This window comes from Erythranthe guttata, chromosome 10 (genome assembly GCF_056151865.1).
Source record: "Erythranthe guttata isolate IM_541 chromosome 10, IM_541, whole genome shotgun sequence".
Lineage (NCBI taxonomy): Eukaryota > Viridiplantae > Streptophyta > Magnoliopsida > Lamiales > Phrymaceae > Erythranthe > Erythranthe guttata.
The window spans coordinates 15,231,393-15,372,211 of NC_142542.1; the positions used below are offsets into that span (position 1 = coordinate 15,231,393).

The 140,819-nt window shown below is 34.8% G+C and overlaps 10 protein-coding genes, 4 long non-coding RNA genes and 1 pseudogene across 14 annotated transcripts; 4 read left to right on the forward strand and 11 right to left on the reverse strand.

Annotated features, from left to right (window-relative positions):
- Positions 1–20,877: 20,877 nt before the first annotated feature.
- Positions 20,878–21,538, reverse strand: LOC148767672 (uncharacterized). Its single transcript, XM_088824748.1, has one exon. The coding sequence runs from the start codon at positions 21,472–21,474 to the stop codon at positions 20,878–20,880; it is 597 nt and encodes a 198-aa protein (XP_088680874.1). The 5' UTR covers positions 21,475–21,538.
- Positions 21,539–23,166: 1,628 nt separating this feature from the next.
- On the reverse strand, positions 23,167–24,432 carry LOC105971532 (uncharacterized). Its single transcript, XM_088824749.1, has 5 exons — positions 24,379–24,432; positions 24,136–24,297; positions 23,640–24,023; positions 23,266–23,505; positions 23,167–23,184 (listed from the first exon to the last, which is right to left on the reverse strand). Exons 1-5 carry the CDS (start codon positions 24,430–24,432, stop codon positions 23,167–23,169), a joined length of 858 nt encoding a protein of 285 aa, XP_088680875.1.
- A 189-nt stretch (positions 24,433–24,621) lies between these two features.
- Positions 24,622–27,127, reverse strand: LOC148767673 (uncharacterized; annotated as a pseudogene).
- Positions 27,128–40,321: 13,194 nt separating this feature from the next.
- Positions 40,322–44,491, reverse strand: LOC105971508 (glutamate receptor 2.8). Its single transcript, XM_012996362.2, has 4 exons — positions 44,245–44,491; positions 41,912–43,245; positions 41,278–41,593; positions 40,322–41,203 (listed from the first exon to the last, which is right to left on the reverse strand). The coding sequence occupies exons 1-4, from the start codon at positions 44,489–44,491 to the stop codon at positions 40,407–40,409; spliced, it is 2,694 nt and encodes an 897-aa protein (XP_012851816.2). The 3' UTR covers positions 40,322–40,406.
- Positions 44,492–50,345: 5,854 nt separating this feature from the next.
- Positions 50,346–51,476, forward strand: LOC105971509 (F-box/kelch-repeat protein At3g23880). Its single transcript, XM_012996363.1, has one exon. The coding sequence runs from the start codon at positions 50,346–50,348 to the stop codon at positions 51,474–51,476; it is 1,131 nt and encodes a 376-aa protein (XP_012851817.1).
- Positions 51,477–61,880: 10,404 nt separating this feature from the next.
- Positions 61,881–63,190, reverse strand: LOC148767674 (uncharacterized). The gene is made up of 3 exons (XM_088824563.1): positions 63,084–63,190; positions 62,834–62,973; positions 61,881–62,356 (listed from the first exon to the last, which is right to left on the reverse strand). Exons 2-3 carry the CDS (start codon positions 62,969–62,971, stop codon positions 61,982–61,984), a joined length of 513 nt encoding a protein of 170 aa, XP_088680689.1. The 5' UTR covers positions 62,972–62,973; positions 63,084–63,190; the 3' UTR covers positions 61,881–61,981.
- A 12,277-nt stretch (positions 63,191–75,467) lies between these two features.
- Positions 75,468–77,237, forward strand: LOC148767675 (uncharacterized). Its single transcript, XR_016033917.1, has 2 exons — positions 75,468–75,558; positions 76,370–77,237. It is a non-coding gene; the product is annotated as an uncharacterized LOC148767675 (long non-coding RNA).
- Positions 77,238–79,277: 2,040 nt separating this feature from the next.
- On the reverse strand, positions 79,278–80,873 carry LOC105971512 (uncharacterized). Its single transcript, XM_012996365.2, has 3 exons — positions 80,597–80,873; positions 80,035–80,280; positions 79,278–79,929 (listed from the first exon to the last, which is right to left on the reverse strand). Exons 1-3 carry the CDS (start codon positions 80,726–80,728, stop codon positions 79,417–79,419), a joined length of 891 nt encoding a protein of 296 aa, XP_012851819.2. The 5' UTR covers positions 80,729–80,873; the 3' UTR covers positions 79,278–79,416.
- A 1,973-nt stretch (positions 80,874–82,846) lies between these two features.
- Positions 82,847–85,666, reverse strand: LOC105971516 (Calcineurin-like metallo-phosphoesterase superfamily protein). Its single transcript, XM_012996370.2, has 9 exons — positions 85,324–85,666; positions 85,092–85,175; positions 84,431–84,465; positions 84,222–84,333; positions 83,980–84,053; positions 83,641–83,713; positions 83,384–83,469; positions 83,246–83,294; positions 82,847–83,121 (listed from the first exon to the last, which is right to left on the reverse strand). Exons 1-9 carry the CDS (start codon positions 85,522–85,524, stop codon positions 83,044–83,046), a joined length of 792 nt encoding a protein of 263 aa, XP_012851824.1. The 5' UTR covers positions 85,525–85,666; the 3' UTR covers positions 82,847–83,043.
- Positions 85,667–87,725: 2,059 nt separating this feature from the next.
- FIP1[V] (FIP1[V]-like protein) lies at positions 87,726–94,661 on the reverse strand. Its single transcript, XM_012996385.2, has 9 exons — positions 93,472–94,661; positions 91,839–92,062; positions 91,392–91,518; positions 91,235–91,303; positions 90,982–91,122; positions 90,653–90,760; positions 90,341–90,555; positions 88,888–90,196; positions 87,726–88,591 (listed from the first exon to the last, which is right to left on the reverse strand). The coding sequence occupies exons 1-9, from the start codon at positions 94,486–94,488 to the stop codon at positions 88,046–88,048; spliced, it is 3,756 nt and encodes a 1,251-aa protein (XP_012851839.1). The 5' UTR covers positions 94,489–94,661; the 3' UTR covers positions 87,726–88,045.
- Positions 94,662–100,554: 5,893 nt separating this feature from the next.
- Positions 100,555–101,979, reverse strand: LOC105971554 (RTF2 RING-finger protein). Its single transcript, XM_012996407.2, has one exon. It carries the CDS (start codon positions 101,769–101,771, stop codon positions 100,707–100,709), a length of 1,065 nt encoding a protein of 354 aa, XP_012851861.1. The 5' UTR covers positions 101,772–101,979; the 3' UTR covers positions 100,555–100,706.
- Positions 101,980–103,274: 1,295 nt separating this feature from the next.
- Positions 103,275–104,373, forward strand: LOC148767676 (uncharacterized). The gene is made up of 2 exons (XR_016033826.1): positions 103,275–103,718; positions 104,179–104,373. It is a non-coding gene; the product is annotated as an uncharacterized LOC148767676 (long non-coding RNA).
- A 6,384-nt stretch (positions 104,374–110,757) lies between these two features.
- Positions 110,758–112,781, reverse strand: LOC148767677 (uncharacterized). The gene is made up of 3 exons (XR_016034103.1): positions 112,474–112,781; positions 111,663–111,749; positions 110,758–111,257 (listed from the first exon to the last, which is right to left on the reverse strand). It is a non-coding gene; the product is annotated as an uncharacterized LOC148767677 (long non-coding RNA).
- A 5,012-nt stretch (positions 112,782–117,793) lies between these two features.
- On the reverse strand, positions 117,794–119,371 carry LOC148767678 (uncharacterized). Its single transcript, XR_016033840.1, has 3 exons — positions 119,208–119,371; positions 118,131–118,192; positions 117,794–118,050 (listed from the first exon to the last, which is right to left on the reverse strand). It is a non-coding gene; the product is annotated as an uncharacterized LOC148767678 (long non-coding RNA).
- A 16,571-nt stretch (positions 119,372–135,942) lies between these two features.
- On the forward strand, positions 135,943–137,784 carry LOC105971547 (CBL-interacting serine/threonine-protein kinase 6). The gene has a single exon (XM_012996399.2). It carries the CDS (start codon positions 136,334–136,336, stop codon positions 137,600–137,602), a length of 1,269 nt encoding a protein of 422 aa, XP_012851853.1. The 5' UTR covers positions 135,943–136,333; the 3' UTR covers positions 137,603–137,784.
- Positions 137,785–140,819: the final 3,035 nt, after the last annotated feature.

Here is a 140,819-nt window from a genome sequence, read left to right on the forward strand (position 1 = left end):
ATTTTAAAGTAGGACTGAAATTGGGTAGTGTCAGGTCGGTCAATTACCAGCCTAAAAACCGACCCATTCGATAAACCAAATTTATTCAAATTTGAAAACCATTGCCGACCCAACTTTTGTGGGTCGGTTGATGGTTAACAACTAAATATTTGGTTCTGAAATGGATTAGTTGATGGTTATACTTGCTACATAATTCACTTAAAAAAAATTAAAATTTGGAGTAAAAATATGCACATTATACCTATTGTCACTCGCCATAATCGTTTATCATTTCAAAATAGTTAATAGCAATTCAGCAGAAAAATATAATTTTGAAATTCTAGCTAGTTGAAGATTTATATCAACTTTTTTTTCTTGTTGATGTTAATTTTTTTTTTTTAATTTAAAATACTAACTCTTTCGGTAGTTCTAATACCCATTTAAACAAACAACACCTTTTATTTTATATTTTTTAGTAAAATGTTACTACTATAGTTGGTTGACTGATAATTATCGGTCAACCGACTTTTGATAATATTAGAAACTGTCAACCGATTCCGATTCATTACAGATGCTTAGGTCGAAATTTTCAACCCAGTCCAATGGATCGGTTAAAAAATTATCATCCGTATAAAAACATGCTCGGTAATGGATCAGTTACTAAATAAAAATTAACCCAATCCCAGCCTTAGAGGAGGCTATATTATAAATAGAAGAGGCGTGGAATAGAAAACCCTCAAAACCTCATTAGTTTAAGTATGAGGCTGCTAGCTGTTTCTTTTTGTGCAGAGGAGAGAGGTATGAATTAGGGTTCTTAAGGGTGGTTGCCCCTCTCTCTTCTTCTGTCAACAAGCCGCCGCCGCCGCCGATGATTTCAAAATATTCTTTTTTAAATGCTTTCAGCAAGCATCTGAAAAAATAGATCCAACAGCCCTTGTAATTGATGATGAAGACGATGATGATTTGTCCACTTTCCAAATCCTCCATTCTTTTGAAACCCTAATTCGAATATTTGAGGCTGTGATGATGATGAATTTTATTAAAATCGAAAAGATCAGATTTTTGAGCGAACCCGCATCATCTTGGCGTGGCGGAATCAGAGCGTCTTTCTTTGAGTTGAGACGACTGGTTATTGCAGCCATGGCGGGATTTGCCTTGGATTCTATTCTGATGATAAAAGGCGAATCTGAGCCTCTCTTTCTTTTCTAAATTGATTTTTATTTTTATTTTTTCAATTATTATTTATTTGTTTCTATTTTTCCAGATCTTGATGTGTATTGCTCAAAGGAAAAACCCTAGTAAAAACAGAGAGAGTGGGAGGGCTGAATTGTAATTTCAGTTCCCTCATTTGTTTCAGCTATTTTAATTGTTTTGGTTTGATTAACAATTTGAAATGCAATTTTTTTTTTACCTTCATTAAAGTCGATACTTTGCAAAATTTCAAACACCCTAACTTTTAAAGATGAAGAAAATTTTGAATCTTGAATTATATTGATAAGTTTAAGTTGAAAGGTTTTAATCACTTCTAATAATTCAATTTTATGGTACCTATAGTTACAAATTGGAATCGAATTTGATTTTTTATTTATTTTTGGAACAAGATTCAATCTAACCAAACACAGATCATACTCGAATAATTTGACATTTTTATATATACAGTTCACTTTCTATAAAATAATACAATCATGAATGTTTTCACCAAGCTATAACCGAAAAAAATTATTATTTAAACGAGATTATTAATTTAAAAATTTTGTAGTATCATTATCTTTCACCCAGATAGTTTATCGAATGAATAATTGTGTTCAAACTTCTGTTAACAAATCGAACTCGAACAATCTTTTAGAAAGGTATGATTGAAACGAAATTTACAAATTAATACAGTTGTTTACTTACTAATAAGTTATGATCGAAAGAAATTATTATTTAAACGGGGTATCATTTTCTTTCACCCAAATCAAACCGAGCTCGATAGCTTATAGAATGAATCATTGTATTCAATTTTATGTTAACGAATCAAACTCGAACAAACTTTGCAAGTACCTAATACAGTAGAACCTCGATAAATTAATACCCGATAAATTAATAACCTCGCTTAAATAATAAATTTTCCCGGTCCCGACTCGGGGACAACGTGCTAAATTAATAATTCGCTAAATTTATAAAATAAGACATATTCAAAAATTTTAGGAAGCCCCATATAATATATAAATTAATAATTCATAAAAAATAATTCTTAAATTACATGGTACAATACATATTTTATAGATCTATGAAGGTTTAATAAAATATACTTTAATTGCCGTTTGTTTCTTGTTGAACTTCACATTACCATCAATCTCGTGTCTCACTTTTCTTAACATGGTTAGAACTTCTGGTATAGCTTTCGCATAACTCAACATGAAAGTGTTCTATAGCATTGCTGCTTTAAGAGCTTTCATTCGTGAAACGGGCTCTATAGTGCATTAGAATAATGGTACAATGAATAATATCCACTTATAAAAAATAAAAATAAAATGTATTCATTGAAAATAATAATAAAAATAATTTCATAAATTAATAAATTATTAATTAATGTATAAACTAATAATTATTAATTTATCGATAAGTTAATATTTCGCTAAATTAATGGAATTTTGATGTTCCCAACTGTATTAATTTATAGAGGTTTAACTGTAAATAGTTTAGTTTGACTCAATCTTGTTCTTACTTCCCATTCCAACCAATTAGTAATTACTTTGATATAAAAAACAATTTAAAAACATGTAATTAATTTTGTTTTGAAAACGAATAAATGGGCGTGTATTTGTTTATTTCCCCTATTAATTACCTCGTTATTATCAAAATTAAAAAAGAAGTTTAAAAAAAAAAAAAAAGTAGAAATGAAAATGAAGAGGCTCAGATCTGTTTGTAAATAGGCAAAGAGAATAGGGCCACGCCATGGCTGCAAAATAACCCGGTTGCATACGATTTAATAATCGCAGCCATCCGGGTTGCCCCGCCAAGATACGGGCCGGGTATTCTCAAAGCCAGATCCATCAATCAGCTCAGAAGGAACCCTAGAAATTAATCATCACTGCCTCTGTACTTCGAATAATCATAAGCTTTTGCAAATCACCACCACCACCACCACCGTTCAAACACACACACACACACACACACATACACGTAGGCCTCGTTTGGTTGTTTGTTTCTTTCTTTTTTTTTTCTTTTTTTTTTTTAAGGGCTGTTGACATTTTGAAGTAATTGAAGAAATCACTGGGTTTAGAGAGAGAGAGAGGCAACCACCCTTGAGAAATTCCCAAACCCTAACCCCTCATTCTTTTCCTTCTGAGCTTATTTTGGATTTTGGGATTCCAGCGTTGATGTGTTTTATACATATGAACTGAACTGTATTGGTCATTTTTGCCCCTCATGTTTCAGGGCATGTTTGGCTCTGTGTATATATAAGACGAGCCTTGGTCATTTTTGCCCCCACCCCTGCCCACACCTCATTTCTAGGTGTACATTCTGAAACATTATATATTTTGTAATTATTTAACTCTATGGGCATAAACTGAGTCGAACTTTGTTGTTTTGTTGAGCTCGAGCTTAAGTTCGAATCCATTTTGACGAGGTCGAACTTTTTTAGTATTTGTTTATGGGCTCGAGCTCGAGCATAAGCCATATTGTGTTATTTTTATTACTAGAATTTTATTATTATAAATTATAATTATAAAAATTGAAAAACCAAAATGACCTCTAATTTATTTTTTATTACTTTCATGTATTTTATTATATAGTAATTACATTTAAAAAAAATAAAAAATAAAATATTAAAATTAAAAAAGACAAGCGCTTCCAAACAACTAAGACTGAGCTCAAACTCGACTCGTTAGAAAACTTGAGCTCTCAAACTCGAAAAATCCGAGTTCGAGCTTTCGTCGAGCCAACTCACCAAATTCATGAGCTTGTTCAACTCATTTACATAGGGGTGGATTCGGTACGGTTGCCAAACATTTGGCTCAATACCGTGTACCTACCGTACATTGCGGTATTGAAAAATTTCATACCGTTACCGTACCAAAAAGTTCGGTATACCAATGTTCGGTATACCGTTATTTTCGGTACGGTACAATCGGTACGTGGTACTCTACCGTATTTGGTGATGTATCAAAGATTAAAGAACAAATGAGTTAAAAATATACATATATATCCCAATTGAAAATAGTTCTAGTTACTCTTGTATGAGTTGTATTTTATTTTCTAAGAAGTTCCGGTGTATAATCGGAATAATTAACATAATTTGCTTCATTGAAACAAGAACATATGCCATAATAATGTAAATGTTGTTTAATGGAACAATTAGGTATTTGTTAGGAACTTGATTGTACTTAATAATTATTACATACAATAAATACTTTACAAATGCTATACATACATGTAGGTAAAAATATAAAATATTCATACATCATATATAATAAAATTAGTTGGCTATAGAGAACATAAAAGACAATTTAGTAGAACATATATGTCCAATTGCAAAATTCAACTTGGTAGAAAAAGAAAAAAAAACAATACACTACCACTAACTTAAGGGAAAAATAATTGTTGCCATTTATAAGATTTTAAGTAAACAAAATAGAATTACAAAAAATAATATCGAAAAAAACATATTAATCGGATTAAAATGTAAATTGTGGTACGGTACGGTACTACCGTGGTATTAGAAATACAATACCAATACCGTACCATATTGTAATGGTACGGTACTAATACCGTACCATAGACAATGGTAACCGTTCTTTCGGTAATTTTTCGGTAATCCTTGGTTGGTATACCATGGTATATGGTAATCGATATTTTTTTTCCAGCCCTACATTTACACTCACATTCCACCTTTGCTAACTTTCATTTATATTACACTCCCAATTCACTTAAAATGACTGGAATGTCCTTCAATTTGATTCAAAATAACACTAGCCTCTATTTTCTAAAAAATATTTGTTGTCCAGAATTGTGATAGTGTTTTCTGACTTTTATTTTCCTCATTATGTCTTATAAATTGTCAAAGAAGAAAATACTATCATACAAATAACCATTTATATACATCAAACGCTAGTCGAACTATATCACCAAAAAATCAGAAAAATCAACATCCATGATGACCTAATTTAATATCTCTGGGACTGCAACAAAAACATATAGGTGGACGAGCGACGTGGTCAAGTGCATTGGTTTCATTCGGACAACGGATGCAAATATCGATATTCGCATCGGTTAGATTGAGAATATGAATGAAGACTTCAACGTAAATCCCTCATAATAGGCCGGTTTTATCGTTACAATTCAACCAACATTAAGCATACCACCTAAAAATTCAACAACTTTATAATTTGGCAAAAGGGCGTTAGTTCATGACTTTTGGTTGATACGAAAATAAAATGAAACATATATTGGCTAAACTTATATAATCAGAAAACTTGCTTGTATTCACAATGCCAACAAGAAAATTTATTCGTTACAGCTATTAGTCATGCGGTTTTTCTTAATCTGTAGAATAGATCACCAAATAAGCTGCAATTTTATGTTAGCTTAATTAATCACTTTTCTATCTTAGCTTACAAATGCTTTATATCCACCAAACTCATATAGAAATGCCCACAATTTTCCAACTCAAAGGTAGAAGACTCCATCGGGTTAAAGTAAGGGGCCGGCACCTTAGGTCATCCAGAGAAGGCAGCTTGCCAATGTCCATATAAACAAATTGCGAGACATTTAAGCCAACTTTTATTTGGGCAAAAAAACCACATTTTGACCCGACGTCAGTTCCGAAATCGGTTATATGCAATTAAAAGATAGCATCAGTAGCTATTTATTGTAGATAACCGATCTTGAACCGGAATTTACTCCGAGTAAAAACATGGTTTCTTTGCCCATACAACAGTTGGATTGGAAAATATCTTCCAATTTGTATATATGAACACCGGGGAGTGAACGAATTGACAACAAAAACGCTTAAAAATACGTAAAATGTATAGTGTTCTATATATGTGAAAAAAATAAAAATAAAATATATATTATATAGCCTGAATTGGTTTTTCTATTTTTTTGATAAATTGTAGGATGAATGGTTATTTATATGAACCATGAAACAAAAATGTACCTTAAATCAGATAATGCATAAATTGAATAATTATAATTTATAATGAAATAAATATTGAAAAATAGCCCCAGGTCTGTAGTACAATATTTCACTCCGTTCTCTTCAATTATTATCTGGGTAAAGTAAGTAAAATAATAAAAAAATATAAAAAAATATAATTAAAAATATATATTATTTTCATCAAAATAAAAATGTCAAAATCCATTTATAGATCGAGATGAAATAGGCTCAGATCTGTGAATAGAGATGAGGCGTGAGGAAGCGAACCCGCCATGGCTGCCAACAACCGGTTGCAAAGTGGGCCCACTTGCCTTCCGGGTTGCCCCGCCAAGATACGGGTCGGACTATCCTCGGTGCCCCACCCTTTTCTCCCAGCAAAAAAATACTCGTATCGTCACAGCCTTCTCAGATCCGGTCACACAAGTTTCAAGTTTCAACACACACACACAAACAAACAGAGGCAATATTTCAAGGGTGCAAAGTGTAATTAAACGAAATTTAAAGGAGGTTTAGATGCAATTTATCCCAAGGGCTGTTGGTTGGTTGGAAAGAAAGAAAGAAATCACGGGCAGAATCAGAAGGGGGGCAACCACCCTTTGTAGAAATCCCAAAATCCCTCTGATGCCTCATTCTTTTCAGCTTGGGAGAAAAATATTATTCACATTTCATATTTTGTGCTTTCTTTCGGACTGCCATTATAAATAAAACAATGAGGTTTTAGCCTACGACATCCACGTGTAATGTCTCATGGCTAAAAAAATTCATGTGTTAAAACAATTAGCACATATTCCCTGTGTTATATACTCAACGACATCAAAGTTCCTATGAATTGGACTGATGTTCAATTTTTAACGTGAAAAGACTCAAATACCTTTTCACTATAAATTTCAAAAATAAGCCTTAAATAAAGTTTTCGATTTCTTCAATTCATCCGTTGAAGTTTCAGAAAAGCCCTCATCTCAAAAGTCAGGGACTGAATTACTAATTGAAAAAAAAACCTACATCAGTCCTCTGCCGCTTTTCACCACCATCAAGCAGTGCCTCAACCCTTCTGCACCACCCTACCACCACCACATCTTTCAGATCTGTCTCCCACAAGCGCAAGCTAGTTAAAAAAGTGTTTTTAAAATGAATAATCCAATTTATTTAGGAACTTGCTTTTTGCGGTTGTAAAATTGCTATTTGCGGTTTAATATTAAAATATTATCTCTCTAGAAAAAGAAGCTTTTGAAGGGAATTTGCTTAAAAATTATTCTTGTTGGTGTGATATACGAACACAAATGAGCTCATCGGATGAAGATCGTGATAGCGGACATAACGAGGTAAAAATTTCGTCTTCTTGATCGAAAAAACTGGGCAAATCGTGCAAACGCCCAACTTGGGCGCCCATTCATGCAGTGCACGCCCAAGTTGGGCGTGCAGTTGGCTGCTCCACGCCCAATGCGGTCGCCCGGAAGCCAACTGCACGCCCAACTTGGGAGTGCACTGCATAAAAAGGGATTATTTTGTAGACCCCCCTCATTTCCAAATTATATAGAACTAATTACCAAGTGGATTACACTCTAGGGAATACCCCCCTCATTTCGAAAATATTTTGAAATACCCCCCTGGGCTACTTGAAGTCCCTATAATACCCTTTTAAAATCAGTTTTAAACCCTAGCCCAACACATTTCGGTCTCTCTCTTCCTCTCCCAAATTCAAAATCCCGCCTCCACAAACCTCCCACCGGCGAAATTGCTTCCCGGAGTCATAACTCTCTCTCTGGTGGTCGGAATTCGATGGTTTAACTACCGTTGGATTCCTCTCGTCGAGCTCTTTCTTTTGGTGGTGATTTTATTCAATTTGGAGCGCTGATCTGTTTCTGCAATTTTTTTTTCATTCGACGACGGTGGTCTTGCCGGAGCTTTGTTTTGTGTTCCACCCTTCGAAATTTGACGGGCTACCCACCGTTGGATTCCTCTCGTCGTTATATGTATTTTGATGGTAATTTCGTTTATTTTTATGTTCTCGGATTTATTTCTATATTTTTTTTGCATTTGTTGGCGCGCGGAACTGTTGGTAGTTATTACCGGCGTCTAGGGTTTTGGTAGGAGGCGAGGGGGTGAAGAGTCACTATCTGTTTGATTTAAAATTTGTAGCATTTGTCAGCAATAACCTCTCTCTCTCTATCTCTCGATCTATTAATGTTTGTTGGTTTTTGAGTGTTTTGATGTTTCTTCAAATTTTGTTGATTTGCATTAATTTAATTTTTTTTTGTTTTGATTTTTCAATTGCTGCTTAATGAAGGCCATTGATCCTTTCCTTGAAGGTGTCAAAATTTTTGTTTGAAGTTACATATGCTTTTGTTCAACAGACTGTATACATTACTGTACATTACTATACATTATTGTAGTTACATATGCGTATATTTGTGTATTTTCGATTTGTATTTTATTGGTTCTTAGGTGATTTATAATAAAAATATTGAAATTTGTAAATTTTTGTTGGGGTTTTATGAATTTCCTTTGTATAAGCCAATATTCGTGTATGTATACAATTGATCGACTAAAAATATGGGGGAAAAAAATGAACATAACTACGAGTTACTATAGGTTCTATAGTTACATGTAGTTATTTTCAGTACTCTAAACATATTGTTTTGAAAATTAAAAAAAAATTAAAAAAAAATATTTTTTTGTAATTTAAAAAAAAAATTAAGAAATTAAAAAAATGAAAAATAAATAAATATATATATAAATTTAACAAACATGTTTATTATTATTAAAAAAAAAGTAATAATGAATAAATCAGCAAAAATGATAAATGCAGGTGCAGAAATGTTGAATGCAGTTTAGCCGAAAATTACATATAATGGTAGTATAGTACTTTCGCTTCTCAAGGAGTATGTCAAATGATGATTTGGGCTTGGGTTTATCTCTAGTTTATTTGGTGGCTAGGGGTATGTAAAATAACCACTTATAAAAAAGGAAATAAAAAAGAATTGAATTATAACGTTCACATATAAATAGAAGAGAGGTGCATAAGAAAAATGCCCAAAATCTCATTAGTTTAAGTATGAGGCTGCAGCTACATTTTGCACAGAGGAGAGAGGTATGAATTAGGGTTCTTAAGGGTGGTTGCCCCTCTCTCTTCTGTCAACAAGCCGCCGCCGCCGATGATTTTAAAATATTCTTTTTTAATTGCTTTCAGTAAGCATGTGAAAAAATAGATCCAACAACCCTTGTAATTGATGATAATAATAATTGAGGCTGTGATGATGAATTTTATAAAAATCGAAAAGATCAAATTTTGAGCGAACCCGCATCTTGGCGTGGCGAAATCAGAGCGTCTTTCTTTGAGTTGAGACGACTGGTTATTGCAGCCATGGCGGGATTTGCCTTTTGGTTTTTATGCTGATGATTTAAGGCGAATCTGAGCTTCTGTTACTTGTAAACTGATTTTTCTTTTTTTCTTTTTTTCTATTATTTGATTGATTATGTTTTTCCAGATTTTGATTTGTACGAAGTACAGACCTACCAAAAGAGAGAGAAGGAGAGGGGCTGAATTGGAATTTTCCTACTTGAAAAATTATAGCAGATGTTTCTTGAATATATATATATTTTTTTTTTTGTCCTTGTGTTTTTGATTCTTGAAATTGCAAGCTCTCCTATGTTTCAGCCATTTTATGTGTTTGATATGCAAATTTTCGTGTGTAATTAAAATTTGTATTCAAGTAAATAACATATTAACAACACAGAGGTAAAAGATTAAAACTGTATTGTGTTTTGTCACTGGAATAACTGTGGGTGAAGCAAATTGCAGACTGTATAGTGTGGTGAAATGGAGTTTTGACCCTTTTATTTTACATAGCAAATCGGACTCATTGCCAATTGTTTCTTGAGTTCATTTGGGCAAAATTCTCAACTTTTTGATTTTCTCAAGAATAAATATAATTATATATTTTGAAAATTACAAGAATATGGATTATATGTCAATTCTTGGAATTCTTCATTTGACCACAAAATAGAAGGCTCGTCTTTTGCTCCTTGGACTGTTAGTGAGATTTGGCACACCAAATATTTTGCTTAAATATTTAATTATATGGACACCCTAAGGTAAGATTAAATTATAAAAAAAACTCTTCACGTTTGGATAATTACAGTCACCCCTTCTTTTTCAATATTTGCAACAAAATTTATGTAATTCTGATATTTACCGATCTAAAATGTATATTTCGGGCTGGTAAATGGTTTGAAATTAATTTTATCGAATGAACACAACTAAATTTATCCACTGTAAGGTTTTTTTTAAGGTAGTTTAGGGCGTGGCTGTAATTACTCAAATAAAATGGGAGTTTTTGTAATTTGACCTAACCTCAAGGCATTGACCGTAATTTGCCCTAATTATATTGATAAATTTAAGATGTAAAAAGTATTAATCACTTCAAGAAATTCAAATTTCATCTTGTTTAGAAACTAACAAAAGATATACAAAAAGAAGAGAACAAAGTAGAGAGAATATGTGATATATTATTCCATAGCTTCAAGTGTACAAAATACAATGCATTGCACCTAATTTATAGGTGTAGAAAAGCTAGTCAAATGTCATGAGTTACAAGACCTTAATGATGAATAATGTTGGAGGTAAATAAGTTTAATGGAGAGTGTAATGGTGGTCATCCATAACCTCCAAGAATTCATAATACTCCCCCTTGGATGTTGATACGCGTTTTCCTCACGTATAAATTACCGCAAGTATACAGTATCACATTTTGCAGAACAGGGACCTTGTAGATTCACATGTTGAGTAGCATAATTATATTATCGTTATATTATCTAGCCGATCGTAAATATTTGGAAATGTGAGAAACCCTAATTTAAAAGAAACCCTAATTTAAAAGCATGCAAGATCGTAAACATGCAAATATAGAATGTACGCAAATAAAGTAACGACAACTTAACGCGGGGGGACTTCGATTTAAAGGGGACTTCCAGGGCCAAATCCACCTATGTATAATCAACAACGATCTACAAATCCGCTATCTAAAATCACATTCCTATTCTTCATTATATATATGTATCTTCAAGACACATATATCAATATGAAATATTTTTACTTGTCATTTGCAAAACAACAAGTCAAGATTTAAAGAGAGCAAATTATAGAGAGGATCAAATATCTATCTCTCTTCTTCTTCATAAGTAACTAGATTTAATGTTACTTTTACTTATGTGTTCAAGACACATACCCCAAATTAAGTACTCGTTTCTTGAAAAATGAAACAATAATATTTTGCTCGGTGTCTTCTAGACACATTTTCATTATGAAATATTTGGCTTGTGTCCTCAAGGCACATAACAATAACACTAATATTTTGTGATATCATGGTACATAAATGGATCTTTAACTTCAATATCCAACGCTCATAGTTACATTTATTCTTGAGCTATCAAAAATAATTTTGAATTGTGTGATATGTCTCAAATCATTGAATTACAAAGGAAGTCCTTTCGAGTACGTACATACATATATATATATATATATATATATATATATATATATATATATATATATATATATATATATATATATATATATATATATATATATATATATATATATATAATCGCAAGATTTGAGTTTTATTGCTTAAAGATATGTACTCGATTTGAGCCTGAAGCCTTCATATAAATCGTTATATAGTACTTGTCATGAAATAATAGTACTATAATTAACTCAAATCTTCATATATATCATTGAACCACAAACTGAATAGTTCTTCGAGTACAATATATTATTCAATTATCAAGGTTTGAGTTTTATACCTTTAATTTATGTACTCGGTTTAGGAGTCAAGCCTTTATAATTGGTACTTAATCGTAAAATAAAAGTATCTTGAGTGGAAAATACTCATTAACTCAAATATTCAATGTTGATTATCATCACTTAGACCTTGAGTCTAATGTATTCAATTGAGGCTTATAGTCTTCAAATTTATTCTAGGCCTCAAGCCTTTCTATTTAATATTCCTCCACATAAGCTTTCAAGCTTTCATATTTAAACTAGGCTTTAATTTGAGCCTAAAATTTATGAACTTCGAGTTCTTTTTTCGATTGATGAAGCTTTTCAAGTTGCATAAACTAGAGAGCAAGTGGTTTGTTTTCTTCTTAATATACCACTCAAATCTTCGAGTCACTTGATTGCACGTGCTCGATTTGGGCTTCAAGCCTCAATATATAATAAAAATCGTAATAGTACTTTGATCATGAAAGAATAGTACTATAAAAGAGGAATACCCTACAACTCAATTGTTCAAGAGTCTTGTCATTTAGACTTAAAGTCAAATATACTCGATCGAGAATTTTAATCTCGTATGTAATATATGCTATAGGCCTATAATCGTCCCTTTTATTTTTAGAACATCATGTTCAAAATTCGCACAAGGGACAGCTCTGACAGAGTTGAGTATTTTAAGAATATCTCTCTTGATCTAGATCCGATTTCGATGATTCAAAATATTTCAAAAAGCCAACAAAAAATTCTACAAGTTTCGTATTTTGAATTTTCTGAAATTCGGACAGTATCTGGTCCAAAACAGACATCGAAGTACAGACTCGTGAACTGCACGAAAATTCACCTACAACAAAATTAAGATGATTAATATTTAATCAATTTAAAACAACAATAAAATATTTGAAATCAACTCCCTTTTCATCTTCTATGTTTGAGAAGTAATTATCTTCTTTGGATCATCTTTACTTGATTATGAAAATAGAACAATCGTGCTGATAACATGTTTAGAAACTAACAAAAGATATACAAAAACAAGAGAACAAAGTAGAGAGAATATGTGATATATTATTCCATAGCTTCAAGTGTACAAAATACAATGCATTGCACCTAATTTATAGGTGTAGAAAAGCTAGTCAAAGATCATGAGTTACAAGACCTTAATGATGAATAATATTAGAGGTAAATAGGTTTAATGGAGATGATCTTAATGATGAATAATGTTGGAGGTAAATAGGTTTACTGGAGAGTGTAATAGTGGTCATCCATAACCTCCAAAATTCATAATACATCTATATAAAAAACAGTAGTATCAACCAACTAATTACTTTGATTAATACTAATTACTTTGATTAATAATATCATGAAATGGCTCTTAACAATCATTTAAGCAACTCCGTAATAAGTTTCATTTTGAAAACTCATAAATTAGTAGTGAATATGTTTGTTACCCATTTAATTATCAAATTACCCTTTAATTACTAAATTACCAGATTCCAAATAGAAATAAAAAAAAAAAAAAAGTAGAAAATAAAATGAAGAGAGGCTCAGATCTGTTTGTAAACAGGCAAAGAGAATAGGGCCGCGCCATGGCTGCAAAATAACCCGGTTGCATACGATTTAATAATCGCAGCCATCCGGGTTGCCCCGCCAAGATACGGGCCGGGTATTCTCAGTGCCAGATCCATCAGCTCAGAAGGAATATAGAAATAAATCATCACAGCCTCTGTACATCGAATAATCAAAAGCTTTTGCAAATCACCACCACCTCCACCACCACCGTTCAAAAATACACACACACACACACACGCAAACGAGGGCTCGTTTGGCTAAACATTACTATTATTATTATTATTATTTTTTTTTTAAAGGGCTGTTGGCATTGTGAAGAAGAAATCACTGGGTTTAGAGAGAGAGAGGCAACCACCCTTGAGAAATTCCCAAACCCTAACCCTCATTCTTTTCCTTCTGAGCTGATTTTGGATTTTGGGGATTTCAGGCGTTGATGTGTTTTATAGTTTTATATATATAAAGTGTATTGGTCATTTTTGCCCCTCGAGTTTCAGGGCATGTTTGGCTCTGTGTTTCAAGTTTATTAGCGTAAATTACAACCACCTCCCTGAGGTAATTTGTAATTACGAAACAATCTCTTATGTTTGAGAAATTACATTCAACTCCCTACAGTTTGTAAATTACTTACATCCACCCCTTACAAAAGGGTGCTTTTGTAATAAATCTTTACAAATTTGAAATTACACAGGAGGATGTAATTAGGAAAAAATTAGGGTTTTTTCGTTAATAGATCTTACCTCAGGGAATGCCTGTAATTACCTAAGTTTATTAATATTAATTATTTTGTAAATAACTTTTTAGAATTTTTTTGTTTTAGAGAAGTGCCCAATCTGATTTTTATTAGTGGAATCAGATTTCAAATTTTGGAATAATATTATTTTTTCAATTTTAAATTTCATAATTCTAATTTTTAGTTTTTTTAAATCATTTTTGTTAATTAAGTTTAAAAGTTGGGATATTTTTGAAGTTGTATTCTGATAATTAATATTAAGTAAGCTTTTATTAATTAAGTTCAGAACATCCGGGTTGCAAAACAACCCAAATTTCGATTTTATATTCCAATTTCTTAAATTTTCTTAATTTATATCTCAAAAAGATATCACAAAGGGCAATAATGCAACTTTACAGAAAAATCCAAACCCTAACCCACAAACAGAAAAAAACAAAGGAAAATGATGAAAGGCTCAGATCTATGGAAATTGTTTGGATCGGACGGCGAGAAACCAACGACGCCATGGCTGCAGATTCACCGGTTGCATCTGACATAAAATCAGAGCCATCCGGGTCGCCCGGCCAGGATACGGGTCGGTCAGTCTCAGTGCCCGATCCATATGCTGAGAAAAAAATCAAAGAATCATCATCACAGCCTTCTTTACATCATAGAGAGAGAGAGAGAGAGAGAGAGAGAGAGAGTATATGTGTGTGTGTATGTATATGCGTTTGCAATAATTTATTTTTTTATTTTTTTTTTCATTTAAGGGCTGTTGATTTTTGGATGTATCATTTTCCATAGAAAAAAAATGAAGAAATCATAGGGTTTAGCAGAGAGGGAGCAACCACCCTTAGAGAACTCCCATTACCTCTCTGTAACCCTCCTTTTTCCTCTTCTCAGCATTCTGCCCTTTTCTAGAATTCTTGGAGATATAGTATATAGTTCTCACGCTGTTTACATTTTTGCCCTCGCTTTTATTCTTTTCTGTTGGCAAGACAAAGGGTAAAAGGGGTAGTCTGGTAATTTGCGTTTAGAGTGAAGAAACTTGATAGACCAAAATGGGCTTTCAATTGTGAGGGCTGGCCCGTTGGATTTGTTTTTCCTTTTGCTTTTTTTGTGTGAATTTATTTACTTCATCTAGGCACATAATATTACTATATAGTGTATTTTATTTTTTTGAGATACTATATAGTATATATTAAAGGGAAATGATAAATAGTAAATACATAACTTAATTTTAGTGTATTTAAGAGATTTTTAAAATTTTATTTGGACGTATTTTAGTAGCTACAGACGTTTTAATATAAAAATTAATTCTCGTTAATATCTCGCCGAGCGCATTTGAAAAAAACTCTATTTTTATCAGGACGGCGGTTATATGCAAGCCCATTTTTTTATTACTTCAAAACCACATAAAATAGTTTATTAGTTCAAGTCAGTAAATTAATCTAATTTTGTTACATCAAGATCAAAGATGACAAATATACCCTTATCCACAAATAATACTCAAATACAAATAAATTCTATTTTTAATTTGTTCAAGACTAAAAAAAAAAAAAACAAAAAAAAAAAAAATTCACGACTGCCGCTACCAGACCACCGCGACGCCGACCGGCGGGTCCTTTTTACTAAACTTTTGTTTGTAAATTTGGTCTTGCACAAAGGAAATGATTTTTTTTTAATTTCTTAATGTTTTGTGTTTTTTATTTGATTTTAAATTTCATTAAGGGTAAATTAGTATTTTTATGTTGGAGGTCTTGAACTAATAAAAAAATGGGTTTGCATATAACCGCCGCCTTTTATCAGTGTTCTAAAAATCGGCCGCCGATGCAGAGGCGGTCCAAAACCTTTGCGATTTTAGTGTAAAAGTTTAAAAAATCGGTTTTTTGCCTGTGAGGCGGTTTGAGGCGGTCCGAGGCGGTCAAACTTTTAAGGCAGGTCAAACTTCAGTGGCAAAAATCGGCAAAAAATCATTTTTTTTCTTTAATAAATCAAAATAAAAGTTGGGATTTTAATAAAAAAATATGAGTTTATGCTTTATTTTATTTATGTTAATTATTATTGTTAAAGAACTAATGATATATACCAAAAATGTATGTAAATTAAAAAAAATTGCCTTTTGATTTATATTTTATAAGGATATTTATGTATTATGATCTTATTATTATTAAACTTTTATTATGTTATTAGAATATATACATGATGGAGATATAACTACAGTTAAACCTCTATAAATTAATATAGTTGGAACCATCAAAATTTCATTAATTTAGCGAAATATTAACTTATCAATAAATTAATAATGATTAATTAATAATTATTAATTTATACATTAATTAATAACTTATTAATTTATGAAAATACTTTTATTATTATTTTCAATAAATACATTTTTATTTTATTTTTTACGTGTATATTATTCATTGTACCATTCGTTCAATGCACTATAGAGCATGTTTCGCGAATGGAAGCTCTTAAAACAGTAATGGTATCGAACGATTTATGTTGAATTATGAGAAAACTATATTGAAAGCTCTAACCATGTTAAGAAAAGTGAGGGATGAGATTAATGGTAATGTGAACTTCTACAAGAAACAAGCGAGAATTAAATTATATTCTTTTAAGGCTTCAGAGATCTATAAAATATGCACTGTACCATGTAATTTAAGAATAATTTTATTGCATTATTAATTTATATATTATATGGGGCTTCTTAAAATTTTCGAATATGTATTATCTTATAAATTTAGCGAATTATTAATTTAGCACGTTGTCCCCGAGTCGGGACCGGAAAAATTTATTATTTAAGCGAGGTTATTAATTTATCGGGTATCAATTTATCGAGGTTCTACTGTATGTTTAAATATTTTTTATCTATGTTTTGAGTATTTATAAATAATATCTACAAATATATTATATTAAAATTTAAAAACCGTTTTATTTCCGATTAATCACCGATTAATCACCGCCGCACTGATTAATTGTGAGTCGGTCCCTGACAGCCTCCGACGAGATTATCGCTTTTTACAACCTTGATTTTTATTAATTTTTCATATTTAATATTGAGTATAACTAAATTTTTATGTCACTTTCAACTGTATCATTCTCCGAAATCAATAAATCCATGTTTTAGGTGACCGGCGTTGATTGTTGGTGTGATATTCTTCCAAAATAATATCGATGATGACATATAAAAAAAGAGTTTTAAAAAAATTAGATGAGATATATTAAATTTTGAATTTTTAAATAAATTGTCTTCGTTTACTAAAAAACTCTTCATGTGATATTCTTCTAGAATAATGTTGGTGAAACTTCTAAAAATGGAGATATGACAATATACGATGGGATATATTAGTTTTTTAATTTTAAAATAAAATGTTCTACATTTATTAAAACGCATCCTTCCTGCGTTTATCACAACCCCGAATAAACATGGATAACGCACTTTGAATATTAGCAAATTCTCATTTTTGTATCTTAATGACAATTTTGGATTGAATTTAATCGGGAATACAAAGCAAATGTTCAAATTGGACTTGTGATTTTGGTTCTAATATATTTTGTCACGAGTGACCTATATTTTACGACCCCAATAATAAATACCTTACTCGTTTTCGAACATCGATTTTTCAATAAATTTGAACTATTAGTACCAAAATTAATTCTTTAACAAAGTGTCTTTCCATTCAATTAATGAATAAACAAATAAATGTTCATTTCATTTTGGTCAAAGATGCACTAGTTTGGGAGTTTGGAAATTTCAATTAATGAATAAACATTTTCTTTGTTTTCTGGCTCAAGTAAAATAAGAAAGAAGTATTTCTGCAAAATATAAAAAGATAAAATATTATTTTCCAAAAATAAATAAAAATAAACTCATAAATGTGAGAAAGGCTCAGATCTGTGTGTATAGAAATGAGGCAGGAGGATCCAAACCCGCCATGGCTGCCAAACACCGGTTGCAAAGTGGGGCCCACTTGCCTTCCGGGTTTGTCCCGCCAAGATACGGGTCGGGTTATCCTCCGTGCCCAATTCTCTCCCAGCAAAATACTCTTTTTTTATCATCACAGCCTTCTCAGATCCATACGCGCGCACACAACAAAATTGACCATATACCTCAGGGGTGGCAAAGTATAATTAACAGAAAACACAGGGGTGTATATGTAATTTATCCCAAGGGCTGTTGGTTAGAGAGAGAGAGAGAAATCATGGGCAGAATCAGAAGGGGGCAACCACCCTTTAGAAATCCCGTAATCCCTCTGATGCCTCATTCTTTTCTGCTTGGGAGAGAATATTGTTATCCATCAACAACTGAGATCTTGGCTCTTGAGAGTAGGTTTTATTACAATACACTCCCATTCCGTAATTTGTGCTTTTTTTGGGACTCGAGTTGCAAATAAAATAATATTGATGGGCGATGGGACCGAGGATATGTTGTCCATCCCTATACTAGGAAATCGGACGGTAGCAGTTTCTAAAGTTTAATATTAATTTCAGTTTTGTTTAGAAAAATTTTGAAAATTGAGATTTCACTAGTATACATAAAATATTGGGCCACTAAGGTATATAATTAAGACAAAACTTATTGTAATTAAATAACAAACTCAACTAAATATTTGATTCATATTCTTTATAAATTCCAAAAATACCCCTCACAAAAAAAAAGAAAAAAAAAATCTCCACAAAATAATATTTTATACTTTTTTTTTGGCATTCACCATTTTTATTTTATCTTCTATTATTTTTTCTCTACATAATATTGAAAATTATAATTTTTTTTAATTTGTTTTCGGTCGTAATCATCTATAAACATTCGTAGGAACTATAGACAGCCGTTGGAAGCGGTTGTAATACATAGTCTTCCGCAGTCATCTGTGATCATATATTTTTGAAATCCTAGACATTAAATCAAAAAATCATAAATCCATCCTACCAAACTCTAGATCCCCTCCACCAAACTTTAGATCTGCGACGCCAAGGCCACACACGCCACTCACGCTGCTAAGGATGCCATCCATCTCACCCATGCCGCCATTGCCATTCCCAACGCCCAACATCGCCACGCCACCATCAGCGCCTCTCCCCATAGCCACCGCCAGCGCTTTATACCACCGCCTCGAGCGCCATAGTCGATTCCATTTGCCATAACCACCACCTCTCTCAACCATGGAGTGAAGTGGTTGGAGAGAGAGAGAGATCTGAGGGAGAAACGTGAATTAGTGGGTTATAAGATTTAGGGTATAATGGCAAGATAGAGATTAAAAAAAATGAAGGATGTGGAACATATATTATTTAAATCTAAGGATTTAATTAAAATATTGAATTTGAACTTATCATTTAGTTCAAATTATGTTTCATTTGAGAGGCTCATAGCATATTAATTTATATTGATATTATAAGGGTAATTTTTGGAAGGATATCGACATTTAAAAAAATTAAAGTTTGAATCGTAAAGCGGAATGTAATATGTATTTCCAGTTCCGTTCTAAATAAATCGAAACTGAAAATTTTGGATTTAGGAATTAGGATTGAACAATATTGTTACATAATCGAAAATATTCGGATCGAGACAACGAAATTCGAAAATTATATTCTAATTGTAACCCCTAATCAACCATAAGGAGTAGATAAATGCAATTTCATTTTTACGAATACTTTTTTAATATTCAAAAGTTTTATCTCTAATGTTTGAAATTCCGTATTTTTGTCTACCCACGCCTAAAACGGGCATAAAAAACATGTCGATCTCGCGCCCAAAGTCCAATTTGGGCGTGAAGCAATGGTTCCCACGCCCTTTATTGGCGCGAGTGAACATTTCTTTTAGTGATTACTTGAATAATGAATATTTAATAAAATGGATACTAAATTTTTTATATTTAATAAATTATTATTTGGATAATACAATCAATAAATAAAAAATTAAATATTGATTAATATCTAGCTAATAATTGATTTATAATTTCTAGTAATTAATGAATAAATAATAATAATTGGTTAAAAATTTATAGTAAAAATCAATTGATAGTTAATGAATCATTAATGATCAATTTGTTATTTGTTAATGTCAAAATGTATTAGTTTTATTTATATTTATCAAAAAAATTGCCTCACGTCCAAATTATACTCGGCGATGTGAATTTTACGCCCAAGTTGGATGTGTTTGTGAGGTTTGGAGGTTTAGGTGGGTTTGGGAGTTTTAGACTGTGATACAAATTTTCTGAATGAACGATATTTGTAGTATTAGTCCCGTAAAAATTGTTTCAGTTAACAATAATATAATGTTCAATTTCTTTTATTCATAATTTATACTCTAACGTTCATTACACGGTTGTTCATCACGGTTATTTCTATGCAACATTCGGAGAATTAAAATTACACCAAGTGATCTACATACACTAATATATATTTGTGCATGTTTATGTCTATATAAATCGTAAGATCTACCCGATATATTTCGTAGGCAGTAGCATATTATAAACCACTTCACCATCAGGTGAATTTCGTACCCATATGGTTTTTTTCTTTCTTTATTTATTAATTACTCTCTCTACACTTAAAACATAATTAATATATTCCCTAAAAATAATAATTAATATACGTTATAATTAGCAGTGAATACAATATTTGTATCAAAAAACTGAAGTATTAACATATAATCTAAAAAAAATCTCAAAAGGAAGAACTAATTTGTAGTTGCAATCAAGAATCTATGGAATTAACAAAGCTAATCACTTTAGAAACGAGCTCAGCAACCTCAACAGAGGCCGTAGTGTCCAAAACAAGCTTAGCCACGTCACCCACATCATAATCCCAACACCCACCATAACCCTCCAACAAACCCTCCATCTCCCGCCACGTGGACGGCTTGTGCCACCCCGAGCCACCATCTCCACCCCTCGACTCGAGCCGCCGCCGCCATTCTACCTCATCCCCGGCCATACACTCCACCACAACCACCCTTCCGCCGTTCCTAGATGCTATCTCCACCAGCCGATCCAAGTGGGCCCTCCTGGAGAGTGGGGAATCTACAACGACGCTCAGCCCCAAGCCGAGCTGAGCCGATACAACTCGCCACATGGCATCATACGAGAGGTCGTTGAGTACTTTTTTGGCTGCTACGATCGAAATACTTTCTAGAAGGATCTGTTGAATTTCGAGTGTCGAATCCCGAAAATGGTCCTTGTCTGCTAAAGGGCATTTTAGGGATTTCGCAATGGATTTAGCCAGAGTGCTCTTCCCTGTACCCGGATGGCCTTTCATTGCTATCACAACTGGACTTTCTTGTGTTTTATTCATGGCCGGAAGATTAATGTGTGCATGTGTTCAAATTTGAGATCAGAGTTTATTAATAGAAGTTTGATTCACACGTGGCAAAATTATCTTTCATGGATTGTATGTATAGTATAGGTGTTTTTGTCAAGTGCCAAGTGGGATACGATCAAGATTTGTAGTGCTTATCCAAATTGTTTTGACAAGATCAACAACATTTAGTCTTCACTTACTCCTAATTAATAGATTTGTAGAGCTATTGTCAAAAGATGAGATTTACACATTGCATAGATTTCATTCTTGTATTAAGAAAATTTAAGCAACAAACATAAAGGTTGAAATCCGAATGAAATTTTCAAATTCTTGCCTAATCTGATCTAAAAATATCCGAATTTTAAACCGTATTTTTCATTTCGGTTTCTGAATTTATTTGGAGCAGAATTGAAATGATGTATAAGATCACCGAAAATTCCGATTTTTTATCCGATTTTAATTCCAAATATATAATATAATTTTATGATATATTTTGTATTTCAAAATATAACTTATGTTATTTTTTATACTGAAATGCTATTCATAGGCAATTTTTACCGCCTTGCAGTGCGATTTATTTCATTTGTAACTTTCCGAAAAAAAAAAAACAAATTCGCCCGCTATTTCGTGTATTATTACACGAAATGCACTCAATAATTTCGTGTATTGTTATACGAAATATAAGTGTTTATTGTTATAGAACACGAAGGACGAAACTGTTAGATTGAAAAAAATCGTGTATTTCGTGTAATAATACACGAAATTGTACATCATATTTCATGGAGTTTTCCACGAAATTGTACATCATATTTCGTAGATTTCACTACTAGAAATACTGTTTATCAAGACGCCGCAATGTGTCACGAAATGTAGATATTGAGACGGTTTATCTATTGGGACGGCCCACTAAACCGTCTCATAGGTAAGCGTCCTAATATATTGTTGTCACGCATTATGAGCGGCGTCCCAATAACTTTTATTTATGACGCTCTAAGTCGTCCCCAATTCATTTCTATAATGACGCCAGATATCGTCGTATTAGGTGTTTTAACGGCTTTACTTAACTTTAAATATGACAACCTAAAGCGTCCCAAAACAGTTTTCTTGTGACATTGTCAACCGTCGTATTAAATATTCCAACAGTTTTAACTGATTTTATTAACCGTCTCAATAAGTGTTAATGTGACACAGACGTTGTCCCAATAGATGTTATCGTTAAGAGCAAATTTGTCCCCAATGTAATTTTTATGACACAAAACCGGGCACACCATAAATATTAAACTAAAAAACAAAAAAACAAAAAAACAAAAAAAATCTAATTTTCACTTTTCAAATATAAATTATAGTCAATCATTTCTCAAATAATTAAATCGAACACCACCTCCATTGGGGTTGAAAAACACAATCAATCACTAAGTATTCATTTCATTTGTCCAAGGCAAAATAAATAGTAAAGTAACAAATATTTTCATTTCAAACAAAAAGTTCTTCTAAAAAAAAATTCTAGTTACTGCACTACTTAATAGAAAAACATATAATATCAATAAAGTCTAACAATTTTGCAAAATGTACCAGAACATGAGCAATACCTAAAGCTCATCAAAAAACAAAGTCACCTAGGAAATTATCTTATATCAGAACTTGAAAGCTCGTCGCCATGAAATCTCGAAGTCCATGTTCTGAAAATTATCCATCTACTGTAACCTATTAAGACAACCAAACAATAAATTATATCACTAATAAAAAAGACCATAATAACTTTTAGTATATTGAAAAGAATATTACCAAGTTATGTGGCCATGCAATAGCCTCACCAATAGCATCACCAATAGTAGTTCTAGAATCTGATATCGGTCGAAGTAAGTCTTCATCCATAGCTATTCCAACATTAATAATGATTTCGCACCAATTTTGCCCTAGTCGTACTTGCCCAACGCATTTTGATGGATCTAAGCTTGCAAGAATACCAATTGCTACAATTTTTGATGATTCAAACATACTTCTCAAATATACTTTTGCTCCAACCTACAGTAATAATTATAAATTGATAATATGAATTGCAAAATCAATCAACTATAAATCATTCACCACATGCAATTCCAATTTAATACACGAAAAATAATCAATGTTCATATGACAAGGGAAAACTGATGGATTACCTTTAGGGGCGTCTTGCTTGACGACGAGACTGAGGGGCCACGAGAGGTCGAATGGGGGTGAGATGATGATGAAGTGACTCTATTTTCAGATGGAGGTGGAGAATAGTGGCTAGTTCTATGTTGGTTCATTTTTATGAACTCCATTATCATCTTTTCTTGTTGTTCAACCTTTTGCTTTAAGGCATACATTTCATTTTGCCATGCGATATTATGAGAAGACCTTCGTCTAGGCATGTCACCGTAAACATCAGAGGCAGTGACACCGCAACCATACATCCTTATTCTCCCCCGTTTATCTTGTCCCACAACCTGAGAAAAAATGTCATTTGGGCCACTATCATTTGCATTATCTGGAAGTTCACTTATTAATTCTTTCATCTTACGCTGCGCATGTAAATGATCAAATCAAACTTCTTAGTTAGACAACATTAAACCGTTGCATTATCATATTTAAAATTTCAAAATATATGTATATAAAATGAATGTACTCGCTTACGAGAGAATCTGCTACATTCGGATTAGATGACTCTCCATTTCGAGTATAGCATTTCTCAAAAAGTTCAGACCTACTTGGTTCAATTACGATAGGATCAACATGTGTTCCATCACCACTTTGTTCATCATCAACAGTAGCATCTTTCGATGCTTCTAACTCTGTCTACAAGATAATATGTATAGTTAGTTGAATAAGTACATGATGCATGCTATTTGGAATAACTATCTCTACAAGAAAACAAACCTTCATATGATGCCTAACTTGCGCAAAGCTCCATTTTCCAGTAACATGATGCATGCTCTTGTTTCCTCTGTTATCTTTGTTTTTATCACTTACTTTCTAAATATGCAAAAAAAAAAAAAAAAAAAGCTTCTATGGATCAATAAATTACAAAGTGAATTAATCACTAGTTATACAGTAGCATTATCTTCAATTAAAATTTTATTAAATTTTTTTATACCTGTGCAGCATCACTACGCCAATAAATCACAGCATTTTCCATTGATCGCCAAGAATTCTTTCATCATCAATATCAGGTCTCCTGCGCAAGTTTTCTTCCAGTGATTTGTTTCGATCAAAGTAATTTGATTTTATTCTATTTTTCCAGCTCCTCCAACTCTTTGCTAATTTTGCCTCGGTAACCAAATGCACAGTCAGATGTACCATGATATCGAAAAATGCAGGGGGGAAGATCTTTTCAAGCTGGCAAAGTATGAGAGCAATCTCTTTTTCCATTCGTGTCAAATCACCAACTTGAAGTGTTTTAGAACACAAGTCTCTAAAGTAACGACTCAAATGAATCAAAGGTGAACGTACCGACTTTGGCAAAAGTTTACGCAATGAAAGTGGCAACAATTGTTGCATCATTATGTGACTATCGTGACTCTTCAAACCAAAAATTCTAGTCGGTTTCAAGTGCACACACCTCGAAATATTTGCAGCATAACCATCGGGAACTTTAACATTTTTCAATACCTTACAAAATCTTTCCTTCTCAGATTTATCTAATGTGAAAGATGATGTCGGTATCCACTCTTTTCCAAACTCATCGGTATAAGGATGGAGTGCATTCCTAATGCCCATTTTCTTCAAATCCATGCGGGCTTTATAGTTATCCTTTGACTTATCGGAATCGATTAATGTATACAAAACCTTATCACACACATTTTTCTCAATGTGCATAACATCGAGATTATGACGTACAAGATTTTTTTCCCAGTATGGCAAATTAAACAAAATACTTTTTTTTTCCAGCTGTAAGGTAAATTTAAATCGCCCAGATTCTTTCCAAACTTGTTATCAATATTTTTTATATCATCTAATACCGTGGATCCCGTCAAATAAGGAGGTGCCTTTCGAAGTTCCTTTTTCCCATCAAACGTGGCTTTCTCATTTCGATACGGATGACCATCGGGTAAGAAAATACGATGACACATGTAACAGTACTTGCGAGAATTGTCTAACCATTTAGAGTTAGTAAACTTATAACACACTGGACAAGCGAATTCTCCTTTCGTACTCCAACCAGATATAGATGCAAGGCCAGGAAAGTCACTAATAGTCCATAACAAAGCTGCACGCATTTGGAAATTTGTTTTCGAAGAAGCATCGTATGTAGTTACTCCAACTTCAAATAATTCCTTTAGCTCAGCAATCAAGGGTTGCAAATATACATCAAGATTATTGCCAGGTTCAGAGGGACCGGGTATAAGTACAGATAACATAAAGTAAGACTTCTTCATACAATATGCAGGTGGAAGATTGTATGGCATTAATATTACTGGCCACGTACTATGGGCTACATTCATGGTTTTAAAAGGATTAAAACCATCAGTTGCCAAGCCCAATCTTATATTGCGAGAATCTCTAGCAAATTCGGGATTATTGTAGTCAAAAGTTTGCCATGCTGGGGAATCGGCCGGGTGTCTCATGATACCATCCTTAGTTCGTTCTTCATCATGCCACTTCATAAGGACCGCAGTTTTAGAATTCATAAACAACCTCTGCAACCTTGGCTTCAACGGGAAGTACCAGAATCTTTTTACAGGCACCTTCTGATCTTTATTAGATTTTTTCGATGGAAGACCACTCTCATCCGGAGTACTTTCTGGTGTGGTCCACCTTGGCTCATCACAAGTCTCACACTTGGTCTTATATTCATTCACGCCCCAGTATACCATGCAGTCATTTTTGCATGCATCAATCTTCTCATAATTTAAACCCAAATCTTTCAATATCTTCCGAGTTTCATAATAATTATTAGGCAATTGAACATCCTCTGGAAACGATTCTCTTAATAAAGTAAGCAACAAGGTAAATGAACTATCACTCCAATTACCAAGACACTTTATCTGGGGTAATCGAATAATGAAAGAAAGTTTGAAAAACTTTTTACATCCAGGATAAAGTTCTTTTTCTGCATCTTTCATGAGCTTGTAGAATTTCTCAGCTTCTTTACAAGGTCTTTCTACTTCCTCAATATCTGGCATTGTTTCTTCATCATTGATTTCATCATGCACGAAAAATGCATCATGCAACATTTCTTCCATGTTATCAGATGCATTCAGATGATCATATTTATTTGACGGCACTTCGTTAGAGAATAACTCTCCATGAAGTAGCCATTTAGTGTACCCACTAAAAAACCCATTCCAGAGAAGATGTTCTGACACAACCGAATGTGTTTTGCATAGACCATTTTTACATTTTTTGCACGGGCATAAGATCATCCCATCATTTGAATTTGAGAAGGCTAAGTTCAAAAAATGTTGCAATCCTATTCGATATTCATTGCTTGACCTTGGTAGATCCATCCATGTTTTGTCCATCTAAGTATTTTTGGAATGAACCAGAAGTAATAAAAAAATAGAAGTAATACAATAATAAATTATAAAGTAAGTGAGTAAGAAAAAATACCTTTAAACTTCAAATCTTACGAATAATTCACCCAAGCAACCAAGATCTCTCTAGAAATTGAAATCACCTTCGTTGAGTGACTCAAACCCCTGATCATCATATTTAATTAGACGAAGTTAGTTTTAGAGAACAGTCGAAATAAAAATATACATGCATTATCAAAAAATTAACACGATTTGAGTACTCGATTAGACCTCCCCATACTAAATCATATTAATTTGATTTCACTTTACATATATCAAATTCTTATTATACCTACTGTACAAGTTCACAAGAATTACATTGAAAAAGAGTTAAGAGTTATAAGGAAAAACCATATCTGAAACATGGAAAAAAACATTTATGTCTGATTCCAACCATACACACCAACATCTAAGGTCATACAATTCAGTCAAAATTATTCTTTAGTAACTGAGCATTACTAGAGTCCAGAAGACAACCGATTCAGAACTCTTCCGAGAGTTCTTTTTTTTTTTTTTTTTTTATGACGTTTTAAGAGAAAAAAAAAGAAACACTTAACAAATTTGTAGAACTCGACAATTCAACCGGTATTTATTTGATCGACATACAATATACTATCAAGTTTATATTTTTAAAAGGAATTCATATATTACATATGTTTAACTATAATGAACACATAAACGTTTCTCTCAACCATGGCAAAACATCTCTAGAATAATTTTAAGAATAAATCTAAACAAAAATATAACTAACTACTCACTGAAATATATATTGTTCCAAGAAAAAAAAATCACTAGTTCAAACACTTCAACTCACCACAAATAAATTAAAAAAATGGTTCAAGCAATTATTTAAATCTTAACTATGTTCTGAAAAACAGAAGAAAAACAAAAAAAAAAAAAAAAAAAAGCAACAGGGGAAGAAAATAGAAAAAAAACAAAGGGGGCCAAGAAAGAACAAAAATCAAAGTTATAGAGAGAGATCTACGAGAGAGGGGTATTACCCAAGATTAATTCTTCCCCCAAAATCAACCCCACCAAAATCAATCCCACCAAAATCATAGTTTTCTTATGGGTTTGCCTAAGTGGAGCAACATACGTAATCATAGGGTCATTTATATGTCAAATTTTATACAGAAAACAAAAATTAAATAAATGGAACTAACCTCACTTCAATAACCAGATGATGAAATGTTTTAACTTTTTGAGAAGGCAAAGCACGATATTTCAATGAAAGATAAATATCTGGCAAAGGAGAAAGACCACCAAATTAGAAGAGGAACCGTCAATTAGGGTAACATGAAGAGAAATTGTAAATTGGGGGAAGGAGAAGGAAAAATGGTTAGTAAAAAGGTTGAGATAATGGGTTGTGACTTATGCCGCCAAATATTTCGAGGGTGAGGGAAAATTTTATGAATTAATTTAGGGAATTTTCCGCGCAGATTTTTTGTTTCTTTCGTGACAATTAATAGGGAATATAAGACGGCTCATGAAAGTCGTCTCAATATAAGTGGTCTATTACGACGTGTTCCTAAAAAGCGTCATATTTGCTGTATTCCGAGAATTAAAAAATAAAAAAAAATGTGATATTGAGAAAATGGCCCGCTTTTTATTTTATCCGTCTTTATAGTACAGTTTTTGAGACGATAATTAGAGAGTGTCATATTAGGGCGTCAATGAAGCGTCACAAAAGCCTGATTTTCTAGTAGTGCCCCACATCATACGTCGGAATATTAGACCTTGTGATACGATCCTAGGAAGCTCAAAGATGAAGAATTGGAAGAAGCGCAAGCGTACGAGTTTTAAGAGGACATTCGAGTTTTCCTTGGAGAAGAAAGGCTGGAATCAAATGTTTGAGATGTCTATGGTTTGGAATTGGAAGAAAAGAAAGAGAATAATTCGTTGGACAAGTCGAATTCCATGCATCCGAGATTCTCGCCTATTCTTGCACAGTTTACCGTTCGAGTTATAACTCTCGCATCTGAAATCCATTTGAGCTGACTCAAAATGATTCGAAAAGCTAACTGAAAGATCTACAACTTTCATGTTTAAAGCAAAGAGATATTCAAAGTGGAACAGTGTCGAAATTGAGCTTTAATTGCATGAACGTGCACAACCCAATGTCTCGAGATTAGAACGGTGATCGAGAAGCCGACTTGAAGATCAAGTTATTTAATTTACTTATTCACGTTTTTAATTTAGTTTTAATTATGTTTTTATTATTTTAGAGTCTTTTATGGTTAGGATTTGCTTATTTATTTATTTCCTTATTATAGTTTAGGTAGGAGTCATTTTCCTTGTGAAAAATGAGTCTTTTTAGAACTTATAAATAGGTTGCCAATTTGGCTTATTTTATTAGACGAATTTTGATGATTTAAATGGAGTTTATTCTCTTTGGTTCTCTAAGAACTGTTCGAACATTTCGGTGGATTCCGTTTGTTCACCCCGACTTACCAATCGATCTTTCGCAATCGATTGTGCGTCTTCACATACCAAGGTTCTTGCCTCTTTATAGGCAACGGGTCGTGGTTCCACCCTTTGATTCCTTCTTTGGACGGTCTTGGATTTGATATCCGAAGTATTGATATCGGGTCTCGTCACGATGTTGGCGTGGTTCGTATCATTTGGTACTCAGAGCCATCTTCCTAAGAAGGTTTCGCCTATCCTTTATCTTGTTTGTTGAGTCAGTCCTTTTTTTTTCGTGTCTTCGTTTTGTTTTTCGTTTTGTGTCTATTGTTATTGTGTCTTCTATTCTTTTGTTTTGTTTATTTAGAGTCCATAAACCAAAAGAAAAAAGAAACGAACACAAATTCGAAATTTTTTTTGTTTGAAGTTTCTTCGAGTCTAAGTTAGGTTTTGTCTAGAGTCCAAAAAAAAATATCAAAAAAAAAGAAAATCAAATTCCATATTTGTGAAGGAAAGTTTCCTTTTTAGAGTTGAGAGGATTTGGGCAGTACAATTAAGTTGGGAAGAATAGATTTTATTTTTCATTCTTTGGGAACTTTGAATATCTTATTTCCTATTCATTGAGATCTTGGAATATCTTGTTTCCTTATCTAATATTTTGTTCGTTTGGGCTGATATTTCGTGAGGCGTACACCTAGGGGAGTGTGTGAGGATCTTCTGTTGTAGCATTATTATGTCACAAGATGAAACTTTTCATCAAATTTCAGCACTCAAACAACAACTTCGTCAAATGGTGAAGAGGGAGTTTGAGGAATTGCACTTTAGATTAGATAGATATGAGAGAGTTAGCTCTAAGCAAAAGAAACCACCAGCCCCAGAGCCGAGAAGAGAACCATTTGAGCATCCCGATAAAGGTGCATTTGTTAAAGGGGAAAGAGATAATGATGCTTGGCAAACATGTTTATCCAATTGCATATCGATATTGAATGAAGGACTCAATCTCAAACCAAAGAGTTGTGAACAATCGACGGTGCGTTTTGATATAACAAAAGATCCATGTGATGCGGCTGAAGTGGAGCTTGAGGTACTCGACAAGACCACATGTGTATTGAATTACTCCAAGTCTTCTACAATGATGCAACATCATTATATCCTTCCGACAGAGCACGAGGTGATTTTACTACCAATCCAAAGGAGTGATCGTCCAACAAATTTCATCACTGCACCATTTAACATTGGGCAAGATTCGAGGACGAATCCTTTTGAAGAAAGGGAGTATGATACGATCCTAACAAGCTCAAAGATGAAGAATTGGAAGAAGCGCAAGCGTACGAGTTTTAAGAGGACATTCGAGTTTTCCTTGGAGAAGAAAGGCTGGAATCAAATGTTTGAGATGTCTATGGTTTGGAATTGGAAGAAAAGAAAGAGAAGAATTCATTGGACAAGTCGAATTCCATGCATCCGAGATTCTCGCCTATTCTGGCACAGTTTACCGTTCGAGTTATAACTCTCGCGTCTGAAATCCATTTGAGCTGATTCAAAATGATTCGAAAAGATAACTGAAAGATCTACAACTTTCATGTTTAAAGCAAAGAGATATTCGAAGTGGAACAGTGTCGAAATTGAGCTTTAATTGCATGAACGTGCACAACCCAATGTCGCGAGATTAGAAGGGTGATCGAGAAGCCGACTTGAAGATCAAGTTATTTAATTTACTTATTCACGTTTTTAATTTAGGTTTAATTATGTTTTTATTATTTTAGAGTCTTTTATGGTTAGGATTTGCTTATTTATTTATTTCCTTATTATAGTTTAGGTAGGAGTCATTTTCCTTGTGAAAAAAGAGTCTTTTTAGACCTTATAAATAGGTTGCCGATTTGGCTTATTTTATTAGACGAATTTTGATGATTTAAATGGAGTTTATTCTCTTTGGTTCTCTAAGAACTGTTCGAACATTTCGGTGGATTCCGTTTGTTCACCCCGACTTATCAATCGATCTTTCGCAATCGATTGTGGCGTCTTCACATACCAAGGTTCTTGCGTCTTTATAGGCAACGGGTCGCGGTTCCACCCTTTGATTCCTTCTTTGGACGGTCTTGGATTTGATATCCGAAGTATTGATATCGGGTCTCGTCACATGGTTGGCGTGGTTCGTATCACCTTGGTCTTTGTTGATTCCCATAAATTTCGTCGCATTTGCCTCAACATTTATGTTTATATGGAATATACACAACATATGATACGAAAATGGGAAGACATTTGGCAGTGCTTTCAAAAGACCCAACTCATTGTCTGTCAAGATTGCATCACGTTCGACACCATCTATGAACTCTTTCAAACAATTCAAAGTCCACTCGTAGGTGTCTGCATCTTCATGCGACATAAATACAACAACAATTGTAAAATTCCTCCCAACTGGAGTTATCCCAATTATTTCCAAAAGAGGCATAGCATACCTACAACAATGTTGTTTTTACATATTTAAACAATACAATACATTAAAACACAATAATCATAATTTAAACAATCGTAATATTTACTTATTGGTTTTGTATGTACAATCCATCAATATAACATACGGGAACAGCCGTAGTAACTTAATAGATTCGGGACATGCAAACATAATATCTGTAATCGTGTTGCTCGTTTCACTATCAATGCGATGCCAATATCGATACTCGCCTTGTTGAAAGTTATGCATCATAAACTGAATAACAGTCATGCCCTCCATTTCCTCAGATTTAATCTTGACCAACTCATTGTAAACATGCTTCATAGAGGTTTGTATCGTCGGATCATCTTTCCTCAATCTATCCATGATTAGCATTGGCTTCACGTGAGAATTTCGCAATTCTTTAATTCTTGCTTTCTGTTGTGGAGTTATACGACTAATCGTACCTTGTCCGCGAGGAAACAAAGCCGGACAATGAATATGCCTGCCATCGCTGACAGTCAACCGCCATAATTCATCAAACCTTGACTTTTTGCCAATCAATTTGAACGGACAACCACATTTTTTTGTTCCAGTGTTTCTAGGATCTTCCACATCGATATTCGTTTGTCGGCCATGTCCGTATTTATCACACGTCAAGTACTGTGCATTCTCCCTTCTAGACTGACAAATCAAACGGTGACAATGACTAACTGCAGTTGCTTTGGCCCAGTTGATTAATTCTTCCCTACTACCGAACACAATATCAACTTGGAAGAAGTGAGAAAAATCTTCATATTCATTTTCATCTAAAACCGAGGGATCAAAATACAAATTGTCTTCATATGGCTACGTAAATACAAAAAAAAGTTAGATTACTTGCACACACAAAAAAATAATAATACTAGGTATTTCGTGTAAAAGTACACGAAATTAATGTATACATTTCGTGTAGTACTGCACGAAATGAATAACAAAACAGTTTTACTTCTTTTTTGTGTGACTTTACACGAAATAAGAGGTATAATTTCGTAGTATTGTACACTTAATGACTGGAAAACACGAATAAGATATTAATTTCGTGCAGAACACCACGAAACGACTTGAATAATTTCGTGATATTCTACACGAAACGACTAAAAATCGAAAAAAATCACACTAAAACGTAATTTTTTACCTCATTTACGGGATCGATGTTGGCCATCTTGATAATTGTTGGGTTTTAACTGATTTCTACGAAAACAAATCACGATCTACAAAAGTCGAAATATTTAGAGGTTGAGAGGATTTTGTAAAAGGTTAAAGTGTTTTTTGACAAATGAATTATTTCGGACTGTAGCTGAAAAAAACCGCACTAAAAAAATTTATGTTTCAATTTGTTGTTCCTACATGTGTTTTTATTTATTGCGTTTTATCGAAATCTCTTTTGAATTTTCCTGCATTATCTGACAAATTTCTTCAAAAAAAATCGAAAAATATTGTGCAAATTTTCCTCATATCTGAATTTGAAACAAGAGATTGTTCCCAAAATTCCGCTAATTCTGAGGCATTCCGATTTTTTGAAACGAAAATTTGGAACCCATTTTTTATTTCCGAATTTATTTTAAAATTTTCCAAAAAAGTCATTTCCGATTCCAAAAAAGTCATTTCCGATTCATTCGGTCCAATGTCCACACCCCTACATAAACCAAATTATTAATCTATAAAAGTTATTTCTTGATTTAAAAAGTAATATTTGAAAATTCGGATTAAATATTTTAAAATATAAGAAATTATGTACAAAAAAAACTAGCACTAGAAATTACTGGTTTTGACCTTTGAGGCTCAGATCTGTTGGCTGACAGACATAGGGAAACGTGACACCTCCATGGCTGCAAACCCAGTTCCACTATGAATTTAGACCCCAAAATGAAAAATCTTAAAATCATTTGAAATCCGGGTCGCCATACCAAGGATACGGGTCGGATCCCACTATGCCCGTTTTTACCATACCAGATTATTTCAGCATCACAGCCTCCCTTTTCATATTCAATATTCAACAGTAGTAGTAGTAGCAGTAGCAGCAACAGCATCAACGCACACACATATTTATATATATATATATATATATATATATATATATATATATATATATATATATATATATAATCAGAAACGAAAGGCTCAGATCCGTTAGTACAATCGGGGCGAGGAGAGAGAGAAAGGACACCGCCATGGCTGCAAACCCCTCGATCCGGGTCGCCCCGCCAAGATACGGGTCGGGTTTCTTCTCCCCCTTCTTCGCGATAACAGCTCTGGATTAAAAAAAAAACAGTATCGTCACAGCCCATCAGCAGAACCCAACGAATTTTCTAGAGAGAGAAAGAAAGAAAGAGAGAGAGAGAGAGTAAGAGGAGATGATGGTGATGATGATTGATGATCGATGAGAAGCGTGTACGCATATACATACATACACACAAAGGGCTGTTTGTAGTTGTAGCAAAATCGCAGTAGAAAATCATGGGCGAAATGCGGAGAGGAGCAACCGCCCTTTAAGAAACGCCTCCGTCTCTCCGCCGCCTCATTCCAGAGCGTTTTCAGAATTTGGTATTTTGCTTTGTTCGCCATTGAAATGAACAGATTCTAGGTATTTTTATCCTTTATCGAGGGGCAAAAACGTCAAAACAAATACGTACAGTAACAGCGGTACAGCACAATGACAAAGTGTGATTTTCTTCACCTTGCCCCCTCAACTATAACATACTACATTTTTTGCACCCTCATATTATGATAATGTGCAATTATTCTTTTATTTTGGGTAAATTACGGTCAATCCTGATGTAATGTCAAATTACGAAAAAAAATCCGTCTTGTTTGAGTAATTTTCCTACACGTTCACCCTTATTTGTGTCAAATTCGATATAATCTTCTAAATTCCGTAGAATGTTCTCTAGTTTGTACTTGTTTTGTGCAAAAATGCAGTTTCTGATGCACCGCAATCTAATATTTACAAGTCAAAAGACACATCTTATGATCATCTTGTTTCATACTGTGGAGCTCGAAAGTAAAATGAATTGAGAATATTGTACATAATTTAAAAGATTCCTCTAAATTTAAAACTGCAAGAATGGACGTATAAGAAAATTCATAGTTGAAAGTAATTATAATTAGTCAAACATGAAGAACTTTTTCGTAATTTGATATTACCACGTTGGTGATCGTAGTTTACCCTTTTATGTTTGTCAAAATACAATAAAGACCCTCAAATATATGTCTAATTTATTATTTAATTTTTTTAAAGGGGAAATTGGAAATCAGCTAAAAGATTTGCGGCACAATAATAAACTTGGTGATGTTTGCCCTGAATTTTTCAATACTTATGTTTAATCAGCTAAAAAAAATACGATTTTGTCCTTTCAATATTACACTTTAATGCATTAAAAATACATATTAAGAATTTAATTTTCCACTAAATTGCACTGATTTAGTATATTTAATCCTTCAAAACTCAAATCTTTTAACTGAAACTGATCTAAACTATTTTTAATTTATCTTTTTCTCAAAACAAATAAATTGGTAAAAAATATATAATTTTTTTTTGTTTGAAAATTAAAGGGAATGAAGAGAGGCTCAGATCTGTAACAAAATGAGGCAAATGCGGCCAGCGACGCCGCCATGGCTGCAAAATCACACAGTTGCATATGGGGAGAGAAAGACAAAAGTACCCCCGTCTCTCTACCCCCAACACACGCCATCTGGTTTTTGCCCTGCCAAGCTACGGGTCGGGTCACAAATTGCCCGATTCTCCTGCTTCTCAACAAAAAAAATATCATCACAGCCTTCAATAAGGGTTTACATAGGAGGAGGAGGTGGTAAATAAGCTTATCCAAACACGCCCTTAAGTACAGTCCCACATCGTGGAACACGAAATGGAGGGAGATACATATATGTGTTCACACATACATACATATATATATACATACACACACACATACATATACTCTCTCACAAGAGAGTGAAATTGAGGGCTGTTTGTTTAGAGAGGGAATCGAAAATCACTGGCGAATCAGAGAGAGGTCAACCACCCTTGAGAAATCCCTTTCTCTGGTAGCCTCATTCTTGAGCAGGAGAATGTTGAATCTCGAGTTATTTTTCCTTTTGGGTCTTTTTAAAGGGATGGAGGAGGTCCAAAATCCAGTTTTTTAGGGCATATGCAAAACTTGGAAATACAAGTATAGAAAAAAATATTGTTTTCGTCTATCGAGTTTGCATCGATTTCACATTTGGTTCTCCATGTTCATAAGAAGCACATTTGGTCCCTCATCTTTCAAAATTTCAACAGTTCTAGTCATTTCCGTCAAATTTCTGTTAGCATTGACGGAATCAAGCGTGTGTCTTTCACTTTGCTTAACTGTCGGACTAACAACGGTAAATTGACGGAAAAGACAAAAAATGTAAAATTATTTAAACATAAGCACCAAATGTGTTTTATGTTAACATAGGGGACCAAATGTGAAATCACTTCAAACAAGAGGTATGAACATTGTAAATTTTCTTATAAGTATATCTAAGTGTCGACTTTTATATCAAAACCGGACCGAAATGTTTCTATTTAGTTAACGGTAATGGTAGATTACTGTACAGAACTCGAATAATCTTGTAGGACAATTGTACCCAATATTATTATTAGGTAAATTACAACCACACCCCTTGAGGTATGATCAATTTACAAAAAAAAAAATATCATGATTGGATAATTATAACCACCCTTGTTTTTACACGTCCACCCTCGCGGTGTGAAATTTACTGGAATATTCTAGCTAATATGGAATATTCTCAATTTTGTACCCGTTTATCCCATTCGAGTTCCACATTTTGAAGCAAGATGATCATAAAATGTGTTTTTTGGCTTGTATATATCAGAGTATGGTGCGTCAGAAATTGCATTTATGCACAAAACATGAGTACAAACTATAGAGCATTCCACGGAATCTAGAAGATTATGTTCAATTTGACACAATAAGAGTGCGCGTGTAAGAAGATTCATAGTTGATGGGTAGTTGTAATTATCCAAATATGAGGGGATTTTCGTAATTTGACAATACCTTAGAGTGCGGGTATAATTTACCCTTATTATTATGGTCTTGTCCTATCGTGAAATATTATTAATAAATAAAATTATATTTTTAGCATTAATTTATTTTATATAAAGAGAAGATAGTATAACTATTATTAGTTGAAATTAGTTGTAATTTTGAATTGTGCCAAAAGCATCTTGAATATATTAGTTATTATAATAGCTTATATTGAATTGTGCCGTGTGTTGGAAAAGTTCAAAACAAGGCACGACGGCTGATTCCACCACCGAGGTTGAATATATTGCAGCATTAGATGCTTCAAAGGAAGGGTTATGGATTAGGAAATTCATCCAAGAGTTGGGTGTATTTCCGAACGCTAGCAATCCAGTACAGCTGTACTGCGATAACAACGGAGCCATAGCGCAAGCTAAGGAACCAAGAGCTCATCAGAAGTCGAAGCACGTGTTGAGAAAATACCATGTGATTCGAGAGATCATAGAGAGATGTGAAGTCAAAATAGACAGAGTCACCTCGGAGGACAATATTGCAGATCCCTTCACCAAGCCATTGTCAGGATCAGTCCACGAGAAACATCGAGAGTCGATGGGACTTAGATTTATGAGTAGTTGGCTTTAGGTCAAGTGGGAGATTGATAGAGTAGGTGACCAACAAGCCAACTTGTGGTTGTGGTCTTTCTTTTTATCTTGTAATAAAACAATCGTTTTTCGTTCGTAATAATAAAATATTTCATTTGGCATTCTATATCTCTTATCCCATGCAAGTAGCATAGATATAGTCCTAACGAGTTACTCTATTACTGTGAGTTGATCTAGTAGAATCATGAGATAACTCAGCAATGTAATGTAACTGTTAAACCTTGTTCCTAGTCGATGGGTTACGCCAATAATGAGGATACCGGCCTTTCCCTTTTGAGACTAGCACTTAGTGTATGTGTACTGCGTCTCATCAGTCCTCGGTGTTGTGACATCGGCATACTTGAGTGGGTGCTCATACTAGATGAGTTCACTGAACTCCCTCGCCCTAAAAATCTATAAGTGGTTCTCATTCATCGAGTAATAGGTTTCTAAGATATAGTTGTACACGATTAGTCCTTAAGACCCAGACATCACCGTGACTTCACTAGAGGACCGATTGTATCGTGACCTGTCCATGAGTCCCACAGCGGACCACTCCAAGGGCCAACGTTCGTACAATCCGAAATCTAGTGTGAAGTTTGTGCATTGTAGTAGGGGATTCGAGCGCTTGAGTAGTCATGGATGTCCTGTGTGTTCTAACGGTTTATAATCCAAGAAATCTCTGGCCAGAGTTGATAGTGGGGTGATTAGGGAAATGTGTTTCACTAAGTCACACACGAACGGATTTATAATACCTAGAACGTTCGCACGGTTATTGAACTTTATAAGAGGTCTCGGTGAACCAATGCCTCTAGTTCAATAGGGACATGTGTTGCGAAGGGATCGTACTGTACGCTAACTATATCATAAGGTTCTTGCAGGCACTTCACTTGTATCTAGGGAATCATGATGCGTAGTTGCTAGACGCCAATCTTGATTCGTTGGGCACCGATTTGATCGGCGATTAAGTAAAATGAGTTTTACTATAATCGGGACTCTTGGGAGGAGTTCGTATAAGAACAATGTGTTGTTCGAATCACAAAGAGTTGTGAGCCCACGGCTAGCATACACCTGAATCATTGAGGGTCACACTTCTCGTGTAATACGGATCCTTGATAACAATGAGCATAGGTTAGTATGTTAATCTTTCCAAAGTTGGAGGTCAATATGATTGAGTCCAAGATTCGTGATTGTGGATTACGAGTCGGAATAAACGTAGAGAAAGAGACATGCGGAATTTAGTGAACTTTCTAAATTTGGAAGTTTCCCGATTTTAACAGGTCCACTGAAGTGGAAGTTTCCATTTTTGGAAATTGGAAATTTCGAAGAGGCACTCGTATCGACGAGGACTTTAAGCTCGTCACAAATATAATTTTGTTACAATTTTGTGAACGATCGTTTGCTAGAAATGAGGCCGACGAGGGAATGGGCTTAATGCATCAGTGGGTCAAGCCCAATGACTTATGCCCACAAGGGTTGAGAACCCTAGTATAAATAGACCTCAAACAAGAGTTTGAGTGAAGAGATTTTTTTTTACTCCCACAACCCTAGCCGTCCAGCCCTAGCCGCCCAAGCCTCTCGGCCGCTGCTGCCCCGCCGCACCGGCGCCGTTCGCCGCCGAAAACCGCTGGTTTTCTCTTATTTTTCTCTCGTATTTCCCTTGTTATCTAACCCCTTTGTATCTAGTGCTACAGTAGGGGGAGATCGGTTTATTCGAGGTGAAACCTGATTGGAGAGGAGCTGCAGCCCCGAAGACATCGCTGCACCGCCCCACGCGCCGCTGCATCGCCCACGCGCCGCCGCCGCTGATTCGCACGCGCCGCCGTCGCCTCACCGTCGGACCAGCTGCCGTTTGGTGGTATTCCTGCAGCCCCTAGGAGTGGTATAACGCAGCTTGTACGGGTTTGAGTTCGGATTTCGATTCGTCGAAATCTCACGCTACAAGAGGTAATTAAATCGGAACTTTCGTAAATTTGATTCGAACATGTTTATGTGAATTTTAATTTACGAGCATGAGTAATATGTGATTACGTGTTTCAATTTTTGCAATATGATGAACAAGCATGTTTTATATTTTTCGGTTTTACATGTTTTAATAAAATCGATAATTACCATGTGTATGGCAAAAGCGTTAAGGTACGTTGACTATGTGATTAGTTCATGCATGTAATCGAAACTAGTTCGATCTAAAAATTTTAAATTCCGATGCGTACACGATCCCCAACATCCACTTCTATACCAAATGAGTTGGTAGTTCTCACTAATAACCCCTATACTTTACTAGTACTCATATATGATATATTCACTAATATAGTTATTGTTATTTTCAGAGTTATTATTTTATAAAATCTTAAAACTAATTCACACAATCACATTTCAGTTAACTACTAAAATATAATTCTTTTTGACTAATTTACCTAAAATATATCTTTTACTCAAACAAATAAGTTGAGGTCCTATCTGTTACTGAAAATCAATTTTTAGACGAACTCATTTTCCTTCACCACCAAATGTAGCTAACTAATTAAGAAATATTGTCCCGCAAGGATGATCTAATGGTGGGAGTAAGTGAGCATGTGTTAACTGACCAAAATTCGAATCATCTGTCAACGGTCGAGCTTGTCACATATAATTAGCCTAGTGTGGTTTACGTTTCTCGTATGGTTTGCAAGTTATTATATGAAAGTGAAGGTTCACCCAGTGCATCTATATAATTGGCTGTAGGTTCCTTCATTAGAAAAAAATAATAGTTAAGAAATACAAAAAAATAACACACACATAAATCGAATAAATGCGCATGAAAAGCCCCAAATTTCAGCTTCCGCCAAAGGAGTATTGAGCCGTTCCGATGTTTTGAAGCTAGTGATCAACCTGCATTTCTGTCCACCATTTGAACTCCTTCCTCCGGGAGAAATTCGCGGTCTCTTTCGTCAAAAATCTCCCAAATTCCGCACACTTTTTCCCAACCACTTGTTCTCGAATCACCGTAAATCTTCCTCACTTCAACCCTTTTACTATACATCAAGTACACTATAAATACCACAACACACGTCCCCGTGACCGCACCCGTTACCCCAAACAATATTTTGAAACTTTTTAAGCCTATGTTGGTCCACCCCACCTGAGACGTATCACTGTCGGTACACCCGGATTGTTTGATCCAACGCGTCTTTATTTCCGATATCATATGATTATCCGTCAGTTTAGTGACAGCACTCGACACATCCCCAACCAACGGCGACCCTTTCGGGAAACCAAAGCCGACCCCCTCCGTAAGAAACGGGGAACCCACTTTCATGTACTTGTTACAGTACTTGGACAAGAAGAGATCCGCGTAAGGTGTTCGAGAAAACATTGCGGTTATCCCGCCTTTCCCACTTCCATTCAACAACGCGTTATCGAATTCCTCTGGAAGTTTGTATACTCTGATCCTGGACTCGTGGAATCCAAGCCTTTTCAAGAACTCCACAAGGAAAGTGCCCTCACGGCACCCCACGTAATCTCCGTTTCTGATGAGATTATTTATATCCGTATCGCCTTGTTGAAGCTTGAATATCGTTAGTCTTGCTGAAAGACTCGCTGTGTAAGTCGAGACCAATACAAGCACGACGAATATCCACACAGTTACAACGAGTCGAGCTAAATTCGTCACCATTTTTTCCCCTACAAACACATTTAATTATCTAAAAATGGTACCAGTATTATAATTTAAAAAAGAAAGAATTATAATTACTCACGGTGCGCGAATACTATCGACATGAAAGGGATGTAGAAAATTAAGCCGAGGTATCCTGCGGGTCGGCCTCTAAATTCTTCATTGAACTTATGTTCGAGAATCCAGAGAGCCAATCCAGTGAAAACGAAGAGGGATAAGATAGTTAACCATAGTTCCCATTTGAGGGGCCTCAAGAAGAACCATTTATCACTCGGATCGTCGTCGTATTGGATTTTCTGTGTCCTCGTAACCCCACCGTCTTCTATCGGAAGAGTGAACACGACGTATTCTGATCTCGTGGTTGTGATCGTTATATCTCCAACAACAACGTCGTAGTTCTACAATGTCGAAAACATCAATGTAAGTATACTTATTACGTTCGCACAACACTACAAGAAAAAGTTGCATTAGTGACACCCCAATTGTGACAAATGCTAAAGTTGTCACTTAATGCATATATTAAGTGACAATTTTTATTTTGTTACTAATAATGCTTTTTGTTGTCACTTAATATTTATTTATTTATTGTCAGTATAGCTCGATACCCCATTAGTGACTAACACAGTGACAACACTTTTTACTTAACTAAGTGAAAAATAGGCGTTGTCACTCGAGATTCTTTTTTTGTAGTGCAAATTCGAGTTATTATTACTTACCCCGATAGAAACCTGGTATGATAAATCATCGTAACTCCCAGCACACGAGCCGTCAGATTTTACAAACGGGACGAACTCGTATCGCACTGCATAAGGTAGTGCTGACATGATTGTGTCGAACAAATCTATGTACAATCCACTTATTTTAGTACTGTTTGTTTGAGGATCCATTTCCACTTTTACGAATTCCGGAAAACCGGCGTTTATTGGTACCCCAACTCTAAGCTTTTTACCGCTTACAGGAACCTCCCATCCCTTTGGTACGTTTCTCGATTCTCCGGGCCATATAATATTCTCCAATTTCTCACCTACAAAACCCGTCATGTTCGCATTCGTTTGACTTGACGAGTTTTGCAATAGTGGTGTCCATATTCCAACTTGCTTCAGCTCCTCTCCATTTACGTTCAATACTTGAAAAGATGACGGCTGCAGTTGCCCATTAATCAATTGAAAATTCCCGGCGAGACCTTCAAATTTAGTATCCAACATTGTTGCTAGAATTATTGGACCTGTCAACGACGTTTCAGTAATAAACATGTTAGTATAGTTAAGAGCGGTTGCGTTTTGCAAAGAAATTGGTTGTTCCCGAACTCCGGTTTTATCGACAGCCGTAGCCAATCCCCACAAAGCATCGTATGCCCACAAGGCGTAGAGGTTCATCTCTGGCGGTGGAGAAACTCCGGCATTGTCATCTGCAAACTTCTTCGTCCACCTTGCGGTGGTGGAATTGAGTCTACTCGATCTTGGAACGAGAGGTCGTACTCCAACAACTCCTTGCATAGACTCTACGACTTTCGAATCCAACGAATAAAACAACTCCATGATCCCGGTGGTTACGATCCACACATAGCCCTCACTCATCATTTCTGCTTCCTTTGCTTTCAAGAATATTCTAGAAGCAAGAGCGCTCGAAGTATGGACCACAAACACCCTCGTCTGCATAGTTTTCATCTTGTACATCTCTTGAAGAATGAAATCATTAGTTGTCGAGATAGGAATCACGCTTCTGTATGAAACTCGAGCATTTACTTGTTGGAATGCATTCGATAGGTACGGAGTGATGCCATTACCATAATCTGAATCTTCGTACACGAGAACAATTTGATGCCATTTGAAGTACTTAACTACCGCGGCAACGGCATCGGCTTGAGCATCATCACTTAGAGCGGTTTGAACGAAATAGGGAGTTTGAGGATGGAGAGAAGGACTCGTTGCCGAGAAAGAAATAATCGGCACATTTGATGCGTTTCCAAGACCAATCACAAAGTTTGCTTGTGCCGATTTTTGAGGACCAATTATTGCATCAACTTGTACATCCTTCAACAAATTGAGAGCTGCATATATCCATCCGTATGAAGTGATCGAAACAGTTAAAATTATTCCAACGTCTCAAAACGAATAAGCAACAGTATTCATGCGCATGGTGTTATAATTAATTAATTACCATCCAAATTATAAAACGATTTTTTTAAATAATGAATTATGGGACAAATGAAGATAAGCATCTAAATTCTTATCCAAAAAAAAAAAAGATAAGCATCTAAATCTTTTAATATTAAAGATGGCAAGTTCTGACACTACTCCTTGCATTAGTTTAAGGGTTAAATACAAAAACACCCCTATATTATGAACTTTGTATTATATACTCCCTGTATGACACATAAATACAAAACCCCCATGATGTTATATTTTTTCCAAAATATGACGAAAATGCCCATGTTAAGCCTAAAAATATAAGGGTTTGTTTGAGCCATTTTTCACTATATTTTTTTAATATTTTTGATAAATTTTACTTGAGAAATTTTGATATTTTGATATTTTTTCAAAACATTTAATTACTTATATGTTTTTTTTTTCTAAATAAAACCTTTTATTTTTGTCATTTTGAATTTCTTTATTTTTTTTCCTAAAGATGTTTGTAACCTTAGGATGTTTGAACTACCGGAAGACATTTAAGAAAAAAAAACATGAAGAAACTTAAAATGACAAAAAATAAAAGGTTTTATTTAGAAAATTAAAAAAATATAAGCAATTAGATGTTTTGGAGAAAAAAAATCAGCTACATACCAAAAAATTTCCCACGTAAAATTAACTGAGAATGTTAAAATATATAGTGGAAAATAACTCAAAGTATATATATATATATATGCTTGAGTAGGGGTATTTTTGTCATATTTTGAAAAAATGTAATGTGAGGGGGATTTTTGTATTTATGTGTAGTACAGGGGTATATGATACAAAGTTCATAGTACAAAGGTGTTTTTGTATTTATATTTAACCCTTAGCTTAATGCACGAAAAGCAAAAACGTAGTAAGAGATAAAGATAAATTACCACTAGCTGCAGCATCGGTGACTCGTCCATTTGAATCCCTAGTATGAAGCACAATTCTTGTCGAATAGTTTGAGTTCAACGAGTAAAAATCGGAAAGAGCCAACGACAAACTGGTCATCCCTATGCGGCCGACTAACGAATCCGCATCAAGAATGACACCAACTCGAAAGGTAGTATTTGGTTGTGCATTGCACAATGGGAGGACTAGGCTAAGTAGTGAGAGATATTTGAAGAAATGCATTTTCATGTTTGAGAATTTTGATCTACTTCCTTATTACACAATCATGCGTGTGTGTATGTATATATATGTATATAACCACAAGAAACTATAATCTTAACTGAGAAAGTTTTTATCTGCATATAGTCTTCAATTGTTAAAAGTCGTCCACTCAGGATGTTATAGCATATTGTATTAATTCCATGATGTTGATTAATTTTAAATGGTTTTATTAGTTTGAGTTCAGACACTAACTAATGTCAATACCGGAAATTAAATGTTACACTTGGTTATTTATACTGAGTAGATTTGAACCGTAAATCTACACATAAGCATACACACATTTTAAATGTTACACTTGGTTATTTATACTGAGTAGATTTGAACCGTAAATCTACACATAAGCATACACACATTGATGTGTATATCTATGCTTATAGTGGATAATTACTTAATTATATTTACAATTCAAATTCACCTATTGTAAATAACCAGATGTAGCATCTAACTTCACGTAAGAATATAGCATTATTTTTCAAAAACAAAAAGGAAAAAGAAAAAAAAAAAGAGAACAAATTAAAAGTCCTCATTTAATAGCTTGCTCTTTTATTTGGAGATTTAGATATAACGCAATACATTCGGACGTGCTGCAATAGATAACGCATAAGGCTACATAGATTATTTCTTTAAACTTGTAATTAATTAGTACAACTTGTAATTAATTAAAATTCTACATAGGATGTAGCTAGTGAATACTGAATTGTCTTTAGCTGAATGTATATATATTCAACGTGCTTGGAAGTTACATAGAAATGATTTTATTATTTCTGTCAGTTAATTAAGGTTGTTTCATATATATATATATATATATATATATATATATATATATATATATATATATATATATATATATATATATAGGGTTAACTGCAAAAAATCCCCTAAACTTTGGACGTTTTTGCGCTTTACCCCCTGAACGGAAAAAAGTTGCACGGGCATACCTGAACTCCGGTTTTCTTAGCACCGATGTCCAAAATGTCCATTTTTGGCCAAAATTGACCGGAAGTCAAATCACGTGCCTCACACGTGACTTTAGCTGGGGTAAAATAGTATTTTTCTTTTACACCAATTTTCTTCCTTTTCTTTTTAATAATTATAAATAATTAAAAAAGGAAAAATGAAAAATGAAAGAAAGAAGAAAAGAAAAAAAAAAAAGAAAAAAAGAAATTTAAAAACCCATCATCTTCGTCCACCACACCCAAATCAGACAACCACCTACCACAACTTCTGATCCGACGCCGCACCACCACCCCTTCCGAACCAATTTCAATCCATCCCCCCATATCTGTTAGTTCGATCTCGAAAATCTGCTATTCAATCCACCCCTTCACCATCGTCATCATCATCATCCTCATCATCCTCGAATCTGAACATCGGCGGCGGCGGCGACGAAAACTGGCGGCGTAAGCTCCGCCGTCGGCTCTTGAAATCTCTCAGATCCACCTCCGTCGAAAACCTCGGAGAACCGAAAAAGAGAAACTACCACTTAGTTTTCCCCGAAGACGACGAGGATGTGAACAAGGACAAATTGAGCTGCTTGTTGGTGTTGTACATTTTCTTCGGCGGCGGCGACTGCATTAGGGTTGTACCTCTGGCTCCATTACTTGTACTCGAATTCTTCCACATCTCGATTCGATTTTGCTTGCTCTCAATTATTAACAGATCTGGTGAATTGCTGTTGTTGTTGGCCTTTTGGATCATCGGTTGATTATTGCTGTTGTTATTATTATGAGGTTGTTTGTAGGGGATGAGTTTGCCGCAGAAGATGATGTTCTCCGGCGGAAAATCGGCGGCGGCGGCGGAAGGGGTGAACTCTTGGCTGAGCTTGGTTGGGGATGATGGTGACGGGAAGAAGAAACTTATTCTTCTTTTTTTATTTTTTTATTTTTAAGCTTTATTTATATTTATTAAAAAGAAAAGGAAGAAAATTGAGTATAAAAGGAAATGACCAATTTATCCCAGCTAAAGTCACGTGTGAGGCACGTGATTTGACTTCCGGTCAATTTTGGCCAAAAATGGACATTTTGGACATCGGTGCTAAGAAAACCGGAGTTCAGGTATGCCCGTGCAACTTTTTTCCGTTCAGGGGGTAAAGCGCAAAAACGTCCAAAGTTTAGGGGATTTTTTGCAGTTAACCCATATATATATATATATATATATATATAGAGAGAGAGAGAGAGAGAGAGAGAGAGAGAGAGAGAGAGAGAGATTTCGGTTGAATATTTATTTCTTGAAAGTTGACACGGGGTTTGAACTCAGTCAACTGACACAACAAGATAACACAAAGTCAAATATGAAAGAACCCAATTTCAAATGTCGGGATAATTATAGAGTTTTTTTTTGTTTTTCTTTATACTTTACCACTAAAATAATTTTAATCCTCAAACTTTCTTCCTCACAAAATTTGTCTTCTAACTTACCAAACACTTTTGGTTATGTCGTTAAGTTCATGTAATTAAGTTGGACGGAATTGTCATGTGCGGCTCACATGATGTCTTTCTCACGGTTAAAAGCCGCGCTGGAGCATACCCTATTTAGCTGATTAAATGTGAGGTAGAGTGACACGTCGTTCTACCCTTCTATTTATATTATGAATTCCTTAATTTCCCATAATTCCTAATAAACCCGTAAACACTACTACTAAACTTCCTTTACGAACAATTGAGGTGAAAATTGGCAACAACAGAATCGTCCAACCCTAATTTCGCAGATTTTTTAATATTTGTGGAGTTGATACCTCACAATCGTGCAGTGATCTTTAAGGGTTTCTCCAAAGTTTTCGCTTGGGTTTATGATTTAAGGGATTACTAACTTGGTGGCTTGCGGTTTCAGAGAGAAATCTTGTGGGAATAATTTGACATTAAGTTTGCTAGGGTTTACAAAATTGAGAGGTGAAAGACAAATTGAGAATCTATATTAGAGAAATTAGGTAAGAGTGTGAGGTAGATTGTGGGTGTCCTCCACATCGACTTTGACTGCCAAATGAACGTCATGTGCCCAAACGTGACAATTCCATAAGGTTAACATGAAAATGTGACGACCGAACCAAATTTTTCAAAAAATGGTGAATTTGAGGACTAATTTCGTGGCATGGAAAGTTGACAAAACCATTTTTGTGGTAAAGTATAGTGACAAAAACTCGAATTATCCTTCAATGTCGGGTGAACAACATAAAACTCCTTGTGCTTTTTTTTATAGCGGTTGTTCGTCGGAGCTCCGACGATCCGCTATCGGAGGAAAAAAAAAGGTTGAATGTCAATTAATGTTGAAGTTAACTAGTGTTGAGTGGCTAATTCACCGGAAATCTGACGACCCGCCACTGCTCTGCCAATTTTAAAGTTAACTAATGTTAAAGGATGGGTTTATTTATAGTGAAACTTGGATTTACGGGTCTATGTCTAATTCACCCTTATTTATTACCTAGGATAATGTCTTTAGGGGTGTAAAATGCATATATAGCAAAATGAGGGGCAATTTGGTCCAAAACATTAAATGACTATACCGAGAGTGGATTTGTAAGTGCTATGTCAGCAATTTTTAATCAATTACTCCCTCCGCTCTAAATTGACTGAAGTTTTGGCAAATTTTTTTTTTTTTCCAAAAATCAATGTACAACAGCGGGTAGCATTTATAGTGGAATTAACCATTGATGTTTCCCAGATAGTCACAACATTTGTAAACCCGATACATTGACTGCATCTATGCCATATTCTGCGATGAAAATTTTGACCCTTTTTTTTTTTTATTTTTTATTTTTTTTTATTTTATCAATAGTGAAAATATGGCTTCATTTAATGAGAAATGAGAAACTTTGAGAAAGCCTATTTACAAAAAAAACGCCTCAATTTTGAAAAATTACATCCAGACCCTGCAACTATTAAAGTTCTTACATCCACCCTTAACGAAAGGGTGTTAACGAAAGAAATCTACAAATTTTAGGGGAGAATGTAATTATGAAAATATGAGGGGTTTTGTTGTAAATAGACCTTACATCAGGGGAGCGGATGTAATTTACCCATTTAAGAATAATACGAACTACTTGAATTATTTTGAAAAACAAGAAGAAAAAAATCCAAAAAATATAGAGACAAAAAAAAAGGGTTGGAGGCTCAGATCTGTAAAACAGCAGGCAGATGAGGAAGACGCCGCCATGGCTGCAAAACCCAGTTGCAAACAGACAAACATAGAGAGAGAGATTCTAGAGAGAGAGAGAGAGAGAGTTGGCATCCGGGTTTTGCCCCGCCAAGATACGGGTCAGATCCGTCACCATGCCCGACCCAACTCAAACAAACTGAATTTCATCATCACAGCCTTCGACGCAATTAGAAAGATGGGTGCAAAATGAAACCATCAACATGCATGTTTGACAAAGGGAAATTACAAAACCCCCCATGGTAAAAGTACTGATAAGATAATATACTGTTGTTTGCTGCTGATGCAGATTATACACACAGTCACACACACTGGAAATTAAATAATCCAGGTGCATGTTTGACTGTGTATTAAATCAGAAGGGTTGTTGTTGTTGTTCTTGAAATCATTGGCAAAAACAAGAGGGGCAACTACCCTTCAGAAAGAAAATTCCCAGCTCTTCGTTTGCCTCTTTGTTTGATCATGAGTTGGGATTTTTGGAAAAGATGAACCTTGCTTTGTTTCTTGGTTTAGGTGTGAATTTATAGTAGTGACTAGGGGCAATAAGGTCATTTGATAAATGAATCTTGTCAAGTCTACAGTTTTCATCCCGTAAGTTTGTAATTATTCCACATTTCGTCCTTCATGTTCACAAAAAATATATTTGGTCCTTCGTGTTTCAATAATTTAATACATTTGGTCATTTTCGCCAATTTAGAGTTAGTCCTTAAGTTAAGTTATTGATGGGCACATGCTTGATTTCGTTGGTACTAACTGAAAATTTTAATTTTTAAGGAACCAAATGTGTTTTTTTGTGAATATGGGTGACCAAATACGAAATTATTGCAAACTTAAGGGATGAAAACTTTACTTTTCCCGCAAGTACTTGTATATTTGAATAGGTTTTCTGGCAATTCATTCAAGGGGCTACGAGAGAGTATTTGTGTTATTTTTTCTAAAAAATATATTATACAAGTAGTAACATCTCTCACGCGCGACTCTTTAGGTGATGTTTGTAAGAACTTAAACAGAAGTAAGCGATTATGAGTTAAATTGAAATTAAATGTTTATTCCTAAAAGTTTGAAGTGTTTTTAAGTTAATTGAAAAACCAATTAAAATAGAAAAAAAAAAGTACATAGGTGTTTTAAAAAAAATGTGTTTTCTTACACATTTCACATTTAAGTGATTGTTGGTTTCATTAGTATTGTGGATCATTGACTATGAACAATGAAAAATGTATAGGTTATTCGCATGGTAATACTTAGATGAGTTGAGGTTAATGCATCAATCTTATCAAAAAAAAATGAGGCCCATTTTTTTGGGTTGGTAAATTTTTTATATATATTATATACAAATAATTTTCTCTTTACTATACTTAGGATCACCAGAAAATAGTGTTTATGGTTGGTATTTTGTTGTTGGAGTTGACTAATTTCACTATTTACAGGGTCGCATTTGCCATGCAATATACATCAATTGTAAAATTTAACATGTATAATATTTGAAAAAAAGAAAAAGAAGATATGTTAGAACTTGTCAAAGAACATTCCGTATCAATTTAAGCATATCTTCCTCAAAACGGTTACATTTGGTAACAATATTTATCCAACTTTAGAGTGATAGATTTTCATAAGAACGTTTTTTATGCAGTATTAAAAAAAATAAAAATTGTTCGATTGCTTGTTCGTACGAATGAAGAACCGGGAGAACGATGTTCTTCCGTACGACATGATCGAAATTATTCTCCTTCAACTGCCCGTAAAATCTCTCCTGAGGTTTAAGAGCGTCTCCAAATCATGGGAGGCCACAATCTCCGACCGCAAATTCGCTGCAAATCATCTCCGACAATCAAAGAAGAAGAATGACTCGTTCGACGACGGCCAAGATGATCTACTTTTGTGGGTCGGAAAAAGTAGCATGGATTTCCTCGTTTTTAATCTCGATCCGTCTAAGAATTGTCGGTGGGAGATGAAATCTTTGAGTGTGTTGTGCTATTGCGACGGTTTAGTACTATTGCACCGGCATCTTCCGTACGATGGGTCCATTTACAGGCTGTGGAATCCGTCGAGCAAATCTGAGGTAAATATCTCATGCGACCCTCGAATTCATAGGGGCGGTGGTCATGATTATGCTGACGTGGCTCAGGGGCTTTACTACGATCAATCGGTTGAGGATTACAAGATTGTAGTTACCGACATGAAAAATCGATACTCGATTTATCGGATGAGGAAAAAATTGTGGTCCGACGAGATGAAAGAGATGGAGATCGATATTCCGGGCGAAGTGGTATGGTGCGATAAGGGGTCATCTTTCGAAGGTGATACGTATTGGGTTGTGAGAACTCGCGCGTCGGGAAAAGAAGAGAGTTTTTTGGTTTGTTTTGATTCTAAACGAGAAAAGTTCGAAAAGTGGGGTATGCCGATTGGTGATAACGACGATTGCAAGTTTTATCTGACTTATTTGGGAAGTCGTTTGTGTTTGGCCTATTCCAAGACTAAGATGAACCAATTATGGTTTGTGAAACGAGTCGCTGGCGGCGGCAGTGGTAGTGGTGGTTCGTGGGTAGAGTTTGAGGAGGCTATGCCATTATCAAGGAATTATATCAAGCCTCTACGTTTGACAAACGATAAGGAGATAGCACGTGAAGATGGTTGGAGGAAATCGTATACAATGTACAAGTACAATGTCGTTACGAAGACTTGTGCGGAAATTCATGTGACGACGACTCCAAATGGTGGCTATCCTCAGTCACCCTTGTATCTTGAAAATATGTTTTTCAGCAGCACGAAGAGCAACGACGACGTGGAAGAATCTACAAATTAATTTGCATTTCGTTCGATTTATCTAGTTAGGAATATGTTCGCCTTTCACGAGACTTTATCTAGTTAGGATTGTGTTTGGTGCAACAATGGACAAAGCTAATAAATTTCATGTTAAGACAAAAATTATGCAAACTCACAATCGAGACCGTTATCGCAAACTCACAACACCGTATAAACCAAACCGATAGAGATGCTTTGGATTAAAAAAAAAAAAAAGTCCAAGAAAATTAAAATTAAAAAAAATTAATTTCTACTTGATAGTAACACTCGACACTTAACTCTATTTGATGAAAATATTAAACAGCTAGACGAAGAAATAAAAATGAAAAATATTAAAAAGCGGAACGAATAACCCGACCGTGGTTAAGGTTTCAAAAAAAACTTACTTCACAAGAGAGAGCTGAAACTAACATGAGATTTTTACAGAAAAAAGCATCAGCAATAGCCAGTAACAAATTTTATCTGTTCAGCACCATTTATGAGATGTGATTCCTCCGAAAACGTTTTGGGCAATTCGTCGAGCACGTTTATCTGTTCAGCACCATTTATGAAACTAACATGAGATTTTTTTTTAAAGTAAGTCAGTTACATTTATTTAATCTTTAAAGTTGAACTTTTAAAATTATTAATATAAAATATTGATATCAAAATTAAATTCGAATTTTCATATTATTTATATATTCTTTTGACATATAAATTATATAAATATATTACAGTTTTGACATTATAAATATATATAGTTTAACAAAATAAAAATAAAAAAATTAATGCATTGATAAATTAAAATTTTATCCAAAATTTTATTTAGTTTCAATTTTGATGCAAATGTATTTTTTGTTAAACAAATGGAATTAAATTTTGGAAATTCAGATTGGAAAAAAAATGTTCTAATAATTTAAAATTTTGAATTAGAAACGGCAAAATTAAAAAGACTTGTTAGAAATTTTGTTCTTACCATTACCTCCACGAGTCTGCTCAGAACCAGTCGATTCCTAAGTCTTTAATTTTTCATATTACAATTGAATATAAATGTAAAAAAATAAGGGTTAATGAAAAAGAGGCCATCACAAGGCCACTTAATTAAAAAGACGACCTTCAACTTTTTTGTCTTTTAAATATTTCCAGTTCATTCAAACTTATTTGTAAAAAAAAAAAAATGGGGCAAATACTGATAAATCCCTAAACCTAAACATAAAGTGCGGGTCAGTCCCCAACAACATTTTTTTAGCGTATTGGACCCTAAATCAAACATAAATATGTACTTAACTCCCTAACTGGTGTGCAAAGACCGAAAAACCCTTCACTTTATTTTGAAATTACCTGCAAATTCTGACAAAACTTTTCACCTACTTTTTCACGCGCCGGTTGAGAATCACGCTCCATACCTTTTTAATTATCCGTTGTCATTCAATTTTCGAACCATTTCCTCAGCGGTTTCTAGCAGTTTTTCTTCGTGCAAGAGATTCTTCAGGTTTTTCGGTTTTTGTTTCTTGTATAAATAACCACAACAAGGCGGAAAGTAGACAGGAAACTAAAGTAATAATTTTCGAAGTAGAAGAATGGTGAAGACTAAGAAGGGGAAGGAGAAGCAAGGTTTTTTTTCTTTTTTTTTTTTCAGGAATCGATTATGAAATTTGTTGTTGTTTTTTTGCTTAGGTTAGCAAAAAACAAACTGCATGTTCTCATATTGAATGATTTTGAACATTTCCAGTAGTGGGTAGTATCCAACGGCGAGATTGGGGTTTTCTCAAATAAAAAAATCGAAGAACTGGTTCCAATAAAATGTTGTTTTCTTGTTTATGCTTGCAAAAATTGTTCATTTTCTGTTGAATTGCATGATTTTGAACACTTTCACTCTTGGGTATCATTCGTCTGAAATATTAGTATTTCCCCAAATCACTTTTGGTCATAACAAGGGTTTGATTTTGGGCATTAGATGTGTTTAAATAATATAAGTCTTACTACACAACGGTAGTGCTATTGTAGTTAGAAGGTATAAAAAAAGGTAATGGCATTTCTTCTGATGTAATTAAATAGTATATGTAGTATTGCCTAATAGTATAGTTAATGTAGGTGTATGGTATTGATACAATATAGTAAAGGTATAATTACAATAACAACATAGTACCATTATTATCTTACAATTGTATTTTTTCTGATTATTGTTTTTCCTTTATAATCGTAATACACTTGCAGATGATGACGCCCAACAAGCTTGCAGGTGCTCTCCTAGCGTCTTCAAAGAACAAATGGACATAATTAAACCAATGATGACGGCCAGACATTTTGCTGCCTTGGAGGAAAATCCTTTCGGACATTTCTTAAACATGCCTAAGATATACCATAGTTTCTTAAAGGTGTCTGTTCTGTTAGAGTAGGTGACCAACAAGCCAACATGTGGCTGTGGTCTTTCGTATTTATTATTGTAATAAACGAACATTTATTCGTATTAATGATAAAACACCTTGGCATTCTATATCTTTGTCCCTTTGTCACAAGCATAGATATAGTCCTTACAGTTATTACAAGTACTAGTAATTGATCGTTAGGATCGTGAGATATTTACTCAAGTATTATAACTGTTAAACGTGTTCCTAGTCGAAGGGTTACGCCATTAATGAGGATATCGGCCTTTCCCATTAAGACTAGCACTTAGTGTATGTGTACTGCATCTCATCAGTAAACGGTATTGTGATATCGGCATGCATAAGTGGGTGCTCGTAAGTTGACGAGTTCACTGAACTCCCTCACCCTAGAAATCTCTAAGTGGTTCCCAATAATCGAGTAGAGATATCTATGGTATAGTTGTACACCATTAGTCCTTATGACCTAGACATCACCGTGACTTCACTAGAGGACCAGCTGTATCGTGACCTGTCCCTGAGTTCCACCGAGGACCATCCTAAGGGCCAGTGTTCGTGCAGTCCGAAATCTAGTGGGAGGTCTGTGCATTGTAGTCGGGGATTCGATCGCTAGAATAGTCTTGGATGTCCTGTGTGTTCTGAAAGTTTGTAATCATTCTAAGTCTCTGGCCAGAGCTGACTAAGTGATGATTAGAGAATTCGATTCTCTAAGTCATGCACGTGACGATTACAACACTTGGAACGATCGCACCGTCATCGAACATATAAAGAGGTCTCGATGAACCAATGCCTCTAGTTCGATCGGGACATATGAATCGAAGGGACCGTACTGTACGTTAACTATATCTGAAGGTTCTTGCAGGCACTTCATTTGTATCTAGGGAATCATGACGCGTAGTTGCTAGACGCCCATCTTGATTCGTTGGGTGATTAAGGTGAAACGAGCTTCATCTTAATCGTAACTCTAAGGGACGAGTTTTGACCACAAAGAGTTGTGGGCCCACGGCTAGCTTACACCTGAACCATCGAGGGTCACACTGCTCGTGCACATGAGATCTTTGAATAAACGGTCAGAGATAAAGTAAGTTTATCTTTGCATAATTGGAAGTCAATATGATTGGATCCAACATTCATAATTTGGAATTATGAATGAGAATAAGAAAAGGAAAAGAATAGGCGAACGTGTTAGTGAACTTTCTAAATCGGGAAGTTTCCAAATTTAGAAAGTGCACTGAACTAGGGTTTCCACTTTTGGAAAGTTGGAAAATGAGAAATGGCACTCGTAATGACGAGGAAATTATAATGATTCCGAAAATGTAATCGTTGCAATTTTTCGGTCATTGAATTAAGAGAGACGAGCAATTAAAAGTACTAACGCACTTAAGCTGTTGGGCCCGGTCCAACTTAAGCCCGCTAGGGTTTTATGCAAGACATATAAATACTTGATTTATAGGTCTTGCACAACACACAACAAAAAACCCTAACCCTAGCCGTCCACCTCTCTCTCTCGGCATCTCTCTCCCGCGGCCACCACCGCCGTCCTCCCCGCCGTTTCGCCGGAATCGGCCGTTCATCGGCCGATCATCTTGGTAGCTTCTTTCCTTCTCTTTTTCTTCCGTTTTTCTAACTATTACGTGTCTAGTGCCACGTGTTTAGTAGATCGAAGTATACGAGGTGAAATCCGAGAGGAGGAAGATCGAGGAATCGAGAAGCAGCGCACGAGCTGAAGCCGCACGCTACCCCACGCGCCGCCCCGGAAGACCGCGCGTGAGACTCACGCGCCGCCGTGGCCGATCTGCCGCTGTTGCCGCTGTACTGCTGCTGCCCCGATTGTACGGATTGGTTTCCGTAGCAATCTCGACTTGCTAAACGCTCCTACCTCACGCTTCAAGAGGTAAACACGCGAATCCCTTGTTTCGATTCGTTTACGTTTAAACTATGTATTCATGTATGTTATCGTATGATTTTATGTGATTATATGTAATCAATTTAATCGTTGCAAGCATGATAGTTGGTTTAAACGCGAGCATGTTAATTGATTTAAATTCGGTTAAATTATTTAGCATGTATGTTGTTTTTAATTTCGCTGGAAGCGCAAAGGTACGCAATTAATTGATTTTAATTTGTCGGGCATGTGCTTGTGTGCTTTAAAGTCGTTTAAATCGCATTAAATTTTTGTTTTCCGCTGCGTACACGTGCCCGAAACCCAACATGTTCTGTTGAAGAAGACATACAACGTGGAGGAACGTACGTTCTGGTTTGGAGGTAAAACTATCCCTGTCGTATTTGATCCTAGGGAGTTCTGCATCATCATGGGATTACAGGTTAAGGGGGTACCCATCGATAAAAGCCTGGAAATAGAAACTCCTTTCATTAGACGTGTTTTTGGGGGTAAAATGACCCAAGTAAAGCGTCATCAAATTGCTGAAAATTTGGAAGAGTATGCTGTTAGGACCGACCAACAATCAATTGAGGATTTTTGTAGGTTGTACATTATTTTCTCTTGCAATACTTTCCTATTGCCAAAAGGGCAACTTTCAACTGCCGAGGTACGTTTATCCACACGTTGACAAATTGGAGCGCGTAGGACATTTTGCGTGGGGAAAGTTGGTGTATGATGTGCTCATTGAAAATATTGAGGCACACTTGGCTGGGGCATGAGGGTATTTTGATGGTTGCACCATTGGATTGTTGGCATGGGTGAGTGAAAGGATCACTTCTTTGGGGTTCGCAATAGGCGTTTTCGAATACCCAAGATTTTCCCGATGGCCCGACTCCAAAATACCAACCGATGAACGTCAGGCTACACATCTTTTTAGAGAACTCACACCAGACAAGGTAACAATTTGATTTATGCATTTTCATTGTGTTATTTGCTTGCCTAATAAACAAATGTACAATTTGTTTATATGTTTATTAGGTTATATCATTCTCAGTGCACAAAGAAGAGAGAAAGTTTCTGGTTTCACCTGTGGAAGAACTATCTGGTCCTATTGTTGCAGCTTTGGAGGTCGGTGGAAAAGTGGAAGTCAGGCGTGTAAGTGAAGAGTACTATTAATGAGATGGACATGTCCCATTTGTAAACCAACGTGATGTTGTTGTATTACACTAATCATTGTTTATTTTATGTGGACTGCAGCAGCATTTTGGAAATGCACAACAAGTGAAGAGGAAGAATGTGAGATTGGAAGAGACAGAAGGGAAGAAGAAGAGAAGAAAAGCTCTTATTTTTTAAGACGAGGAGGAGGAAGATGAAATAGAAGAGCAAGATGAAGGGAAAAAAAAAGTGGATGAGGAAGATAAATTTTTTAATGCTATTGAAGAACTTGGAGATGAGGAAAAAAAAAAGAGAAAGAAGAAGAAGAAGAAGAAGAAGAAGAAGAAGAAGAAGAAGAAGAAGAAGAAGAAGAAGAAGAAGAAGAAGAAGAAGAAGAAGAAGAAGAAGAAGAAGAAGAAGAAGAAGAAGAAGAAGAAGAAGAAGAAGAAGAAGAAGAAGAAGAAACCTTGATAGAAGTACTGAACATGGAGAGGGAAAGAAGGTCGAAGGCAAGAGAATACAATCGAAGAAGAAAAAGTCGAGGACAAGAACGGAGCGTAGTCTCTACTAAACTGCCCACCACAGTAATTATGATTATAATTTAATAATAAGTATTATTATTATTATTACTATTATCACTAATGATTTTTTTTTTATAATTTTGTGTTTTCTTAAAAAAAATTATTTTAATTGATATTACTGTCTTGGCTGCTAAGTTACTGTCTTGGCTGTTAAGTTACTGTCCCCGGCAGTTATTTAACTGTCGGAGACAGTAATTTAACTGTTAATTGACTTTTTTTTTTTCTTCAAAAATATTTTATAATATTACTGTATTCGTTGCTAAATTATTGCCTCCAGCAGTTATTTAACTGTCGGAGACAGTAATTTAACTGTTAATTGACTTTTTTATTCTTAAAAAAAAATATTTTTAATTAATATTACTGTATTCGTTGCTAAATTACTGTCTCCGGCAGTTATTTAACTGTCGGAGACAGTAATTTAACTGTTAATTGACTTCTTTTTTTTTCCTTAAAAAAAATTATTTTAATTAATATTACTGACTTGGATGTTAAATTACTGTCTCCAACAGTAATTTAACTATCTTAGACAATAATATTAATAATAGTACTGTTCGGAAAAATAATATTCATAATATTACTGTCTGAGACAGTAATTTATTAGCCAAGACAGTAATATTTATTAAAATATTTTTTTCTAAGTAAAACAATTCAAAAAAAAAATTCAAAAAAAAAAAAAAAAAAAAAAGTCAACGCCGGAGACCGGCGGTCTCCGGCGGTCAACGCCGGAATCTGGCCGGAAAAAAAACATTTCAGAAAAAAAATATTTTCATAAAAAAAAAAGGTTTGGGGGTTAATGTGATATATTTGTTTAAATTCGGGGTCAATGTGTAATATTAAGGAAGTTAGAGCATAATGGGTGGAATTGATAAGAATAATATTATTTAGGGTATTTTAGACTAAAGACATGGGGATGGGCTTAATTGAGAGACTGATTTTTTTGTGAACCAAAATGCATTTAAATCCCATGTGATGGGCATTTTTGCCATTTGCCCATTGAAGAAAATATGCACTAAAATCCTTGTGCGCTAAAAACTTGCATGAAATACCATCAAAGTTAATTGTCTTAATTGTTAACGGACTTGGAAATTTTATGCAAAGATAAAATAAAACACAAGGGGATTCAATGCAATAAAATTAACAATTAGGGGGTTTTGGGAGAAGAATTTGAAAATTAAATAAAGTTTGTTTGTGTTTTGGGAGGAGACAATTTGTACTGTAGCGAGTCAAATCATGTCTGAAAGGTGTTGGGAAAAGGTATTTTGGAAGAAGAATTTAAAAGATAAAGTGATTTGATTTTGTATTTTAGTGAAGACAATTTTCACTGTAGCGGTCAAATCATGTTTGTTAGAGAGAGAAATATTTGAATTTGTTTTGGGGAAAGTTTTTGAAAATAGTGTAGAAAAATAATTTTCATTTTGGGGAAAGTGTGAAAAGAATTTGAAAATGCTAACAAACATAACCATAGGGTTTTTCTTAATGTTGTTTTTCGAGTTTCTCAATTATTTACAGTTGGTGGCGAATTCAAGATTTTTGGGCAAGAGTATTCGAAATTGAGTATAGTAATTTATAAAATATAATTTATTTAATAAAATGTTGGACTATAAATTTACAGGGGTTTGGAGGCATCTCCCGCAATTGTTTTTTGTAGTATACACATAAAACAATAAAACGCGAAAACTTTAAATATAAAAAGATCGTTTGTCAATTGAAGGATAATTTAGGAAATTTTGGACATTAGATTGGTGAACTAGTTAAAAAATAGTATATAAATTAAAGTTGCAAGTAGCAAAATGTGTATCTACAAGTCAATCTTATATATTGTGAAATTTAATTTATATAATGCATACAAATATATAAAATATAATTTTTTTTTTAAAGGTTAGTACATATGCAAAAATTCCCCAATTGCATAGCTGACTGTTGAACCCGGTACTTCTATACAAAATTAACACTCAACCATTCAACCTACATTCAACCTACATATGTAATTGTACTTGCGTTTGGCAACTAAGGATTTAGCCATAACTCATGTTAACAAGAGAGTCAAAACACCATGATGTGACGAAGATGTGACGAAGTTTCTGTAGTGGCGTATAAAAATAGAAAAAAAAACCCAAATTCGAGCTGAAATAGTTGAATAACCGATTGTCAAGTACCCGACTATTTCGAGTTCCGGTAATGATTTTTATGCAAAGAAACCAAAATAACCCGACCCGAATACCGGCCCTGATGGACCGCTACTTGATTCAAATACTGACGGATTACCAATCTTTGGAAAGATAAATAAATAGTTGCCCAACTAGGGCATTCTTACTGACGCAGAACGGAAGCACGGTAAAGAATTAATTTCTACGAATTAATCCTATAGAACACGATAACTCTGGAATCCACCAGATAATTGAGAGAAAACTCAGAAATTTTATTAATAATGAAAAGATGCTGAAAAATAAACCCTAGAGCAACTATTTATACTAAAGAAAAACGAAAACCCCAATCAAACTAGGAAAACGAGAAAATTACCAAAAAAAGGCAAAAAACGAAATAACTCCTAAACCTAATAGAATACCGAAAGTTGGAAAGAACCCAACTTGCGGAATTCAAATCCGATTTTTCTAGAATTAATTATGAATTATTTAAAACTTTCCTAAAATAGTAAAAACGTCGTTTTGAATGCCCAAACGACCTTGAAACGCTAAAATCCATCGCACATCATAGCATAGCTGTGAATTTGACTCCCCTCGTCGTTCCGGTTTGGAAAAGCTTGACCCCACCCAATTCCGACTCCGCCACCTCTGCATCACTTACTCAGAGAATATCTATGATGTCATTTAGTGAAAATTTCATCATTCGCCCTCTCCCACAAACAATTAAAACAGCTAATATGCATGACAAAGTTATAAAGACTCGCGAAAAATGAGTCGTTCTATATAGAGATGTAGTGATAGTAAAATTGGTACATGTTCCGGATTAAATGTATGAAATTAAATTTTATAATTGGAACTAGTACATTGGTGATCTAAAGTTCGACACCACCAACCTATTGACTCCCTTGGTCGACAAGTTTTTAATGTATTGTTGGAAGATAATTGTTTTATAAGTGAACAAGGAGAAGAGTATTTAATTTAGAAAAGTGGGGGAATTTTTAAGTTTCTGTTCGATACAAAATAACTCGCTACACTCCTATTTATACTAAAAGGGCCTTCCTAATCAATGACTAGAATTATCTTAATCTATTATTTATCCACTAGAAGTATCTATAAAAGTATCTAGGTATTTTATTCTAAAATATCTAAATATATCTATAATGGAAATCTAGACTCTGTTTTTACATTATAGACATTATTAACTACATCTTCAAGCCTAAGATTAAATCAAGTTTATTTTCAACATCAAACTTAATTTGTCATTCCAACAAAATTCCCAAATTCGATAAAATCTTCATGTTTGAGCGGCTTTGTGGAGATGTCGGTAACTTGACCTTTAGACTTCACATATTCCACTTGTGCGTCCGTGTTCTATTATGTAATGGTAGCGAGTATTGATATCCTTACTTTAGCAGTGGATGATTGGATTCTTTGCCGATGCTTATTTAGATGGCTTATTGCCGGCACATATTTTAGTCAACCCTTCTTGCGATTGTCCCAACTCTTTCAATAAACTTCTTATCCCAAAGAAGAGGAGGAATGAGACAGAGTAATTTTTTGTTAGGAATATGTTTCCCTTTATGATACATTTTAACCATCAAGAGTATTGAGAAATGCACTTGTCAATTAAAATGTTGCTTATTGTTTATGTTCAAGGCCTTTTCCTAAATCGTGAACCGCCGGTCAACTGGCGATCCGGAAAAAGAATAAAAAATCTAACACTTAGATTTTCAAAATGGGCGGTTCGACCCGGACACGGGCCATGACCAGTCAAGTCGATTTCAAACGGATGGGCGAAACTAAATCATACCACCGGACTGGTTGGAGCCGAAGAGGCTTGTTAAACAAGCATCCCGGCCCATTAACTAGCCAACTTGGATCCAACTCATGAATTGGTCATTATACGAATGGTCAATTATGGGTTACGCTACACTTCTTAAGACCGTGACCCGTACAATAAAAAAATGACCTTTACTACGGCTCAACGAGTTGACCTGTCCAAGTTAATTTTTTTTTATTTTTTTTTTGACGATCAAGATCATGACCACTTGAAATCAACGATAAAAAAATGAAACAGACAAAAAAAAATTGGATGAGTTCGAAATGGCCCGTGACATTAGTTATAACATAATAAATAGTATAAATATTAGGTTATTTTGCGCTTTCATGAACTTACAATGTTTGATTAGTAGGAAAATTTAAATAACATTTAAGTTGATTAACAGGCAAAATGAGGGTAAAGCAACAAGCTTAAAAAAAAAAGGAAATATGAAATAAAAGGAGTGGAATATTATTGTATATATAACAATTTGAAAAAAACAGTGACATTTTGCAATGGAAAGTAAACAAAAGGAACATTAAAAATAATCAAATTGAAGTACTTATAATGAATTTACCCAACACAATCTATCCTCGTTAGTCATAATAAGGAACAAAGCCTGCATAGAAGCACTTTGAAGCTCCATGCACGCCTTAAGACGAACAACGTGATCTAGACCTTCCATTCCAATCAAAATCGCACTACACTCGTTGATTTTGATTTCGATCTCAACTGTCCGCTCGTTTCTCCTCGCACTCATCCTGGCCAATGATCTTTCCAACGCCTCAAATAACACATCGTCAATATCATCATCATCACTGTCACTCCACTCACTCCTGTGTGGTGTAGCTTTACAATCTTTGCTCTCGTCAATATCATCATCATCACTGTCACTCCACTCACTCCTGTGTGGTGTAGCTTTACAATCTTTGCTCTCCTATGTAACATAATTCGAAATAATCAATCTAAACCATTATAATTGTGCCTCTCTCTCTCTCACGCCCATGTTACGATTATAATTATTTAGTTTATTAGTTAATTATTGATTTAGTTATATTTAATTATTAATTAATTAGAATAGTTTGTTTAGGTTTATATATGTCCGTGAGTTAGTGGTTAAGAGGATTATTAAGTATTTTATTAAGTATCTTTCCTAGTTAGATTAGGATTCTTATATTTAAATAGTCGTCTTGGGCTAGGGTTTTAGAATGCAGAGAGAAATAATAAAGAAAAGTTTTCTTACGTTATAGTAAAGAAATCTTATGATACACAAGTGATTGTATCAGCGCGCACACACACAACTGCCATTATTTTCACACATACGTACAAGTTTCTCCAATATTGTGCTGTTGAAAAACAAAAACAGATCCAAAACACACAATAAGAAAAAATGAAGAAAAAAAAATTACATTACCTTTCGCTTTCGTTTATTGCAAATTTGCAGATCTCGAATGTTGCTTCCCATGCTGGAAGATGAAGTAATCTTCGTCACGCCACCGGTGTGCGGTGTGAGGGGAGAGAATTTCAATAGTTCAACTCGTTCCAGCCTCATCACTGAGTTTGAGCATTCATTAATTTATGTAAAACGCAATTTTCATAAATTAGCCGAGAAACAAACAAACAACAATGGGTTTAATTCAATGAAATAAATTAGTCATACATACCTCTCACAACAAAAACAAAAAGCTACACGTGGAAGAAAGAAGTTATTTTCAGATGCAGAATGGTTTGGGATTTTAAAGGGTGAGAATTTCTGCACGTTCGGTGAACGTGTGACAATTTGATGACCCAAATCCGAAAGAAGTGTCCTTTTTTCAGAAAATTTCCCGCCTTTTTCTGCGATTTGGAAGTTTTGAAAGTGGAACCTAATCTCCTATATATTAATCAGCACTATCTTATTCAGTTGTGTGCACGCGTGTATAATTTGAAAGGCTATGATTATAATGACAAAATGCACTTCACCCCCTACAAATTTCTCATTTTCGCACTTTTCCCCTACAATTTCAAAAAACTGATAATACCCCTTCAAATATTTTTGTGGCTGCACTTTGTCTCAGACAATTTTTAGTGGGTATTGTGCACCAAAAATAACATTTTAAAGAGACAATGTGGAAAAAAATGTAGTTTTTTTAAGGGATAATGTGCAACAAAAATATTCAATTCCGATGAATAATAACGTGCAACAAAAATATTCAATTCCAATGAATAATACATCAACATTTTGCAGTCGGGGCAATGTGCAACAAGAATACCATTTTGAAGGAGGACATTCACTTTTTAAATTTTTTAGGGGGTAAGTGAGAAAATTAGAAATTTTTAGGGGTGATGTGCAATTTACCCTAATTATAAAGTCAATTGTTCTTGTCAAAAAAAGACTCGATTTAACTTTTAGGGTAAATTAAACTAGAAACACAAGGACATTAAATAGTTGGGGCAATTTGCTATAGGTCCTCCTATAAGAGATTATATGTGTTAAAATTCATCTAATAAACTCTAATTTCCAGCAGATTTTATGATTTGTAATTTGTCAAAAATACCCCTATCAATATATGGTAAAATAAATCCTCAAAATCAGATCCCATATTTTTCTCCCTATATTATAAGGCAAATCTGAAAATTAGGATTGCAAATCTCTTGATATCGATTCTTCCCTGTTTTTTCAAAACCAAAATCTCCACAAATTTTGAAGCCTTCCATAGGTTTGGATGTCTGAGCGTTTGCAATTTACAAGGTCGTTTGCAGTTTGCCTTCATACCCTTTTCCTTCATTCGATTTGTTGTTTTGCAATTTGCATTCGTGTCGTTTGCTGTTTAGAAATTGTCTGTTGTTCGGTAACAACTCAGGTTGTAAAAAATGCACCAGCGCTACGAACGCCGCGCCACTGCCGCAACCGCCCGCTTATGTCTCTGTAAAATGCAAATAGCAAACTAATAATTAAAACTTGCATTATTGAATTTAAAACAACAAACTACCTATGAATTCACCAAATACAAACAATAAATCGAACAAGTAAACAAATCAGCATCATCTAATTACAAACAATAAATGAAAATATGATATGCAATATCTAAATGCAAATAATAAAAATAAAAATACAGAACAAAAATATCATACATATCATAAAAATGCAAAAAACAACAATAAAATTATAAAAAATATTCTATCAATGCAAAAATTGCAATTTGCAGTTTGCAACAAAATTTACTGTTATCGATTGCAATTTGCAGTTTGCAACAAAATCTACTGTTATCGATTGCAATTTGCAGTTTGCAACAACAATTTAATTTTGTTGTTTCATTATTTGGTTTTTTGCTATTTATTGAACCAAAATCAATTAGAAATACAAACAAACATTATTAGCTCACTACAGACAAATACAAAACGAGAAGAAAAAAACTCACCTTGTGCAAGCAAGGAGCGATTTATGTTTGTTGTCCGCTTTGAACTCTTTCACCGAAAAATCATCTAATAATGTAAAGCTTCAATTTTTTTTTTTCCTTCCCTACAACATAATCCAAAAGAATTCGAATTCCAAAGGGGAAAAAAAATCGAACAGACGTAATTGAGAAAGGGTATAGAGAAAGAAAGAAGTTGATCGGAAAAAAAATCGAAAAGTGTTGATCGAAAATAAAAAAAAAATCAGAAGAAAAAAGCCAGAGACACGAGATGGAGAGGAAGAGAGATATGAGAGATTATATAGGAAGAAAGATACGTAAGATTGGAGAGAGAGGGAGTGTATGAGATTTGTTTTCTTATTAATTGAGGGTGTTTATGTCCATATACTAATTGTTTTATTTTATTTATATTATTTTTTTGTGATAAAGGACCTATGCCTATATTCATCTAGCAACTAGGATCTCTACCTATATAAGTCCAGAATAAGGGGTGTCTAGCCAATTTCCCCTAAATAGTTTTTAGTTATGTAGTACGGAAACTTCGGAAACTAACTGCTTAATGTTTTCGTATTTCGGATATGTTTTGTATCAGACACTCGAGAACACTTGCTGGACATCCTATAGGCCGTTTTGCAATGGAAACATGTTTCAATAACAAATTTTCATTTTTTTGTTGTTTCCCTAATTATTTACATAATGATAAATTGCAAATGATAGGTGATAATAAAATTTATTTTAAACATATTTGTATGAAAGTATATAAAAAGAACTTATATATAAATAAAAACTTAAATATGTTTATATAGTATATTTACAAATATAGCTCTATATTTTTAATATTTACACATTATTCTCAATCTCTTGTATCCCTATTATTTAGATATGACGATTCCCCATGATAAAAGAGAGGAATGAGAATGACCACAAAAAGCCTGGAAAAATCAAGAGAATCCGTTCACCTCATCACAACATCCGATGCCACTTAAAGTTTCATCAAAGATGGGTGGAACAAGAGTAACGGCTACAAAAAATATGGTACCATGCGACAAACAAACAACTTTAAACAGATTATGACCATCCCAACCTTGGCCAATATAAAATAAATGATGAGTCGATGACCTGCCTAATATGAAAATCTAGGGCTGGGCAAAAATTACCAAATACCGATTACCACGGTATACCTACCATAAATTACCGAATAAATACCGAACTATCGGTTACCACTACATTTGGTACGGTATCGGTACCGTACCATTGCCTTACGGTACGGTAGCGGTATTGTATCTTCAATATCATGGTAATACCGTACCGTACCACAACTTTGTATTTTTAAAATTAGTTAATATATTCAACAAATATTCAACTTTATACTTTATATTCAACTTTAGATAAAAAAAATATAGTCAACAAATATTATAAAGAAAATAAAAAACTGATACATCATATACATATTATATATACATAATTATAATTTTTTTATTATCTTCATATATTTATGCAAACTCAATATTAGCTCTCGCTAAAGTTGATTATGTCACATACTTCTTTAGTTTCAAAGTCCAATTAATCACTTATTGGTGGAATACTTTTTGCCATATTTTCTTTTCCCTTTTTTTCCCCCTGAGTTCCCAGTCTTCTGTTTCATTTGCATTATTGCAAAAAAAAATTTTATTTCTCTTACTTAAACCATCAAACTTTTTTGCTCATTACAAGTTTCTACAATTTTTCTATAGATATCTTAGTAAGCATTAGTTAATTAAAGCAACATATGCTACTACGGTTGTATAATGTATATTCATGTAGATTGCTTGATCGATCACCATATTCATTTGCTTAATTTGTTGTATTTATGCATTTATTTAGTATTCATCTTAATTATGGTATCATCCGAGTTCATCAAAAAAATGATGTACGGTAGATTACCACGTACCGATCATACCGTACCGAAACTTACGGTATACCGAATAACGGTATACCGCAATTATTGGTACGGTAACAGTATAGAATTTTTTCAATACCGAAAGATACAGTAGGTATACGGTATTGAACAAAATGTTCGGTAACCGTACCGAAACCACCCCTATGAAAATCTATTAAAATTAGACACTCAAAAATGAAAAGACGTTAAAATCATGGAACCTATGTAGAAAACTAACGTCGCTGCAATAAAGAATTTGTTGGCTTGTGATGCATGAGTATCCGATCCGTCTAAAATATATTACATAAATTATTAAGGTTTGGAAGCGGTTTCGTAAAAAAATAGTATTGTAATAGTTTTATTTTATCGCTTAGGTTTTGCATATCCGATCATTTATTATTATAACAAATGAGTATATGTTATATATATATATATATATATATATATATATATATATATATATATATATATATATATATATATATATATATATATATATATATATATATATATATATATATATGGGCAAATAACACCTAACCCACGTAGTTACAAGTTTTTATAGATGACCATTTTGTGCTCATATATCAGCACATAGCCCTCTTGTGGTTGATATGGGTAGCGTTCGTTAGTTTTTCCATCAAACTTACTTGTGTGTGTGTCACACTTCAAGGGGATCATCTGTAAATTTAAACGAAAAATGTAAGCACAAAGAGTTCATCTACAAAAATATTGCAAAAATATAGTATTTTGATGTTTCACAAGTGCAATTAATTTTGATGGTAAAACTAATGGACCCTAATTAACCACAAAATAGTTATATGCTGATATTACGAGTATAAGAAAATCATTTGCGAAAGCTTGTAATCATAAGAGGTTAAGTGTTAAAAGTGGAGTGAAATAGTTGGTAAAAGGGGTAAATGGCATTTTTGGAATTTCTGGAATTTCCTTCACATTTGGCGATGAAATAATGCATGGAGGACAAAATTGAAGTTCCATAAAACCTCAAGGATGAATTTGAAATTGAGTCGAAACCTGAGGGACGGTTTTGAATTTTGCCCCTAAAAGAAATTGTGGAAACTGAAAAGTAGACTTGAATTAATTATTCAACTGGATTTTATGTTTCCAAGAATGTCACAGCATTTGCAAACCCAATATCCTGACAGCACTCCTATGCCTCAACCATCACACACGTTACTAAATTCAACATCTCAAGTCATTCGAGATGAAGCTTAGAAGAGCGATCAAAATTGGCGGCAAAAAGTTACCGTTTTCTTATTTTTTCATAATTACATCCATCTCTTGAATTTGTAGATTTTTATAGTCATTTAAGATATTTGCAAACTACCAGGGGCTTGGATGTAATTTCCAAAAAATGAGGGGTTTCTTTGTAAGTTAATTTTACATCAAGGAGGTGGTTTTAATTAACTGAAAATTAAAAGGTTGAATTTTTGACTATTTTTTTACAGTTGATGTTGTAATTTTTATCTCAACTAGTTAGAGCAACTCCAACGGCGTTATTAAATAGGTTATCAAATCCCTTAACCTCCATTTGTCTCCTCAAATTTTAAAAATTATCTCCTCCAATGGGGTTATTAAAATAGAGTTCTATTTTGATAACTCATCCATCGATAAGTAAAAATACATCCCAAATAAATAATTATCAAATATTCTCCTAAAAAATAGGAGCACGTGAAAAAAGAAAAATCTCAACAAAATTGAGTTTTCTTTTCTTTACGTAAAAATCTCAACAAACTAAAATTAAATTATCTACGCCTTCAACAATTTTCCACTAAAATCTCAAAAATATGTCAACATAATTTTTTTTATCTCAACAGCAACATAGTTCCACGGAAAAAAAAGAATCTCTATGTATATATAATTTTTTTTTGAGGAACTTGATTAATATTGATTTTGAGGATAGTTTACCTGGAAAATCGGTTTGTATGGTTATTTAAAATGGATTAAAAAAATAAATAATATATAAATAATCATAAATTTGTTTGATAATCGTTTTTTGATACTTGTGGTTGGAGTTCAATAGCTGTATGGAGATATCAAAGTATAATCCTGGTTATCAATTGACTATTTGATAATCCCATTTAATAACAATGGGTTGGAGTTGCTCTTACTTAGAGCAACTCCAATGGAGTTATTAAATGGGTTATCAAAATCATTAACTACCATTTTGATAATTAGAATTAGAAATTTTCCACTCCAATGGAGTTATCAAATTCCAATGGAATTATCAAATGGGTTTCTATTTTGATATTTTAATGTTTGGGATGTAAAAATACATCTGGAAAAAAAAAATGTCAATTAGAAATTACACAACTTAACCACCTAAGAGCAACTCCAATGGGAGTATCAAATGGATTATCAAACCCATAAACCACTTTTTTGATATCCCAGAATTAATTTTTTTTACTCCAATGGGGGTATCAAAATGGGTAAGTATTTTGATATTTTACCTCTTTGTATGTAAAAATAGATCCTGGAAATTGAGTTATCAAAAAATTAACCACCTAAACGTCCAATTAGAAAATGACACATGGCAAATGCAAATAAAACCACTAAAAAACTTCCAATTGATTATTAATTTTGATAATCATGGTTGGAGTAGATAAACTATAAATGAATATTAAAATATTATCTTAATTATCAAATGAGTATTTGATAATTCAATTTTGATATTTTCCATTGGAGTTGCTCTAAATAGCCAATTAGAAAATGACATGTGTTAATTAAAATATAAAATCACATTATTTATTTTTAATTATCAACTATTTGATATCTATGTTGGAGCAAATAAATTTAATTAAGTACCAAACTAAAATATAAAATAACAAAATATTTGATAATTCATTTTGATATTTGTGGACTGGAATTGCTATTATGCAATCTCAGATCTGTAACAAAAAAGAAAAATAAAAAAATCTGGAGAGAAAAAAAAAAAAAATAAAAAAATGAGTTTGGAGGCTCAGATCTGTAAAACAGCGGGCAGATGAGGAAGACGCCGCCATGGCTGCAAAACCCAGTTGCAAACAAACAAATAAACAGAGAGTTGCCATCCGGGTTTTGCCCCGCCAAGATACGGGTCGGATCCGTCACCATACCCGACCCAACTCAAACAAACTGAATTTCACCATCACAGCCTTCCACGCTTCAAAAAAGAGGAGGATTTTGATAGTAGTATATAAGGGTGGAAAGTGTAATTATGATCATGAATATTGCTGTTCAACTGTCCTGTGATTATATACACACAGTCAATCCAGGTGTTTGACTGTGGTATTAAATCAAAAGGGTTGTTGTTGTTGACTTGTTTGTTCTTGAAATCATTGACAAACACAGGCAGTGGCGAGGCTAGAAAGTTTGGTGAGGGGGGCTTAAACACACGGGGGTTCGGGGGCAGCGCCCCCGAAAAAAATTTTGCTACGAAAGAAATTTGAGATGAAAATTCGATATGAATTTTTTTTCCTTCACTTTCAAAAGATAATACCAAAACCGCGAAAGCTAAATTGCTATGAAAATTTAAGAAACATGAATATTAAGTCGATTATCAAATTGACACAGAGAAGTTGTCAAATGCTAAAATGATCGTCGGTGGATGGCAATTTAACCGCTATTAGTGTGACTGTGAGAGAGAACAAAGTTTTTTTTTTTTCAAGAAACGTAATGAACTTGAGAAATAGAAGATGAGAGCAAGTCATACATGAGGTGATGGAGGGTTTTGAGTAAGTGGTCTAAAAATAAGTGGGCTTAAATAATATAATTAAATAGACTAAAAATTAAATAGAATATATATGTATATATATATAAAATATAATTGAATAGACTAAAAGAAAAATAGGATATATATATATAGGATTAATTAAATAGACTAAAAAAATAAATAGAATATACATGGGGGGCTTTGAATAAGTGGACTAAAAATAAGTGGGCTTAAATAATATAAGGGTAAATTACAAACACCCCCCTGAGGTATGGTCAAATTACAAAAATCCCCTTCTTGTTTGGATAATTACATCTACCCCCTCAACTATGATTTTTTCTTACACCTCCACCCTTATGGTGCCAAATTCAACATAATCATCTAGGTTCCGTAAAATGTGCTCTAGTTTGTACTCGTTTTGTGTAAAAATACAGTTTCCGATACACCACAAACTGATATATACAAGCTAAAAATCACATATTATGATCATCTTGCTTCAAAATGTAGAGTTCGAATGGGATAAAACGAGTACAAAAGTGATAATATTCCATATAATCTCGAAGATTCCACTAAATTTGAGGAGTTGAGGGGTTGGTTGTAATTATCCAAACAAGAGGGGTGTTTTTGTAATTTGACCATACCTCAGGGGGGTGTTTGTAATTTACCCATAATATAATTGAATTGACTAAAAAATTAAATAGTATATATATATATATATATATATATATATATATATATATATATATATATATATATATATATATATATATATATATATATATATATATATATATATATATATATATATATATATATATATATATATATAATAGTAAAAATTTGGGAAGTGAAGGGGGGCTTGAGTGTCCACCCTAGCCCTTGGGTGGACTCGCCCCTGAACACAAGAGGGTCAGCTACCCTTCAGAAAAAAAATTCCCAGCTCTTCGTTTGCTTCATTCTTTGTTGAGTTGGGATTTTGGGTGTAGTGGGTTCTTGATTTAGGATTGGGTTTTTTATATTGGTTGGATAGGGACGATATGGTCATTGTAAATGTGTCTTGTATGTTCAATTTTTTTTAGGATGCGGCTATATGCAGTATTAATTTCACTTCAAATTAAATAAATATTTCAAAAGATTTTATTTTATTAAGATGAAATGACAAATATAACCATAAATTAAATTGACTTTTGTTTGCTCGTACAAGACCAAATAACAAATAATAATAAAAATATGAAAAAACTAAATTTCGACATTAAGGTGTCAAATATATGTCCATAAATTCGATACATTAATGTCGAAATTTAGTATATTTGGACTAATTTGCTAAAAGTTAAATTTCGACACTAAGGTGTCGATTTTGTACTTACAAAATCGACATCTCAATGTCGATTTTTGCCTATAAAATTCGACATGCACATGTCGATCGTGTCTGCGCAGGATTTTTTTTTTTTTTTAATATGAAACAACTAAATTTCGACATTAAGGTGTCGAATATATGTCCATAAATTCGACACCTTAATGTCGAAATTTAGTATATTTGGACTAGTTTGCTAACAGTTAAATTTCGACACTAAGGTGTCGATTTTGTACTTAAAAATCGACATCTCAATGTCGATTTTTGTCTATAAAATTCGACATGTACATGTCGACTGCGTCTGTGCAGGATTTTTTTTGGAAAAACGATATTCTAGGTAAAAAAACACATAAATGTATACTTTCTTGGGTTTTTTCCACCGAATTCTTCTATTTTGATGTCTTCTGACTCTGTTGGGTTATTTTAATAAAAATATTATATTTTATTATAAAATATAATAATGACTTTGACCATTTTTATGAGGGTCATTAGACCACTAATTTGAAACCTTCAAAGTCATTATTCTCCTACATAAAACACCATAAATTCCCTAATTCTATATTAAATATAGAGTTTATGATGACCTTATTTTACACTATAAAAGGTTGGATTTGTGGCTTGAAATAATGGATGAGAGAATATAAAGAGTGAAAGAAAAATGTCTTTCAAAAAGATCATATAATATATACATATATTGAGCTCTTGTTGTGTGTCGGGTCGGGTGTAAGCTTCTACTTCACTTGAATGTGCAATTTCGGTGAAGTTACTGCGGAGAGATAGGCTGGGCTGTTGTATCCCATAGGCGACACGATCGGAACCTTTTTGCACCTCATTAGAGAAGGGGTCGTGAAATTCGTCTTAAGAGAGCGACCTAGTTCGCGTCTCACCTTGTCCATCTTCATATTATAGTGGTTTCATTGCAGCAACTTGTTACCTATAAAATTAGAGAACAAATGGAGTCCAAGCCTCATCCACAAGTTTCATGATCAATCGTCAAATAGCAGCCGTGGTTCCAACAATTTAAGACGAATTCGTTTGATCCTATGAAGATGAGTTTTGACGATGATCCAAAATAGGCTCTTGATGATAAAAGGGGAGATTATAAATTATATTTTATTGTATTTTGATTTGACGAAAAAAATTAACGATCTTATTTTTTGGTATAGGTGAATTTTCGTACAATTCACGAAGGCAGACTTTGAGTCAAATTTCGGACCTGATATAATCATATTCTGAGAATGTGTAAAACACGAAAGTTGTAGGAATTTTTGTTGGCTGTCCGAAACATCTTGAATCACTGAAATCGGACATCGAACGAAAGAGATATGCTCCAAATACTGAGCACTGGTAGAGCTGCCAAATTATGCGCGTTTTTGAGGTATCGAAAGAATTCATAATTGAAAATTATCGAATCAGGTATATTCTTCGTGTCTACATTATTTATGAATTTTTTTTTTCTTGAATAGTATAATAATAGTGCATGATAAGTATATTCCGTTACATGCTACGGAGATTACCTCTATATAATACTTCATGAAAAATGTCGATTAATGGGCATTGTTTATCAATTTGAGATATATTGGGGGACTGGGGTGTTTGTGAGTATGGTCACAAATCACAATTGATATATTTTAATTTTTAATTCATGATTTATTGGGTAGAGATAAATTTGCATGGGTTTTATGCATTATTTAATATGCTTTTAATATTGAGAAATAGTGGGGGTTTAATATATATTTATATGAGTGTGTTATAATTGACTTTAATATGATCCATGTTAATTGTTCATTTTATGATTGCAAAATTGTGAATAGTCTAGTAATATTATTGTTGTGGATTAAAAATATTATTTGCAATCTTGACTATACAAGTAATTATAATTATGAGGCCTAATTTTGCATATACATAACATTGGTGTTAGTTAACAAAGGCCTAAGAGTGTATATTAATTTGCGAAAATAAATTTGTGATTTGTGATGTGTGAAGTAAAACGTTTTTTAAAGTTTTCAATATTGTTGATTATTGAAAATTTAAATAATAGGAATTATATACCTATTTGATTAAAATTTTCAACTTGTGTGAATGATGTATATGTCGATAATTTAAAATTCAAAATTCATATCAATTTTGATTGATTATTTTGACATTAACCTGCGAGGAGGCCGGTTGATACCAAATGTGGTATATAAAATCCTAATGTGTGATAAATCAAATGCTTTGTGCTTTGATTAATGAGATTGTGAAAAATCAATGATTTGTGCATTGATAGATGTGATTCAAAAACTGCAGTTGACATATTGCGAGAATCTTTTAATGGAATCCGAAACCATTAAAAGAAAATACAGAACTGTGAATATATGTGAAAATTCACGTGAAAATCTATGAGATATTACATGTAAATTTATTTGAGAATGGTTAATAAACCATTGAGTCTACGAGACTAAATGTCAGATAAGCGCTACAAAATTTGTGAAATTATATTTCATATTATTTCAGAAATCATCTGAAATGCATCGAGGGGGATTGGATTAAAGCCTAATATATTTTGTAAAGTTGTTGACGAGGATACTACCGCCTAGGGGCTAGAGATCCTACGAACTGGGCGAGAAAAAACGAATCTGAAAGCAACTTGATAGTGATAAAAGTGCACACTTTTATTATCCATCCCTATGATGTGTGTGCACTAATAAAGCTCGTAACGAATTGTGAGGTTGAGACTTTGATCTCTTAATGAGTTCTATAGCCCAGATGGGTGGGGTGTTGGAGTTACGTAAACATCCTTGATAGAATTCACCTTGTGAGTGTGGAAGTGGGACCGCTTCCTATGAGAATTATAGGCTCCTCTCTAGAGCTCTCACGAGTAAACAATCATAGGCTCTTCAAAGGTCATGTACTCATGTTAACAATTTTACAAGTAAACATGAGTATAACGGTTCATACAAGATTAAAGTACAAAGTATTAAGGTGGTGTTTGCAAATGCTTATTAAAAGTGATTATTAGCTTCTTTTTTTTTCAAAATCAGTTTTTGAGTGTTTGCAATACATGATTATGCTTTTGATTCTCTTAAAAAAATCTGATTTAATCTAAAATCTGAAAAGCACCTCTGAAGCGGCTTTTTATATTAATGGCAGTTTTGTAAATAATTAAAAAATAATATTTTAATGTAAATACATTTTTACCCCGTGCAAAGCGCCAAAATCTAAACACGACCTAAAATTTCCCTCCTATAACACACGACCTAAAATTTCCCTCCTATAAGAGCATCTCCAAGGTTAAGACCTAAAATTGGAGATGCTATATCTATAATACCTAATGAATAGTGTTATAGCAACACAATTTTTACGAACCTATTCCAAGCATAGCATCTAAAATTTAGCATTTTATTATATTTTATTAGGAGATACTATATATCTACCCACTTCAATGTTTACACGTGGGGTTTGTATTTATTTGTTGATGGTTTATTGATTATTTTAATACTTTTTCCTTTAGCTTTTGTCTACAGTAGATGGTATATATACCACTTGGAGGCATGATTTTACCTATCCAGCTAAAATTTAGCTGCTCCGTTGGAGCTCCTTTTTTTGTGCATAAATGGTATAATGCTATATTTATAGCTGATATGTACCATTTAGCATCTCCTTTGGAGATGCCCTAACACACGACCAAAAACCTCAGAATATATATATTCTTGGTCTCGCCTCCCGCACTGTAAATTCCATTCTCAGAGCATAGAAGTTTAAACGTCAATTGCAATTGGTATGAATTCTCAACCTTTTATGCTATCTAAGATTTATTTTTTTATTCGGTGGCAAGTGTTTTGTGTTTGTGTGTTTGACTTTATTTCTATATTGTATATGCATTGATTTCTCCCATGTCATAGCCAACTCACATGTGTTCAGTCTTTAGATTAGCCAAATATTTGTTTGTCTTTATACGCATTTACATGAAACATTGATTTTTAATTTTTTTATTGTTGCCATTCCTTAACTTTGATTTTTGTAAATTTTGATCAGCACTGTGTGTGAGCATGTCTTCTCATCTTAATGGTCTTAACACATTAGCTACTGGTTTTAACACACTAGTGACCGAATTTGAGATCCCTTTGTCCAATAATGAACAAAACTCAAATACAATCGATGTAACCGGCCTTAGAGGTAATGTGGCAAAAAACTCAGAGTTTGTCGAGGCTCATTGGGATAACAAAAGCACATAAATATTCATTAGGTTATGTGTCCAAGAAATGACAGCGGGAAATCGTCCCGGCAGTCACTTTAATAAAATTGGATGGGATAATCTCATTAAAAAATTTTATGCGGCAACAAATCGCAAATACACAAGACTTCAATTGAAGAACAAATGGGATTTAATGAAAAAAGAATGGGGTCAATGGAAAACTCTTTTGCACGGTGAGTCGGGACTAGGTTGGAATCATATAAAGGGCACGGTTGATGCGACCCCTGAGTGGTGGCAAAAGAAGATACATGTAACTTTATTTTTTGATAAAATATGTTAATTTTTTTAAATTAATGTGTTTTCCATAAATTTTTCAATAATTATTTTTTCCCAGGTAAATCCAAGTGTAGCTAAGTTCCGGGAGAAAGGTCCATTGTGTCAATATGAACAAGATATGTTATTCTCGGATGTGATTGCAAATGGGACAAGTTCATGGACTCCGAGCTCCGGTGTGATGCCACAACACATGCAAGAGGAAATGGAAGAAGAATCTCATTGTGAGCCATCGGAAGATTTTGAAAGTGTTACACAATCTGAGCCTCAAATACCTACTGATGCACCAAACGAGCTACCAATTGAAGCACCAACTAGTTCGAAAAGGAAAAGCACTGAATTTCTCAATCGTCTTCGTAAGAGAAAGGCTAAGAAGGTTACTAATGGTGACAAGATCTCAACGTGCCTTGAGAGGATGGTTGAAGCAATGGAACATGAGTCAACTCGCAATATTGTTGATACAGGGCGTCAATATAGCATACAAAATTGTCTCGAGATATTGGAGAATATGCCTGAGATTGAGGAAGGTGATCCATTATGGATGTATGCTACTCGCATTTTCTTAAAGCCAGCTATTCAGGAATTATTTATTACCATAAAGAAAGATGAAATTCGATTCAAGTGGCTTGAGGAGCAAATGGAACGGGACACGAGGCGTCGTTCCACTTAGATTACATCAGATCAAAGTTCGCTCGATAACGACCATGCATCATTCTAATGGAAAATGAACTTTTGGTTTAATACTTTGGAATTTCACTAAATATTTTCGAAGTTCATTAGTTGCTAGTCTTTTAACTATTTTTTTTATTTGTTATTGTCTATTTTGCATTGAGTAAGTGTGATTGTCAGCAATACTTGAGTTGTTATGTTTTTTTGAGTTTTGAGTTATTATATCACCTAATGTGTTTTCATCTGGTGAAATTGACTAATTTAATAGTTTGTTTTTCTAAATACTTTGTTATTGAAACAGAATGGGTGATATTGATGATGACTCAAATATGGATTCTCTTTCACAATCATCAAGTAGTTGCAGTTTAGATGCTTTGAGCAGTGGAGATGAAATTGAAAGTGCACCCACACCCACATCTAAAAGAACCAATGTCCAGGTTCTTATCTCCCTATCTATTGCGGCATTAACTTATTATAAAAATTATTTACATAAAAATCCATGTCACGATAGAGAATATAGTGGATGGGCAGCTTTATTGTCCATATTCAATGGAAATCCTCGGCGTTGCAAGGACAACTTAAGAATGAGAATAGAGACATTCTTTCAACTTTGTAGATTATTAGTTGATGAATATGGTCTGAAGCCAATGAGAGGAGTTGCAGTTGAGGAACAAGTAGCAACATTTCTCATGCTAATGGGGCCAAGATTGGGAAATAGACAGTGTCAAGAAATGCTGCAGAGGTCTGGGTTTACAATAAGTAAATCATTTCACAGAGTTTTAAAAGCATGCACATTGATGTCCATGGATTGGATTATCCCATTTTCAGAAAACTCTGTTACTCATGATTACATTCGAACAAACGAGAGATTTTATCCCCACTTTAAGGTAATTTATATAGTTAATGGTTGCATTTATCAATATTATCTTTTCTTAACTTCTAACCGATTAAATTTAAAAAATCTTAAGGATTGTATTGGTGCAATTGACGGAACTCACATTAAGGCAGCTCTTCGGAAAGAGCTCCAAACTCCATTTATTGGAAGGAAAGGAACTCCTACTCAAAATATTATGGCAGTATGTGATTTTGATATGTGTTTCACGTACGTATTGCCAGGTTGGGAGGGGAGCGCGCACGATACTCGAATATTTTATAACACCATCAGAAATCCAGAAAAAAAATTTCCAATGCCGCCTCCTGGTTTGATTTATTTTCATTTTCAGATTCATATTTTTTTTGCCTATTAGACTATCGGCATTATTAATGATACCTGAGTTTTGTATCAATATTTGTGATAGGTAAGTATTACCTAGTTGATGCCGGTTATCCAAATATACCAGGATTTCTTGCACCATACAAATATCAGAAATATCATCTTCCAGATTTTCAACGAGCGACTACATACACAAATCAATATGAAGTCTTCAACCATTTTCACTCGTCAATAAGAAGTACGATTGAACGAGCGTTTGGATGTTGGAAAGAAAGATTTTACACGATGAAAGATATACCTATCAATATTTCATGGGAAGATCAAGTAGCGCTTGTCCCGGCTACGATGGCAATTCATAACTTTATTCGTAAAGTGGATGCACTAGATGAAGATTTTTCACAATATGATCGTGACCCCGAGTATTTGCCAAATAGGACTAGTAATCGTCGATCCAATGACAATATTCATGGACCCAATTTTGACGTCATTGATGGTGGCATGGACAGGGTTAGAGATGATATATGTACCTCCATTGCGTTTTCTAGAATTGGAATATTTATTCATTAGTGTTTAGATATGTTTTATTCCTCTCGTTTTCCTTTTGAGTTTGTCTTATCTGTTCTGTTTGTAGAATGGATGAACTAAAGAAAATATGATTTTTTTTTGTAAATCATTTTACTTTGCACTGGTTTAGCTATAGCAATTGTTGCATAGAACAACAAGGCTATAAATCCGACTATGAAATTTTCCTTTAAAAAAATGAGTTTGTACTCAATTAGGGCATTTAAGACATTTTAAAAAAATAAGCAGAAAATTAAAGTTTATTTTGCAAACACTACAACTTTTTTATTGGGTGCTTTAAGTTGATTTTTTTGATATTTGCAAACACCCCCTGCTTTTAGGAATAAACACTTATCCTGAACTTAAATCAGAATCACTAACTTCTGCTTATTTAAAAGCATTTGCAAACACCACCTAAAACAGATCATACGCATAATCAGAAAAATAGCATAGACATTTTGATCACATTAACAAGAAAATATCAATAGCAATACGCATTAAGTGTAGTACTTGTTAGGTGTAGGGATTTATATCTGCAAAACAAGAATTCATTTACTTATTCATAATAAGAACACCAAACTAAAGTGAACATTTCTTGAACATCTTCACATTAATCACAAAATAAAATCGAACCCTACTATAAAAATAAAATAAAATAAAATAAATCATATTAGACCGTGTTTTTTCAAAATTTCATTTTTTTTCATAGTCCAATAAGCTGCATGAGGCTTCTCCATCCGAGTAGTGTCGATCAACATAATATCCATCTCTCTACGCTCATTATCTAAACGCGTCGCGTTTTCAAGTGCGTCTAGTTTCGCATTTTCATATGCTACTATGAGTCTCTTACGTTCCTGCGCAAATCTTACGCGCTCAATTGCCATCTTTATTTTCCAACGCTCGTGTGTGAGAGACATTATACATGGACTTCTCTGTTTCCTCTTAGGTTGTCTTCTTGACGTTTTTTTACCTTCGGTTTGGTCTTTATTAGAAGAAGGTTCGCTATTTTCTTCTGAAGAGATTTGAACACCATTGTAGACAAAAGATTTATTTCTTTGCATATTTTTTTCCACAGTGTCGAGCCATTTCTTCTCATACTTTAGAAGATCGAAACAATGCTCAAATTTAAATTGTTGTCTACTATTGTCGGCGGCATACAATGCTCCTGCTCTTTCCACCTATCACACAAAATGTTTGAACGTAAAAACACTAATTCGAATATAGATAAAATTAAAAAATAATAATAAATAAATAAAGATAAAACCATTAATGCAAATATTTACACTGTCATGAGTCGTTTGATCGGATCGATGCTCGTTGTTGATTTGATTAAGATAGGTAATGAACTTCGCGCATTGGGCATTAATAACTCCCCAACGACTAGTTAGGCTGAATTCCGTACGTCCTCCTTGACCAAATTCAATTATGAATTTATCATGAATCCTCTGCCAAAATCCAGAAGATTTACTTGTACTTAACCATGCCGAGACGATACAAACATCTTCTTCACGAGAGAAATTTGCCGTCCTCTGTGATTTAATTGGAGAAACAAAAATAATAAAAAATAGCAGAAGTATTACATAAATAAACACAACTCAAATCTAAAATTAAATATGTAGAATCGAAATGAACTTCAATTAATTTAATTTATGAATAGGAAATGATTTAAAAACACATAAAACAGAATCTAAAATCCGAAACATTCTAACTAACCGAGGCCAATCAAAATCTCAAAATCATTTCTATTTCAACGCATAAACTTGAATTTAAAAAAAAAAAAAAAAAACAGTAAAAAAAAAAAATGAAGATGGAGGAAGAGGAAGAGAAAATTGCTTCTTTTCTTACCGGTTTTCTTTTTTGGTAATTTTGCAGATCTGAAATGTTGGTCAATAGTCTGGCAGGTGAAGTAAAGTTGGTAGCGGAGGTGTGCGGTGTGAGGGGAGTGTGCGCCAATAGTTCAACTCGTTCCAGCTTCATCACTGAGTTTGAGTGGCGGAGGGGCGGCGGGGCGGTGGTTGAGTGGGGGCAAAAAAGAAGTAATTAGAGAAGTGGAATGGGGGGAGGGTTTTGAAATATAGAAAAGGGGACTGATTGCCTCGAGTCAACAGATTCTGCTATACACAGAATCCGGTGAACAGTGTGTATAGCATGAAATGACCGAAATTCAAAGCAACATTTTTTTCGGAAAAATCCCGCCTTTTATTGCGGTTTCAAAGTTTTGAAACTGAAATTAAAATATAAAAAATAAAGTTTCATTTTTACGGTAAATTACGAATAATACCTTGTCTCCTGAAATTAGTTTTAACTTTTTATTTGTACAAGTTTTAACTTTTTATAATAATAAGAGTAAAAAGCAGTTTACACCCTAAACTATAACCCATTTTGCAATTTGCCCCCAAAACAATTTTTTTTAGCACATTTTTACCTGAACTACGTTTTTTGTAACACGGTGCCTCAAAAATGGGATTTTCAGGGCATTTTGACCGGAATCTCACACATGTGACTTTCACATGAAAAGACATTTTTGCCCCTGTAAAACTCAGGTGAAAGTCACATGTGTGAGATCCCGGTCAAAATGCCCTGAAAATCCCATTTTTTAGGCACCATGCTACAAAAAACGTAGTTCGGGTAAAAATGTGCTAAAAAAAATTGTTTGGGGGGCAAAGTGCAAAACAGGCAATAGGTTAGGGGGCAAACTGTTTTTTACTCTAATAGAAGTAAGAAACGCTAGGGAAACCTAAGATACACTAATGGCATATATTTTTTTTTAATATTAATTATTAGAATTTTTCCATCTCCTATTTTCGAGTGTATTTTTCTCTAATGACCTTCATAGCAAATCAGATTTACAAATTCGTTAGCAAAATTTTAGTCCGTTCAGATAGTATTTTTTTTTTTACTCTCTTCACACTGACGTAACTTGTGTTAAGAATTTTTTTCTCTGCAACTCCAATGCAACTCCAGAACCTTGCACTTGGACCAACAATATGTAGAATCAATCATTTGTATATTTCATTTTTCTCTGCAACTCCAAAATAAGGCTAATTTTTCTCTCCCTATTGAATTTGACGAGTGTCATATTAGGTGACATGAGTTTTGGTTATCTTGATTTTTTCTTAAATGATGCCAACAACTGATTATTTATATATTTGATTCTTACCATTTTACTTTTTAACATGCTTATTATTTTTATGTATTATTCAGTGACATGTTTCACTACTTGGATTGATGAACTGATTGTATGTGGCCAAACATATGAAATTTTATAAGAAATCACTTTGTGGACATTACTTATGTTTGCATTCTAAGCAATGTTTGGAAGAATTTTTATTTTGTTTTCACTGATTCCCAAAAAAAAATTGTATTTATTATATTTTTCAAATAATTTTCTCAAAAAATTTTCAGAAGTTACTCTCTCTTTCAGACATGATGTGACTGCTACAGTAAAAAAATGTCTCCACTAAAAACCAGATAAACATCACTTCATCTTTCAAATTTTTTTCTTTTAAAATACATTTTTTCTAACACAAACATGATTTGATTGCTACAGTGTATTTTGTCTCCATTCAAAATATAAACAAACATCACTTTCATTCTCAAATTCTTCCCACAAAACATATTTTCTCAAAATGAAATCAAAATAAGTTCCAAAACGCTTCCAAACACTGCCTAAGAAATTGTTTGAGCTACTTTGTTTGTCTATTTGTAACCCAAAAATCCTTTTTCATGTTCTACATTTGATCAACCCAAACAAAATATTTTGTTGTTTGATATATTTTTCTTCTTCTCTCTTGAATTTGCCCACTATTTATCAAACGGGTTTTGGATTCTTTTTTGAGGTGGAAACACGCTTTCAGTTTTTTATTATTACCAAAAATGTCCCTAAAACTTTAAAATATTTACAGACACGACCCCAAAAGGTTTCCAACATGTGTCATGGAGTTTCGATTTCCGAAACATAGAAACACGTGTGTGTGAGTAGAAGTTTTCATGCATCATAGATTACCAAACATAAATATAAGTATGATCACTAGTCAAGCAAAAATACATATCAATATATGAAAGAGGTTATAATGAATGAAGTATGAACAAAAATTGCGTACAAATCGAAACAATTATAGTGGAAGATGAGTCAATTATTCACAGTTGAAAATCAGCTAAGAAAATTCTCAACAAGTTAAATGACAAAATTGAGCTGAATGATAATAATTTGCCTGTCCAAATCAAAATCACCTCTTAACTACAAAAAAATAAAAAAGCAAAATTGATGAAAAATTAGGCCCCTTTGAAGACTAAATCGACGACCTACCCCTTTGCCGAAACGATAACTTGCGTTCAACTTCTCCCGTCAACTTGACAGCAAATGTGACCTGTCTTGTAAGAAATTACAATTACCACAACCTTTTTTCGATTTTGAACGAACTATTTTCATGATCATCTAATTTGCGTGCAAGAATTTAATAAAAAAAAATTAGAAGGAAAAATTTAGCTGACCATTTCCAGTGAGCTGACTCGATGGAGAAGAAACCCATTAACCGTTTCTCTGGAAGTGCGACAAAAAGGCGACAAATCATTATTATTTGTTACTATTGCAAAATAGTAGCAAAATGGGAAGAAAAAAAAATTACTCACACTTTAGAAATTGAATTGTGATTAAAGGCAGTAATATATAGACCTTGAGCTTCGGCATCACAAGTTTTTGTGCTCATATATGCATCCTAAGGCACATAAGCAAAGATTTTTTTAGTTTTAAGCATTTTTCGAATGGAGAAAATGTTCTAATAATTTAATTAAATAAATATGCACTCTATTTTTATAATCATAGGAAAAAGATATTGTGTTATTCGGTGTAAATTAAACCTAAACTTGAAAATTTGAGGCATACGTACCGCTCCATAATGCAGTAATGTGCTGTGTAAAGACTCGAAAGAGATCAACGGGTCGAATCCAACAACAATTTTCCTGCAAATAACTCGGCGAAAGAGAAGAAAATTTTAACTGTTTTTTTTCCTTCTCGACATGTGGAATATATAGAACTTTGAAGCGTCGCAAACAATTATAAATTGAAGAAAAAAAATTATGTGTTCAATATTTGATAGCCACCCGACAAATTAAATTTCTCGATTTGGCGTGTGAAAATTTTTGAAGTTGCAATTTGCAGTCGCACAAAATTATAAAAAAAAAGGGAAAATAGACGACGAACCGCTGTAACACAGTTGAAAAATTACCAGTCACTATCGCTTTCGTTTAGGGTTTTCCTCAACCACAGAATCTGATCGTTTCCACGTGCACTTGATGGATCCTAAAATCATGACATAATTTATAGACAATTATTATATAGCAAATGACTTTTCACTATACACATAAAAAATTGTCGACGATAAGTATTTTATGTGATTGGGTATAAAAACGAAGAAATTAGTGAAAGTGCAATAAAAAAGAAACGACACTTACGAAATACACTTCAGACCTGGAATAAGACAGTGTCCAATGCAATAATATCAAGAGTTCGTCCGTGTGGAATTTCTATTTTCGTTACGGAATATGTTTCGCCTTGTCGTCTTAAATTCCCACAAGTGTACCTACAGTTTTTGACATAACACTAAATTAAATTAATGGTCGATAATTTGAATATACTTTGAAATTACTGAACAATGTAAGTAAAGAAAAATGGCATACCAGGGCATGTTTAGCAACTCAGGAAACATTGTCGCCTGTTAACAAATAAAAAAAATCATGGTGCCGATCGATTCGAGTGAATTAAAAAACATTAATTTATGGTGTTTTAAATTAAATACCCAACTAAACAATCAGACAGTCATCCAACATTATTAAGACAACATAAGTTAAGACAGTATCAATAACCTTTTTCATAAGCAATAGTTCAATAGAATAAAATAAACACTAATTAAGAAGAAGAAAAAAAAAGGCAACATAACTACCTATATCGAAAAGTCGAAAAATCACTGTCGATCAATTCAAGTAAATTATAAAGAACATTAGTTTATGGTGTTTTAAATTAAATAACCGACTAAATAATCAGACAGTCATCCAACATTATTAAGTCAAAATAAGTTTAAGACAGCATCAGTAACCTTTTTCATAAGCAGTAGTTCAATAGAATAAAATAGCAGTAATCAAGAAAGAACAAAAAAAAAAAGGCAGCATAACTAACTACCTATATCGAAAAGTCGAAAAAATGTTGTCCGATTTCAACTACCTTAAACTCAGCAATCAATTAAATAAAGCTAGCATTTTTAACAAGTCCAAGAAGCAAAAATCACACATAAATTTCATTAATTTTTTTTTTTAAATGCAATCAGAAATAATTAGATCTCACATTCTGCAGAAGTGGCTCCGATTCGCCTAGTTCACTAATGTCGATTACGAATCGAATATCGCAGATCCTCTTCACCTTCACCATCTACATTATCAACATCAAAAAAATCACACTCAAATTTGCCCTAACAGACAATCAAGATTACAAACTACTGACATTCTTGAAATTCAAAAAAAAAAAAAAAAAAAAAAAACTAATTCGAAGAAAACAACAACAACCCATGAATTATAACCTGTTGGAGCAAAAGGGTTTGTTGTTGAAGTGAAGTAGAGCCGCCATTAACAGTTATGAAGTAGATATGAGAAGAGCTTCTTCTGCCATGGGTGAGCTTCTGGTTCTGGTTTTGGGGCTGCCCTATATTCAGAGCTATGTAAGCAGCGGCGCAGAGGGAGAGCTGCGCGATAAGAGTGCAACGCCATGATTTTTCCTTCATTTTTTTCTTCTAACCAACTGTAGATCCGATTTTTCATGACCCATCAGCATTTGATAAACTATTGACTTATTGCAGATTTTTTTATTTTTTTTGCCTGCTGAATTTGGATTTACTTGCGTACAGATAAGACAAGTCATTGTCTGTGAAGTATGTGTGTGGGCTATGACGGCCTTGGCTATTTAGCTCCATCCTAGAATTTCAATTTTGGAAAACAATTTCTTATTTTAATTTAGAGTAAATTGCTCTTAATCTCCTCGTTACAAGCTTTTGATGATGATTCTCTTGTGGTTTAGGGGTTGGCTTCTGTTAGTTTTTCCGTCAACGGGTCATCTGCAAAAATAAAAGGGAAAATGTAAGTGTAAGGGGTCATCTGCAAAAAAAGTTTGACACGTGCGGTTAAGTTTGACTGAAAAATTAACGGACGCAAGCAACCCCTAATCCACAAGGAGTTATGTGTTGACATTACGAGTATAAGGGGATGATCTGTAAAAACTTGTAATTTTCAATAGGGGTAAATTACAAACACCCCCCTGAGGTATGACCAAATTACAAAAACACCCCTCTTGTTTGGATAATTACAACCACCCCCCTCAACTCATCAAATTTAGTGGAATCTTCGAGATTATATGGAATATTATCACTTTTGTACCCGTTTTATCCCATTCAAACTCTACATTATGAAGCAAGATGACCATAATATGTGATTTTTAGCTTGTATATATCAGTTTGTGGTGCATCGGAAACTGTATTTTTTACACAAAGAGTACAAACTAGAGCACATTTCACGGAATCTAGATGACTATGTTGAATTTGGCACCATAAAAAGAGGGGGGTTTTTTGTAATTTAACCATACCTCAGGGGGTGTTTGTAATTTACCCTTTTCAATAGCACTTCACCTCCCTTTATTTACCTTTTGTAAAGTTTTTAGGGTAAATAGCACTTCACCTCCCTCTAGTTTGAATCTTTTACACACAACTCTCTTATATTTTTAATATAAGCACATAACCTCTTTGTCCTTTAAAAAGATCATCCTTCTAATGAGCATATGCTTATCTGCCAAATGAAATACCACAATAGGGATTATGTCTTTATATTAAAAGAATAAGTGGATCATGTGCGAAATGGTCATACTATAGAGGAATTAAGTGTTTATTACCCAAAATCTTATTTCCATTTTCTTTAATTTGTTTTATAACTAGGGAAGGCAATTCGGCGTGTTTGGGATCGGATGGATATTAAATTCCCTTTTCGCTCAAGACTTGTGGATACCCACCTCTAAGGGTGTAAACGAGTTGAACTTGGCTGTTCTGGCGAGCTCGCTTCCATTTTGACGAGCTCGAGCTTTTCGAGTATTGTTTTTCTAAGCTCGAGCTGAGCCATTTTGTGTATTTGTTTTGTTATCTTTATTTTTTATTAATATTATTAGAAATTTATTATTATAAATTATAATTAAAAAAAAAAAAACAAAAGTGACCTGTAATTTATATTTAAATTATTTATATAAGGTTATTTTATATTTTATATTAATTATATTTATAAAAAAAAACTCACGAGCTCATGAACAAATAAAAATGAGTTCAGCTCAACTCGTCAGAAAGCTCGAACTCAAAAAATTCGAGGTTGAACTTTTGTCGAGCCGGCTCTCCGAGCTCATGAGCCAGCTCGGCCCATTTACACCCTACCTACCTCTCAAAAGCCGCCGTTAATTTTTTATAAAGTAAAGTATCATTATAACTATTTTATCAGAACTTTAGTTCTGACCTAATTCAAATTGCATTGGATAGCTAAGTCGAAGATCTAAAACTTTCATGTTTCGGATTTTTCTAAAATTTGGACTATAACATGGCCCAGATCGAACGTGAAGTAGAACCCTATGCACTGAAGTTTTGCAGGGTTTTATAGATACTACACCCAGTGAAATACATCTAATGATTCTACACTATTGATCTACACATAATAACATACGTCCATGTGTATGTGTGCTTATCAGTGGTTATTTATATAAATCCACAGTTCAAAATCAATTAACTCCCCAGAAAACAACAAATAAATCAGCAAATAGTAATGCTTCTACTTCATAACGTACATATATAATGGAAAACAAAATTGATTTTCCCACTGAAAAATGCAAACACATGTATCCAGATACAAGACAGTAACTAACTATCTAATCATATACTATAGTAACTTAGGCTTCTTCTCCATGAAACACAAACTTCAGATAATTAATCTGCAGCCAATCAGAATGCTACAATTTTTAAGGTATAACATATATACACACACACACAAGCTAATGAACTATTGTCAAGACACAAAAACCGAATCAATGGCTGCATCAGGTTTTTCCCGTTTCGTGAATATCCAAATACAGCCCTACATCACGAGCTGCCGCACAATTTTAACAACTTAAAAATTACAAGTGTATGAAAACATCCGTAGTTCGAAAAACAAAAACCGAACATAAATATCCAACCACAGCCGAAAAATCTCTTTTTCCCGTGTTCCCTTTTTTTTTTTTTTTTAATTTCCAGTCCACCTCCTCTTACGAGCTGGACGCTCTGACTTGATCTCCGAATCGGTCGGGCGGGTTTCAGTTTGGACCAAAGGCAAAGTCGGTTGCTTTTCGCTCTCGATGTTCTTGACTGTAGTTGTCGAGACATCTTTTTCGTTTTTCATAGGAAGCTTAAAACGCTCGCTCCGTTTCTTCAGCTTTTCAACAGTGTCCAAGTGTTTGTTATTATCCTCCGTTGCTGCTTTAGGGTTGACATTATTATTATTCGTTTCTGGAACGGTGTCGTTTTCTTCGACCAAAGGTGGCTGTGGCGGCTTAGCATCTTGGATCTTTCTGGAAGATTCTTCGGGCGGCTTGTTGGGCAAGGATGGTGGCATTGTGGGCCCACCAAAATCCCTCTCTTTATGGCTTGTCCAACGTTCCAATTTAGAGCGCCCCTTTTTCGAGTCAAGCTGTTCGTCGTCTGACGAAACCTCTTCTCTGTGTTTTTTGGAAGAGTGATGGTTTACGTCGACTTCACCTCTTTGTGGCTCGGTTCTGCCTCTCATGTTCACCTATTAGCACCGAGAAATAAGGAGAATCGTTTTTAGGCTTTGTTTGGATCAAACAAAAATGTCATGAGCAGAAAATAATTCAGTTTTGCGTTTTCATTTTCCTCGTTTCAAAATACATGTACCAAACAGAGCCCTAATAACTTTTTTCCAAGTAAAAGTCGATTGCTTTCAAAACAGAGCCCTAAACCTGACATTTATAGTTGTTGGCAAGGAAATTATAAAATATAAAACAAAAATCAACTTCAGAATAGTTGTTCTTGATATCATACGAATTCATTTTCGTATTAAAAACGTACCTTCTTGCTTATCTGGCCACCATGCTCGTTCTGGTTCCTCTTATAAGGGTTCAACGAACTGCGATCTCCACCATCCAATTCCTTACTCTTTCTACTACTTTCTTTCCGTTTTTCTTCGTGCACCCTCGAAGTATCGGAACCATAGTTAACACGCCCATCTCGATTATTAGGCCTATCGTATCTTGCTCTCTTCTCATCATTGATGTGTTGACTCCCACGAGCATAAACATCCTTCGAATGGTACTCTCTGCTCGATCCCGTATTATAATCGTCTTTCCCTCTCGAATGACTCATTCTCGGCTTTTGCAATCGGGTTTCTTCTCTCTCCCTCGGTGGAATTTCCTCTTGTTTAATCCTATACCATTCGTCGCGCTCTCTCTGCCTATCGATCCTCTCCCTCTGAAACGACGAGCCCCCTTCTTTTTGCCTTGCATTACTATTATTATGTACATCTCTTTTGATCTGATCAGAGCCATCATCTCTCTCTCTCTTCCTTCGGCTGCTGTTATTCTCTCTGTGATTATCGGATATATCTTCCTTTTCAGCGCGCTCCTGACTTACACGCACCTCTTCTTTCCTTCTTTTGCTATGAAACGCGTCGGCATTTTCGTTCCGATTTTTAAGATTATGATCATGACTAGCCCCCCTCCAATTACCACCGTTATCCATCTGATTTCTCGACTGGTGATTTTCGTCTTTCTCGCTTCTACTTTCACTTTCTCTACCCTTACTCATATCCCTTGTCCTTCCCCTACGATTATCAGCATCTCTGTATTCCTTTTTCCACTCTGTACTCTCGTTCTTCGCCACATGCCTATGCGGAAAGGAATAATCTCTCCCTTTCGCTGCCACGTGTCTTTCGGTTTCATCTCTCTCGTAATAACCTTTTCTACGAGAGCTGTCCACATTCCCCACTTCTCTCTTGACGAAACCTGCTCGAGGAGGGCGTCTGTCCTGAAGAACTTCATCATCAGCATCTTCCGGAAACTTCCGGAAATCTTTACTACTTCCAGATCTCGCTTTGCTGGTTGTGTCGCTGCTCCTTCCCGCCTTCGAGTCTTCCATGTCATCATCATCATCCTCTTGGGACAACTGTTCTGCGAGTGAACCGAGTTTTTGTTTCTTTGTTGGATACAACAAGTTCCCATCTTCAGTTTTTGTATCCACGTCGATTTTTTCTCTTTCCATATCAAAGCTTCGATCGTCCGATAAAGGTCCATCGTTCATTTCATCTTCAACTGGTGGGGGCTTTTCCCGATCAGATTCAGTGGCTGAAGGTGACGAGGTAGGACTTGTTTTATCGTCCCGCCTATCAGAAACCTTCTATTAGATTCCATATAAATCATACGATAGATAGTGAAACTTGTATAATTCACACAATCTTGAACTTCTTGTTGCATACATCACGAACAAAAAAAAAACAGTGGCATTATTAATTAGAATACGCATGTACCTCTCGTCCTCATGAAGGATATCAGTTTCCCTATCGGTACTAACAGTGTTCTTCTTTAATTGTGCTCTTCTTGATCCAGATTCCCTCTTCTGACCGTTATATGCTGGTGAAAAGCTATCCACATTCTCTGCCACGTCATCACCATCCTTCCTTGGCGGCTCGTCGTCTTGCTGCTCTGCCACTTCATCATCATCGACCGAACTGTGGCAAATGATCTGTTTGCCATATAAAGAAAGTTCCTCACTTATGGGGTGCATATACAATGAAATATTTCACACTGACGACATAAATAGGCAGACTGTAAAATATTACCTCAATAACGACATCGGCATCGTGCATTCTTATACGCTTGTTACTATCAACTGACGGAACTCGATCACCACCACCACCAGATTCTACGGGTATTGGCCTGCCGACAGGCTGGTATGTTCAAAGAAAGCTAGTGAGATAACAGTTTTGTAAGGAGAGAAACAACCCTGAAAATTCAAGGGTTTAACTACAGAAAAATTCCCCCGACGTAAAATTAAGTTCACATAAAGCAAGATTATTCCCCGATTCGCAAAACATGAATAAACGGGTAAAGGGATGTAACTGAATAAACAAGGGAGACATAAATCACATAAGAGGCAAAACACACGTACGAGAGGGGACCGCCCATTCGCATTTGCTCTTGCTATGTCAGTCAGAGCAGCATCTGTATTCCCACGATTCGCATTTTCGGGTGGAATATCTTGGATACCAACTGCTGCTGCAAGCTCCGGTGGAAGATCAGGATCGTAATCCTACATTCGACACCAAATAAAACGGAGAAGACTTGAGCAAACAAATAATTTTCAAAATCGAAAACCAGTCTATAAATCCAAAAGTTGACTAAACCACAGCCACGAATGTTACCCGTTCAGCTCTGCCACTTTCATAGACACGGATTTTGCTTTGCATTGTCGTCTCAAGCCGCAGTTGTTCCTAAAAAATTCAGATTCTATTCATTTAGCTTCTTGAAAAAATAATTTACATATAAATCCGAGATATACAGACTTGAGACTCAACCTACCAGCTGTTTGCAGTAATCTTTCCAGCTATCCTCATCCAAACCGAAATTAAAAAAGTCTGATACATCTATCGTCGGAAGTTTCCAAGGTTTTTCTTCAAAGCTATCAATGTCGACTTCAAATATGGTCCTGAGAATTAAAGTGGGAATAAGAACCTAGAATGAGAACAGACGGCTATTCATAAAAAACGGCATACTATACAAGCAACAGTTAATCATAAGAAAATATTATGTTACCAAACAAATTGAAGTACTGCAAAGATAGACTAATAATAGTATCTAATTGGAAAAAAAGGATAGGCTTTCTAGCGAAATCTATGGTTAATTTTCTTGCGAATTTATTGAATGCAACATGTCTTCTACTAACCGTGATAGAATAGTATTACTCGATATATTTATAAAATTCACCCAACGAAAAAAACATATAGAAGTACGAATAAGTTATCTTACTTGTGTGAAGGAAGAGTGAAATCCAAGCCACTTCCGAAACCACGACCTGCCTGCATTCCTCCGTAACCAGGATGAAACCCTTTCTGCATGGGCAAAGCACCTTTCATTCCAGGTGGTCTCCAATCACCTCTTCCGCGTCCAGCCATAGGGGCCATGTTGACAGGTGGACGAACGGGACCCGCAATCCCTCCAGGAGGCAAAGGTGCTGCGCCAGGTCTCACATACTAAGCAGTTCCACAGTGATGGAAGAGAGAGAAACAATATGAAGGTTATTATCATAGAAAAAACAAAATGAATTACCAGGAAAAGCTTCCGGTAAACCACAGACATTATTCAGTACATAAAGTAGAATGTGCATGCTTTTGAAGAGAAGATAATCGATGAAGAAGTATACAGATTGAATAACACCAGACAGTATGATTTCTATAAGGTTCTTTTCGGAAGGACAGATTCGGATTTGAAATGAATCCATATAAGATGGACACAAGATCCATTACTACTCAAGAAACAGCTCAAATAATACAATAAGCTAAATGAATTTGAAATTCTTAGCCTCAAATCCATCAATCCGAGTGGAGCTTAACAGAATCAAAAAGTGCATGGCTACAAAATTTGATTGATACATAATTACAGGGTAATCTGCCTACAGTATTGAAAGTAAGACCTTGACTCAGTTGAAAAAGAAAGATTTGACTCAGTTGAAAAGGAGGAAAGAGAACAATAAGATGCCACATCCAAAGATCACCACTTTTTTATCACCAAACTCCTACACGTTTTATCAGCTTAAAACCTTTGAAAGCAAATTGCATCACCTTTTCAAGTCGAGAGATGTGCTATTAGTTGTAGTAAATCATATCTACACTCGAGTTGTGAAATTCACGATGACAATGCATTTTACAAGGAAACAATTTTTGGATTAATTCACACGAATAGCCTTATGAACTAAGTCTTATGAACTATTCTTGGCCTACGGGCAGCAATAACCAAGTACATTGCACCTGGCATACTATCCTAACTTGTCAACATGGACGGAAAAGGGAAAGACACCCCTTTGTGGTGCATCCCCGATTTTGCCTGTTGTTTTCTTCAATTTATGATTTAAGTCTACTTGGGTAAAAAGGGATATCCACTGACTAATGCTCTTTAGAGAAGGAATATCCAACAGAATTGTCGTCTTTCAACATGCTCATACACTTGATAAGTTGGATAAGATCCATGAACACCATATATCCATAATCCTCTTAGTTGACTAGTTGTCGGGCTTTACAAATCACTGTAACAAAGTTATTATTTTTTTTACGAGTAGCATTCGTAGTTTCGACCTCATTAGGGACATTGGAGCTTCTCCAACCGTGGGGCTTAGTGAGTGTGTGTGTGTTGTAAGGCCACTTTATAAAGCCAATTTATTTACATAAAAAAAACTCACGAAAATAAAATATATTTACTCATAAAGAAAATACTTTTTTTTCATTAACAAGTAAGAGACTAAAATATGTACAAAATTTACTGTACCACCACCGTGACAAGAAGCTTATCGACCCGCTTCTTAGTGCCACCATATCACTAGTATCTACAATTTTCACTATATAAGAAGTACAATTGCATCTACAGTCTAATTACATTCGAAGCTGACCTTGAACTGCGAATGGAAAGGATGATGGAACCCATGATTACTGTAAGCAACCTTTGGCTGCACCGCTGTCGGAGCAGCACCGCCGCCACCTCCTCCACTCGCCTTGGCGGCATCACCCAAATCCTTGTCTCCATCTGCCGCTGGTCCCCCTTCCTCGCCGCCCCACTCCGGCTCCTCCATCATCATCTGATGTGGCTGTTGATGGTGGTGGTGGCCCACATCGCCATTATCCGCAAGAATCACCAACTGCTCTCCATCCTCGTCATCCTCATCGTTCACCCCCGCCATTCCGACTGGACCATGATTGTTATCGTTCAACACTATCTGCAAATCATCCTCACTCTCCTCACTTTCCCAATCATCCTCAAAATTTGAATCCCTAGGGTTATCCAATCTTCCGGAAAGGCCCGGAATCATCTGCTCCGAATCGACTCCAATAGCAGGCTCCTTTCCGGTTCCGGAAATATCGGCATCATCGTCTTTCTCCAGAAAGTCATCGTCTTTATTCTCCCCTTCTTCCACGATGATGTTGATATCATCATCGTCGTCATTCTCCAAGAAAATCGACCCACCAGATGCCTTCTGGGGTGGCGATTTCACACCCTCGCCCTTCTTGGAAACCCTAGCTTCATCAAACGCCAAATCGTCGGCTCTATTTTCAGCTATTCCAACAATCTTCGCGGAATCTAAATCCGAGTTTAGATTCAAATCGAACCCCCTCGGTTCGGGAAGGGCTTTTTCTTGAATCGGGGCATTCAAATTCCATCGGAGGGCAGAGCTGCTGGGATTTAAATTCGAATTCGAATCCGATTTCTTCAAATCGGGAGCTCCGTATAAAATCTCCTCGTCATCGCTGTTGATGTTGAGATCGATCCGGCGGCCCTGTGACGACGACGCCGCCGCCGCCCTTCCGCCAGGAGCGGAGGAGCCGGCTTCTTCGTGTTGCGGCTGAAACTGCGTGGTAAGGGGACGAAGGACGTCTGTGTAAAGATCTCCGAACTCATCGTCGTCTTCCATGGTTGAGTTTTAGAGAGAGAGGGGGAAACAAGGGTTTTGGTGCAAAGGTAAAGTAAGGGAAGAGTGAGAATTTATAGGTCAAGGGAAACGAAGATGTTGTGGAGAATGACGAGATAAACTCGGTTCTTAACAAAACTTTTTTTTTACCACATTTACACTTTGATGAATGCCAAAATACTTATATATATATATATATATATATATATATATATATATATATTTTTTCCTTTTTTTTTTTTTAAGGAAATACCAAAAGGTGTTCAATTTTAAAAATATTGTTTCGATTTCCAAAGTGATTTTGACTATTTTCGAATATGAATTTGGTAAAACTCAAATCTCAAACCATGGAATTTGTAATTTTTTGATTTGGCTTTCTAATACAACTTGAATCGTCAAGATTGAATTTCGACCGAAAATGATATGTATGAATCAATTAACAATGCCCACGATTTTGGGATTTTGAATTATCTAAAATTTAAACTGTAACTCAATTATGCATTACTTTATTACTAACATCCAATCTAGATTCAGATTGAATTAGTAAGCTAACATAAAGGACAAGAATCAAGATTACTATGTTTTGAATTTTGCCAAATACAGGTTAGAAAATGGTTAAAATCACGTTCCGAGCAGTATTAATAAAATTGAAATGACATTGAACGTTTCAGATACCAAAGTACGTTCGAGTTTATTGTTACTTCATTTTTGCGTCCATATTTACATCTAAAAAAGAAAGAAAATATAAATTAGTTATAATTCTTAAAGGCACGTATTTTTGTAGCTATAAGTTCATTGCTTTAATATTTTTTATTTCAATATTTGTTTTAAAGAATTTTGTGGCTATTTACCTTCAATTTTCTAAGAACACAAATCATAAATTCTTGTGACCATAATTTACCAAACTAATTTGTTGCAAGTACAAAGATATAAAAGAGAGCCCACAAAGCATATCTTATAATTTAATATTGGCCCACTAATGAAATTGAGACCCAAATATTTTGACGAATAAATACGCGATCCCAATAATAATGCAAAAATATGTAAATGACCCTAAAGCATTATAATTTATAAGCAAGTAATCACCTACTTGTTCTGTAAGAGACGACCTAGCGTTTGGAGCAAGTAAATTTGGGTCAAATTCGAATCTCCTTGCTAATTGTCGCTAAGTTATTTGTCACACATAATTAGCCTAATGTGGTTCATGTCTTTTGTAGCCTCGCATGATTTGCAAATTATTATACGAGAGTGTAGGTTTATCCAATGCACTAGTATAGTTGGTTGTGGTCGTTCATTAACAAAAAAAAAAGAAAGCATAGCATCTCATATTAATTGTTCCATATTTCCCCACCATGTGAAATGTCACTTTAGAATTTCAAGAAAAAATATTTAGCAATTTTGTTCTTCCATATTGAATATTCTTCAAGACTCCAAGATTATGTATTTATATATTCTGCGATGTATGGCTGTGCATGGACTGGTTTTATCGGCCAACCAATCTATTTTCGATCCATTTCTTTCGGGCGACAGATTTTTTGTCAGACAATTTTATTGTTTGGCCGGTAATTTTAATCGACCCATATATAAATAAGTCGGTCGGGTAATATCGGCCAACCGACTTTTTTAATAATTTTTTTATTATAAATATTTAATTGTAATTCTTATTTTTTTAATATTAAAATAATATATAAAAGAAGTAAAAACTCAAAAACTCAAAACAAAAATTTATAAATCTCTCATTCCTATTTCTATTTCATAATTCTTATTTCATATTCTTAATTATGTATTTACTTATTGTAGAAGTGTAATTAAAAAAAATAACTCTTAATTTTAAAGTTAAGAATTTTACTTAACATAAGATTTCCCAAAATTTTGAATATCTTTTGAATTTTTTTTTCAAAAAACATCTTATTATTGTTAAAAAAAAAATATTAAATAGGTAGCCGATAATACCAACCAACAACTCATTCAGGGGTGGACCCATGTTTTTTGGGTGGGGGGTTCGAAATATTTTATGGGCTTAAAGTGTTTAAAATTCAAACTTTGGGGGCTAAAGTACATAAACTAATAGATAAATAATACAATAATAATAAATAAATAAATAAAACTACTACATTTTTATTTTCATGCAGGCCCCCCCTCCCCCCAAGAGACACTGTGGGTGCCAACCATTACTCGACCCATATATAATGGTCGGGCTGGTAATAGTTTTCAATTTTCAGCAAAATCGGGTAGTCGGGTCGGATAAGTCATTGACCGATAATTGCCCGACCCGATCCATGTCCAGCCCTAATGCCATGAATGGACTCATGTAACTATGACATATTTGCTTGTTTGAACATAATTTATTTCCAAAAGAACGTAAATAGTTAATTCCACAAAATTAAAAAGTTTTTTACGAGGTACAAATTTAAATTTTGATTCATTTGTCCCAAAATCGACCATACATAAATTCCCCTATTGATTTGGGAATATTGACTACACCCCTAATCGATATGTATTCGTGACATGCAATTGGAGGAAGGAGTACTACTAATAAGTAGTGGTGATGTAGTTTTTTTTATTAATTTGAATTGGTGCTTCCTGAATTCAAGACTCAGCCTTCAGCCACCGTGAAAAGGCCTTCGAATGAAAGCTAACTACAGGGGGTTCGTAACTCATCCCAATGATCGGGAATTCCAACTTGAAGGGCTGAAACCGGCGAAGGTGCAAATCTAGAACAATTGGTTGTGCAGCTATTGAGCCCTTTGTTCTCCATCGTCTACCTTAGCTTAGGCGGCTACCTTCGGGAGGGAGATTGGCTAGAAAAGGAAGGAGACTAAAGGGAGGGCGTGCTACGAACTTCCTGTGAGTTTATGGGTCAAAATTGAATAATTGGTGAAATTAAGGTTAAAGAGATGACATTGGAGTATATTAAAAAACAAAGCCGGATATTTTAGTCTTTTAAACACCACTGAGCCTTGTCCGATTTTTTTTGTAAATGAGTTTTTTGACCTAATTATGAATAAGTAGCACACCATGGACTTCTTGATAATAGCGCCCATATTTTTTGCGCTCGTTTTTTTGCAACACTTTATCTATGACACGTAAACCCTATATCATGTAAAAACTCAATGCCTGATGCTGGTTTATGTAAAAGCTTCAGTATATTAACAAGAAGTGTTACGTTTAATTTATTTGTTGCTTGGATTCTTATAGATATTGTTTATGCAATGTGTCTTTGTTCGACTCTTTTTAGTCGATTTCTTATATGCAAATTTGGCCGGTCGTGCGCTGCCAATGGATGTCCGAAAATGCAGAAAAAACTTTAGTACGTGGACTAAGCAAAATATTTAGCGAATTAACTTAATAAATTCAGTCGACTGACAATATAACGTAGTCGACTAACTAAAAAAACTTAATCACCACCTTGTCAATAGATATCTAAGAACGTTCAAAAAATTAGTTGACTAACCATCAAAAAATAGTTGACCACTTCGTCGATAAATATTTAAGAACGTATCTAAATTTGTCGACAAAATATTAGTCGATTTATTTTTTTCCACTAAAATTTTGTTATTTATTTCAGAAAAGTGAAATATTGGGTCCAAGTATATTAATTAATTGCTTGAAATTATATTAAAAATATTAACGAGTATAGTAGTGTAAAAACAGGAGTCCTAATTTAATTATGCAATTAGAGGTCAATTAAAATCCATTATAAATACTTGTCCAACTCATTCATTATCTATTTATCTTTAATAATTAATAAATAAATAAACTAATAAACCTCCGTTCTTCATCACGATGGCTTCGAAACTACCACAAGAGAAAGAATATGAATCAGACGATGTGCGTTCCCCAAACCCTTCCCTTTTTTCATTAATTTCTTTTAATTTCATCTGTTTTTTTTTTTTCTTTTTTTCATTCTAACAAATTATTTGCCATTTAATTATTTAGGGAGCTTGCATAGTCTACTATGACAAAGATTCCCCGAGATCGTGTATTAGGCGCCTCGAATATTGCAAATCTATGGTCGACCTAGTTATCGATTCCTATAACCGCGAACACGTATTTTTTTTCTCCTTCAAATTTTTGTTTCTAGTTTCTGAAATCTTGGTTCGGAATGTAACGACTAATTTTTTTTTTATTTTTATCTTTTTTTTTTAGTCGAAAAAATATCGTATGGTGGAACTGATGGAACTTTATGCAATTCCTGGATGTGGTGGTGGATATTTGTCTATGAATTTTACCGCCAAGCTTGACGATAGTACGAATGATGCAGTAATTTTTGAAGCACATACGTACGGCGGAACCAAAGGAACTATAATCGAAGCTGTCCGTATAGTTGAATTGTCGATGAAGGAGCAGTATCAACTTCAAATTCAACAAGGGGTCTCAACATAGGTAATTACTTTTCTAGTTTTATTAATATAGTTTTGTTCTATATTTCTTTTCACAAAAGAAGTTATCAAAGAGTAATAAGTAGAAAGCTTGTACAACAAGCAATCAAGTATAAATGTTTTGCATTTCAAGTTTTACAATTGTGCTAGTAATATGATGGGAAAATTAGATGTTATACCTGATTATTCACACTGGATGGATTTGAACCGTAAAGCTTCTACACATAATCACACACACACACCACTCATGTGTGTTGCTTAATGAGTAGTTATTTAATCAAATTTACGATTCAAATTCATCCGGTGTAAATAATCAGGTGCAACATCTAACTCCCCAACATTTGATGATTTTAGACTTTCTTCTTAAATAGGTTGATTTTAGAATTTTTTTTATATTACATATTAATATATATGCATTGTAAAAATCAAATATTTTTTTTATTATTATTGTTATGTTGATGTATTTAAGGGATTTGGTTCTAAGTACACTGCATCAGTTTTACATGAAACATTTTTTGCGTAATCTCTTGCATCTTTGGTCCTATTTTACATTATTCTTTTAGTTTTATGATGTGACAAATAAACTTTGACTAATAAGTATTTGAATTTTGATGTATTATATTGTGGGATAACTAAATATAAATAAAACTAAAAATTACGGCCAAACACAAGTGGTTTTTCATAATTTGAGCTTACCTCAAGGAGGTGTCAGTAATTTATCCTTTTTCTTTTACCACATCGTGCACTACTGCACTTTTTTGGGCAAAATTTCGTCGAGAATTGGTTTGGTCTAACGTTAAAAAATACCAAAATACTCTCAAGTCTACTGTTTTCTGCATCCATAATTACATGTAAAACTAAAGAAATTGAAATTGTTGCAAGTACTAAGAATGACACACAATTAACTATGAGTAAATGCACACACTTTTTCTTTTTTTTTTTTTTTTGGTTAATTCCAAGGATTTCAGAATTTGGAATGAATTTGTAGATTCTAAAAATATTGGAATCATACTTGAAGGTCATTTTCTAACTCCGAAAAAAAAAATTCTAAAAGAAAATCGAAGATAATAAATTCGATCCATTCTATTCGATTTTCACACATGGTTCCACGTTTAGAAGCAAATACTTCTTTCAGATTTGCAATTGTGACCCAAACGTAAGAAAAGGCGAAACCGAGAACTATTGAGGACTAATATGTAATGACTTTGGTTACATTTCAAAATATAAATTTCTGAACAATACTCCTCCTGCAAGAAAACCTGGAACTGAAAGTCTAACTTACATGCATCAATTTGTCTAACGAGATATAATTATTACGATACAAGTTCGCCATACAACTTCGATATCAGCTATGTAATGCTCGAAATAATTCAAGTAAAAAAGAGAATGAATCAATATTCCTTTGTTGCATGCTTCAGACAGGATGACAACAGACATCATTTCAAAACCTGTAATAGAATCCAACAGTTGTTCTTTTTAGCTCCGAATAAAAGACGAGCCTTTACGCATCAATAACAGGAAACCTCCCATTGAAGTTTCCGTTTTCCAGAATATCAATATATTGATAACCTCAAAATCGCAAATCCCGTTTTCCATCTTCTTTCATACGCTCGTTAGTCATTGATTACCCACACAGTGTGACAAATAAACTTCTATTTGGTTCTTACCATGACTACAAGCACGTTCATTCGACTAAAATTGAACTACGACAAACAAAAAGTAGTAGAAATAACTTACAACATGAACATATAAAAAAAGCTTAAGAATTTATCAATAATCCAGTACAGAAGAATCAACCACAATTTTTAGATATACGATATCCCCACACGTACCAGTTCATTAGTTTCTACCAAGAGGCAACGATCTGCAAGAATACGTTTCCTTGAAATCCGACTTCTTCTTCGACGAAGTAAAAATCGAATCGTAAACCGCCTTGGTCGCATTCGCAGGAGCCGTCGCCTTAAACTTCTTAGTCGACTCTTTACCATTACTTTTCACCCCATTCCCTTCAATACCATGTTTCGTACCGGCCAATTTCGCTACCTCTTCTCCTTTCGCATCCCCATTCCTCAGCTTCTTCGATTTCTTCCCATTATTCGCTTTCGCTTTTTCCTCCGTCAGCTTTTCCCAAAGCTCCTTAACCTCATCTTCACTCCCGTTGATAACCAGCTTATCGCTCTCGGCAAATTCCTTATGGCAGATCAAACAAGCCGAGGATTTCACCTCTTTAAACCCCTTTGCGCTCATAACATGGCCGCAGCTTTTGAGTGCGAAGAATTTATAATTCCCGTTGAATTCGACACCGGCTATCGGGCACTGGAATTTCACCGTCCCGACTTCTCTAGCTCCGGGAATCTCCGCCAGATCAACCGCGATCATATCCTTCAAACCCTTGATGTAGCCGTACTGCTTGGGCAGACTCTTCTTCAACAAACCCTCGACCAAAGCTTCCTTATTGAACAAATTCCCCAATTTATCGATAACCACCGGGTGCCTCAGCGGCTCGTTGGATAAGCTGCAATTGAGCCATTTCGAGAGGCGCATCTCGTTCGGGTCGGCCTTGTCGGGCTTTTTGATGGCGTACATGTTAAGGTAGCAGTCGCGGGACTCCGCCCCGGTGGCGCCGCCATCGCCGCCGCCGCCGTTGAAGCGGAGGTGGAGGGTTAGGGTTGAGAGAGGGGCGATTGGGGATTTTTGCGAGAGGGGAGTGGAATCCGGAAGCGGCTTTCCATTGAGAGTGAAGAAAAGGGAACTGTGGGGAATCGAATTTGTGGGGAAGAGGGAAGATTTGAGGTGGTGCAGAGTGAGATTGGGATTAGGGTTTTGGAAAATTAGGGCACGGGTGGGAATTCGGAATTCTGGGAATCGAACGAATATCTGGAAATTTTGAGATGCGGGTTCCATGATTCTTCGATGATGATGAAGATTGTTGCTGTAAATTTGTTTTTTTTATCGGAAATTGTTGGTAGGTCTGAAAGTTGAATCTGGAGGTGGAAGATGGAGGGAGAGAAGAAGACGATGAAGAAAACCAATTTAGTTTCGGGTTGCTTCGGATCCAGCCCTTTTTAAACCCAGAGAACAAACCGTCTTTAATTTTACAAATTTAGTTTCGGGGTTAACTTTTTCAAATTTTTTTCTTTCTTTTTGTTTCTTTTTTTTTTTGATTTTTTGATTTTTTTCTTTAACATCTGTTTACCCCGTTTAAACAACAATATTACTGTAGTTGACAGTAATATTAACTATATTACAGTTTAACACAGTAAAATTAATTATACTACAGTTTAACACAGTGATATTGCTATATTAATCTCTAGCACAGTAATATTAACACAACAAAAGTCATTATGATTGTGTAATAAAATAATATTAATAAGTTGACAGTTCAACAAAGGTAAACATAATAAAAAGCCAAAAGAATTAATATTAATGTGCGTGATAGTAATATTACTATAAAAACTGTAATATTACATTCAACCACATTAATATTGTTGTGTTTACAGTAAGTAATATTATAAGATAGTAATTACGTTACTCCGTGAATAACTCAAACAAAACAAAAAAACCCAAAAAAATATTAATATTTATGTAGTTGACAGTAATATTATTGTGTTTACAGTTATTTTACTGTCAACGACAATAATATAATTACGTTGACTTGTCAACAAATCAAACAAAATTAAAAAATAATAACAAAAAAAATAAAATAATATTGTCGTTGACTCTAATTGTACTGTCAACGTAGTACAATTACGTTAATGTACTGTGAGTGGCAGTATAATTAAGTTAATTTACTGTCAGTGACAGTATAATTACCGTTAATAACATCACAATTACGGTCAACGTGTAGCGGCGGACGCAAAAAAAAAAAACCTACTAAAAAAAGTCAACGCCGGAATCCGGCGGCGGAAAAAACAGACCAGAAAGAAAAACAAAAAAAAAAGTCAACAACGCCGGAATCCGGCGGCGGAAGAAAAATACCGGAAAAAATAGAAAAATCAACGCGCAAAAAAATATTTTTTGAAAAAAAAAAGTTTAAAAAAAAAGTCAAAATTGGATTTTTGTGGTCAAAATTGATTCAATTGGGGTTACAATTAAGAATTTGATATAAATGGTTGGGGGTAATTTTGTCATAAACGTGAATTTTTCCTTTATTTATAACAAATATTAAATGGATGGGCTTATTGGCGAAAGAGATATAACCCCTAAACCTAGAATAATAAAGATAGTTGGTTAGAGACGTATGCACAAAAACCCCATTTGTTAAGGGGTTATTTGAGGAAACCCCCCAAAATGCCTTTTGCAGTTAGTATATGCCTAAAAAATATTTCACTATTTTAGATAAATCCATAATTTAATTTTAAATTATATTGTACGATTATACCCTGCACCAAATTCATATCCAACACCATTTAATCCTAGCCACACCAGTTTTCTCTCCATTTCTCTCGATCGATATTTCCCTCTTCCACCATCTCACTCCCTCTCTCTCTCGGTCGATATTTCTCTTTTCACAATCTCTATTCCGATTTTCTTCTATCGGGCGACGGAATAAGGAAACTCGAAACAAGGCACAAAAAAATGACGACGACGAGATTTCGTCCCGACGACCGGATGTAGAGCCGCCGTGCAGATCTTTGTGGGGGATTTATTTCCTCCCATATCCGTCGTTGCTATTCTCTCTCTTTTTTCTGCCCTTGTCTTTTTTTTCCACCGCCTCCCTTCTATTTTTTCTCGTTCAACCGCTTCAAGAGCGGATCGTAGTTAGAGTTTCCTCATTAATTGGTGTGCCTTCAGCAAAGATTTCGGCTACTGCTGTACATTTCGATAATGGGAGTTAGAGAACCAACGAAGGTGATTTTCTTGTTTCTCTTTCTGATAATTTTTCAATTTATAATTCTTTTTGTTGTTAAATTAATTTATTAGTGAAGGTGTTTGATTGATAGATGCAATTTGCCGACATGAATTTCATAATTAGAACTAGTTGATATTTCTTGGATTTAACAATAGGTTGTACTATGATCAATTGAATTTAGTCAAGAAGGTGGCCTATTATGCTTTTTGATTATATAGCGAATGTTAATTTGTTTTCATTGTGATTTATGGTTTTAGCCTTATCCTGAATCTCATTAGTGGACTTTAATATTTTTGCAATGGGCTTTGATTAACATAGGCATGCTATGCTTTTCATTTTAGTTTGTTTGAGGAAGGAGATTAATATAGTGGATTATGTTAATTAAGTAGTGAATTACATTAATTTCGTAGTGAATTACATTAATTTAGTAGTGGATTCAGTTATGTTTTTTTTTTGCAGTGGATTACATTAACTTAGTAGTGGATTATGGGTGAGCACAACTTCTCTTAATTTTCCCCCCTTCTCTTATATGGCTTGTTGATGTTGCTTTTTTTGAAATTATCATTTGAATGATTAATAGTAGTGGTTGTCTCATGTAAATTGAAACTAAAAAAATAAAAATCTTACCGGCGACGTGACATGCTTTTTGAGTAATTAATTACGTTCATCTTGATTTGCGATGCACATAAATGCAAAAGTGAGTCCGTGCATAGTTTTATCCGATTCCCGAGTATGAACCATTGAGCATTATAATAAGGCACCCGTAATTCAATACATTTTCAATACCTTTGCCCATCAATTTGCGTCTGTATAGCCTCGGAATTGAATTTGAATATTTTTATTTTGTGTAGTAGTTTTTTTAGAATTTTTAGTTGGTTTTCGTTGATTTTAATTTTTTTTAGCAGTTTTTGTTAGATTTTGGTAGGCGTTTTGTTTTTTGGTTAAGCACATTGGTTTTTTTTTTTTTTTTTTCCCACTGATTTGCATATCTATATTTATATTTATAGAGTTCGCTACAGAAATTTTGTAGTGAATTTCGTTAATTTCATAATGGATATCAGTATTTTCGTAGTGGATTTCGGATAATTTTTATTGTGGATATTTATAGTTGTTATGGATTTTCGTTGTGGGTTACATTATTTACATAATGGATTTTGATATGTTTGTAGTGGATTTTCGTAATGGAATAGATTAATTACATAGTGGTTTTCACTAAGTTTATAGTGGATTTTCGTAACGAAATACATTAATTACACAGTGGGTTTCATTAATTGCATAATGATTTTTGTTAATTACATAGTGGTTTTCGTAAATTTATAGTGGATTTGAATTTGTTAAAAAATATTATTTTTTAAATCGAAATGTGAAAACAAAAGTAAAAAATATTAAAAATTAAAAAATAATATATTTCTAAAAAAGATCTGAATTTTTTTTTTCATATAAAAAAAAGGGGTAAGTATAGATAAATCCCCAAATACAAACTTAAAGCGCGAATCAGTCCCTACAGACGTTTTATAGGCGGATCAGTCCCTACTGCAGAGTTTCACATGCAGTTCAGTCCCTATGTTTTTATTATTATATTATTTTTTTCTCTCTCTGTCTCTCTCTTCATTTAATTTTTCTCTCTCTTCCTTTTTTCTTTCTTTTCTCTTTCCTCTTTCCTCTTTCCTCTCTTTCTCTTTCTCTTTTCTCTTTTCTTTCCTTGCCCCGTTCTAATTCAAAACTCAATTTTCAGCTATTTTTCTTTAAACAACAAATGAAAAGGCGCAAGAAAAAACTCATGAAGAAAACAAAATGAAAAGACGAAAGAGACCCATTCTCGAAGAATTGTGAAGGGGAAGAAACACGATTTGATTTTCTTTTTCTAGTCACATATTTAAAAGATGTTTGCTTGTTGATATAGGTTCTGAGAAAGACGCTTCTCGTATTATTTTTTGAAACATTTTGTGTTTTATGTGACTGCAGTAGTATATGTCGTATTAAATAATAGTATTGCTAGTGTGGTTGGATGGTGTTGAAATAAGAGATGAAAAGTACTAGTATTGCTAGTCATGTAGTAGAATAAATACGTCAACATAGTAGGCTTACGTCTAGAATCAAGTATATTTGGTTCAGTGGTGAAGTACGTGTTGTCTAAGTGAGTATCATGTCGGCATTTTGAGGCATTTTGAACTCTAAACGCAACACCATTGTTCATCAATCTTAAAATAGTCATTTAAAATATATTTTATGTCCCTCCCACACTCACTAATCACTAAATTTATTATGAAATTGGTACAATTCAATTCATTATAATTATGGTACAATTTATTCTACATAGAAATGAATGCATTACACCAGTGATGCTCGTGTTGTCCATTCATTGAGTACGCTTCTTTCAATGAAAAAGTAGATGTTCTCCATTTATATGGTACGCTTGCTTTATATATATTATTTTGGAACCAATGCAACAATATAAAACATAATTTATGACTAATTACATGTAATGAGATAACGTGGGAATCCATCAACATCAATTATGGTAACATTTGAGAAAAATACTAGTTCTACATACAAGTCTTGTACTATATGTGAATATCATGTAGGAAATCAAACACATTTGTGGACTCCGAACGTAACATCAATGTTCACCATACTTAAAATACTCATCTAAAACATAATTTATGCATCTCCCATACTAATTCATCATTAATGATATGAGCCAGCCATGCATCGAAGTTAATGCCGAGCTAAGCAAAGTGAAAACTCTCAGTGTGAATGTTGATGAGATGGCGGTGCCTAGAGAGATGCTTCATCCATTCTCTATACAGAGGTTGAACGCATTGGAACTTCAAGCTACAAAATACTCGTGTTCATATCCACTTCAATGGATGCTAGATAGTGTGTTTGGCGATGTGGTGCAGAGATGTTTAAGTTCGCTACCAAACAGAGAGATCGATCTTGTTTATACTCCTTGTGATATTTGTCCGGATTCGAGGACGAATCCTTTTAAAGAGGGGGAGAATGATACGATCCGCACAAGCTCCAAGACAAAGAATTGGAAGAAGAGAAAGCGAGTGAGATTAATGGAGCCGTTCGTGTTGGGATTGAATAATAAAGGCTTGAATCAGACCTTTGAAGAGTTCGTGGTTTGGAATTGGAAGAAAAGAAAGAGAAGAATTCGTTGGACAAGTCGAATTCCATGCATCCGAGATTCTCGCCTATTCTGGCAGAGTTTACGATTCGAGTTATAACTCTCGCATCTGAAGTCCATTTAAGCTGATTCAAAATGATTCGGAAAGCTAACTGAAAGATCTACAACTTTCGTGTTTTGAGCAGAGAGATATTCGAAGTGGAACAATGTCGAAATTGAGCTTTAATTTCATGCACGTGCACAGCCCAATGTCGCGAGTTAAGAAGGGTGATCGAGAAGCCGACTTGAAGATCAAGTTATCTAATTTATTTATGCACGTTTTTAATTTGGTATTTATTATGTTTTTATTATTTTAGAGTCTTTTATTGTTAGGATTTGCTCATTTACAAGTTTCCTTATTATAGTTTAGGTAGGAGTCCTTTTCCTTGTGAAAAAATGAGTCTTTTTAGCACTTATAAATAGGTTGCCAATTTGGCTAATTTTATAAGACGAATTTTAATGATATTTTGAGTATTTGGTGAGATTAATTCTCCTTCGCTGTTCTACAGCAACTTCGGGATTTTACAAGTGGATTCTTGTAACTTTCTTAGCGACATAATATTGGTTTCTGGTTCTTTATAACCACGGGGTCAATATTCCACCTTGATAATAATGGTTTCTAGCTCTTTATAGCTATGGGGTCATTATTCCGTGCTTCCGCCAAACTTGAATCTTTGTTTTTGGGTGTTTTCGATCTTGCTTCCGCGTAGGGTATTAGGGTCTCGTAACAAGTTCTACGGGGTTCGTATCAGTTGGTAACCAGAGCCAACATCCAAAACAAGTTTCGCCTATCCTTTATTTCGATTGTTGAGTCAGTCCTTTGTCGTGTCTTCGATTTTTTTTCGTTTCGTTTCGTGTCTATTGTTATTGAGTCTTCTACTCTTTCGTTTTGTTTATTTAGAGTCTAGAAAAAAAAAATCGAATTTTATTTTTTGTTTAGATCTCTTTTCAGCCAAGTTAGGGTTTATTAGTGTCAAAAAAAAAATAAATAAAAAAAATTGTTTTGATCATGTCCGAGAAGGCCGGTTCTAAAGAAGAAAGAATTGAGCAACGTAGGATGTCGTCAATGGCAAAACGATTCCAGGAACTCCAAGATCGGATGGAAGGAATTGTTACCCAACTAAAGGAACTAAACAAAGATCAACATGTTCAAGGGCCATACCTACGACGTGATGTTCACCAACCGGTTCTACCTCATCGTGATAAGGAGGTTTATGGTGATGTAAGATATGGTGTGACTGCATCAACACCAAGAGATGTTTATTTGCGGCGAGGGGCTCAGTTCGATCGACCAAGACGAGGTTATTCCGATTATTACGAGCAAGAGTTAGATGATTATCCTAGATCAAGTAAGTACTCGGTTCATTCATCCTATGCTACTGAGTTAAAAGAAAGGAGATCGTCGAGTCGAAAATCACGGTGGAACTCTTCATCAAACCGAGATAGGGAATCAATACCGAGAGAGGCCACGTTCGATCCTCCATATGAGACTAAAGAAAGAGGTTATTATTCTTCTCAATCTCGTTCAATTCATGACACTAAATGTTTTTGGTGTTTGGGTTTTGGTCATGTTGCTTCAGATTGTTTGGATAAGCCATTCATGAAATTGCGGTCGAACTACGAGGAATTGAAGAGAAAGGGTGATTCTTTATCGTCACTTGGAAAGGAAGATACTCGTCAAGCTTTTGAGAATCTGAACATTGTAGCCGATTTAGCAAGTGATATAACGCTGATTGAGGAAAAGTTAAGTGAGAATGTTGAGGTCGAGTCCAAGGGGGAAGAAAATTGCAAGCCCGCGCCACAACTCGAAGAAAAAGAAGGTTCGGATTCGAGGACGAATCCTTTTGAAGAGGTGGAGAATGATATGAGCCAGCCATGCATCGAAGTTAATGCCGAGCTAAGCAAAGTGAAAACTCTCAGTGTGAATGTTGATGAGATGGCGGTGCCTAGAGAGATGCTTCATCCATTCTCTATACAGAGGTTGAACGCATTGGAACTTCAAGCTACAAAATACTCGTGTTCATATCCACTTCAATGGATGCTAGATAGTGTGTTTGGCGATGTGGTGCAGAGATGTTTAAGTTCGCTACCAAACAGAGAGATCGATCTTGTTTATACTCCTTGTGATATTTGTCCGGATTCGAGGACGAATCCTTTTAAAGAGGGGGAGAATGATACGATCCGCACAAGCTCCAAGACAAAGAATTGGAAGAAGAGAAAGCGAGTGAGATTAATGGAGCCGTTCGTGTTGGGATTGAATAATAAAGGCTTGAATCAGACCTTTGAAGAGTTCGTGGTTTGGAATTGGAAGAAAAGAAAGAGAAGAATTCGTTGGACAAGTCGAATTCCATGCATCCGAGATTCTCGCCTATTCTGGCAGAGTTTACGATTCGAGTTATAACTCTCGCATCTGAAGTCCATTTAAGCTGATTCAAAATGATTCGGAAAGCTAACTGAAAGATCTACAACTTTCGTGTTTTGAGCAGAGAGATATTCGAAGTGGAACAATGTCGAAATTGAGCTTTAATTTCATGCACGTGCACAGCCCAATGTCGCGAGTTAAGAAGGGTGATCGAGAAGCCGACTTGAAGATCAAGTTATCTAATTTATTTATGCACGTTTTTAATTTGGTATTTATTATGTTTTTATTATTTTAGAGTCTTTTATTGTTAGGATTTGCTTATTTACAAGTTTCCTTATTATAGTTTAGGTAGGAGTCCTTTTCCTTGTGAAAAAATGAGTCTTTTTTGTCCACGTGTACTACTACATCGTAATCTGTGCTCGAACCTTGTCCTGTGGTCGAACCTTGCCCTGTGCTCGACCCTTGCCCTGACATAAAAAATACACAAATCGGGTTGCCTGAACAAGAAAACAAGATACATTAGCATCAATTTTTACATAATATGACGAGTTAAATACATTAATAATTTAAATAAACTTAATGAAAATACTAAGACGACAAATAATTCAAATAAAAGGTATATTTACAAATATGAGTTCCAAAAATATTTGATCAACTAATACAATGAGTTACTCTTCCATAACATCTATAACATTTATGTCATTATTTATCGAAAGTATCTCATAACATCCATCTTCAACTTCAACAAGATCCTCAGATTTTAGAGCAAAGTTGTCCCTTGGTTTAATAACAACAGGCACCACCCATGGCCTATCACGTGGATCTTCGACGTAGAATGCTTGCAATACTTGTGATGGCAGAACAAAAGGATTTGCTTTTGCATCTGGCCTAGATAAATTCACAAGTGTAAAGCCTAGGTTGTCCCTCTTGTTCGTACGAATATTAGCCCAATCACACTCGAACAAGACTACTTTTTTTGCACCAACATTGAATGAAAGTTCAATGATGTCTTTTATTACGCCATAGTAGCCTACATCTTCATCTCTTGGAGATTTATCCTTCGAGTCTCCGCATGCCATCTCATGTTAATGGATGTTCTCTCACAGATAAATAAACGCTTAAGCCTCGGAATCAAGGGGAAGTGTCGCAAAACCTTTTTCGGTACTCTTTTGCGGCGAGTGGTTGAAGAGCTCGGCTGGTTCTCCATGGAAGTCTTCCATCGTGAAGCATTGCAGACTCTACATGAATCTAAGTCTATATCATCCTTCCAGAACAACATGCAATCATTCTCACATGCATCAATTTTCACATAACCACACCCCAATTTCCCAATCAACTTCTTAACTTCATAAAAAGAGTCGGGAATATTTAGACCAGGAATTTTTTTAATTAGTTGGAGTGTGTCTGAAAACGTCTTATCGCTCATCTTGCCTCGAGATTTAATTTTGTAGAATTCCAACACGAATGAAAGTTTAGAATTTTCTTGGCATCCCTCATATAGAGGGATACACCACTCTTCAATGAGTTTACGAAAATCATCAACTTCCGGTGTGGATTCTTCCAATGATTCGTGTTGATCAGGATGAATACATGCTTGCAACAATTCTTCCATGTTCTCACGACCGCTCGCACCACCATCGGTTTCATGATTCACCTCTTCAACTTCAGAAATTCTGAAATCAGCAGCTTCATTTGTTTCACAAACCTGATGCCCGAGACGATATTCTTCCTCAGACTCTAGGTGCATTACCCATTGGCCTAAACCATAAGATTTATCCCAACCCCTCCAAAGTAAATGTCCATGGACAAATTCCCGATCCCCAATTTTTCTACACTCACAATCTCGACATGGACATCGTATTTTATTATCAATCGCAGCCTTATTAAAAGCAAAATCCAAAAATTCTTCACAACCCTTTTGAAATGCATCTAATCGATGATCATCTATCAAAACCCAACTCCTATCCTTTGCCATTTTGTAGTAAGTAAATAGTCTTACTGATGCTGGTAAAAAATAGCATGACAAATATTTCAGTTATTCAAAATATTGTTTTTGTCATGTAGAATGCATTAATTAATATAGAAAAAAAAAATCGAAATGAGAAGAAATATTAATTTTACGTAACCACGCACACAAATATTTCTTTTATTAACATAATAATCATATAATCAGTTTTACATGATTATTGATTTATTTATAAATCAAGTGCTAAAAAGAATTATTCAATATTTAATAAGTATTTTTAATAAATGGAAATGTAGATTGTCTTCTACTATTAAGAACGCATAAAAATCGGAAGGAAGAGATAAGTTGCATCATATAAGTTTGCGTTAACATGCGACAACAAAGTTGAATGAATACAGAAAAACTTTGTCGTGGTAAAGGTGAGGGAAAGGATAATTTCTTACTCGAGAAAGTCTAAATGTGCAAAACTTGCGCTTCCTTTTCCAGCTATACTTGATTAGTTGTGTTCCTTTCTTCAAAGCAATAAGTACCTTCAGTCAACAAGTCAACAAAATTAAGTACCGATTCAAAGGTTCAACAGTTTTTCACCCGATTCCACAAATCGATTCTCACACACACACACACGCACAGACACATTTGTCTACCTCTGCTCTTTTACATATTCTAAGATTCGCATCAGCCGAATGTTCGCAACTGTATGATTTGCTGGAATCAGCAAAACATGTTTATGAACAAAATCAAATTACAAAAAAAGAAAACCTTTTCACACACACACACACACTCACTCAGAGAGAAAAACACACACATATCACACAATTTGATGCATATATCAAATTCAATTCAACAAACATTTACGCCTCTTCACACACACACACACACAGACACACAGACACACACACACACACACACACACACACACACAATTAGAAGCTTAAAATGCTACATGATTATTAGTTGTTTGCTGTATATTATGCAGGTTACACTGATTTGGCAGCGTGGTGTTGGAACGGAAGTGGCCAATAACGGTCGGAAAATAAGCCAACTAATGACATGTGTTTTTGATTAATCTGTGTCCAGACTTTGCAATATAATTTTTATTTTAATAAGGGAAAATATAAAGAAAAACAAAGAGATTCTCTTTATTTTCATGAAAGGGAATAGAAAATGCATTTATATTTATTTGCATTTCAACTGATATCAATAAATATATATATCCATATAAACTTTGCAGCAATCAATTTTAAGCATAAATACCTCGACAGTCTTCACACGGTGGGCTTTCACAGACGAGGCGGCGGCAAGGCAACGGCAGAGGCGGCGGCAACACTTCGGAACAGAGATCCCAAGAGAGTGAGAAAAAGATGGAGGGAGAGAGAGGGAGAGAAAGAAGGGGGGAGTTTGGTGGCCGGTGATGGTGGAATCGCGCCGGCAGAACGACGCCGCCACCGGCGACGGTAGAGTCGGAGAGACAGAGAAGAGAGAGAGAGAGGGGGAGAGAGAGAGAGAGAGAGAGAATGGAGAATTGGGCTGAAACGAATTAGGTTTAACCCAATTCTTTTATGCGACGAATTCCACAGAATCGACGCGAAAATGAAAAAAAAAAAATCTTAAATTAATTAATTGCGTCTATTCAATATAAATCGTCGCCAGGAAATAATAAAAAATCAATTCTATTGCGACGTTTATATATTCGTAGCAATTTGGGCTCCAAAATTTGGGAAAGAGAAAATACTTGCGACGTTTCATATAAATATTCGTCGCAATATTTATTAAAAAATAATAAAATGAAAATAATTTATTCTAACTGCGACTATTTCCTAAATCGACGCAACGGGAAAAGAAATAAATGCAATTTGTTTGCGTCGTTTAGTCACAATTCGTCGCAGGTAACATAATAAATAAAATAAAAATTATTCTAATTGCGACGACGTGTATTTCGTCGCAGGGATTGAAGAAAAAAATATTTTTTTCAAACTCCTAGCGACGATTATATAACTTTCGTCGCTAACATATACTTTAAAAATAAAAAAAAATTACTTTTCGCGACGTTTGTCGCTTTTTCGTCTCAAAAATATATGAAAAAGATTTTTGTTTTCTCGTTGCGACGTTTATTGACAGATTCGACGCAACCTAGCGACGATACTCGTGTTTCGTCGCCAAGGTTCTGAGTCAAAAGCGGGATTTAAACTGTTGCGACTAATGTAATAGGAATCGTCGCAAAATTGCGACGATTTTGATTTAGTCGCAAATTTTAACGTCGCCAGAACTGTGTTTTGGCCTAGTGGAGTATCATGTAATAAATCCAACACATTTATGGTATCTTGTATACTTATATGAGTATCATGTATGAAATTCAACATATTTATGGCATTTTGTACGCCAAACGCAATAATAATGCCCACCAACCTTAACATACACATCTAAAACATAATTTATGCATCTCCTATACTAATTGATCATTAAAGTGTCATGGATATCGGTATAACTCAATTCATCACAAACTATAGTCCGATGTGTGAAACACGTAAGTACAGTGAATACACATGTGAAGTACATGTCTAGAATTGACACGTATCTTCAAATAAACTAGAAAATATGTGTTGTTCATTAGTATGGTACGCTTATATTATTTATATTAATTTGTGGCCAAGTCAACCATATAAACTCAACTCATAACACAATATAGTACCATGACTTCAAGAGGTAAGTACAATTCATCAAAATATATGGTACAATATTTTCAATATAAAGTACGAGTAGAGCTGACCAATAATATTGTTAGCTATATAAAAGGACATATTCCTGCAACTACATACACATAATTACAATTATATCAAATATAACCCACTATAAAGTTCCACTACTAGTACTTCCAATACTCTCTTTCAACACCATCCAAATGCACTAGGAATACCACTATTGCATATAACATAAACTACAACATCACCAAGAGTAATACAATAAACCTTTTTCCCATTTCCTACATCAAAGTCATCAAACATCATACATCAAATTTTTGCTAGGACTAAAAATTCTTTGGGAACATGCTAATATCGCCAAAGAATAATACCCAAGAGAAGAGTGTTCAAAATCGACAATAAATAAATGATCTTTACAAACTCGAACAACAAAATAACAGATGTTGGAACCGAGTTAATGATTAGGGGAAACAAGTCAAATCTTATTTCTTCTCCTTCACCATTCTTCGAAAATGGGTCTCTTTCCTCTTTTCTTTTTGTTTTTTTCTTCTTCTACTACCCTGGTTCTTCCTTTTCTTTGTTCTTGTTGCTTCATTTGTATTGATTTAGGAGTTTGTTTTCTTGCGCATTTTCGTGTTCATTTTTGTTTGTTGTTTGAAGAAAAATAACATAAATTGAATTGGAACGGGCAAGAAAAGGAGAGAGAGAAGAGACATAGAAAAAGAGGAAAGAGGAAAGAGAGAAGAAAGAGAAAAGTAAGAGAGAGAAAATGAAAAAGTATGTAATTTCAGATTAAAGTAAAGGGTATTTTAGAATTTTCACTTGCCTCTAGGGACTAAACTGCATGTGAAACTTTGCATTAGGGACTGATACGTCTATGAAACGTCTGTAGGGACTGATCCGTACTTTAAGTTTGTGTTTGGGGATTTATATGTACTTACCCCAAAAAAAAACTCCAAAATTAAAATAAAGTTAAAATAAAAAAAAAACATCATTTAATCGAAATTAAAAAACAAATCTGAATAAAAATATTGCATTTTTGTATACGAGATTTGAGGGGAGTTCTTTTGGGAGAGAGATTAGTAGTCGGACTCTAAATTAGTGGGATTTGATTATGCAAAGATAGTTTAATTATATTTTTATGAATATAATAGGGTAAATGGAGAATTATGCTAAGTGAGGGGGTTATCCCTAACATTGGATTAAAAAGTGAATTTATGCCTCTAAAATAATTTGTATGCGGGGTTATTTCATATAACCCCTTTTTTTTATAGATGTATATACAGTAGAACATCGATAAATTAATAGCCTCGCTTAAATTATATTTTTTTTCCAATTCCAACACGCGAACAACGTGTAAATTAATGATCTACGAAATTTAAAAGATAATATAAATTTAATTTTTTTTTTAAAAGCCCCGTATAATATATAAGGGCAAAGGACAATGGAGTTAAATGCACATTGGTTCAGATAAAAAACAGTCTTTCAAATAAACTCATTCCCGTGTCTTTTTGTCTAAAATATCCTCCATAATATATTTTTTATCAATTCCATCCATCATGCTCTAACTTCCTCAATAGTATACATTGACGGATTGACCCCGGATTTAAATAAATATATCACATTAACCCTCCATTTTCATAATTTTCTGAAAAAAAATAATTTTTTTATGAATTTTTTTTCCGACCAGATTCCAGCGTTGACCGGGCGTTTCTCCGGGGTTGACTTTCTTTTTGTTTTTTTGGATTTTTTTTCTGAATTTTTTTTCTTGCCAGTCAACCGCCGATTTCCGACGTTGATTTTTTTTTCTTAAAATAAATATTTTAATTAATATTACTGTCTTGACTGCTAAATTACTGTCTTCAACAGTAATTTAACTGACGGAGACAGTAATTTAACTGTCTGAGACAGTAATAATAACGTCTCCGGCGTTGACTTATTTTTTTTCCTCTCTAAATTAATGTGTTAACAACAAAATTATTATCTTAAATAGTAATATTGAATACCAACACAGTAATATTACTAATATTACTGTCCCAAACAGTAATATTACTGTCCCAAACAATAAAATTACTGTCTCAGACAGTAATATTACTGTTTGGAACAGTAATATGACTAATATTACTCTTTCAAACAGTAATATTATTGCACGAGACAGTAATTTACGATCGGAAACAACAAATTGCAGGCCAAGACGATAAAATTAATTGATATAGAAAAATTACTGTATCATACAGTAATATTACTATCTCCGACAATTACTGTTGGAGATAGTAATTTAGCAGCCAAGATACTAATATTAATTAAAATAATTTTTTTAAGAAAAAAAAATTTCAATTAAAAAAAGTTAATTAACAGTTAAATTACTGTTGGAGTCAGTAATTTATCAGCCAAGAAAGTAATATTAATTAAAATTATTTTTTGTAAGAAAAAAAATTGAAATATATAATAAAAAAGTTAACGCCGGCGGTCTCTAAAGGTGGCTGGTCAAATTAGGTTCAAAATTGGAATAAAAGTCAAAATTGGTTAATAGGTGAAAAAGCTAAATTATGGTGTAAATCATGAAATTGGAGTTGAATTGAATTTCAAGAAACTGAGGGTAATTTTGGTATATATAAAAGGGTTTTTCTAATTTGCAACTAAGTTTGAATGAGTTGGAATTATTTGAAAGACAAAAATATTGGATGCCTTTTTTTTTTTTTTTTACTTAAGTGCCCTTGTCATGAGTTTATTTGTCATTAACCCAATATATAAACTAATAATGCATAAAAATAATTCTTAATGTATTTACACAATACAATACATATTTTATAGATCTATGAAAACTTAATAAAATATGATTTAATTTCCGTTTGTTTCTTGTTGGAGTTCATATCACCATCAATCTCGGTCTTCACGTTTTTTAACATGGTTAGAAGTTCTGGCATAGATTTCTCATAATTCAACAAAAAAATGTTCAATACCATTGCTGGTTTAAGAGTTTCCGTTCGAGAAACGAGCTCTATAGTACATTAAACTAATAGTACAATGAATAGTACATACAAAAAAAAAACGTATTTGTGGGAAATAATAATAAAATAATTTCATAAATTAATAAGTTATTAATAAATGTATAAACTAATAATTATTAATTTATCGATAACTCAATATTTCGCTAAATTAATAGGATTTTGATGGTCTCAGCTATATATATATATATATATATATATATATATATATATATATATATATATATATATATATATATATATATATATATATATATATATATTAGTCCTATAGATTTACTAGTTGGGAGTTTTAGTCCACAACATTTCAAAATCAAAATTTTAATCATGTAATTTATATAAGTTGGAATTTTGGTCGTATGACCGGCTATAACATGTAACTGGGGCTCTTTGAAAACCCTACAAAACATTGTATTAATAGACACTACTAGAAATATTGGCTTTTGTGACGCCCTAAATCGTCACTACATTAAGTTATTGTGACGCTTCAGATTTTGTGACGCCGAACAAAAGCGTCACATAGGTGGCCGTCATAATAGTTTTTAGTGACGGGAACCAGCGTCTCCAAATCTACACTATTACGACGGCTTCGTCGTCGCAAATACATAGATTTTATGATGCCTATAAGCGTCACATTATTAATTCCCACCAACTATAACTACCTATTTTTGTGACGCCGATAAACGTCCTTTTATATGAGTATAATGACGCTTTCAATTGTCTCAAGAAGTTTAATAAGTGTCTTAATAACTAACGATTTACCCTTTTATTCTCATCTTATAAATAGTAAAAAACACTTCAATCATCCCAACATAATCCATACATACAAACAAAAACCATTTACACAACACTTGCATACTAAAACTTTTTCTGAAAATTAATTTATTAATTTCACTAGTTCAAAATTACAAAAAAATAGTAACAAGTATTCCAGCATCTAGAACATAAAATCTCTCCAAAAACTAACGCACCAATATCTTTTCAATTCTTACATTTAGAAACTTCTAAGATTTAATTAATTACACTACACTTGAAAGCAATCTTCAAATTGCATACCATAGTACGACTTGGCCATAAAACTGATGCAAAATTGTCTTCGTTATTGTTTATGTATCCATAGTAACCTATTAAAATTATCAAATATCAGTTGAATTCAAATAACAAAAAAATCTTAACCAATGAGCTTTAAGTAAGAGATCAATACCAAATATTGCAACCAAGCAATCTTCAACTGTATAATCGACTGTCTATATGCGCTTCCCATTACTGCAAAAAAATATCACATTATAAATAATTAACAGTAATCAATATTTCACTTCTATAATTAAAAAACATAGTAAGAATTTAGATTATAAGCACATAAATTAAATAAATTAAAATATTGACCACAACGGATACATTTATTTCATTAGAAAGATTGAACATATTCAACCGGTCAGTAAATAGCAAATGAACAATTTTATGGATAACACTAATATTTACAAAGAGATTGGTTAACTCATCTTTTTACGGTAAAATTTCATGTGTGTCCCATCTATAAAGCTTGTAATGTTAACTTACAAAAAATTGTATAACACAAAATGTGAGTTTATATAAAACATCAAGTCCACAAGGATGAGATATATAAAAGGTTACCGTATTGCTTGGCTCAGTAGATTCTTGAAGTAACCAAAATTATCTTAATCAGATTCACTCACTCATTCTTGTTTGGATAAACGATCCAAACTTGTTTCTGAAAATATTGTTAATTGCAAACGAAAGCCGCTCACAATTAAACACAAAGAACACAAACAAGAAACTGGTAGATATATCTCAAAACTAGACACGTTCACATAAGTAAACATGAAGAATGAAAAATAGAGAGCATTCAGTTATGCCAGTATAGCTTATTGGTTAAGAAAACAATGATTTCAAACTTAACCATTTATTTATATATTAACCTTTAAATATCTAAAAAAATCCAAAATAAGTACACCAGTCATCATAAGCTTCAATAAAATAGAAATGAAATTAGTGAATGCTTCAATCTTTGAAAATCTAGAACTTACGGTGTGAATGCATATGTACAACAACATGAGTAGACAAGTATTATTGTTTGCTTGTTTTATAGGAAATAATAATTTCAAGTATGGAAACTTGTAATGATTATTGTAACACACATATGCCAACTAAGTGGATATTGCTAATCAGCCTCAGCAAGATAAATGGAAAAGATACAGTCTCACATCAGAATCACAAGTTTTCAGCTTCAAAACACGCTAAACAAGAATATAAGGAGTACCTCTTCTTCTGGTGATTTATTACCAATGTCATAATCAATAGCCATAAAATAGACCCCAATATCACCAAATCAACCTCCGAAAGCTATTAAAGGCTGCAATCTGGAAAAAAACAAACACACCCACAGAGAAAACAAAGTGCTTGACGAAATTTGACCAATTTTCATGAAATTAATAAAGACATAATAATGTCCATCACATTTAACATGTCGAACGAACCAAAAAGAAAAACATAAATATAAGAACCCCAATTGAAGACATGTAAAGGATCAATTTCACCAAATTAAAGTAAAGCACAGTTGTACAGCATCAAACTAATCCAATACATACGCTGCGCAAATCTGTTGAATACTACTACAGAAATTGCAGAAGAAAAAAATGAAGTAAATAAACACAAAAAGAGTCAAATCGAGAGAGGGAGATTTGATACCTGATATTGCGGGGCAATTGAAAAATTTGGGGAGTAAGAAACATTAATTCCAATACATCGAAATTTTTTTTGGTTTTCGTTCAAGCGGCGCCAATAACTGGATCTAATAATTAGGGGAAAGGGTTTTGAAGAGAGAGGCGGCTGATTTGGGTGGAAAGATTTATTGCCAAAAGAAATAAAACAGGAGAAAGGAAAGGATTTAGGTATAAGTGTGCGTTTGCGGCACCGAAGCACACATTGGCTGTATGTTTTATTATTTTAATCTGTGCTATTGTGACAATTCTTTGAAAGGCGTCATTAAATATTCATTTTGAGAATTAAAATAAGGGAAAATAAAATAAAAACACGGAACTAAAGATCACCCTTAGTTACGCGTCTTAATAGACCAGTTATTGAGACGTTTTTTATGAGTTGTCATATTAAAGGGTCATTTAGCCGTCACTAAAGACTGATTTTCTAGTAGTGAGAGAAGTGCCCAAACCTAATTTTACTGTTTGACAAAAGTCCTATTTTTTCTTTTATCATAAAACTATCCTCCCATCATCCCTACTTTTCAGTTAATGTACCATTAATTTAGGCAAATTCGAAAATATCCCCTTCTTGCAATTTCGCTACGAGTTTCAACATTTCCCTGAATCTACTACTGCAAATCCACGACTGAGAAACTTCCTTCCTCCACTACAAAATTAACCCAAACCTCCAACTGAGTAATGATATAGTCGTCTTCCCTGGAGAACGCCGACGCCATCGTAGTCGCCTCGAGTATCACTGTTGTTTTTCTGTCAACGTTACAGTAGTTGATTTAGGGCGTCGAGGTCCTTTGCCTCGAAGCCACTGTCCTTATTCCGCCGAAAATCACCGTTGATATAGGACATCGATGCTCAATTTTTACTCTTCTGTTGTTTGAATTTGTAGTTGATTTACGTTAATACACTATGAAGTTGTAGTTGATTTACATTAATGAATTATGAATTTTTAGTCGATTTACGTTAATCAACTATGAATATTGCAGTTTATTATGATCACCTCATTTGCTGGTGTTTCTATAAACCTCATCGACCACACGTCAGTCCACGGTGGAGATGATGCGGGCAGCATAATGGTGCTGGAGTTGGTGTGGCTGCCGCCCGCGTGTGCGGTGCTGCCACTGAGACCGGCCACTGATCTTATAAGAGGGGGAGAGAAGAGAGAAAATGAGAAAAGAGGACAGTGAGAAAAGAGGAATTCCATATCAAGAGCAAAAATCGTGTGAATATATGAGGAAAATATTTTCCAATGAAGCTGATATATTTTGAGTTAGTTTTCCACAATTTATTTACCCCGCATTATTAACTTTGTTTGTGATATAACTTTTGCCAGAACATAGTGTCGACATAGTTTGCAAAACTTCTACAATAATTTTTCATAAACGAGAAAAATATATTTAATAAATTTTATGTTGTAAAATGGCCTACTTAATCTAGCTCGTTGGTTTTTGATTGTGAAAATATATAAGGACGTAAATAACAATAATAGAGAGAGGAGAAAGAGAGGAGAAAGAGAGAACACAAATGAACAACAAGAGAGACAATCGTAGAGAGATAATTGTGGGTGTTTTTAGGGGGAGGGAGAGACTTCATTATATAGGTGTAAAACCAGAGGAAGTTACAAATGAGTTACAATGGGAAGCTACAAAGGAGTTACATCTCCACTAACACTATATAATAATTATGTGAGGTTAATAAACTAGTGGGAAGTTGAGAACCATCAAGTGGTTATGTTAGGTAACCCCATTTATATATATATTATTTACAATACTCCCCCTTGGGGATTCCTATCAAACCACTATTGTTCCTTTTGTGTTGCCTCGTAAAAACCTTTCGAGTAATAAAACCCAATGGAAAAAAAAAACATCGGTTAGGACAAAGAGTACAACGCACAATTTTTACAATCAACATTTGTTGCCTCGTTAAAACCTTGGCGAGTAACAAAAACCCCATTAGGAAAAATAAACCTCGCACAAAGGAAAAACAGGGCATCCGGGTATCTTCAGGATACTGAGTACCTACAGGGTACTCCCCTCACTTTAACTACCCCTGATGTCTACAAGGAAGCGAGCCCGTATAATCTACGCAATTCAGTAGCTTATCCTTTCCAAAGTGATTTTAGGCGAAGAATTAGTAAATAAGTCAGCGTAGTTATCCTTGCTCATAATCTGCTGGATTATCAGTGTTTGAACTCTTTATTTTGTTGATTGAAGAGAATGTCATAACTATGTCCTTGAACTTGTCACATGTAATGAAGCCATCTTCATTTACTCAATGAATATTGTATTACATTAAAATACAATCTTATCTTCTGTGTTAGTCAATTCACAGGAATCTCGAACATACATAATCATGGCTTCAGGCCATGTGCATTCACTCACTATATTGTGAAGCAAACATCATACATAATTTGACCTAAAAACAACTAAGGTACATTTCACAGAACCCCAAAAGATAACTATTTTCCCAATGCTAAACCATAGAGTGGGAACGAACATTGTGTGGACATGACTTCTAGTCAATGCCAATATAAACCACAAGCTTTCAATCAGTGGTGCATACGGCGTGTCGGTAAGGTGAACTAAGTCTACCTAATAAATTTACCGAAAATGCTAAATCATATCGAGTACATGGAGTTAAGTATAATAATGCATATATTTCATTTACATATGGCACTTATGGTGCTAACACTTCATCGTCCTCCTTCATGGGACATAATGAATCATAGAACTTATTCCACTGTCGAGCTCCCATATGTGTTACTCGATAATTTCTCTTTATCCATAACATCTTCTGATGTAATTTGATTAATGGACAAAAACCTAATTGACATGATATATTTTAAGTCGGTAGAGAGAAAAAAACTAGTCTTATTTAGATCTTTGATCTTGAACTCAAATTTCCAACAATTGAGTTTTTCTTACTTGACTTCTTTAAGAGTCCAAATCAAGTTCAATGTCCTTAACATAAATCGTAGTAATAGGAACAATCAAAACCAATTACTATTCAGATATTCTCTTCCAGAGCAATTATTCACAGAGGCGATTATCATATATTCTTCCGGAATAATTTAAGTCATAACTTAAGTGAACGTCTCAACTCATATAAATATAATTTTTGTTTCGTGGTCTGGAATTAATGGTCTCGGGAAAACATAGTCCTTCAGGGACTTTCATATAAATATTTGTATCTAGATCCCCGTAAGATACTTTGTGACCACGTATTTAATAACATTCACCATGAGAAATTATACCTCTTTAAGCTCAATCTCAGGTTGCTGAGGAAATCCTTGACATGGGTCTTCGATCTCCCAATCTTATTTGTTCATAATTCATTGTACTTATGAGGTGAGTCTTCTGACTCCCAATCTCGTTCGAGCTAAGAGATGAATCTTGTGGTTCCCATTCTCATTTCATTAATTGAGCTATGAGATGGTTTTGGTTCCTAGTCTCATTTCATTAATTGAGATATGAGATGAATCTTCTGGTTCCCAATCTCATTTCACTTTTTGAGCTATGAGATGAGTCTCCTGGCTCCCAATATTGTTTGAGCTATGAAATGAAACTTCTGGTTCCCAATCTCATTTCATTTCTTAAGCTATGAGATGAGTCTCGTGGCTCCCAATGTCGCTGAGCTATGAGATGAATATTTTGGTTCCCAATCTCATTTCATTCTTTGTGAGTACTCACTTATATCCCATAAGAGAAATTCAAGGAGGTGTATGAACTACTGGTCTCTACACTCTTCATTTTATCAAGGAATCAAATTCAACGTGCATTGTTTTTTCTCATTTCGGCCCATCATCCCTTTGTCTATACTTTTCAACTGATCGAGGTTTTATATCATCACTCGATAAAATATTTAGTAGCTACTGTTTAAGTAAATATATCATCGATAATCATTTCAACCTGATAGCACCTCTCATTCATGCACTAGCCGTTATTCTATTTTCAGGAATGGATATTCATGTCGAGACGTCCACTTCGTCTCCTGGACGAATCCATATTCTGGAATTATTTTATGAGATGGATCAAGTTGGATCCCATTGGTACCAGTGATTCGATCGTTGGGTATTTATTCTCTTCCAGAGATGAGAATCCTTTGACCCATTACTCTCCCCATTTTCTGGGCAAGGAGGCAAGATTGGTTGCAGAGATTGATGGCCTACCCATATTTTATCCTTCTAAAACATCAATCATTGCAGGATTATTTGACATCTCGTCAATTTTTCAAACATGAGAATGAGTCTGGCATTAATTGTCACACATGACTTCACGCTGTTCTTCAAGAACATTAGTGTTGACATTCTTTGCAGATTTAGTAGTTGTCTCATATGACTTCACGCCGTTCTTCAGGAACGTTAGTGTGGATGATATATTAATTTATATATCAATTCTCTGACGTAGGGGATCTTGATGGGACGCAGTGGGGTCGTTCTACACGACTTCACACGTTCTTCAGGAACTTAGTGTGGACGTTCTTCCTCCCCCTAACTTTAGTGTGGACGTTCTATCCGCCAGACATTTATCCCCACATGTCATGTCTAGAGAGTTTTATATTCTATCACATAATTTCAGTACTTCAGGTACTAAATAAAATTCAACCAGTAAAAATCATTGAATCATAATATCTAATTTAAAAACATATAGTCACATAAATATATAATCTAAAGCATAAACTAAAAATAATCCACATACGAATATGGTTTATAACATGAGCATATGAAATAAGATGATTTTAATTCAATAAAATGATAAACTAGAGACATAAAATAAACATAATGCATATTTCAGGAAATTACATATTTTCAGTACTTTAGTTACTCTGATAAAATTCAACAAGTGAAAACCACTTAATCATAGTATCTAATTTAAAAATATATAGTCACATAAATATATAATACAAAGCATAAACTAAAAATAATCCACATACGAATATAATTTATAACATGCGCATATGGAATAAGATGATTGAAATTCAAAAAAAAAAAGATAAGCTAGAGACGTAAAATGAACATAATGCATATTTTAGGAAATCAATGGTTCAATCATGTCGCAATATGGTTCATTTGGTCAGATGTCCCAAATATGGTGTTGAGCAACGGGCTCCACATTGAGAACGTTGTCTATATCAGACTAGTTTATGTTGGTACATTATTATTTAGAACTCCTGCAACAACGTTGATCGCACTACTGGTGCGTGGCTAATGCCCATATCCACTACATATAGCAGGTATCCATGTTTTTTTTATTATAATTCTGATTTTACATGAACTATCATAGAATACACATATTCCTTGCTTCTGGCAACGACATAGTCTATTGGTGATCAAAATGATTAGTGAGTATAATCCCATAATTTATGAGGATTTCTGTTGATGAGTATAGTCCAAACAAAGGACTTCATCTAAGTGTCTCTTGATCAGAATCATAGCCTCAGTCTTCTGGACTTTGCTTAGCTAACAAATTGCGCTCGACAACTATTCTCAATTTGATACTAAGCAGGTGGATCTTAACATACATTTTTCACCAAATACAATTTTCACCAGATACATTAAGATGGGTGAACTCGAGCTTGCTCATGTGTTTCGTCTTGAATCAAATATAGTATGGAGTATTAGTGTTTTACGGGAATGTAACCTCCATAAACAATTTCATGAATATTTTAACTTATTAGAATTTCCGTTCTAATAATTCATACCGCACATGCTCATACACATTCATGAATTTCATAAGATAAACCATAACGAAGAACCAAATATTGTTTATCGCACTAATGTCACAAAATGACATATAACATATAAACAATGGATCAATTGAAGAGAATTCTCAATTACTCATAGACCAAAGTGTTCATGCAATTAAGACAATGAAAATTTGCCAAACATAAAAAACATAGCATGCTCAATAGTATTGGTATAGAAGATAATCAAAACGTATAACTTGCCATGATAGAAATCATAATTATCATGTATATATAAATCATACAAATGCTATGAACCAATTTGAAATAATTGAGATAGTTAATTTCCAATTAACTATACAAATCCATAATGAAAAATTCATACAATCACATTGGACATAAGTGATAATATATAAAGAGCATGAGAAAAAAGAACATGTCACCAAATTTCATCATTTTGAATTTCAAACATTGACTTATATAACAAAATACAAAGAATCATATAGCGTGATTGAGACGGCCAAATTCATGACAATAGTTTATAATTTAACATGCAATACTTTTGCCCAATAATAAAATATCATTTCACATGCTCAGAGCAATTATTATATGAAATAGATCACACTATTCATCGAGTCGAACTTCTTAGTATATCGAACAAAATGTTACGTTCAAGATTCTTTCATTATGTGAACAAAATGAGCTCATCAACCGAGCTTTTAAGTAATTAGGATTAGTAATCAACCGAAAAAAAAAAATGGCCAAGTTCTCAACGAAAAACAAATACATACGCAGGAATTCATCATAGTCAAATTATCTCTGGATGTATCTAAGCAGCTCCAACGGGGAACCTATCTCCACTCCCACAACGGAACCAGCACATGGATCGAGTTCAAGTACGAGCCGCTGCCCAACTTTTGTTTCCTTTGTGGGATCTTAGGGCATGGTGAGTCAAGATGCCCACTCCGTTACGAATAAAACTTTGTGGACCCCGGAGAGAATCTCCCGTATGGCACATGGCTGAAAGCACCCTCTCAGTTCGAGGGACCCACTCCCAAAGTTCCTTTACAACCAACAAATCTGGTCAGCAAACAAAATAATGGTGGAGGAGGGGCTGCCTCAAAGGGACTGGGGATCTTTGCATTCAAAGGCACTACTACGGGGTTGGGAGGCAATTCCACTGCCCATCTTGGTCAAGAGAACATAAGCGGCTCATCTTATAGTGATTTAGCTTTGATCAATAACCCGATCCAGGTAGCTTCAGCCATTAATCAAACCTTCGTACCACGAAATAAATTAAGTATATCGGCAGCTAACAAGAATAAACGGGTTGAGGAAGTGGCGGATACGAATCATGGTCGAGAGGGTAAAAGGCAGCAATTGTCCTTATGGGACGAAGAGTATAATTCAACGGCGACGTCTGCGGGGCAGAGGCATCGATCCTCATGAATTGCCTACTTTGGAATTGTCAAGGGCTGGGGGCACCCTTGACAATTCACACGGTCGGAGATATTATCCGACGACATAACCCAAGTTGGTGTTCGTTTCGGAGACAAAGGCGACATCGACACTGGTTAATAAACTCATGAATAAGTGGAACTTGTTTGGTTTGGCGGTTGATAGAGTGGGTAGATCGGGCGGATTAGCTTTTTTTGGCAAAAGGACATACATGTTGAGTTGGTAAGTTTTTCTCAAAATCACATTGACGTCGAAGTTATGGAAAACACTAGTAGTACGAAATGGAGATTCACCGGTATCTATGGGTGCCCGGACTCAAATCGAAGATCGGTTACATGACAGTTGTTGCGCTTCCTTCAATCCCAGAGCTATTTACCTTGGCTAGTGGGCGGAGATTTTAATGAGATTCTCGACAACTCGGAAAAGCAAGGTGGGATAGTGAGGCAGCCAGGGCGAGTTGCAGCTTTCCGGGAAACACTGGACGATAGCGGACTCACGGATTTGGGGTTTAATGGAGTGCCGTTTACGTGGACTAACCGGCGAGAGGAACCAGACACCATGAGATGCCGGCTCGATAGAGTGTGTGCCACAAATGGTTGGATGAACCTATTTCCGAATGCTTTAGTTCATCACTTAAAATTTGCGGGGTCAGACCATATTCATCTCCTCATTAATACTCTTCGGGAGGGGCCGGCAATAAGAGGCTCACGTGGTAGACCATTCCGTTTCGAGGCAATGTGGATCAGGAGAGAGGACTGTGAGGACATTATTAAGCAACATTGGACGGGGCAACAATCAACGAACCCCTACGATACCGTCATCAATAACTCAGATGGCTGTAGGGCAGCTTTACGCCATTGGAGTAGAACTGTGGTTCACCAACCTAAGAAACGGATAGACGAAATACACAGGTCATTGAGCCAGTTAGGTGCTGCCATCCAATCAGCAGAAGTGATCCATCGACGACAAGAGCTCCGGGTGGAGCTTGAAAGGACGTACAAAGATCTTGATTGCTATTGGAAGCAAAGAAGTCGAGTTCAATGGATCCGGGAAGGGGACCGAAATACCTCATTCCATAACCAAGCATCGAAGCGCAAACGAAAGAATTGGGTGCATAAGATCAAAGATGCCGACGGTATTTGGCGAGAGGATAAGGTGGAGATTGAGCATGTTATTACAAATCACTTACAAGAGCTATTCACGTCGACAAATCCAGACAAGAGATTGATGGGGGAAGTGCTGGAACATATTGAGCCACGAATCACCGATGTTGTTTTCCCTTCCTTTCACTACCGATGAGGTAATCTGAGCAATCTCCCAAATGTCTCCCTCTAAATCCCCTGGCCCGGATGGTTTTCTGGTATTGTTCTACACGAAATATTGGCACTAGCGTTCTTGATTGTGTTCTTACTTTTATAAATACTCGCACCTTACCTGCTATGCTTAACCATACTGTCATTGTTTTGATTCTAAAGCTAATAATCAAGAAAAGATGACAGAATATAGGCCCATAAGCCTGTGTAATGTCATCTACAAATTTGGATCTAAAACCATTTCTAATCGAATTAAACATGTGTTGAGCAGTATCATCTCTCCAACCCAGTCAACCTTTGTGCCTCATCTTTTAATCACACATAATGTCCTGGTTGTATTCGAAATCAACCATTTTATTAAAACTAACTCTAGCACTCGGTCTAAGTTTATGGCATTAAAATTAGATATCAGTAAAGCTTACGATCGAATTGAGTGGTGTTTTTTACGGCGCTTTTTGATTAGATTTGATTTTCCTACTTCTTTAGTTGAACTGATTATGCTATGCGTCACATCTGTCTCTTATTCTTTTTTATTCAATGGAACACAGTGTGGCTCGCTCTTTCCCTCTCGAGGCCTCCGTCAAGGCGACCCACTATCCCCGTATTCCTTCATTTTATATACGGAGGCTCTCATAGCGATGCTCAAAACAGAAACCGATAGCGGACGGCTGACTGGCATTAAGGTGGCACCCTCAGCGCCAGTGGTTTCGAGCTTATGTTTTGCCGACGACACTCTTATCGTCTGCCAAGCTACGGAGGCAAACGCACGGATTATATAACACCTACTTGCTCAATTCGAACGAGCATCGGGTCAGGTTGTAAATTCGGAGAAATATACTATGGCCTTCTGCCCTTCTACCTCTGACACAGCGAAGGGGATCATCCACACCATATTAGGCTTCAAGGTCGTCGAAGTCCATGATAGGTATCTTGGTCTTCCAGCCACGCTTGGCCGAACACGGAGAGAGGTCTTCTCCTTTCTCCGGGATCGGTGTTGGGCCCGAATCCAGGGGTGGAACTCAAGCAAATTATCGAAGGCCGGTAAGGAAATACTAATTAAGGCGGTCTTGCAAGCAATCCCTTCCTATGTGATGTCTTTCTTCATATTACCTAAAAATCTGCTTGATGAGATCGAAGCCCTTATACGACGGTTCTGGTGGGGAGCGAGAACGGGTAGATATATGGCTTGGATGGCGTGGAGTAATTTATGCAAACCAAAAAATGAGGGAGGTATGGGGTTCAGGAACCTCAAGTGCTTCAATCTGGCTCTTCTAGCTAAGCAAGCATGGAGGGTTGTCACGAAACCGGACCTGCTACTTTCTTGTATTTTGAGAGCCCGCTATTTTTCCAATGGAGACTTCTGGAACACAATTGTTGGTAATCGGGCGTCGGCAACATGGAGAAGCATCATCACAGCCCGTGCTCACCTCAACAAAGGAACTCGGGTCAGAATTGGAGATGGTAAACTAACTTCAATATGGAGCGATCCGTGGCTAGTCGGAGAGGGCAGTCTAAAAATCGTATCACCAAGGCCAATACACTCTGTTTTTCCAAACTCAGTAGCCGATCTCATTGACCAACAGACTCGAGAATGGAACCTACAGGTTATTAACTCTTTTTTTGGCCCGTTGATCGGCATCGTATTTTAATGGTTCCAATTGGAGGAGTTTCTACCAAAGACAAACTCGTGTGGTCTCTCTCGTCAACGGGATTGTTCACGGTGCGATCTTGTTACCACGGGGTTATGGAATCGAGCCGTAACCCACCTAACGGAACCTCGAGTGGTGTACCAGCCCACAATTGGAAACATATCTGGCATTTTGACATCCCACCGAAAATCAAGATTTTCTTGTGGCGCACTTGCTCTAACTCTCTTCCGACAAACTTGGAACTTTATCGGCAGAAAATCTCCACATTTTTCTTTTGCTAAAATTGTGGCAGTAAAATTGAATATATTCTACATGTCGTGGCGGGATGCATGGGTGTGAATCACATGTGGAAGAGTGCACCTTTTCACGTTATGCCTAAAGCCGAGAATTTGTCGTTTTGGAATTGGCTTGATATTCTCAAGCGGGAACTGGATACTGACAAACTGCACCTCGCCATCGTCGTTTGTTGGAAATTGTGGGAACGTAGAAATAAGATTATTCACCAAGAAGATTTCATTAATCTGGAGGACATGGTTGGGTGGTGCGCAGCGTATCTCCGGACATATGGCGACGCCCAATTACATAATATCAATGTTCGGCAGTCGGAACTCTCGCAAACATGGACACCGCCGCCTTGTGGGGTTCTTATACTCAATGTAGATGCGGCCTTCCCACCAAAATCAGAATTTCACCGCGTCTCCTTGATAGCTCGAAACGCAACAGGAACATGTGTATGGTGGCAAGTCCGACGAGTACTGGGCATGGTGAGCCCATCTGAAGGCGAGGCCCATGCCATTCTTCAAGCTCTACGCACAGCTAAATTTCGGCAATGGAATGCTAAATCACGGTGGAAAGTGATTGTCTTCCGGTGATAGAAGCTCTCAAACGGGAACCTAGTTTGCAGTAATATGGGGCGATCGTAGATGAATGCTTTTCTTATTTGAGTTGTTTTTCGTTTTGCACCTTTTCGTTTGTACAGAGACAAGCTTCGTCTTCATCTTTGGACTCCATGGAAGGTATTAGCCGTCCCCTATTTTGGCCAGAGAGTGCCTAATGATATCCTCATTTTCTCAAAAAAAATAAAAAAAAATCAGATCATATTTTCAAATTAATGAACTAATGACTAGAACATAAATATATACTTCATATATTTCATGCCATTAAATAGATCTATCATGCATCTCTTATGAAATCAAAATTGCAAAGAGATTAAAGTTTATTTGAAACGCTTAAATCCAAATATTACGAAGGATATTAATATTCCGAGATTACCGTTTCACATTATAAACCCGAATTACAAGTTCTCCATGCAACCTTGTCCCACGAACAATTACCTTTCAACGAGCATCTCAAATTCTACGAGTATCCTCGCCCCATGAACAGCGAGACTTCGTGGTGATAACGTGTTGTAAAATGGCCTATTTAATCTAGATCTTTAGTTTGTGACTGTGGAAATACATACGAACGTAAATAACAATAATAGAGAGAGGAGAAGGAGAGAAAACAAATGAACAACAAGAGAGACAAACGTAGAAAGATAATTGTGGGTGTTTTTAGGGAGAGGGAGATATTCTATTTTACAGGTGTAAAACACCGGGAGTTACAAATGAGTTACAATGGAAAGTTACATAGGAGTTACACGTCCACTAACACCATATAATAATTATGGGAGGTTAATAAACTAGTGGGAAGTTGAGAACCATGAAGTGGTTATGTTAGGAAACCCCATATTATAGACATATTATTTACAATAGTTTATATTTTTCAAATTTGTTTTTCTTTAACTTATGGAACGCAAATTATTAACTGTCTTTTACTTAGTTTTTTTCCGGCGTGAGCAAGAACATATTTTAAACAGTTTCCTGTTTTCAAGATTGAAATACTACCGGTATTGAACCTCAGTTCTGCATGACAAAACAAATATTTCTTTGAGATTTCCGTCAAGCCCATCCTCAAACACACTTAGATCAATCTCAATGGCATTCGCTACTCAACCCTTCTCACTAACTAACATTTATGCACTACAAAATTGAACACCAAAAGATTTAGTATAAAGGAGCAAAGTTCTTTGAATCTTGCATTAATTAGCTCTCTCAGCCGAATGCAACCTCCCAATACACCAAATCAATACCCATTGAGAAATATCATTCATTATATTGAGACGATCACACGAAGAATTTTCTTCCACGAAAGCATGATAGATTAAAACTCCAAATTTAGGAGCATAATAGTAAGATAGTTTAACAATAAGAATTAGACTAAAGTCACACCCATATTTAAAGTTCCAAATCGAAGTAATGGTCTGATTGAAAATTTCAACAGTCATGAACTCAAAACAACGTTTCCTGCTCAAACAAATACGACGGTAAAATATATTATCATTTCTGGGGTGAGTCATGAGATTCAAAAGGTCCTGAGTATATTTAAAAAGATGGCCTTCTCTTCCGACTAATTAACATCATATACTGATGCATCCCTTTAATTTGATTAACTAACATGAGCCTGTTTTGTTGGTTTACAAAGAAATTAAACTCCTATATATAATACTCCATCTCCCTAGCTGATGGTGTGATTGTTTTAATAATGTGGTTGGGAGTTGCTCTATCGAATATTTTATATTCTAGTTAGATTTTAGAAGGTATAATATAATCAAGAAGTTTCTACAGAGCTCTTAGAAATCCTTACAAATTGATGACAAGTTCCTCCCGACAAGTGGTTTAAGTATGAATTTGTCTTTTGGGTTAGTTTTCTCATTGAGAATCTCTTTGGATAAATATCGTAAAACTTGGTCCGAAATAGGCGGAACATAACATCGGTAGGATAACCGTTATTACGGATTTTAATAGGAAGAAGATTTCTTTAAGAAACAACAAATATTTTTCTAGCAAAACAATTTAAATAAATATCTTACTTGTCACACTATCCATGTTATGAGCAAAATAATATATCAAACACTATAACTAAATTACAAGCAAAAAGAGATCGTTATGATAGCAGTATAAGCTATTAATACAAATATGTTGTCCATATGTATGTAGACATCTAATATATGCATAAACAAAAGTAATCATTCTTATCAAAAAAAAAAAAAAGTAATCATGCTTTTCATCATCATTTTTTTTCCGAATAAAACACACGAAACGGTCTTAAGACGTAAAAAATTTAATATAAAAAATAAATTTTATTTATTGAATAATATAATAGTATTGGATACCATTAATCAATCAAATAAAATTGATAAGGTATGGTCGGTACTCGGTAGGACATCATTATCCCTCGGTATAAATTATTTGGTAGAAAATCTAAAATCCAGCCCTAATTACAACTTACAAGATAGAGTGTGCATATACTCCAATTCCTTCTTAATAATAATGGGATAATTAGCAAGACCCCCCTCATCTAGGTAAATGAGTTAAGAAAACCCCCCCTCCCAAAAATAATTAGAGAAAACCCCCTTACCTAATATCCTACCCAAATATTATTTAATAATTCCCAAACCACCCTTATTACCCCTAACCCATAGCCGTTCTCTCTTTTTTTTCTTGTCTTCTCATCTTCTCGTCTTCTGCTTCTCTTCTGCCGTGTTCTTTGGTTTTTTTTTTTTTTTCTTTCTCCGACAAATCTTCTCATCACCGTCGCCCCCGTCGCCGCTGCCAACCTGGCTCACCGTTCATCAACAAACAACCCCATTTCTCTCTCTTCATTCCTCCCCAGTTCACCACCACCACTATCTCTCCTCTGCCGTCCACTGATACCGTTGCCAAAATGATGAAAGGTGCCTCCGTTGACCAACGCCGCCGCCGGAGAGGATGTGGAGGGGGAGTAAGTGGCCGTGGAAGAAGATTTCATCCGCCGGAGATAAATCGATGGCGGCGATTGGAGGAGGGGATTTTGGTTTGTTGGTGTTAATGTCGGACGGCGGTTGTGGCGGCGGCGGTTGCGGCGGCGGGTGGAGGGAGATGGTGAAGGAGAATTCATGGGAGGGTGAGGATGAAGGTGAAGGTGGATTGATGAGTTGTACCTGCTGCTTTGTTTGTTGTTCCTCTTCACCCCTCACTATAATTTGATGCTCAATTTCCATAGCTTTTTCTTTTTTTTTTTTTTGATGAATTGCCAATTTTTTTTCTTAAAACCTGACGGGTTCGGCCATGGCAGGAGCTCTGGGTGGTGTGGTGACGAAGGGGAGGTTGTTTTTTGATTTTTTTGTGGATGAAACCTAAATCGACTATGTACATGTTCATAGTCGATTAAGCTAATCGACTATGCTCTGGTAGTCGATTAAGGTTCATCGACTCCAATTTTTTTTATTTTTTTTGGATTTTTTGTTTATTGCTTTCAATTGTATAAATCATTTATAATATTTGTATATTTTTTTGTTTTGGTAATATATAGTTGATTTTGTATTTTTTTCGCAGTTGTGATTTGTTATTTTTAGTAGCAGATTCTTAATCGACTATGCTTCACATCATAGTCGATTAATACACCTGATATAGAAAAAAAAAATTAAAAAAACAAAAAAAAAAAAATAATTAAATAATTTCCTTAATCGACTATGAAGCATAGTCGATTAAGGCTTAATCGACTATGCTTCATAGTCGATTAAGAAAAAAAACGGAAAAAAAAAAAAAAAAAAAAAAAAAAATTGCTGAGCGTGACCCACTGATGATGTGGCGGGTGGGGACAAAGCTGGAAAGCATAATAGCTGAAAATGGGTGTGGACTTTTCTCAAATGGACTAAAATATTTTGGGCCTCCCTCAATTAAAAAAAATAATGAGGGGGTTTTCTCAAAGAGCCCCAATAATAATATAATATACATGTGTTTCACAATGAAAGAAGTCCAATTTCCTTTCATTATTGGAGGCTTCGTTCAAATACTCTCCCTTAAATATATTACAATTTTAGACTTAAGTAATCTTCCAATTCTATCGCATCCCAACTGGATAATTTCACTTGTTTCGTTGCATATGTGATTTAACATTTCTCGTGTGATTTGCAAGTTACTATACGTACGAAAGTTAAAATATATCCACTCATGGCCGTTTCTGAGATTTTGGGGGCCCTAGGCGAGATTTGGAGATGGTTGAAAAATGGGGCCCTTCTATAATCTAGTTTAAGGCTCAATTTTTTTCTAAAAAAATGATAAACTCTATGTTAACTCGTTTTGTAAGATATATAGCCAGAGACAAGGCTATAAATTTCCGAGGGTTCGGGGGCAGCGTACCCGGATTTTTTTTAAGGATAATTTTCATTAAGTAGCACTAAAACAAACGTAAATATATAAAAATAAACGGTTAATGCAATATAAATTTAATAATTGGGGGTCATATGATTAGAGGAATTATAGAAACAAGTAAAAATTCGTTGATCCATATCTATTTATGAATTAGTGTTTGCAATAATTATATATATATAATATATTTTTTTTTAAATAAATACTAATATATAAAGTGTATAAAAAAATTTGAGGGCCCTAAATTTTTTACAAAAATCCCGGGGCCCTAGGCGACCGCCTATTTGACATCCCCTCAGAACCGGCCATGTATCCACTACATCTATCTAAGTTGGCTACCGACTCTTTCATTACCAAAAAAATACGGACTATTTCCTCATAATGACCTTTAAATTAATAGACAATGGTAAATTACAACAACCCTATGAGCTAAGGTCTATTACGAAAACCCCCATCATTTTTTTCATAATAACATCCACTCTTTGTAATTTGTAAATTTCTTACATTAACACTCTTGTGTAGGGGTGAATGTAATAAAATTTACAAATTACAGGGACTGAATGTAATTTCTAAAAAAAAAAGTTTTTTTAAATAATTACATTTTACCTCAAGGAGGTGGTTGCAATTTACCCAACAAATAATTGTGATATATTTTTAATTTTTGTTTTAATCTATCCAATTTGACCAATCGCAACAAAAAGAAAATGATATCCAAAATTCCGAATCAAAAGGTGAAATATTAGTGCCATGTGCCAGGCACGTGCCCGCTTCAATCATTCAGATAGATCCAAGGAAGTTAATCAGCCCTCCTTAAAATAAAAATAAAAAATCAGCCCCCCCACTAAGATTGTGACACGCGTATCCTCACCTAACTGACGAACCGTCAGATTGATACTGCATGAGAGAGCAAATGACAAATATACCCCTCAGTCCCTGCTATACATTCAAACCCATTCCGAGCTGTAAATCAAAAGAGATGAGAGTATCTGATTAATTGCGGTGGTGCAAAAACCCTAGAAAAAAAAAAAAAAAATCTGTTTCTCTCGTTTCTATATTTGCCGGTCAAAAATTAGAGAGATCTCCGCCTGGGAATGCAGAAAGATGGGAAGATTTCCGGTTCCTAACGCCCGATTCGGCGGCGGAAGGACCGATAAACGCCTCACCAGCAACCGTAATTGCCACCGCAAGCACGTCGAAGACGGGTGAAAACCACTTTAATTTCCTCCGCCGCCGCCGCCGTCACAATTTACATCAATTTTATCTTTTTTTTTTTGTTAGTATAAAAGATTTTGATTTTTTTTTTTTTTTTACCTTGTCCGAGAAATTAAATTAAGAGACGATGGGAATCGAAGAAATGAAATGCGGCGGCGCGTTGCATGGTAAGTACGAGCTGGGGCGGCTGCTCGGGCATGGGACTTTTGGGAAGGTGTACCACGCGCGTAACCTCCAGACGAGCAAGAGCGTGGCGATGAAAGTGGTGGGGAAGGAGAAGGTGGCGCGCGTGGGCATGACGGAGCACGTGAAGCGTGAGATCTCCATCATGAAAATGGTGCACCACCCCAACATCGTCGAGCTCCACGAAGTCATGGCCACCAAGACCAAGATCTACTTCGCCATGGAGCTCGTCCGCGGCGGCGAACTCTTCGCCAAAATCTCCAGGGGCAGGCTGCGCGAGGACGCCGCCCGGAGCTACTTCCAGCAGCTAATCTCCGCCGTCGATTTCTGCCACAGCCGCGGCGTCTACCACCGCGATCTGAAGCCGGAGAATCTCCTCCTCGACGAGGAAGGGAATCTCAAGGTCACCGATTTCGGCCTCAGCGCAATCTCCGATCACCTCCGCCACGACGGCTTGCTGCACACCACTTGCGGAACCCCGGCGTACGTCGCACCGGAGGTGATCGGGAAAAAGGGGTACGACGGCGCGAAGGCCGATATCTGGTCCTGCGGCGTGATCCTCTATGTGCTGCTGGCCGGTTATTTGCCTTTTCAGGAGGGGAACATTATTTCAATGTATCAGAAAATCCACCGGGGCGATTTCAAATGCCCACCGTGGCTATCGTCCGAATCCCGGAGGCTGATTATTAAAATGTTGGATCCGAATCCAAGTACGAGGATCACCATAGCTAAGATCATGGATTCAACATGGTTCAAGAAATCTCTTCCCAAGGGTTTGAAGATGAAAGAAGAGCAGGAATTCGAAGAAGCAGAGACTCTGAATGCATTCCACATCATTTCTCTATCGGAGGGATTTGATCTGTCACCATTATTTGAAAAGAAGAAGAGGGTGGAGAAGGAAGAATTGCGATTCGCGACTACGACTTCTGCGAGCAGTGTGATTTCGAAGATCGAGGAGGTGGCGAAGACGACGAATTTCAGGGTGAAGAAGAGCGATTCTTGTGTGAGGTTGCAGGGGAGGGAGAGTGGGAGGAAAGGGAAGCTGCGTATAGAGGCGGATATATTTGCGATGACGCCGTCGTTTGTAGTGGTGGAGGTGAAGAAATCGAGCGGAGATACGCTCGAGTACAACCAGTTCTGCAGCAATGAGCTTAGGCCGGCGCTTAAAGATATTGAGTGGAGATCGGCGGGTGGCAACTCTGTGGCTGCTTGAAAGGTGTTCGACAAAAGTCCTGAACCAGATGGTGGGTCTCCCAGGTGTGTGGGGATTTTGAGCAAGTGGGGCCCGTTTGTTTGGTTATGGTTTATTCTTTGTATTGTTTATTTTGAATTTGATTTGGTGTCATTTTGTACTGCTGTCTTGTTATATATTTGTGGCTTGTGAGTGTGATTGAATATTCTGTATTGCTTATGTGTACATGTCCTAGTGGTGCAATAATTTGTGCTAAGTGGGTGCTTTGCGAAGGTAGATGCTGCATGTGGTTATTTACATCGGGTGGATTTGAGCAGTAGATTCAATTAAATTTAATTACCCAATAAACATACATACATACGGGTGTATATGATTATGTGTAGAACTACAGTTCAAATTCACACGGAGTATTTATCGGTAGCAAAAGAAAAAAAATGCTTTTATTTAGTGACTACCTCGGTGAAAATCGGACATATCGAATTCGAATTATTGCTTATGGCTTTTTTTTTTTTAAGTAAACAATTAATTACAATTCGTCCTGGAAAAAAATCGAAAAAAGAATAAAAATGGAATTCTAGATATTGGAATTACAAACTTGTTCCAACTTGGTAAACTTTTTTATCGGAATCTAATGAATTTGGAAAATTTATTTTTTTCAATCACTTATATTATAAATAAAATGCGGGTGGGACTTAGGTACCGGATTTTCGGAAACCCCTACCGTCTCGAATGGGTTTAGATGATCTGGAACTGAAATTTCGGGTTTTCGGGAATTCGGAATTTCCCGAAATACCAGTTTCCGAAATCAGGTCGGGATTCGGGTAATGGTCCCTAAGTGATCGGGAAAACCCGTCCCGAACTTCCGGTAAGAAGAAAAATAAGTCTAGTATATATGTTATCCCAAGCCCAGCCCACTACAAGTCCAATACCCACACTTCAAATTCAAAGAAAAACCTTAAATTGAAAAATCTCAACACCCCAAACAAGTTTAGCAGTTCAACCATTCTTCTTGGGCTCGTCACTCGTGGTTATTCTCCAACACACTTCTGCAAAATTGTCACCTCCACGCCACCTACTCTCGGCATCATCTAGGGGCGGGTTCGGGATGGGATATTGGGATTCAGGGTTCAAATTTTAAATCCCAATTCCATCCCAAAGTTTCAAATGCCGGTGTATCAGAAACGGGAATCCCTAAATATTTCAGGATTTTGGGATCGGGATCAGGAAATCGCAAGTTTTGCCTAAGAAATATAGCAAAAATATTTCACTTCCATTTCTTGCAAAAAAAATGTATTAGGTAAAAAATTATATACTATCACCACTACTACTATCACCATCACTACTGTCACCACCACCAACACTACTACGACTACTACTACCACCACCACTACTAACTAATATTATTACTAGCTACCACCACCACTAACTACTACTATTGTTGCAGCCACCACCACCACTACTACAACTACTACTACTACAACCACCACCACCAACACTACTACGACCACCACTACTAATTACTACTACCACCACCACTACTACCACCACTATTAACTACTACTATTACTACTATATTTATTGTCTTTTTTGAAATTTATAATTTGTATTACTATTGGAATCATAATGTTTTTGGAGTTACATTTAATTTGACATTTCGTTCGATATCATCTATCATTCAAGGTAAAAGGTAAACTCGTTTAGCAGAAAACTAATTTAAAAAAAAAATAAAACAAAATAAAGAAACTCGTTCTTTAGATCACTCTTCAGGCCGTGTTTTCATCTCCATGCATTAGATTTTTGATGAATTATCATGCTCCAGTTCATACAGGCTCAATTGTCCTAAAGTTCATATAGTAAGAATTACACACAATGCTTAAAGGCAACCCATGTCCAATCTCACCTTACTCAGTAGCATTTCATAGAGTCTGTCACTAGCCCCACGTGGGATAGACATGGACTGATGTGACTATACTCTACCCAGAGTCATAAACAAAAGCCGTAAGATTTCAGGCGCTGTCAGTTTTCATAAAATTAATTGGTGTTAGGAAACATGTAAATCCTAGCCTTATAGTGTATTACGGTATTCGATTGTGGACCGCCTATGCCCAGGCCTCCCCAGGTGGATAATTGTTGTCAGATCCATACTAACAATAACGGAAAAATAGTGTAATCTTCTTGGTAGTTAGTTCAATATATTAATGTAATTAGGGGTTCCATCAATTTATCCCAATTGATGATGAGACTATTAAATATTTTCAAAGTTCACACCACCACTAATTCAACAATCATGTACTGTGTAGACGCCTGGCAAAGTGGCACGATAATGCTTCTAATCACAATCACTAATATCAAAATCAGGGAATTAAAGAGTACCAATAGATACATATTTTTATTTTTATTCAATATTTACATATTTATAAATTAGTCTTAATCGCTTGCAATTATAATTTAATTTCAAAAGTTAATGTTTTATTTTTCTCATATTAATCTCCTTTGATTAGCCACCACTGAGCTTAAGAATTGTCCCGAGTTGCATCTTCCAAGGAATCTATGATGGTAAACTGTCCTAATCTTGACAAGAAATGTACCACAAATGTGATGTTTCAATAATTGAAGTACTTAGTAATAATTCAACTGTCTTGATCAAAACATTGTTCATCCTCCCTTTAAATATTATACAAAAGTTGTACTAATAATTTCATTGTAACAGTTTTTAAATTTGTTGCATGGTTTAACTTCTTGAGACACATTCTAGTTTGTCATTCATTCATTTCATTATTATCATTATTATACACTTTGACCCCTGTATTATAACGATTATCGTATTTACCTCCTATAATATCGAAAAATACAAAATAGCCCTTGCGGACGTGGCATGTTGATGACATATATTTTATTTTCTTGGAAGGTTTATCACTTTAACTAGGGTTGGGACTGAGTTTTACCAGCTTAAAAAACGATTCACCCGACAAATTAATTTTGCTCAAATTTGGTTTTGGGGGGGGGGGGGGGGGGGGGGGGGGGGCTAGAAATATTTTTATGGGCTTAAAGTGTATACAATTCAAACTTTTGGAGGCTAAAGTTAGACATTATAACCGGAAGCGGTTTGACCAGAACCGGAATTGAGAAAATCGGTTCGGTTCCGATTCCCTATTTTCGAAATTGAGAACCGTCGATTAGAACTGCGGGTCAAACCGTTCGAATAGGTTTTTTTTTTAAAATAAAAAAATAAATTATT

Coding starts and splice junctions, on each gene's coding strand:
- LOC105971512 (XM_012996365.2), bottom strand. CDS start 80,728: ATGAAGCTGGAACGAGTTGAACTATTGGCGCACACTCCCCTCACACCG. Junction 80,281..80,596: donor ATTACCAAAAAAGAAAACCG/GTAAGAAAAGAA, acceptor ATTAAATCACAG/AGGACGGCAAATTTCTCTCG. Junction 79,930..80,034: donor ATCAAACGACTCATGACAGT/GTAAATATTTGC, acceptor TTTGTGTGATAG/GTGGAAAGAGCAGGAGCATT.
- LOC148767674 (XM_088824563.1), bottom strand. CDS start 62,971: ATGAGGCTGGAACGAGTTGAACTATTGAAATTCTCTCCCCTCACACCG. Junction 62,357..62,833: donor GCAATAAACGAAAGCGAAAG/GTAATGTAATTT, acceptor TATGTTACATAG/GAGAGCAAAGATTGTAAAGC.
- LOC105971516 (XM_012996370.2), bottom strand. CDS start 85,524: ATGAAGGAAAAATCATGGCGTTGCACTCTTATCGCGCAGCTCTCCCTC. Junction 85,176..85,323: donor AAACCCTTTTGCTCCAACAG/GTTATAATTCAT, acceptor TTGATAATGTAG/ATGGTGAAGGTGAAGAGGAT. Junction 84,054..84,221: donor TGGACACTGTCTTATTCCAG/GTCTGAAGTGTA, acceptor TCATGATTTTAG/GATCCATCAAGTGCACGTGG.
- LOC105971532 (XM_088824749.1), bottom strand. CDS start 24,432: ATGCATCATGTTACTGGAAAATGGAGCTTTGCGCAAGTTAGGCATCAT. Junction 24,298..24,378: donor AAGTTAGGCATCATATGAAG/GTTTGTTTTCTT, acceptor ATTATCTTGTAG/ACAGAGTTAGAAGCATCGAA. Junction 24,024..24,135: donor CGAATGTAGCAGATTCTCTC/GTAAGCGAGTAC, acceptor TTACATGCGCAG/CGTAAGATGAAAGAATTAAT.
- LOC148767672 (XM_088824748.1), bottom strand. CDS start 21,474: ATGAATAAAACACAAGAAAGTCCAGTTGTGATAGCAATGAAAGGCCAT.
- LOC105971554 (XM_012996407.2), bottom strand. CDS start 101,771: ATGGAACCCGCATCTCAAAATTTCCAGATATTCGTTCGATTCCCAGAA.
- LOC105971547 (XM_012996399.2), top strand. CDS start 136,334: ATGGGAATCGAAGAAATGAAATGCGGCGGCGCGTTGCATGGTAAGTAC.
- LOC105971509 (XM_012996363.1), top strand. CDS start 50,346: ATGAAGAACCGGGAGAACGATGTTCTTCCGTACGACATGATCGAAATT.
- LOC105971508 (XM_012996362.2), bottom strand. CDS start 44,491: ATGAAAATGCATTTCTTCAAATATCTCTCACTACTTAGCCTAGTCCTC. Junction 41,594..41,911: donor CATACCAGGTTTCTATCGGG/GTAAGTAATAAT, acceptor TCGACATTGTAG/AACTACGACGTTGTTGTTGG. Junction 41,204..41,277: donor GTCGATAGTATTCGCGCACC/GTGAGTAATTAT, acceptor ATGTGTTTGTAG/GGGAAAAAATGGTGACGAAT.